The sequence below is a fragment of the Onychostoma macrolepis genome, chromosome 06 (genome assembly GCF_012432095.1).
Source record: "Onychostoma macrolepis isolate SWU-2019 chromosome 06, ASM1243209v1, whole genome shotgun sequence".
Classification (NCBI taxonomy): Eukaryota; Metazoa; Chordata; class Actinopteri; order Cypriniformes; family Cyprinidae; genus Onychostoma; species Onychostoma macrolepis.
The window spans coordinates 21,421,810-21,565,988 of NC_081160.1; the positions used below are offsets into that span (position 1 = coordinate 21,421,810).

General features: G+C 37.5%; 4 protein-coding genes and 1 long non-coding RNA gene across 7 annotated transcripts; 3 read left to right on the forward strand and 2 right to left on the reverse strand.

Moving 5' to 3' along the window:
• Window positions 1–35,069: 35,069 nt before the first annotated feature.
• rhcgl1 (Rh family, C glycoprotein, like 1) lies at window positions 35,070–39,202 on the forward strand. Its single transcript, XM_058778739.1, has 11 exons — window positions 35,070–35,328; window positions 35,426–35,618; window positions 35,828–35,978; window positions 36,065–36,212; window positions 36,752–36,918; window positions 37,004–37,141; window positions 37,378–37,514; window positions 37,684–37,808; window positions 37,901–37,974; window positions 38,107–38,180; window positions 38,324–39,202. Exons 1-11 carry the CDS (start codon window positions 35,142–35,144, stop codon window positions 38,343–38,345), a joined length of 1,416 nt encoding a protein of 471 aa, XP_058634722.1. The 5' UTR covers window positions 35,070–35,141; the 3' UTR covers window positions 38,346–39,202.
• Window positions 39,203–55,646: 16,444 nt separating this feature from the next.
• LOC131541939 (uncharacterized) lies at window positions 55,647–56,152 on the reverse strand. The gene is made up of 3 exons (XR_009271624.1): window positions 56,063–56,152; window positions 55,871–55,968; window positions 55,647–55,769 (listed from the first exon to the last, which is right to left on the reverse strand). It is a non-coding gene; the product is annotated as an uncharacterized LOC131541939 (long non-coding RNA).
• A 16,773-nt stretch (window positions 56,153–72,925) lies between these two features.
• lrrc15 (leucine rich repeat containing 15) lies at window positions 72,926–76,276 on the forward strand. The gene is made up of 2 exons (XM_058779338.1): window positions 72,926–73,109; window positions 74,200–76,276. The coding sequence occupies exon 2, from the start codon at window positions 74,206–74,208 to the stop codon at window positions 75,931–75,933; it is 1,728 nt and encodes a 575-aa protein (XP_058635321.1). The 5' UTR covers window positions 72,926–73,109; window positions 74,200–74,205; the 3' UTR covers window positions 75,934–76,276.
• A 176-nt stretch (window positions 76,277–76,452) lies between these two features.
• Window positions 76,453–115,218, forward strand: LOC131542537 (leucine-rich repeat-containing protein 15). Of its 3 annotated transcripts, XR_009271726.1 has the most exons (5): window positions 76,453–76,882; window positions 77,189–81,859; window positions 83,586–84,060; window positions 94,408–95,011; window positions 114,116–115,218. XR_009271726.1 is itself a non-coding variant. In XM_058779337.1 (2 exons), exons 1-2 carry the CDS (start codon window positions 76,842–76,844, stop codon window positions 79,743–79,745), a joined length of 2,598 nt encoding a protein of 865 aa, XP_058635320.1. In that variant the 5' UTR covers window positions 76,453–76,841; the 3' UTR covers window positions 79,746–84,481. The 3 variants fall into 3 exon arrangements, 1 of the variants encoding a protein (XP_058635320.1); XR_009271725.1 differs by having other exon boundaries at window positions 77,189–84,060; XM_058779337.1 differs by lacking the exons at window positions 94,408–95,011; window positions 114,116–115,218 and having other exon boundaries at window positions 77,189–84,481.
• A 16,154-nt stretch (window positions 115,219–131,372) lies between these two features.
• On the reverse strand, window positions 131,373–133,527 carry her6 (hairy-related 6). Its single transcript, XM_058779891.1, has 4 exons — window positions 132,846–133,527; window positions 132,616–132,711; window positions 132,416–132,503; window positions 131,373–132,202 (listed from the first exon to the last, which is right to left on the reverse strand). Exons 1-4 carry the CDS (start codon window positions 132,951–132,953, stop codon window positions 131,682–131,684), a joined length of 813 nt encoding a protein of 270 aa, XP_058635874.1. The 5' UTR covers window positions 132,954–133,527; the 3' UTR covers window positions 131,373–131,681.
• Between the last annotated feature and the right edge of the window lie 10,652 nt (window positions 133,528–144,179).

Below are 144,179 nucleotides of genomic sequence, written 5' to 3' on the forward strand. Positions count from 1 at the left end.
AGACTGCAAGGGAAGCTCGGCTTCCCCTACAATGTCAAAAAAATGAATGGTCAAATATGTACTATTGTGTTAACATTTTATTGACTAAAAATGCATTAGAACACGTTCATCTCGAAGACGAGTTCGTTCAGAATCAGCTACATATAGCAGGTCGGCTGACTCGATTTCCTTCTCATACATTCCCGTAGCGTCACAGTGCATTTCCCTGTTAAAGCCTAGCGTCCTTTGACTTCAATGGGGATGCTTTGAACAGTTCTTTTCAGTGCTTCGAAACTAGACGGTCATTGGATAAATGCTGCGATTATGTCCCGCCCACGGACGCTCAGCATCTCTGGGGGTGAATGGAGGAGTGGGCTGGCCTGGACTCTGGACTTCTGTGTGATGATTGGAGGGTCTGTCGAAAGACTGCATCTCCTTTTGATTGACAGTGATTTTGTACTATATATAAGTCGCTGACACTGAAGCTATTCAAGCTCAGTCCCATAGCGGATTTTGCAAGAGTAGTCGAAAGACAAACTGCTGCAACCTATTTCTTGGTATTTGCTTGGCGAAATTGCTAACCAATTTTCATCGTACATTTCACACAATTATACACCACATTCCTTGTTTCAGTTTAACCTAATTCCCACATTTCCTCCATCGAGTTTAATATCTTTTTTTAGATCGTTCATTCATTCATTCATACAGTAGGCTAGGCTAGCATCGTAGGGGTGAACTAGCCAGCTAGCAAACTGCACAAGATGGCAGACAGTGCTAATATTGTCGACCTGATTTTGGCGAAGCCATTTGAAAGTCTTCCTTACGAGGAGAAACTTAGAATTAAACAGCAGGGCAGATCAACACCTAAGATTGATTTAGCGCAAAAGATAGAGAAAAGTAAAAGGTCTTTTCAGCTCTCCTGGTATGACAAAGTTAGCTGGCTGACTGGAAGTGCTGTGACAAAGAAAATGTACTGCTGGCCATGCCTCTTGATGAAACCATCTCATGCATGGTGTAGAAAGGAGCTTCTCCTGTTTAAAGCGGCTCAAGTCCTACACCCGTAACACAATGGGCCAAGGCCGTTTAAGCAGCCTAGCTCTGCTGGTCATTGAGAGGACACTGGTCAAGTCACTGGAAAAGACGCCTAGTTGGTATGACAGGGTCACAGAGCATTTTCTTGAAAAGGAACATAGGGCAGAATTTACGTATAAATAAATGGACAATTTTTATAATGTATAGGCCGAAAATTAGCTTCCCCTCTTTGAAAGACCAGCAGCCGCCACTGCTCTAGTGTTACTACTGTGTTTACTCAGGGTTCGATTTCTCTTCACTTTGATGGTCTTTTGATGATAATAACCTTGTTCTGCATATGATTTCTATGATTTTTTCTGTTTAAACACACAATTTTGACTCTGTTTTCACAGGGTACAGTTATTATAGACAAACCAATTCAGCCTCGGGTGAAAATAAATTCTTGTAGACTTAGACACACATTGCAGGCCTCCCTTGCATAACAAAGAATGCAGGATGACTGTATGTTGCATGACTTAACCAGTCGCAATGTTCTTAAATGTGCCTACTGTGACATTTTTCTTGAACAAAATGCGTCTTAAAAGACTATTTTTTACAAATCTAACAAAACAGTGTAATTATGCTGTATTATGCAGTAGTCCGGATTTGTCTGTGCCATTACATGTCCACTGTTGTTTGTCACTGGAAGTTTTTGTTTGGAAAGCACAATGTACCGCTTCTGGATTGTCCCTATATTTAATCCCCATCTTGCCCACTGTCAAACTGAGTTTTTCCTTCTGCATTACGGATTTAATACAGAGGAAGCAACTGTCTTCGAGGAGTATGAGACAGACATTCAGCATTAGCTGGTTCACTGTGGGACTGAAGTCTCATGGCTGCAATTTGCTATGGTAAAAAAAATAGAATTCTTTGATTGGTGTAAAGGACACATGAAGGTTGTACAGAATACGTCTCTCTCACTGAACTTGTGAATTAGGTGTACCAGCCATATCATCAGTCACTGTCATTTTATGTTACAATATATTAAAAAAAAAGAAGGAAAAAAAAAAACCTTGTATTTTCTCTACCAGAGTTTATAAGCACACAGATTTGATTTGAAAATATATTAAAAACATACAGGCAACAATTTGCTTCCTTTTTGGGGGGAACAGGGGAATAGACTAAACTAATAGAGAAAGGCACGCTGGCGAAATAATCAAAGCATTTCAATCATTCTGTGCTGTGCTAAATTGTTGGAGCTTGACATTGATTTTCTGGTACCTTTCTGTGAGCTCACTAGAGATTTACAGCTTATATGCTGTATGAATATATCTATTGGATGTGCATACATATGAAATGCATGTACATTGAGTACGGAAAGTATTCAGACCCCCTTAAATTTTTCACTCTTTGTTATATTGCAGCCATTTGCTAAAATCATTTAAGTTCATTTTTTTTCCTCATTAATGTACACACAGCACGCCATATTGACAGAAAAACACAGAATTGTTGACATTTTTGCAGATTTATTAAAAAGGAAAAACTGAAATATCACATGGTCCTAAGTATTCAGACCCTTTGCTCAGTATTTAGTAGAAGCACCCTTTTGATCTAATACAGCCATAAGTCTTTTTGGGAAAGATGCAACAAGTTTTTCACACCTGGATTTGGGGATCCTCTGCCATTCCTCCTTGCAGATCCTCTCCAGTTCTGTCAGGTTGGATGGTAAACGTTGGTGGACAGCCATTTTTAGGTCTCTCCAGAGATGAAGTCAGGGCTCTGGCTGGGCCATTCAAGAACAGTCACGGAGTTGTTTTGAAGCCACTCCTTCGTTATTATAGCTGTGTGTTTAGGGTCATTGTCTTGTTGGAAGGTAAACCTTCGGCCCAGTCTGAGGTCCTGAGCACTCTGGAGAAGGTTTTCGTCCAGGATATCCCTGTACTTGGCCGCATTCATCTTTCCCTCGATTGCAACCAGTCGTCCTGTCCCTGCAGCTGAAAAACACCTCCACAGCATGATGCTGCCACCACCATGCGTCAATGTTGGGACTGTATTGGACAGGTGATGAGCAGTGCCTGGTTTTCTCCACACATACCGCTTAGAATTAAGGCCAAAAAGTTCTATCTTGGTCTCATCAGACCAGAGAATCTTATTTCTCACCATCTTTGAGTCCTCCATGCGGGCTTTCATGTGTCTTGCACTGAGGAGAGGCTTCCGTCGGGCCACTCTGCCATAAAGCCCCGACTGGTGGAGGGCTGCAGTGATGGTTGACTTTCTACAACTTTCTCCCATCTCCCGACTGCATCTCTGGAGCTCAGCCACAGTGATCTTTGGGTTCTTCTTTACCTCTCACCAAGGCTCTTCTCCCCGATAGCTCAGTTTGGCGGACGGCCAGCTCTAGGAAGGGTTCTGGTCGGCCCAAATGTCTTCCATTTAAGGATTATGGAGGCCACTGTGCTCTTAGGAACCTTAAGTGCAGCAGAAATTTTTTTGTAACCTTGGCCAGATCTGTGCCTTGCCACAATTCTGTCTCTGAGCTCTTCAGGTAGTTCCTTTGACCTCATGATTCTCGTTTGCTCTGACATGCACTGTGAGCTGTAAGGTCTTATATAGACAGGTGTGTGGCTTTCCTAATCAAGTCCAATCAGTATAATCAAACACAGCTGGACTCAAATGAAGGTGTAGAACCATCTCAAGGATGATCAGAAGAAATGGACAGCACCTGAGTTAAATATATGAGTGTCACAGCAAAGGGTCTGAATACTTAGGGCCATGTGATATTTCAGTTTTTCTTTTTTAATAAATCTGCAAAAATGTCAACAATTCTGTGTTTTTCTGTCAATATGGGGTGCTGTGTGTACATTAATGAGGGAAAAAAATGAACTTAAATGATTTTAGCAAATGGCTGCAATATAACAAAGAGTGAAAAATTTAAGGGGGTCTGAATACTTTCCGTACCCACTGTATATACACTACTGTTTGAAAATACATTACACCACACATCAAATGCAAGCTAATTATTTTTGGGAATCTGAAAAATGACAGAAGATTCAATTATCTTTAGATAAACAGACTCCATTATGCACTAAATTATCTTGATATATAGTGTTGGCTTAACAAATAACTCTTTACAGTAAATAGTTGTACATATCAGTATTTTCTATACTTCCCAAAAAGCAATTGCTCAGCTATATCAATAATAAAGCCACTACTGTGGAAACAAGGTTATGCTTCTCAATTGAGGTAATATGAGTGAATGGAGCATGTGTACAAAGAATATTTGGGTGAGTGTGTAGCCTGGAGCCTGTCTGTCTGACTGTTTGCTTCATTTGCTTGAGTTAGGGAATCTACTCCAGCAGGACACGTGCCATGGGCACATATCTTAAACAATCTGTCATATAGGGTGGTCATTGTCAAAACGACCAGGTCCAATAAAAACTAGTTCTGTAGTATAAACCATATTTTAGTTAGCCAGTTAGAGTATATGAAATGCATTGTGGCACAACTGGCTACTTAAATTGAAGCTAAAGCATAAAGTTAATGAAGTAGCAACAAGACATTTTAACCAAAATAATACATTATATGTCATAAAATGAATTTATTTAAAAGTTAAAAAAGAATAGTATTTACGTATACGCTATTGACACTTTTTCTAAGTTTTATATTTTAACAACACTGTAACATTCGTTTCTGGCCACAAGTACACTCAGATTCCTTTTCACTGGATACTTTTTATAAACAGCCCACCAGCGTACTTATGTGAAGTAGGCCAACCAGCATTTCGCCTGCTGCTGTAGCTCTCTTCAGGTTTTTCTCGGTGATATGGAGAAAATGGCAGTCTGTGCAAACTGTGTGTGTTTTAATAATACTGGCTGGAGGTAGCAGTGTGGGTAAATTGATTTAGGAAGTTCATGCATGAGACAGAGTTGCTTCCATTTCTGGCAGAGTCAGACTCAGATTTGTCTCACAGTTGAGCAACATCTGCATTCCCCTACGGTATGGAAGACAAATTGATTTTATCTTTTCCAGCCTGTCAGCAGTGTGACAGAACATTATAAAACAAAATACAACCACTGAATCCACAGGATGTCTAGGGCTGTACCTCATTCCACTCCCTAGTCACCTATGATGTGATTCAGTTTATTGTGAACACGAATTTGGCCACTAAATCCACTAAACACTTGGACACTGATGATTCAATTACCTGCGACACAACTACAAGGTCGCTCGTTAAAACCTAGCTATATAACACGCCATGACCAATATCCTTTGTTTGTTTTGGGGGGTTTTGTGCATCCACTGAGCTGTTAAAATTACAGTGCTGTTTTGAAATATGCACTTGTCCTCTAATTCTGACTTTTATTAAAGCAAAAATGCCAAGGTTGTGCAAAACTAGCAATTGTCAAAGACTGTAGAAAAATAAATTTTTATTTCTAGATTTATTGTTAATGATGCTCTCTGGAAAGAGAGTGAGCATTTCAGTGCACTGGAAAAATTTTGACATTGGGACATGACTAGATTCCCACAAATTCCCTGGGCATGTGTACTGCTGAACCAGAGAGCAGATTGAGACACACTCTAACATGGTAACACGGTAAGATAAAACAGATGATTTACTGTAGAATATGTCTAACATTACCATTAAAAAATAATAATAATATATAAATAAAAAAAATTAAAAAAATAATGTTTAATATATATATATTTAATATATATTATATTATGTTATATAACTTTTTACAGAAATTGTTCACCCAAAGATTTTTTTTCTTTTTTTTTTTTACCCTCAGGCCATCCAATATTTAGATGAGTGTTTTTAAGAAAGAAAAAAAATGAAAAGCTGTGTGTTTGTAAGAAACAAATCCATCGTTAAGGCATGTTAACATAAACTGTTGCTTCCGGCCAAAAGCAAAAAAGGTTCATAATCCATAATAAAGCTTCCTACAGTGGAAAAAGTCCATTCCCTGTTGTCCTTGCATCAAAATGCGCTGACAAAGTCATGTAGAACTGTTTTAGCTTGTAAACAGTGGTTGATATGTGCATATTTCTCTCCTGAATCAGACTAAATAACATTTTTGGAGAAAGAAATTTTATACATAAACCCCCGGTTTCACAGACTAAAATGCATGTTTGAGCTGTCTCAACTGAAAATATCTTGCTCTGACATATTATAAAATATGTCAGTGTCATTGTTCTGTGTCAAGATGCACACCTTAATGTTTTCTTCTAAAAGTTGCTTAAATATAACTAAGGCCTAGTCCTGGCTTAAGCTAAGCCCCATTTGTGAAACCAGGCCAAAGGACTTACATTTTTCGGAAGCAATTTTTGTTACAAACACACAGCTTTTCACTTCACAAGATTTCATCCGATGGACCAGAATTGTGTTGATTACTTGTAGATTATTGTGATCTTTTAAACAGCTATTTGAACTCTCATTCTAGTAAGAATATACAGTACAGAACAAATCATGCATATCCTTAAATGTTGTGGGAGAAACAATGTCAAACATTAACTGCAAACATGATGAAAGGCAGATTAACTGCAAGAACCAAAATGCTAGCAAAAATCGAAGAAGCTACCACATTCTTCATTTGCTACCACATTCTTTTCCATTTTCATATACTGCAGTCTTAAGGGTGAAAACACTAGAGATACTACATTAGATTAGACTCTCATTAGCTTGTGGAGCTGCTATTGAAGTGCTGGACATTTTCATTCTCACCTTTACTTCAACTGTAGAGTACAATCAGAGCCCATGGGAGAACACACTGCGAACAGCCTGAGCACAGTGTGTCGAGAATGAGTGATGATGTAAATGCACGTTCTGAAATGAGCAATATCACATCGGAAAGCATGTGTTTCCTTGCCCCCAAGATAAACAGAACTCATTATATCTTAGCATTGATATATTATACATGTACTATAATGTGCATTGCTGTACTTTTTAACATTTGCATTCAGACACCATATTGTTTCTGTTTGCGAGTGTGACACACTTTTAAAATATGTGGTAATGTTCAGAACACATTCATTAAAGATTTGTTATAATGAAAGATTTGGTCATTGTAAGCAAAGGTGGGAGGGGAAAAGCTTTGCATATTTGCAGAGAAAAGCCGGGATAGGGATTTAGGTCACATACGTAAACCTGACTTAAACACTTTGGGGTCCATGTGAACCTTAATAACAATTCAATTCATGGATGGTCTACTGTGCAAGCCAGTGGAAGCATTACTGGAATCAAAGTGACCTACAGGTCTGAAACTTTCATCCCCTGACAAAGAAATCAAGATTTAGTATGTAGGGCACACAGAACTAAAGAAAGGAGAGGTCCTTAGCTTCCGCCTCTCATTGTTAAGGCCTTTTATGAAGACCTCTGAAATCTTGTTTATCTGTAAATTTACATGGGCTATTTTTGGCATGAAATGATAATCAGGGTTACTTAGCATGTAATGCAGAATAACAAATAAATTATGTCTGTATCTGTATTCGAGTTAATTTACTGTCTACATTTCCCAATAAATCAAATGCACATTGACAAAGTACCCAATCCTACCTTTGTCTTCAACAAACCTATTTACAAGAGCAATTTTTATATACTTCTTTGTTGAGTTTAGTTGTCGCTGTGTGCTGGGGAATAACTATATAGATCTACAAACACACAAAAATAGTTTCCTTTCAGCAAAAGAAACCAGTAATGAAAGGAATACATTTGCAAAAATGTACTTTCAATTAGCCCTAAAATATGCATTTTGTAAATTAAGTACTATTTTTTGCTTTATTCTGACTTGAGACTTGGGCCTTGATACTTTCACAAGTGATTTTACATTCACAGAAGAAAATGATATTGATAGGTTCATTAAAAGGTTATTTATTTTATTTATGGTCAGTTAAGAGTCTGCCTGTTTATACCATGTCCTTTCCTATTTTCCAGGGGCCTTATGCAGAAGTAAAGAAGGAAATTCTTACATGGAAAGAAACATTTTCATTAAAGATATGCTGCCATGGTATCCATGTTATTTGGTTATTTGGCAAGCACTTGCTACAGGAACGGTCTCTCAGGAGTAACCTGGGGTCAAGTGTTTTGTTTATAGGAACTCAGTAGCTCTCAGTAGTTAATGGATGAGCTCCATGTAAGCCCAGATAGTAGTGTATCCATGAAATGGATTTTTATCACTTTATAAAATGCATTTTAAATGGATATTAAAATATTATAATTTGCTGGAAAGGTAATTATCAAAGTACCATTTGGAATACTACAATACTGTAGCTAATTATATACTCGTTTATTTTTTAGATTTAGTTTTTTGTTGTTTATAATAAAAATGTTACTTGCCTACAACAAAAAGCATAAGAAAAAGAGATAGTGTATCTTAAGTTTATTATATAGGTGCTGGTCATATAATTAGAATATCATCAAAAAGTTGATTTATTTCACTAATTCCATTCAAAAAGTGAAACTTGTATATTATATTCATTCATTACACACAGACTAATATATTTCAAATGTTTATTTATTTTAATTCTGATGATTATAACTGACAACTAAGGAAAATCCCAAATTCAGTATCTCAGAAAATTAGAATATTGTGAAAAGGTTCAATATTGAAGACACCTGGTGCCACACTCTAATCAGCTAATTAACTCAAAACACCTGCAAAGGCCTTTAAATGGTCTCTCAGTCTAGTTCTGTAGGCTACACAATCATGGGGAAGACTGCTGACTTGACAGTTGTCCAAAAGACGACCATTGACACGTTGCACACGGAGGGCAAGACACAAAAGGTCATTGCAAAAGAGGCTGGCTGTTCACAGAGTTCTGTGTCCAAGCACATTAATAGAGAGGCGAAGGGAAGGAAAAGATGTGGTAGAAAAAAGTGTACAAGCAATAGGGATAACCGCACCCTGGAGAGGATCGTGAAACAAAACCCATTCAAAAATGTGGGGGAGATTCACAAAGAGTGGACTGCAGCTGGAGTCAGTGCTTCAAGAACCACTACGCATAGACGTATGCAAGACATGGGTTTCAGCTGTCGAAATTCCTTGTGTCAAGCCACTCTTGAACAACAGACAGAGTCAGAAGCATCTCGCCTGGGCTAAAGACAAAAAGGACTGGACTGCTGCTGAGTGGTCCAAAGTTATGTTCTCTGATGAAGGTAAATTTAGCATTTCCTTTGGAAATCAGGGTCACAGAGTCTGGAGGAAGAGAGGAGAGGCACACAATCCACGTTGCTTGAGGTCCAGTGTAAAGTTTCCACAGTCAGTGATGGTTTGGGGTGCCATGTCATCTGCAGGTGTTGGTCTACTGTGTTTTCTGAGGTCCAAGGTCAATGCAGCCGTATACCAGGAAGTTTTAGAGCACTTCATGCTTCCTGCTGCTGACCAACTTTATGGAGATGCAGATTTAATTTTCCAACGGGACTTGGCACCTGCACACAGTGCCAAAGCAACCAGTATCTGGTTTAAGGACCATGGTATCCCTGTTTTTATTTGGCCAGCAAACTCGCCTGACTTTAACCCCATAGAAAATCTATGGGGTATTGTGAAGCGGAAGATGCGATATGCCAGACCCAACAATGCAGAAGAGCTGAAGGCCACTATCAGAGCAACCTGGGCTCTCATAAAACCTGAGCAGTGCCACAGACTGATCGACTCCATGCCACGCCGCATTGCTGCAGTAATTCAGGCAAAAGGAGCCCCAACTAAGTATTGAGTGCTGTACATGCTCATACTTTTCATGTTCATACTTTTCAGTTGGCCAAGATTTTTAAAAATCCTTTCTTTGTATTGGTCTTAAGTAATATTCTAATTTTCTGAGATACTGAATTTGGGATTTTCCTTAGTTGTCAGTTATAATCATCAAAATTAAAAGAAATAAACATTTGAAATATATCAGTCTGTGTGTAATGAATGAATATAATATACAAGTTTCACTTTTTGAATGGAATTAGTGAAATAAATCAACTTTTTGATGATATTCTAATTATATGACCAGCACCTGTATATATAGTCAGGGCCAAAAATATTGGCACCCTTGGTAAATATGACCAAAGAAGGCTGTGAAAATTAATCTGCATTGTTAATCCTTGCGATCTTTTATTTAAAAAATTCACACAAATATAACCTTTCATGGATAATAAGAATTTAAAATGGAGGGAAATATCATTATGAAATAAATGTTTTTCTTTAATACACATTGGCCACAATTAACAGCACCCTTTTATTCAATACTTTTTGAAACCTCCATTTGCCAGTTTAACAGCTCTAAATTTTCTCCTGTAATGCCTGATGAGGTTAGAGAACATCTGACAAGAGATCAGAGACCATTCCTTCATCCAGAATCATTCCAGACTCTTTAGATTCCCAGCTCCATGTTGGTGCTTCTTCTCTTCAGTTCACCCCACTCATTTTCTACAGGGTTCAGGTCAGAGGACTGGAATGGCCATAGCAGAAGCTTGGTTTTGTGCTCAGTGACCCATTTTTGTGTTGTTTTTGAGGTTTGTCTTTGGATTATTGTACGGTTGGAAGATCCAAACATGGCCCATTATAAGATTTCTAACAGAGTCAGTCACTTATTGATGTTTTATCTGTTGGTATTTGATAGAATCCATGATGCCATGTGTCTAAACAAGATGTCCAGGACCTCCAGCAGAAATATAGGCCCACAACATCAAAAATACAGCAGTATATTTCATTGTACACATGGGGTACTTTTTATCTCTGTGTTCACCAAACCCATCTTGAGTGTTTGCTGCAAAAAAGCTAATTTTTTAGTTTCATCTGACCAGAGAAGCCAGCAGAGGTGTAAAAAGTACTCCAAAATTTTACTCATGTGAAAGTACAGATACTCAGTGAAAATTTTACTCAATTAAAAGTACAAGTATCTGGCCAAAAACATACTTGAGTAAAAGTAAAAAAGTACAACATTAAATTGTACTCAAGTATTAAAAAAGTAGAAGTACTTTCTTTTCTGACAGACATTCAGAAGTTTGGTTAAAGGGAGAAAACGAAACAAATTGCAGTGGCACAGGGCAAACATGTATATATAGTGCAACAACAACAATTAAAATGCAGCACAGCGGAACACTGGGAAAAAAATACAGGGAAAGGGATTAAAAGGAAACTCCATCCTTTCCACCCTCATGCCATCCCATATGACCTTCATTTATCAGTTGAAAACAAATCAAAAATCACGTGTATGGGACATCCAAAAATGACACTTCAAAAACTACACAAAGTGAATGTGACAGTAACACATGCAACCCCTGTTAATGAATCAGTGTATTCTTAAGTGAAACGATTGGCATATGTAAGAAGGATACAAATACTAATATTTTAAACTTCGTCGTGTTCACTTTGTGTGGGTTCTGAAGTGGTTCTGTCCCATTACATTATCTGGACTAAAACTCTTCGCTTTTGTTCATCTGAAGAAAGAAAGTCATAAACATCTAGGACGACATGAGGGTCAGTAAATGATGAGAGAATTTTCATTTTTGGGTGAACTATCCCTTTGAAGAGCAAGATGTGATGCAGAGGCTAGAAACATATTCCAGACAGAATACAAGAATGTGTTGAATTAATGAGGAGAGTCATAGAATTAAAACATACAACATTAGCCCCTTTCGCACCGCTTTAGTTCCAGAACTAAAAGTACAGTACTAAAGTACTGGGACGATTTTGCGCGAACTATTTCCCAGTACCATTTAAAGGGTTGCATTCGCACCGACAGTGGGTACTAAGAAGTGACGTAAGCCGATCGACAGCGACGTCATTTGTGCGCTGCGTTCAACAACGAAAACAAAGAAGAACAACGCTAACAACAGGAGGATGGAGGACGCTGTGATCGGAGCTGTGTTTTTGTTGTGTCTTGCGGGGTTCACAATAATGGACATGGAATGTCGACGTAACTTATACATCAAGCGATTGAAAGATCGGAAAGGAGTTCAAAATGTTCAAAAGTGCCTGCACTTCAGCGTCCGTCCATCTATCGCTGTTCTCCATTCTTGCAAAATATAAGTTGATGCGATGTTTACACAGTATGTGTTTACACAGCGTTTTAACACTGAAAAGTAGCTGTTCAGGATTAATTTATTATTAGCAACGTTTCGACCCACAGGTCTTCATCAGGCACATTACCAAATGTAAGAAAAGTCAACTTTAAATAGAGTCAGGTTAATCACCTTAATTAGCCACATACACAAAATACATGTGACAAGTAATACAAATCATGTGACACAGGAGAAAAAAAACAAAACAAAAAAAAAACAAATGGAGACATAATTCAATCAATATAAAAAAGGCTTAAGATCAAAATCCTCATTCAGCCCCAACGGTGATAAAGTATCTAAAGTATAAATCCAAAAACATTCCCTCTGTAATAATTTCTTCTCATAATCTCCTCCTCTTGAGGGTTTTATTACCTTCTCTATACCAATATATTGTAAAACACTGACGTTATGCCCTACTTTTCTAAAATGAGACGCTATAGGACTACGCATGTCTCCAGTTCTAATATTACTGCGATGTTCGCTAATACGAGTACGCAATTGTCTTGACGTTTTACCAACGTATACAAGACCGCAAGGACAACGAATCAGATAAATCACATGGGTAGAAGCACAGGTAATAGTACCACGTATCAAAATATTACGGCCAGTGCGTGGATGACTAAAAGAATTGCACTTGTGTGTAAAGGCACACTGAACGCAGTTTCCACACCTATAATTACCAGGAGGAAGAGTGGGAATACCTTGTTTTTTACGAGAAGGAAGTTCAGATTTTACAAGCAAGTCACGGAGATTGTTTTGACGTTTAAAAACCAATTTAGGATCATTTTTAAAAACACCTGATAATTTAGGGTCACTTGAGACAATATACCAATGCTTATTTAAGATTCTACGAAACTCCGCACCTAATGCTGAGTACTTAACAGTACAAATGGGAGCATTAGCAAATTGCGTTTTATTATGTTTTGTTCTTAAGCACTGTGTCTGAGAAGTCTCATTAACTTTTTTCTTAGCATTATCGATCCATTCTTTACGGTAACCACGATTCAAAAATCTTTTCGTTAAATCAGTGGATTGTTGAGAATAAGATTCAGCAGTGCTGCAAACTCTACATACTCGCTTAAATTGACTGATAGGCAAACTCTTAATTAAAGGTCTAGGATGGAAACTGTCGCCTCTTAAAATAGTATTGTGATCTGTTGGTTTTCGATACAGATCGGTGTGGAGTTTTCCGTCACATATGTATACACTGACATCAAGAAAACTAATGCTTACTGGATCGCATTCCATTGTAAAATTCACATGTTCAGTCCTTGAGTTAAGATAATTCAAAAACGCAAACATCTCTGTAGGTGTAGCCTTGGTAATCATGAAAATGTCATCAATATACCGTTTGTAAAGCAAAATCTTAGATAAAAATGAATTTGACTCGTTCAAAATAAAGTCTTTTTCAAAAACTCCCATATATAGACACGCATAATTAGGTGCCATTTTACTGCCCATTGCGGTGCCTTTCACTTGTAAATAAAAATCATCTTGAAAGCGAAAAAAATTGTTAGTCAAGACAATACTTGCTAAATCCAATAAACATGATGTACTAGGTTTTACATCCACACCTCTTTGTATTAAGAATTTTTCTAAAGCAAGTAAACCATCAGTATGAGGAATGTTGGTATATAAACTCTGGACATCAAAAGTAACAAGAAGTACATCATCAACAGCAAAATCAACACCATATAAAGAATCAATAAAATCCATAGAATCTCTTACATAAGATGATAACATGGGTACAAATGATTTTATATGAAAATCTACATAGGACGCGATGTTCTCAGTAAGACTACCAATACCGCTCACAATAGGACGACCTTTCAAAGGAGTATCTAGTCCTTTGTGAACTTTGGGCAATGTGTATATAATAGGTGTAATTGGAAAGTCTACTTTAAGAAATTCAAATTCACTTTTACTGAATTCACCATTTTCAAAATGTGACAATAACTTAGAGTGAATACAAGTTTTCAATTTATTAGTGGGATCAACAGATAAAAATTTATAAAAAACATGATCATCCAACTCTCTGCGAATTTCTTTTTCATAATCTGAAGCACGTTGAAGTACAATAGCTCCTCCCTTATCTGCGGGACGCACTACCACCGTATTGTCTTTGCTAAGATCAAGTAAAGCATCCCTCTCAATTTTCGACAGATTATTGTAGACTTTATATTGCCTCTTATTCTTAAGTACATTTTTTACATCTGATTCCACAAGTCTACAATAAGTGTCTAAAGATGAATTTCTATTCTTAGATGGAATAAAGATAGATTTCCACTTGAAAGGAAAACGAGCAATAGACTGTTCAAGAGTGACCTCCTGAGTGGTAGCGGGCGGAACAACATTATATGCAAAAGACTGTTCATTTGTACCAAAGAACTCCCGAAGTCTCAGGGTTCTAAAGAATTTGTGAAAATCAACCATAGTATGAAAATCATTAGTTTCAGTAGTAGGAATAAAGGAAAGTCCCTTGCTCAGAGCAGTAACACAAGGTTTTGACTGTCGGGCTGAGTACGGCCTAAAAAAGTAGAACCATTTCGCCGTCGTCCAGCAGGATCAGAGTCAGAATCACATGAGGTTGAAGAGGCCCAAGTTCTGTAACCACCAGGTGGTCGGTGCCTACGAGGGCCCGCAGTGGCAACCCGACTGCGGCGGAACGTATTAGATTCAGGTTTTCCATCCTTCCAAAAATATACCTTGCCATGTTGAGAGTCACCATTGTCTCTTGCAAACTTTGTTCTTTTAATCGCTCTGATCTCTTTAGACAATTCCACTCGTTGACGTTCAAGATCTCTTTTGAATTCTGTGAGCTTACTTTTTGTCACCATTTCACCGAGTTGAATCTCCATTTTCTTAGAATCCAGTCTAGTTGACTCAAGCTGTTTGGTAGTCTCTTTAATAACCAATGCCATCAAGTCAAATGAGCATTTGTTCAATAGCTCACACCAACGGGTACAAAAGTCCAAATTCTCCAGACCAAAAGCAGGTGCTTTTTGCAGACGTAGACCTCTTGGTATAATTTTCTGGCGGAGATAATCGCTCAAAGTAACTGCATGATAGTACTGCTTGATTTCCCGTTGAAGAAGATGCTGAAGTTTATCCATAAGTGATTCCACATCTATCCCGCATGAAGTATCATTGTCATCGAAAATAGAATCTTTTAGCAGAATCTCAGAATAATCTGCTTCACTAAATTCAAGTGTCCTGCTCAAAGAAGGACAGTCTTCATCTGCCATAATGGAGCCAGCTAGAGGGAGTGCACCAACCAAAAAAATCACTAAAGCCGGGCTCACACTGTGCGATTTTTTAAAAGTCCTTTAGGACTGTACTTGTCAGACTGTACGAACATGATGATCATGTCACACTGTGGGATCTCAGTTGTCATTAATGTCAGACTGTACGACAGTCAAGACACGTTAAAAACGGCTGCGCGCAAGAAAACTTGTCCGGAGTTTTACATTATCAACCCATACACGTCCAGTGACCGCGAACTTCACTGCATGCGGGACCGAAATGTTGGCTGTCATGAAAAGTGTACGAACGGCGGTAATACCGGCGTGTTTAAGAAGAATAGTGTATGTATTCATACACACGCAGATGAAAACAGCGCAACCAGTGTTTATATAAAAAATAAACATATCAGATGAATTCCGTGAGTGGAGGACGGGAGCGCCGGAATTTATGGCTGAGAGAATAATTCTCTAGCATTAATTCTGCTCATAGCTTGCCTTGAAAAACGGAGACAGATTGACATCCATCGTAGGGGTAGTCACACTGCAGGACTGTTTGCCAAATCTTCTGACACTGCCAGAATTTCGTCGGAGGTCAAACCAGCGGATTTTAGCCTAGGATTATAGGAATCTTTTAGGATTTTCAAAATTTGTCCCAGACGACCAAATCGTGGCCAAAATCGCACAGTGTGAGCCGGGCTTAAAGAGTCAAAATGATCAAACAGGTGTGCACATCCCAAACACCCAGATCGGGATCAGGTGCAGAACAACTAAGTACCTAATTATGCGTGTCTATATATGGGAGTTTTTGAAAAATACTTTATTTTGAATGAGTCAAATTCATTTTTTTCTAAGATTTTGCTTTACAAACGGTATATTGATGACATTTTCATGATTACCAAGGCTACACCTACAGAGATGTTTGCGTTTTTGAATTATCTTAACTCAAGGACTGAACATGTGAATTTTACAATGGAATGCGATCCAGTAAGCATTAGTTTTCTTGATGTCAGTGTATACATATGTGACGGGAAACTCCACACCGATCTGTATCGAAAACCAACAGATCGCAATACTATTTTAAGAGGCAACAGTTTCCATCCTAGACCTTTAATTAAGAGTTTGCCTATCAGTCAATTTAAGCGAGTACGTAGAGTTTGCAGCACTGCTGAATCTTATTCTCAACAATCCACTGATTTAACTAAAAGATTTTTGAATCGTGGTTACCGTAAAGAATGGATCGATAATGCTAAGAAAAAAGTTAATGAGACTTCTCAGACACAGTGCTTAAGAACAAAACATAATAAAACGCAATTTGCTAATGCTCCCATTTGTACTGTTAAGTACTCAGCATTAGGTGCGGAGTTTCGTAGAATCTTAAATAAGCATTGGTATATTGTCTCAAGTGACCCTAAATTATCAGGTGTTTTTAAAAATGATCCGAAATTGGTTTTTAAACGTCAAAACAATCTCTGTGACTTGCTTGTAAAATCTGAACTTCCTTCTCGTAAAAAACAAGGTATTCCCACTCTTCCTCCTGGTAATTATAGGTGTGGAAACTGCGTTCAGTGTGCCTTTACACACAAGTGCAATTCTTTTAGTCATCCACGCACTGGCCGTAATATTTTGATACGTGGTACTATTACCTGTGCTTCTACCCATGTGATTTATCTGATTCGTTGTCCTTGCGGTCTTGTATACGTTGGTAAAACGTCAAGACAATTGCGTACTCGTATTAGCGAACATCGCAGTAATATTAGAACTGGAGACATGCGTAGTCCTATAGCGTCTCATTTTAGAAAAGTAGGGCATAACGTCAGTGTTTTACAATATATTGGTATAGAGAAGGTAATAAAACCCTCAAGAGGAGGAGATTATGAGAAGAAATTATTACAGAGGGAATGTTTTTGGATTTATACTTTAGATACTTTATCACCGTTGGGGCTGAATGAGGATTTTGATCTTAAGCCTTTTTTATATTGATTGAATTATGTCTCCATTTGTTGTTGTTTTTTTTTTTTGTCCTGTGTCACATGATTTGTATTACTTGTCACATGTCTTTTGTGTATGGGCCTAATTAAGGTGATTAACCTGACTCTATTTAAAGTTGACTTTTCTTACATTTGGTAATGTGCCTGTTGAAAATCTGTGGGTCGAAACGTTGCTAATAATAAATTAATCCTGAACAGCTACTTTTCAGTGTGTGAACTTCAATCCTTTTTTTTTTTTTCATTTAAATTACTTAGTTGTTCTGCACCTGATCCCGATCTGGGTGTTTGGGATGTGCACACCTGTTTGATAATTTACACAGCGTTTTAAATCATGGCGGGTGAGGGCGTTTTCGTACGCGTTTAGCCAATCAGCGTACACTTATGTCACGATAGTTCCTATGGAACTGTTTTAGACCCTACTCTGAAGTAGGAGCTAATTAGTTCCTCCAAACGGAGTTCCGGGAACTAAAACAGTTTCTAGTTCCCGCGGTGCGAACACGCCAAAAAGTGAGTAGTTCCACAATTAGTTTGGGTACTATGAAAAGGTTCCTGCGGTGCGAAAGGGCCTATTAACATTTTGAAAGGCCACTTTTTTTGTGTGTTGTCTATTCAAGGTCACTGTCTGACAGGATAATTAATCTTTTAATTATTTATTTGGGGCTTTTATAATTTTTTTTTTCTCAGCATATATTGATAAATAATTATTTGTGACTAATTAGATTAATTAATGAGCAAATCATGTAATCATTAAGATTAAAAATCATTGACAGTCCTGATTCCTACTCAATGTGTCATATAATGACATATTATAAATACAACTTATCCACTACCTGTTAAGAACATCACTAAACATGAATTACAATTAATTTAACAAACAATGTTTATTTAACACTTTTGGAGATTAAACACTGATTTTATTTGCACTCAGCTAATATATTACACAGCTAATGGCTCTTTCCAAACGGAACAAATTATGAATAAACATTTTTTGGGAAAATGCAACTTTGCTACCTCAATATGCTTCCTCAGATTTGATGGTGAACTTTTGAAGCCAGACATTTACCTGATGAAAGTCATAAGTGAAGTATAAATGTGTGTGCTTGATGCATGAAAACAATGATCGTTGGTTCTCACATCAGGCACGCATGTTTGTGCTTCCGTTTACCATATTTAATGTGCATAAGATAAAATAAAAATGTAATGTACTTTTCAAGGTAAAATAAAATTGTAAGGAGTAAAAAGTACTGTTTTTTCTTCAGAAATGTAATCAAGTAAAAGTACAAGTAGTCCATTTATATTGTACTTGAATAAAGTACAAATCCCCCAAAATAATACTTAAGTAAAGTAATCAAGTAAAATTACTCAAGTATTTTACACCTCTGGAAGCCAGTCCCATTTGAAGTTCCAGTCGTGTCTGATAACTGAATATGCTGGAGTTTGTTTTTGGATGAGCTAGGAGATTTTTTCTTGAAACCCTCCCAAACAACATGTAGTGATGTAGGTGCTGTTTGACAATTTTTTTTTAAAGGTTTTCTGACCCCGAGACTCAACTATTGTCTGCAATTCTCCAGCTGTGGTCCTTGGAGAGTCTTTAGCCACTCAAACTCTCCTTCTCACCGTGCATTAGGACATTGCATTGTGTCCAATGTGTATTTGAGAAAAATATTTATTTCATAATGACATTTCCCCCCATTTTAAATTCTTATTATCCAATGAAAGGTTAGATTTTTGTGATTTTTTTTAAATAAAAGATAAAAAGGATTAACAATGCAGATTAATTTCGACAGCCTTCCTTGATCATATTTACCAAGGGTGCCGATATTTTTGGCCATGACTGTATGTGTGTGTGTATATAGAGTAGAAAGGACCGGTAGAAAGTACCAGAAGTTGCAAATTAACCTTTTGTACTCACTCCGAGATCCACATATCTTATTCATTTTTATCTTATCACCTTAGACTGTCCCATTTACTTATACTGATAGGCTTTCCAACTGGTTCACAATTTTAGGATCTACCACAAAAAAAAAAAAATTATAATAAAATAAAAAAATTAGTTAAATAATCTTAAAGAAGTCATATTGTGAGAAAATCTAATTTTCCTTGATCTTCCAGTAAAAGAGTGTAAGGGAAACAGGTCAATTTAGCTCAAAGGGAATAATTTATGATTTTATAGGGAAATTGAACAGACTCACTGTTTCACGGCTGATCACTGAGTCAGCAGGGATTCACTGAACGAGCTGTACAACATCAACTCTGCACTGGATATTAAAATCCAAAATATAGTGAAAACACTATTAAATAGCACAGTAACAAGATCGGCAGTTTAAGACATTAACTTGTAAGCACAAAACACAAGATACTTCTCTTTTCAATATAAATAAGACTTTGCTGGATAAATCTGAGACATGTAAACTAAACTAACACATGAACACACGCATTCACACATTCATACACGTTGCAGGAAGAGAGAAAGTGAGGAAAGGATGAGTTTAGAGAATGAAAATGTGAAATCCCAAGTTTACAGAAATATGTGCTATTGCATAGACCTGAACAACCATCAATCACTTATTTAACCCTCGCATTGAGTTTCTCAATGAGGCTAAAATTTATATTAAATGCACCAATTCAGCTAAAATCTGGAGGTTACTTGCTTGCGTTGCCTTTGTGTTAAGGGATTCCCTTTTGTTGTTGTCTTTGCAGAAAGGGGGTTTCCCAAGGTTGCTGATTGGTTGGAGGTTCAGTAGTCGTTGAAGTGATGTCTTGGGAAGCCAATGGTTGGGCGTTGGCTGAAGAGGCGTAGTTGTGGCTGGTAAATTTTTGAGGCGGTCACAGACTAGAGTTGAACTCGGAGACAAGGCGTGGCCGCAAAACTTAAACTGAGAACAAGAAACTCGCAATGGAAAAGAAAAGAAACTAAAGTAAAAGAAAAAAACGATGTAATGAGACTAGGTGGTTTTTCTTCTCATCGTGGTGTTAAGTAGCAGCTGGCATGTAAGCCAGAGCACGCTCAAAGAGCGCTAAAAAGCAGCGTCAAAACGCGGTGGCAAAAAGCAAAACCAAAAAGATAAGAGAGCGTGGTTTCATGGTGTCCTGAGTTTTTAAACTCTGCTTTTGGACACATCCCAACTGGTGTCTTGACCAATTAGATACTGTCTTAGCTCGGGGTGTTGCTCTGTTTCTCCTCCCAATACATACATCTATGATGTTATCTTATCAGTCACATGGTCTGAACTTTATACGCTCTTGCAAAGTATACTTTTGGATGTGATTTCTATAACCAGAATATGATACATTTGACAAAGAATTGATTGATAGAAACGTTTAAAGTATGATTTTTCACGCTCATACATACCAAGCATGAATATAAACCCTTAAGCCAGTGATCCTCAAATCTGGCTTGCAAGATTCACTTTCCTGCACAGTTTAGCTCCAACCCTGATCAAACTCGCCTACCTGTGATTTTCTAATGATCTTGAAGACATTGATTAGCATGCTCAGGTGAGTTTGATCAGGGTTGGAGCTAAACTCTGCAGGAAAGTGGATCTCGCAAGCCAGATTTGAATATCCCTGCCTTAAAGGAACACTCCACTTTTTTTGGAAATAGGCTCATTCACCAACTCCCCCAGAGTTAATAAGTTGAGTTTTACCGTTTTTGAATCCATTCAGCTGATATCTGGATCTGGCGATAGCACTTTTAGCATAGCTTAGCATAGATCATTGAATCCGATTAGACCAGTAGCATCGCGTTCAAAAATGACCGAAGAGTTTCGATATTTGTCCCATTTAAAACTTGACTCTTCTGTAGTTATATCGCGGTACTAAGATCGGCGAAAATGAAAGTTGCGATTTTCAGGCTGATATGATTAAGAACTATACTCTCATTCCGGCGTAATAATCAAGGAACTTTGCTGCCGCACCATGGCGCAGCAGGCGCAGTGATACGCAGCGCCTGAAAGTAGTCCCCAGCCAGGTACCTGGTTATAATATAGCTGGGGACTACTTTCAGGCGCTACGTAATATCACTGCGCCATGGTACGGCAGCAAAGTTCCTTGATTATTACGCCGAATGAGAGTATAGTTCCTAGCCAAATCGGCCTAGAAAATCGCAACTTTTCATTTTCTGCTGGTCTTAGTACACGATATACAGTGAGGAAAATAAGTATTTGAACACCCTGCTATTTTGCAAGTTCTCCCACTTAGAAATCATGGAGGGGTTTGAAATTGTCATCGTAGGTGCATGTCCACTGTGAGAGACATAATCTAAAAAAAAATCCAGAAATCACAATGTATGATTTTTAACTATTTATTTGTATGATACAGCTGCAAATAAGTATTTGAACACCTGAGAAAATCAATGTTAATATTTGGTACAGTAGCCTTTGTTTGCAATTACAGAGGTCAAACGTTTCCTGTAGTTTTTCACCAGGTTTGCACACACTGCAGGAGGGATTTTGGCCCACCTCCACACAGATCTTCTCTAGATCAGTCAGGTTTCTGGCCTGTCGCTGAGAAACACGGAGTTTGAGCTCCTCCAAAGATTCTCTATTGGGTTTAGGTCTGGAGACTGGCTAGGCCACGCCAGAACCTTGATATGCTTCTTACAGAGCCACTCCTTGGTTATCCTGGCTGTGTGCTTCGGTCATTGTCATGTTGGAAGACCCAGCCTCGACCCATCTTCAATGCTCTAACTGAGGGAAGGAGGTTGTTCCCCAAAATCTCGCAATACATGGCCCCGGTCATCCTCTCCTTAATACAGTGCAGTCGCCCTGTCCCATGTGCAGAAAAACACCCCCAAAGCATGATGCTACCACCCCCATGCTTCACAGTAGGGATGGTGTTCTTGGGATGGTACTCATCATTCTTCTTCCTCCAAACACGTTTAGTGGAATTATGACCAAAAAGTTATATTTTGGTCTCATCTGACCACATGACTTTCTCCCATGACTCCTCTGGATCATCCAAATGGTCATTGGCAAACTTAAGTCAGGCCTGGTTTAAGCAGGGGAACCTTCCATGCCATGCATGATTTCAAACCATGACGTCTTAGTGTATTACCAACAGTAACCTTGGAAACGGTGGTCCCAGCTCTTTTCAGGTCATTGACCAGCTCTTCCCGTGTAGTTGTGGGCTGATTTCTCACCTTTCTTAGGATCATTGAGACCCCACGAGGTGAGATCTTGCATGGAGCCCCAGTCCGAGGGAGATTGACAGTCATGTTTAGCTTCTTCCATTTTCTAATGATTGCTCCAACAGTGGACCTTTTTTCACCAAGCTGCTTGGCAATTTCCCCGTAGCCCTTTCCAGCCTTGTGGAGGTGTACAATTTTGTCTCTAGTGTCTTTAGACAGCTCTTTGGTCTTGGCCATGTTAGTAGTTGGATTCTTACTGATTGTATGGGGTGGACAGGTGTCTTTATGCAGCTAACGACCTCAAACAGGTCCATCTAATTTAGGATAATAAATGGAGTGGAGGTGGACATTTTAAAGGCAGACTAACAGGTCTTTGAGGGTCGGAATTCTAGCTGATAGACAGGTGTTCAAATACTTATTTGCAGCTGTATCATACAAATAAATAGTTAAAAAATCATACATTATGATTTCTGGATTTTTTTTTTTAGATTATGTCTCTCACAGTGGACATGCACCTACGATGACAATTTCAGACCCCTCCATGATTTCTAAGTGGGAGAACTTGCAAAATAGCAGGGTGTTCAAATACTTATTTTCCTCACTGTAACTACAGAAGAGTCAAGTTTTAAATAGGACAAATATCGAAACTCTTTGGTCATTTTTGAACGCGATGCTACTGGTCTAATCGGATTCAATGATCTATGCTAAGCTATGCTAAAAGTGCTATCGCCAGGCCCGGAGATCGGCTGAATAGATTCCAAAACGGTAAAACTCAACTTATTAGCTCTGGGGGAGTTGCAGAATGAGCCTATTTCCAAAAAAAGTGGAGTGTTCCTTTAAGCTATTCAATAGTTATTAAAAAGACATACACAATGAGTGATTAGAACATGATAGTCAAATGTGTGGGTTACATACATAATATGGAGTTATGCATAGAAATGATTAGTTGCTCATAAGTCATAAGTCCTTTTAAGATGATTTTAGGTGCATATGGAAAAGGCAGTGTCTGTGCCATTATGTGGACGTGAGAATATGTTCTGTGAAGACCAAAGAGGTTAAAAGGTCTCCTAAGGAATTTCAGTCTGGTTCTTGTCCTGTAGGTGGGGGGAACAACAAAGTTTTTACTAATGATTTTCCTCATGTGATGGACATGATGTGCTGTGTCTTTGACCATTAATCTTAGTTACTTGCCCCAAATTTGACAAGTTCCTTCCTGAGTTACATTTACATTTAGTCATTTTGCAGACGCTTTTATCCAAAGCGACTTACAATTTGGGATTTATCAATGTGTTCTTTTGTGTTAATGTTGCATATTGTTCACTGGAAGAGGCTTGTTGATTAGGCTTGCTCCAGACTCATGGCGCCAGGGTACCTCGGACAGATTTATGACGTTGTCTTGTTATCCGGGGCCTCTCTGTGGAATTTGGCTCTTTGGGTTGTTCAACACCAATCTGATTGAATCTTACTTTGTCTGATCCGCTCTCTGATACCCTACAAGATTTCGTTGCACACTGCAACTTTTGGAACTCAAAACTTCTTTCCAAGTCCAAAAAGAATGTTCTATAAACTAAGCTGCGTGTACTAAAATTCTTGGTTTTAAAGGGGTCATATGATGTGATTTCAAGTTTTCCTTTCTCTTTGGAGTGTTACAAGCTGATTGTGCATAGATAAGATCCCTGAAGTTGCAAAGACTAAAGTCTCAAAACCAAAGAGCTATTCTTTATCAAAGTTAAGACTCTGCCATGACCCCCTAAAACGGTTTATTCAAACACGCCCCCACATGTCTATGCGAGGAAAGAAGGCGTGGTTTCAGTAACCGCAGTAGTGTTGATGCAGCGGTGTCAGGGAGACGCTGTGTGCTTCTATGTGAAAGCAAAAGCACTTTATTTGGCCTTCCAAAAGTAGATGCATTTAGGAATCATTAAGATTACTTACAACAGAACAGCACAACCCAGATGTTATCACAACGCATTTTATGGACGACCGTTTTGTGAACCTAGGAGAGGAGGTAATTCTGACTTTGCTATGACAATCTGGTGCTTCTGAATCAGCGACTGTGCGTATGTTTTGTTATTAGTTTAAGTATTTGCTATTGACTGTTCAAATGCGGAGTGTGCGCGTGTGCGTGTGTGTGTGTATGAGAGAGAGAGAGAGACAGGGTCACATCACAGCACATCAGCTGTCTTAATCGCAGCTTGTGTGCAAATACCTACGAGCTTTCCAAGATGCAGGTGTATATTTATCTAATCTTTGACACGATCGCGCACAGCAGTGCGAAGTTGATTCTGTGCTTATTTGATCTAATATTTCATGTTTTTTAAAATGTTGTAGATTTGAGAATCGCTAAAAATTAATGCATATATTTTGAGACAAAGGTCTTTATGATTTTCAGTTTTGTTTAAGATAATTAAAGTAACAGTTTTTAAATAACGAAAGAATATGTAAAAGCATGGTATTTGGCGTAAAAAGCGCCCCTGCTGTTGGGGCTAAAAAGGTGCACAGTAATTAACATGATAATTAATAGATCGCTGACTTTTCCATTTGTTGACATGACATGGTTAGATTCAGATGGTAAATATCATATATTATGTTGGGTGTCCATATTAGAGATAATCACCATGTTTAGAATGAAACCATCCTATTTAAAAACATGATATTAATCATATCATATCATAAAATACCATTTGTTGTTACTACTGTAAATATATATGCAATTATTATTGGATCTCCTTCAATACTTTCAGAATATTTACTCATTAAAATGATTTTGTTTCTGTATTTTAAAATATATTTTTTATATTAACATATTTTAATGACAGTATATTTATTGAACAAAAATGTATTATTTTATTTTTCAAAATAAGCAGAAAATAGTACAAACTTTGCCAAAGTGATTGTTTTGAACAAGTATTAACTTAGACATTATTTTAAAAAACATTATTTTAGCTGAAGTATTTGTATCAATACCGTGTGCCTTTTACCCCTGCTGGTTTACCCCTCTTGCCACCTCATACATTTATAAGATTTTTAAACAAAATAAACAACTTGAATGATTTATTTTCACACAAAATCTATTGCTCCATTCTGCAATCATACATCTTAGGCGCAGTGAATAGCACATTGTTTCTTAAGGTGAGCCTTTAACCCCGTTGCACCCTATATATATTGTAGGCATAGCAGTGAAACACACCCAAACTACAATATTTTTAGCTCCTCTTATCTCACTTACGCCACTATGCATTGTATTATAGATTGTATTGACAGAAGAGTGGTTTGGTCAGTTGCTTGAATTCAGTAACAGTACATGTGTTTCAATTTTAAAATCCTTGTTTTTCTAGGAATGGCCCTGTTCTTCTACTTTATATATATATATATATATATATATATATATATATATATATTTTTTTTTTTTTTTTATTTCTCCCACAGATGCTTCCAGGTATCATAAAACATTCTCCAAACTTTCAGCCCTGAAGTAAATCTTGCAAGTACATCTAGTTGACCTGAAGATCAAGGCCATAATCCTACCAGCCCACAATCTTGTCCAAATCAGTGGACAAGAGCTTAATAGCAGATAAACTGACAAATTTAAGTTAAGTTAAGTTAAGTCGTGACGTATTGTCAAGTATGGTGACCCATACTCGAAATGGTGCTCTGCATTTAACCCATCCAAGTGCACACACACAGCAGTGAGTAGTGAACAAGTGCACACACACACACACACACACACACACAGTGAACACACACCCAGAGCAGTGGGCAGCCTTGCTCCAGCGCCCGGGGAGCAATTAGGGGTTCGGTGCCTTGCTCAAGGGCCCACCATCACCAACCATGGAAACCTTTCGTGTAAAAAGTTCTACCCTCCCCAATAATGTGCACTCAGCATGTTCATGCAGTACCTGACAAACCTGTGTTACCAGATGATGCACCTACTTGAATACAAAATCCAAACAATCTTCTTATGCAATCAACTTGTCAAAGTTGCATTGTTAATGAAGACAGGTTTCTTTCGGAACCATGACAGGGTATGCAATGAAAATAGATAGTTTAACATGATAGCCTCTAATTTTTTTGAGTACTTAATCCTAAAACATATACGCCTTGTGCATGATACCCTTTGAAATGGATTACATGTCACTTAGATGCCTCTGCTTAGTACGAATGTACTTAGTCCTTACTTTTGCTGTTTGCCAATATAAATAACTGATTTTAATAAACTGCTACTCACTTGATTTCAGTTGTTGTGGTTGTTGTCTGCCAATTTCCAAGTATTTTGGGACTGGTTCGAGCAGAGTCTGCAGAGAAAAAATATAGCTCTCAACACTGTCATTAGGTACAGACTAAATGTCTCAATGTTGTCAGGGTAATGTGGTTTGGTGAGTATCGCAACACAAGCAGGTAAAGGGACACAGATGGAAACTGTTGGGTCTCTTAGCCATCAACAAGTACCTCATTATCTCATTATAAGTCTCGCAACAGCACCTTAGCTTTACAAATATATTCCTCACATGCTACTGAAAGAGATTATTCACCCTCCCAAAAAAATAGATTTCTCAGTGTACAGTGGGTACGGAAAGTATTCAGACCCCCTTAAATTTTTCACTCTTTGTTATATTGCAGCCATTTGCTAAAATCATTTAAGTCATTTTTTTTCCCTCATTAATGTACACACAGCACCCCATATTGAAAGAAAAACACAGAATTCTTGACATTTTTTGCAGATTTATTAAAAAAGAAAAACTGAAATATCACATGGTCCTAAGTATTCAGACCCTTTGCTGTGACACTCATATATTTAACGCAGGTGCTGTCCATTTCTTCTGATCATCCTTGAGATGGTTCTACACCTTCATTTGAGTCCAGCTGTGTTTGATTATACTGATTGGACTTGATTAGGAAAGCCACACACCTGTCTATATAAGACCTTACTGCTCACAATGCATGTCAGAGCAAATGAGAATCATGAGGTCAAATCATGAGGTCAAAGGCACAGATCTGGCCAAGGTTACAAAAAAATTTCTGCTGCACTTAAGGTTCCTAAGAGCACAGTGGCCTCCATAATCCTTAAATGGAAGACGTTTGGGACGACCAGAACCCTTCCTAGAGCTGGCCGTCCGGCCAAACTGAGCTATCGGGGGAGAAGAGCCTTGGTGAGAGAGGTAAAGAAGAACCCAAAGATCACTGTGGCTGAGCTCCAGAGATGCAGTCGGGAGATGGGAGAAAGTTGTAGAAAGTCAACCATCACTGCAGCCCTCCACCAGTCTGGGCTTTATGGCAGAGTGCTCAGGACCTCAGACTGGGCCGAAGGTTTACCTTCCAACAAGACAATGACCCTAAGCACACAGCTTCAATAACGAAGGAGTGGCTTCACAACAACTCCGTGACTGTTCTTGAATGGCCCAGCCAGAGCCCTGACTTAAACCCAATTGAGCATCTCTGGAGTGACCTAAAAATGGCTGTCCACCAACGTTTACCATCCAACCTGACAGAACTGGAGAGGATCTACAAGGAGGAATGGCAGAGGATCCCCAAATCCAGGTGTGAAAAACGTGTTGCATCTTTCCCAAAAAGACTCATGGCTATATTAGATCAAAAGGGTGCTTCTACTAAATACTGAGCAAAGGGTCTGAATACTTATATTTCAGTTTTTCTTTTTTAATAAATCTGCAAAAATGTCAACAATTCTGTGTTTTTCTGTCAATATGAGGTGCTGTGTGTACATTAATAATGAAAAAAAATTAACTTAAATGATTTTAGCAAATGGCTGCAATATAACAAAGAGTGAAAAATTTAAGAATACTTTCTGCACCCACTGTATATTTTTGTCCATGCAATGAAATTCGACACTTGTTTTGGACCCCACTGGCCTTCACTGTATAGACAAAAATATTTTGCAAAATATCATATTTTGTGTTACACAAAAGAAAGAAGGTCGTATATCCAAGCTCTGTACATTGACACTTTAGACCAGCTAAATAAATTAATGATAGAAAAGTGTACCCAGTGTATCTTTTCTAGAAGCCTATATGGTTCCTGGTTGAAGATACGCTAGAGCCCAATATACTGCACATTTATTTTGTAACATTGACAGGTACAGTACCAGCAAGTTCGACTCCTTTGGTTTTGGGAGTGGCTTTGCAGTTCCAGTTTATCATTCTCTGTGACATGACTTAAGGTGAGATGTATTCTTAAGCTTTTTCCGGAGACTACAGGTCATAGTGTATTTCCTTACATGCTTTCATGTTAACTTGTGAGATGATGACATTCAGATTTTGAAATTAACACCCGCCAACCCACCAAATGCAGGTAAAAATCAGCTGTGGCAGGTAACGCTGTCAAATCACTAGCCAATTTGGCGGGTTACTTTTAAGTTATGTTCACTCATTAATTTATTGGGGAAGTTCATGCAAGCCAAAACTGCGCAGGTTTAGCGCAAATACTGAACTCGTGAGACATCATGATATTATCGAGTATATTGCAAAAACCAAACAAAACACACCTACAGAGTGCACGCATACGTGACTATGTGATGAAGTCTGTTTAGACTAACTTTGTGCGCGTGCACATTTAGAGTGTGTTCTTTCACTGCATGATTCAGTCTATTAATATGCATTAAAAATGATCACATAATTCAAGATAATGAGTCAGAAAATGTATATATTTATATCCATTCATACAGTGGTGTACTCTAGTTTTTTGTAGTGAGTATACTGTGATTTTTCCCTCCCAGTCTCATACTCACCCATCCCAGAGCAGCACTTCATAAGCACCACCACACTCATTAAACAGGGCTCGCCGCTTACTTTTATTTTTGGGAGCACTTGTGCTGCTAATTAAAAAAAAAATAAAAACAAATTAGGAGCACAGTAAAAAGAAAAATTCAGGAGCACTTTCTGATCAATAAAAAAAAAAAAATAGCCTTCCCATAAGTAATATTGGACTCCTTAAAGTGATTTACAGGGGCATTTTTTCTAACTTTATTCAAAGTATTTTATCTTTTATGTCAAATTCAAAAGTGTATTTTTTTTCTTCATAATGTCTAATTAAAACAATGGAATAAGAAGAATAAGTTACCGATAAAACCAAATAAAATCAGTATTAACAAAATTCACTTGGTCTACAGAGGTGGCACAGAAGAACACAAAAGTGGCTTGTAGGTATTTTACAAACATTTAATGAGGCTCAGAGGTAGCATGAGTGCAATTAACTTCATAAATTTATGGTGAGATTAACGTTTTAAATACAAAATTTTGAATATAGAAATATTAAATTATTTAAACTACTGAAATGATACTTTAAAAACGAAACTAAAACTGCCCGTAGGTGGCAGCAAGTTACTGATTTTATCACTGAATCATTCATTCAATTGATTCGTTCGAACGGCTGATTCATTCAAGAACAGAGCAAGTCCCTGAGCCCAATGTGCATACTATCCACCCTATCTGCTCTAAATAGTATTGAAAATGACTAATATCACATTTAGGATGGATAGTATGCACACTGGTACTCAGGCAGTGACTGTCTTTATGAATGGGTAATTGAATTGACTCACTAGATTCGTTTAAAAATGCAGATTCATTCATAAAGGAAACAACGCTGTGTTTCAGCAGCTTCAGGGGCAGGCTTACCAAAACACTGAAAGGGTGTAGTTCGTTTCATATCTGCTTTAGTGATTCACATTAGTTAATTTCAAGCTTGCTGTGCTGCGCACTCAACTCAGTTGTGAATTTATGAATGAACGCGTGAAAGGTCTGTCACAAAACGATGTTGTTATGTATCAGCGTGCTTTTTTAAGTGGGTATAAGTTACGCAAATCCTTGACCGTTCCTAGTGGGTATGCGGCTATACCTGCTTGTCACGTAGACTACACCACTGCATTCATATAGTTAATCAATATCACACGAAGAGTGCCGTTTTTTTCTTGAATTTCTTCGTCTCTGAACAACATGACAGTGATTCGTTCCTGAATGAATCAACCGTTTAAATGATTCGGTTCAATCGCAATGACTCACTTATTAACAGTGACTTGCTGCCACCTAATGGCGGTTTTAATTTCACATTCAAAGTACAGTATCTTTTCATTTTTAAAATAATTTCAAATATCAGTATTCAACATTTCATGTTTAAAATATCAAAACTTTATTTATGCATTTGTAACTGCAGGTTAAAGCATTCCATGTCCCTCTAAGCTGCATTAACATATGAAAATACATCTAAATGCCACTTCTGCAAAGATTAATTTTCTTGATACTGATTTCATTTGTTTAGTAACAGCCTAAATGTATTATTATTATAATTGATTGATTAAATATAAGAATTTGACTTAAAAGATTATGCACACTTTTATAAAAAAATAAATAAATTAAAATGGCTTTATAAAGGTAAAAATGCCCATAAAGGGTTAAAATCAATTTAAACTTATTGGAAAAGATTAGTTTCTATCACTGCTGTGAACTGACCACACAAAATATGAAGAATATTAAAAACCATAGGAGTCAGCTGTCCACGGTAATCCTTAAGATATCAGCACAACACACTTAGCAAACTATCGTCTAATTATCTTTATCGATAAAATCACAGAAAATATTGAGATTTTTAATTTATTTTTTTTGTCAATATCGCACACCCTTAGTATTGACACAAAATGATTTGCAACAGTCACTTTGTCACGTCCAGTGTAGACAGCCTCAAGCTGTTGGTTTATCTCTGTATTTTTATTTATTATTATTTTTTATTTTTTTTTGGCTATTAGAAGTTATGAATGGCCGGTAACTTAAAAATTTAGTAGCTAAATTGGCTGGTGAGTGAAAAAATATATTTCAATCCCTAATGACATTGTATGGTATCCTATAAATTGGATCTCATCAACACATGTGACATTTATAGGGCTTTTTCCCCTACTTGTACAGATACAGACAATTCCACCATCCCCTATGAACATTACAGCTTCTCATAAGTCTAGGTTGGTATTTTCCTTTTCAGTTTAGAGAGGTTTTGCTTGTCAGTGTGGGTGAACAATTTTTTGACTTATGTACAGACCAGGGAAACATTGTTTTGTTTTGTAAACATTGTAAACAAAACAATGTATGCTTATTGAAATACACAACAATCATTTCTGGAAAATGGTATTTGGAATATTTTAACTAAATTTATCTCAGTTAAAATTCTAACATTTGCTATCTATATGCAAAATAAAACAAACCATACATAAGTTTTGGCCAACACACTTTCATGGTAATTTGTATTTGTACACTGTAAAAAGTGATAAGTTGACTTAACTTAATAATTTTAAGGCAACAGGTTTCAAGTAAATGATAATTAAAAAAAAAAAATAAAGAATTTGAATTGTCAAGTACACTTAACTTTATTATTATTATTATTATTATTATTTACTTAATAATTTTAAGGCAAGGGGTTTCCTCAATTTTTTTTAAGTTAAGTAAACTCATCACTTTGGCATATTTTTATTATTTTTTTTTTATTTTTTTTTTATAATTTCATACATTTTTTACAGTCTGTTTACACCCCGAGCATTTTCATATAAATCAAGTTTTATGAATTCATACAAAATTCTTAACATAAAAAACAGTGTGAGGAAGAGAGCAATATTTGTTGTAATACACTAAAATTCTTAACTTCCGCCCTAAGTGTCTGGCATGTTCATGAAACTTGTAACAATTGTGGGAGTTCAGCCAGATGAAACTGAAAGAATCACAAATTTAAATGGATCTTTAACCAGCTCACTAGGTTTGAACAGACAAAAAACAAGATTTTCAGTTAATAATTCCTTCATTTTGGCGTCTCATTCATACAAAGATAATACACGCTTTAGAAGACTTGGAAGAGAGTAGATTGATAGTATAAACTACTTTAACAGTACATCATTTGTCCTTGTTGGCGCTTGATAGCCTCTGTTCTTGTTTACTGTTGTTTAAAGGAAAGAATATGCTGATAATACACTGGTTTTGTGTGTGTGTGTGTGTGTGTGTGTGTGTGTGTGTGTGTGTGTGTGTGTGTGTCTGTGTGTAAAAGATCAATCATATTAGTATCTAACAACATGAAGGCAAGTATATGATCACCCTTTTCAAGACAAATCTCCCTAACAAGCCCAAATCTTCTTGCCAATCAAAAACTAGCAAAAATGGATTATGATTAAACGAAAGGACACCAACTTCTTGCAAACTCCACCCAATACTAGAGACTAAAAGCAGTGCAATACCATAAGTTTTATAGGAACTGGTATATATTGACTTATCAAGGCTAAGTTGGCATTTACAATTAATAATATTGTAACAATAATAATAGTGATGAGGTACATAAATGCAGAAACTTCAATCCTCTGATAAGACAATACCATGTGGTGTTCAACAAAAAATGGTTGGAATGGTGTGGTTCAAGGGTGTCTGTTATCACTAATGGGTTGTCACTTTCATTGTTACTGAGCTTGCTCTTAAAGAATTACTGGAATGCAGCATCAGAGAATATATCCTGTGAACGCAGCGGCCTGACCCTGGACAGAAAATATGTAGAATAATGGAGTACATAAAACCTAGCATAATGGTCCGACGTTCATTTCTTTGGTGGAGATAAAAGACATCATCGCATTTTTTGTTTGTTTGTTTTGGTTTGTTTTTGTTTTTGTTTATCAAAGTACAAAGTGCTATAAACATTGTTTAACTTAAGTGCTGTTATTGTGACTGCTTGTTTGATATGTACTTCTGCATTTTTACTTTGCAAATAATATATTTTTTTTTTTTTTATAAAAATAAAACCACCAGTGGGAACTAAACATTTCAGTGTACTGTTGAATGAATGAATGAATAACACCATCAGTAATATTAGTCACTATGGTGTTAGTGACTAATAACTAACTAACCCCCCCACCCCTAAATCTATGTGTACTTACTGTCACATGGTTACTGGTAATTCAACAGAAAATACCACAGGTGAATGCAACTGCAGGTGTCACATGTACATGCATTAGCAGACTAGATATATGGGTGTGCCTCACTAGGGTGTCGATATTACACCTTCAGGGATGGTTCCAACCAACAAATCTCACAAAGCTTCACCTTGACAGTTACTCAACGGCAAATATGTTTGTGTCTTTCAAAGCCTTTGTAATTATCCTTCTGATGGATGTATTATTAAATCACATCTTCTTTGTTTACTTCAAGAAAAACAAAATGTAATCATTTAAATATTTATTTATTTATTTATTTATTTGTTTTATTTGTTTTATTTTTGAAAGGTACTAATCTGCTGTTGTGGACATCATGTTGTAAGGGTTCAATGTAACATAAACCAATGGCAATTTGCAATTAAATGGTTATTCCGCCCCAAAATGAAAATTTTGTCATTAATCACTTACTCCCCTGTCGTTTCAAACCCGTAAAAGCTTCGTTCGTCTTCAGAACATGATTTAAGATATTTTGAATGAAAACCGGGAGGAATTGTTGAATAAAGTTTTTTTTTATTTTGCGTACAAAAAGTATTCTTGTATCTTTTTGGCAATAGAAATACAAGCAGTGACTAATTGGTTGGTTAACTGGTTGCTTATACCCTTATAACTAATACTTTGAGTGGGGCCTACTAATAAAGCATTTATCTGTAGATAAATCTACCAATACTATCTGTTGATCACAGGAAGTAGCCTATTAGATAAGCTTTCTTAAAACCCTTGGTCAGAATGAGGCCAGGATGCATCAGGGACTAGTAGTAGAATCCCATCAAACCTCAGCATTGTATTGTTGATAAGCTGTTGTTTTTATTGATGAGTATATATTTCATAATTACTGTCTTATTTATTTATTTTATTTGATTTTTCAGCTGACAAGAAAGATCTAGTCACTCAGGGTAAGAAATAATGGTGATGGTTTGACACATGGGCATGTTGTTTTGAGAACAGTTACCTGAATATTGCACATACCGTAATATAAATGTTGCACGCACTGCACATGCTTGACCTTAAAGTGAATGGATAAGCCTTGATGCTACAGGGGCTTTCTTTCTGAGCATTAGTGACAACAATATTATGCCTACAAACAAGCCACACATCATGCAAGAGGGAAATGATGAGAACAAGTATGAGCAAGTATGAACAAGTGATGAGCTGCATGTATCTACTGAAAAAAAAAAAAAAAACAATTCTAGACAAAATGTTACGTTTTAATGACCTGGCTAAAATGTTACTTGACTCTTTAGTGTAATATATAAACTAACAATGAAGGGCTACAAAAATGCTGCCTTTTATAATGTTCCTCTCTGCATATGCATGCAAAGCAATGATATCTGTTATGATATATGGTTATGGTGGAAATATCTTTCATTTTCTATTGTCAAATCACTTAACTATCAAGACCCTAAATAAAAACCTAATAAAAGTGTGTGTGTGTGTGTGTGTGCATGCATATATGTATGTACGTATGTATGTTTGAACATCTTTGCAATGTGCTTGCTTATTTTGTAGCAAAGTCACCACAATACACAATCATTACATAAGAACCCAGATACTGTCTTTCCTTAACAAACAACAAACTTTGTGTCATAAGTATGTGCGTGTGTACTGCATGTCTTTGTAGGAGGTGCTGCTTCATGATGTAATGACACACCTCCAGACCGCACTATAAAAACTTTATGACAAAAGGTAAGTCACATGTTCCTTTTGAAAGCAACCGACCAAATTAAGAAGAAAGGAATTTGGCTGTCATCTCCAGAACTTCTCTTCAGGAAAATCTGCAAGACTTAAAATGGCCAAAAACACCAATATTCGAATCAGTTTCCCAGCAGTCTGCTTTGTCTGGCAGATTGCAATGATTATCCTGTTTGGTGTGTTCATCCGTTATAATGAGGAGTCTGACACTCGCTGGATCGAACACAGAAGAAGGAAAAATATTTCCACAAATTTAGAGAATGACTTTTACTATAGATATCCAAGTAAGTAACTAACAAACCAGAATGTTTTGCTGCAACATTCTATATTTACTGCTAGCATTGTTTAACTGTATACATTTTCTCTACGTTTTTTCTGTAGGTTTTCAGGATGTGCATGTGATGATCTTTGTTGGTTTTGGATTTCTAATGACCTTTATGAAGCGTTATAGTTTTGGTGGAGTCGGCTTCAATTTTCTCATCGCAGCTTTTGGAATTCAATGGGCTCTGCTGATGCAAGGCTGGTTTCATTACCTTGACGAAAATGATGGGAAGATCAAAATTGGGGTTGAGAAGTAATTGATTTTATTGTATTCTACTTATTGTCATTATGAAACATCGCTTACAGTATATGTTCACCTTCATGTTTAGGCTTCCTTTACCCTATAGCATCACTTGACTGACATGCTTTCTACAAGACACTGAGCATTCCATGTTCCATTTTTGAAGCAATACTTAACTTTAATCTGTATATGTAGAATTTAACTGTCATTTTTCAATTCAGCCTCATTAATGCAGATTTCTGTGTGGCTGGCTGTCTCATTGCATACGGCGCTTGCCTTGGAAAAGTCAGCCCAGTGCAGCTGATGGTTCTTACTCTATTTGGAGTCACCCTGTTTGCTGTTGAGGAGTATATCATTCTTGAACTCCTACATGCAAGTTTACAGTAAATCCACTTATTGTCATATTACCAACATAAGAGAAGGAATTTGTAATTTTTTATTATTTCATACTTGCATAGGCAAAAGATCCTGGTGGTTCTATGGTCATCCACACTTTTGGAGCATATTATGGTTTGACCATATCTTGGGTCTTATATCGACCAATGCTATCGCAAAGCAAGCATTTACAAGGATCTGTTTACCACTCTGATGTGTTTGCAATGATTGGTGAGTAGTGAAAGAACATCTCCAACAGCTTTTCTTCATTGCATCAAGCAGGGTATAACAAAAGCTTCCCGAATATAAACAATACAAATAGCTAGATTATTTTTGTTGAAAATGATTATGGAAAAACAAAAATGTAAATTTAAAGGGCTCTACAAGTGCTGTTGATTTTTCAAGGTATTTTAAGCAACGTTTAAATACGTATTTATTACCTACCGTAAGATAAACCCCCATTTATGTAAAATTATTTATTACAGTGAAGGCATTCTGCATTTCCCCCCTCTGTCAGTCAAATCACATTTACTTAAAAACAAAAATCTCAATAGCTACATGTGCAACGTTTTAAAAAAATATATATTAATTTAGAGTTCGAATCAAATTTCACCCTTTTGGCAATGACGAAAAGTGCTGGGTTGCTATTTGTTGCTAATTTAGTGTTTTGGAAGAAAATAAGATCAAAAGTTCCCTTCGCCTGTTCCTGTTGTATAGGTTATCAAAATGTTCAGAATTATTCCTAATTTTTGTCCCTCTTCCTTTAACAGGCACTCTCTTTCTTTGGATGTACTGGCCCAGTTTTAATTCTGCTATTGCAGATCATGGAGATGGCCAGCACAGAGCTGTTATAAATACCTACCTCGCACTGGCTGCCTCAGTTCTCACTACCTTTGCCATTTCAAGTATCTCACAGAAACATGGAAAGCTCGACATGGTAACCAAATCTCTGGTGAAAACCTGAGTTGATCTTTAATTTTTCATTCATAAAATAACCCTTAGAATTTATTGACATTATTCAGGTACATATTCAGAATGCTACCTTGGCTGGTGGTGTTGCAATGGGAACAGCTTCAGAGTTTATGATTACCCCTTACGGCTCTCTGATAGTGGGATTCTGCTCGGGCATTATTTCCACACTTGGATATCTCTTTCTGACTGTGAGTTTTGCTGTGTTTTATAGTACTGAAAATGTTCAAAATAACATATTGAAGTACAATAAGCATATTATTTATTTATAATATACGTGAAACAGTTTTAAATGTACTTTATAATGCACTGTTAATTGTCATCCTTTTTTTTTTTTAATGGCCAAACTTATTTGAAGTCTAAATTGAAAATTGTATAAGCATTTTTGCAACCAAAATCACTTTATTATTTATTTTTTCCTTATTAGCCTTTTATGGAAAAAACCCTCAAGATACAAGACACTTGTGGAATACATAACCTACATGCAATGCCTGGAGTTATAGGTGGTATCGTTGGAGCAATTACTGCAGCTTCCGCCAGTGAATCGGTTTATGGAAAAGAAGGGTAAATATATATATACACATACACACACACAAACACACACACACACACACACACATACATATATATGTATGTATACACAGAGTTACAGTTGGCTTCTGTTTGTACTGTTGCGGTAAATAAAATGAAAGCAAACTATCGCGTGATGTGTCATACCGTGGTTTCTGTTCAGGTTGATTAACACTTTCGACTTCAAGGAAGCTGTTGCTAACAGGACAGTCAACATTCAGGGTGGTTATCAGGCAGCTGGTCTTTTTGTAGCAATAGCATTTGGCCTTGTAGGTGGAGCTTTGGTTGGTGAGTGCAAATATAGTTAAACAGATAAACTACTTTAGGTGTTTTTATAAATATGCATTAGAGCTGACATTTTAGGTTACGTTATGTTCCAGGTGGGATTTTAAAGCTGCCAATCTGGGGAGACCCAGCAGACGCCAACTGCTTTGATGATGAAGTTTACTGGGAGGTAAGAAAAGTGTTTTTAGATTACCTACATGGCATTAAGTTAAACAGAACTGATAAATTTGAGGATTTCTATGTCAAAAGACTACTTGGTTTATAAATGGGGGCAAATATAATTTGTGGTGTTTATTTTTAGGTTCCTGAGGATGAGGATGATAATATTCTCTCTAGACACCCAAACATGAACCATGCTAGAGGCATGCCAGATACGTGAGTTTATATGTTGTTAAGTTTAAAATCACTTTTTATGAAATTAATATCAAATTGCAGTTAAGAGATTAAGAAATAGCTGATATTTTTTTTATTTTTTTTTTTAATGTAAATACTTTGTTTGGAATCTCTTATGTACACAGATATCAACGAAGTCATGTGTAAGAAGAAGAGAGAAAAAACACCCTGAAAAACTCCACTTCCTGCGGAACTTCAGCTGTGAATGATGTTTGAATAAGAATGATGAAGGGTTTACAGATTGAGACTAGATAAGCTACTCAATGGAAATTTTTAAGTCTGTCATGTGCTGTGGGTTGTACAATGTCATAATCCTAAAGCATTTTGTCTGTAGCACCTGACTAACCAGTGTTGCCACTGCTGCTTCCACAAAAACAAATCCAAACATGTGTTTATTTCCTTTTTAAATGCTTTATATTCATACACCAATGATGTGAAACTTTACCTCATCTCTGTTCACAATCAAACTATATACTGTACATCAGTTCAATATTAATTGCATTTTTTTTTTTTTTTGCATTACTACTTATAATAATAATTGATCAACAGAACAGAACAAGATTGACTTGTTTAAACTATAGCCTACATGAAAAGTTAACTACCCATGTTATTTAACCTCCCTAATAAAGTAAAATATTTTTTATCATATATCAGTTTATATATATATATATATATATATATATATATATATAATTTTTTTTTTTTTTTTTGAGCACTGAAGGACGTTGATGCTACAACGTGATTGGCTTTGACAGGTGCATTTGCATATTTGCCTGAGGCCTTTATTTGAAGGAACACTCTGTGAGCAAAGAAACTTCCTACTGTCTGGAATGTTGAGAGTTACATATTCATCACAACTATTTGGGCAAAAGTCCAATTCATTAAAATAATGAGTGATCATTCCCATTAGACAGCATCAGATCTCTCTAGATGATGTCTTGGAATTATTTTTTGCATTTATTGTCACTAAAATCGTTGTCTACTACCATGGATAGTCTCTTGTGTCTTCCCTTGTCCCTTGTCTTTGTTAACAATAAACTTTTCTAGCATTGGCAAGAAATTTAACTAGTTGTTTTTTTTTTTAACACACCAGAGAAATGAATGTTTATGACATTTCTTTGAAAGTTCTCAAAGAAATTAGGGATGGTGCAAAAACGATCAAACAAACAAACAAAAAATCGTTGCTGTGCATAAAACTGAGAAAAGAGAACAGACTCTGTAGACCAGATTAGTTACACAGCTGGTGTTTTTTGCTCTAATTGACCTAAACTTTTTGCCTAAAAAAGCGTTTAGAAAAGTGATAACTAGGGTGGGAGGAGGTAACAAGTGAGGCAGCAATTTTAGCTGTAGACTTTTAGATTTTTAATTGTACATTGGTAATAGTCAATGCTCCATGCAGACTAGATAATGTGTTGATGTCTGCCCTTGAAATTGAACGATACAGCTTCAAACTAAATCCAAAATGACTGCTCTAAGATGTTTTCATAATTAAATAAAATTATTTCAAGCAATTGAAACAGACATTAAAATAGGCTACTGTAGGCTACATTGTACAGTTTTTAAAGGGTTAGTTCACCCAAAAATGAAAATTCTGTACGTAAGCAATGTAATCAGCATACGCGCGCTGTCTACTGAACGTAAACAACGCTGATTACGTTCTGGAGTACTCTCCAAAATGGAGGAAGACAGTAACTCGGGGAGAAGAATTATTGATTAAATTATGTTATTACTGTTTTCTTTGCACACAAAAAAGTATTCTCGTAGCTTCATAAAATTACGGTTGAAACCCTGATGTCACATGAACTATATTACCGATGTCCTTGCTACGTTTCTGTGCGTTGATCATGGTAATATCCTTGTTGTCTATGGAGGATCAGAGAGCTCTCAGATTCCATCTTAATTTGTGTTCCGAAGATGAATGAAGGTCTTACAGGTTTGGAACGGTATGAGGGTGAGTAATTAATGACAGTATTTTCATTTTTGGGTGAACTAACCCTTAAAAAAAAACAACAGACACCCTTTATTTTACTTTTACTCTGTTTTACTTGTTTACTGAATCGTTAGCTATTTCTCTAGCATGAAATCATTGATCAGTCTTCCTATTTTCTACATAGCCTATCTATAGTTTTTAATTTTTTTTTTTTTCAAATGTGAAGTTTCATTATTTTTACCATAATCATCATTATCTGTAGTGCTATGGTAATAACATTATACAGTCAGTTTACTTTACTGCAGTGGTTCTCAAAATGCCCTGACATCACCAAAAACATGAGTGCATAAGACCAAAGACTATAGAATACCCAAGACGTGTCACTCGTATAGTTTTGAATGGGGAAAAATGCAACACTCAATATGGCCGCTCAAACGCAGGTAGCCCCGCCTTCTGAATGAAATAGCCTATCGCTAATCGGTAAAGTCAGCGCGTCACTGCAGCTGCAGTTAGAAGTCCCAGTTGCTACAGAAACAGTCAGCGCTCTGAGACGTGCACTGAGGACTGCACATGCACACTGGCTGATCTAGCCTGAAAAATAAGCTTTTTATAAGGCTATTTTAGGAAAAGAAACAACATTTATGATACAGTTGTTGACAGATTTCTTTGGTGATTTCAAATATGAAATTTAATCGTAAGCTTAGTGAACAGTTTTGGAGAGGAGAAAAGGCCTGTGTGTGTCCCATGCCTTAGCGGACAGCATGGAAACCACAAAAAAAATAACAGAGTGAATAACAGTTATTCTCTCCATGCTATTTTTCAATGTTTAAAGTGATTTTTGTTGTTGTTGTTGTTTCATAATGTTTAGTGAAATTATTTGGTAGTCTGAGGTGGGATTGGGATTCGGGCGGGGTGGGATGGCGCCGGATTTTTTTATAGGTTTAAAGGGGGGCGCGACCAAAAAAGTTTGAGAACCACTGCTTTACTGCAATAGTTGCTTACATGTGGTCAGAAAGTACTATAAGTGGCTGACTGGTTGTTGGTAAACTTCTACTCTGATCAAAGGCTCTCATAGCTAATGATTCCCCCTTTAGACAACCTTGTGATAATGCAAATGAATTGCTGTAATTTGATCCCTCTGTTATATATCAGAGCTGCAAGTCTTCAAAGGGTTTGAAAATGAAACCTTCTCCCTTTAACCTGATCAGTATAACTTTCCGGCACTACAACTTTAATAAATAGTGTGTTCTGTGTGAACTTTGTGAGTCATCCTCTACTTTTCCTTATCCTGTACTAGTGTCAATTCTGAAGTAGTGTATCGTGTTTTTACTGTGCTTCTTTGGTAATCGGTGATGTATCTACAGTACGTTAGTGGTAGTAGTAGTAGTAGTGGATGAGATGACTAAAACCATGTATAATATATTTGAATATCTATTTCTTTTTTAAGACTTACAGTATATACTTTATTAATTGAAACTGCTTATACTGCTTCTTCCAAAAGCCTAATAATAAATATTAAGGGATTTTTACATATTATGTAAGAGCCTGAATAACAGTTGTTGGTAACATGTATATCATTGCCAATAGATTTTTAGGGAATCAACAGTGAAGGTAATTGCTTAAATGTGCATTCTTGTTTGTGTTCAACATAAAAAATAAATAAATAAATAATTTAATTTAATTTAATCAGTTACTTGTAATGTCTTTGTAATTATTTGTAACATAGCACTGTATTTTACAGTCATGTTCCGCATGTGCATGCTATATAGTTTTTATACTAATTACAATAACTAGGTAATAACTAGGTATTAACCCTGAACCTACCCCTAAACCTAACCTATTTTCTTAGGTAAGTACATGTAAGTGCATGTACTGTAAAATAAAGTCCAACCCATTTACTAGCAATTTCTGAGGGAAAATAGTTTCAAATTAAATTATACACCTTTTTTTTTTTTCCTAGCCACTCCCCTTTTGATAATATCAGATGCACTATTGTGTATATAGTTTCATAGCTACCGTAGTTGCTGAGAATCATTTCGCGTGAGACTGTCTGTCATGTATTAGGAAACAAATGAGTTATAGTGTAAACCATGAATTATTTGTTCCCAAAGCAGTTCTGGTTCTAGTTGTGCAGGTATATCCAGTCATGGAAAGTTACTGGAATCTATGTCGGTTCCCATGCAGCTAAGTTATCATCTGCGAGAACGTATTTACAGTAAAATACTTCTCTCAAAATTGGATTTGTCAGAACAATAAGTTATGTGCAGCAGACCACCCTAAAAATAAATTACTAAGACCATGTATCAATATTAACAGAATATGGGGCATTTTTTATTACCTAGGTTGAAGGGGGACTCCTATTTTTAAATAATGAAAAATAAGTACTAGCAAAATTAAAACCCCGAAGAACAATTACATTTACACTAGAGAATTTAATAAGCTGTTTCGTTGAAATTATGAAAACAAAACGATTGTGAGTGCAAATGAAAGTGAGATCTCCTTGTAATGGATGATAGGGTGCTTGATTAGTATAAATAATTAACATTCATTTGAATTATTTCAGGGGAAACAAATGGGGTAATCATTTATAATTATTATGTAGACGTGGATATACAGAGCAAGAAGGATGGTCCCTTTTTAAGGTTTCTCCTTTGTTGTAGACCTACACATGCTAGTCGCAATGAGACCTGATTGTGGTCCCTTGTTTTGTAACAGCTGAGAGCAAAGAGGATTACACGAACAAAAGCCTCTGTGGATGGTTGAGGAGGATATCCTGAAGCCAACGGGCTTTGTTTACATCATTGTATCTACCACAGAGCTAACACAGGAGCACTAAAATATGCAAATATGCTTAATAATCAAAGAGCTGCAGCCATGAAGAACACGGTGGTTAATGCCTAAGTCCTTCACTTTGCGAAGAAATCTCTGAATGTTCTGTAAATGGGCTGAAAGTTGCAACACAAGGGGTTAGTTCAATATTTTTATTCCCATGCCGGTGAAGACAAAATCCCATGCACCTGAATTTCAAGGTTAGCCTTGTAATATTTTAGAGGTCTTTCAGCAGCTGTGAGTGAAAGACACTGGTCTCAGAGCAGTGGTCCAGGGGGCGACTGCAATCCAGCTGTGTTTTTAAATGAGGAACATCCATCTGAGCCTCTTTCCACTACTTATTGGCAAAGGAGAACAATCAGCTAGATAGAGAGAGAGCTCCACGCTGTGGTAAGAATTCAACACACACACACACACACTCAAAAAACATGTGCTTCCACTTAATGAGAAAATGTACACAAGTACATGATGGATTTATGTTGCATATTTTTAAAGCCGTGTGTTACGCTTTCTTGCGGAAAAAAAAAAATCACTGGAAGAATTATATTTGTTGCTGTTGCATTACACTTCATGGTTGAAAAGCCCAATTATGTCTAATTATGAATTTATAATCACATCTTCCCTTGTGCTTCACATTACACTAGGAATAAAGTTGAACTACATGAAATCTATATTTGTATTTCGAATTTTTGCCCATCTACTTGTATCTAAAATGGTATACAGTGCATAACACCTGCACCTTGTGTGTGTTTTATTAAATTGTTGATTAATACTTCTGCTTTCTAATGCATTAACATGTGTATTGGCTGAATTGTAATGCCAGAGATTTGTGTATTTGTCCATGTTGTTAATGCAATGGCTGTTGAAAGTGTTGTATAACCATATAATCATTTGAGCATGTCAGTGAAAAACATGGATTGGAAAAACAACACTATTCACATCAAAACAACTGCCGGACCTGGATGTTTTTGCCCAGTTGTCCTTTAAGCTTAAGCTTTTATATACATAATTTATAATATTTTCGGTGATTTCTGAATTGATTTTGAATGACCAATGATGCATGAGGATGTTGGAATAATATGCAAAATCAGATAAATAATGTAGGTTTTTTTGGCTAAGGCATTAGCACAATGGTGTTCTTAAACAAACACCATGCAATGAAAGAAACAATTTTGTTTATCTTTGAAACCCATATGGTTTTTTTTTTAATTGAAATCAAACTTGTGAGAAGCCAGCTGCGTTGACTGCCTTCCTTTGTGTTTGCAAAGACTCAGGGGATTCCTAACTATCAGGTCAATCAGACTATGATGGCACTGTGGTGAGGGTGGAATCCAAACTTTCTCATCGAAACAGGAATCTTTTTTGTATGTTAATGAGTGAAGAGGCGGATGTAAATGAGATGATTTAGATACGGAGCTCCCAATCCAGCTCCTGTCATAACAAAAAGTTAATTAAGAAAATAATCATTCTATTCAGCACACTCATTCAACTCTCCCCCACATTCCCTAAAGACAAGCAAAAAAAATCAACTTTGTGTTTTTCTTACAAATGAGAACGCTGCATTACCCATTCAGTATGCAGCGAGTTTGGTGTTGGTTATTCAAATCAGGGTTGCCTGTGGAAAAACCTAACTCAATTACTTTAGGGAGCCCCAATCGTCTATGCAAATATGTGGATGTATACATAGTGTTTACCTACAGTGTCAGCCTAGTTTCCCTGGACATTTTCATTGACTAATATTCCTTTTAAAGGCTTCCTTAAATCTGGCATTTATCTGTGAACATTTATGCTCAGGGCTGTTTATTTTTCCCATATTACATGGCACTCTGGAATACTTACTTTTGGTCAATTGCAACATTCAGTGCTCTGATATAATGTTCTGATAATACTGTATATCCGGGGAACTGAAAGCGTTATTTATTGTGTGTGTGTGTGTGTGTGTGATCACACATGTGCAACATCCTTTTCTTCATGAATGAATGACTTTGATCTGAAGAAGTAGTAGGGAGTTGGGAAGTGAACTTCTGACTTTTTGGCTGCATTGTAATGATTTCCTAATCTGGAATATATTCAAAGATTGCACATATGAGGAACTGGTTATTGAAAATACAGTCTGTATAAAAAGTTTACACACCCCTGTTTAAATAGCAGCTTTTTGAGATGTAAAAATCCAAGTAAAGTTGTGTCCAATCTTTTCCACATTTAAATTTAAGATTGAAACCACCAAAATTCACATAACCAATGGATGTGTTTGTGTTTTATTATTTATCCTCAAAAAGCTGTTGTTTTAAAGGTCATCATTTACTCACCCTCAAGTTGGAAAAGTCAATGGCTACCGTCAAATTCTTGGTCACCAAAATTCTTCAAAATATCTTCTTTTGTGTTCAACTGAAGAAAGAAACTCATACAGGTTTGGTACAAGTGGAGGGTGAGTAAATGATGATAGAATATTTATTTTGGGGTGAACTATCCCTTGAACAAAGGTGTGTAGACTTTTTATACCCACTTCATAGGCCTAACATTTAAATTAAACTCTCCTCAAATGAACATTCACGAAATTACTTTGAATAAAGACTAGTTCATTTTTGATGATCGAGATTTAAGATCCAATCAGTGAAATCATCTGATCTTCCCATCACTAGGTTGCACTGCTTTCTTGTTTCAAGTGCAACTGGTGCAGTATTGCGTCTCAGTTTGTGACTGTATTGAAAATGAGGACTTCAGATTCGGTGTTCGTATTTTTTTGTTTTGTTTTTTGTTTTCTCTTAGAGAAAGCTTGAAGATAATATAAGCTCCTGGTAAAATAATAAAATAATTTAAACTTAAACTTACTATATTTCAAGACTACGTATGTTTTAATTTATTTAGTAGTGACCAGCTGATTGTACATTATCCTTTACTTGTAAACTTTCACATACCTGTACGTAAACATGAGATAGCTCAAATAACTGTTTCTAGTTTGCTCATTTGGCTAATATACAACTTGCATGCATGAATGCATTAGTAAACCCACTCAAAGGAAGCCATATTTGTACCTTTTATGTAAGACTTGTGGTCTTATCTTCAGCCAGCTCAATGAAAATTTGATGCAGCTATCTGCTTATTTCAAAATCTATTTTCAGATCTGTGGGATATTTTCACTAGTAGGCACGACTTCAATCAAGCCTGTAAACATCTGACAAGATATTTAAGCATTGTGCGTGCCATCTGTTGTCCTTGTCATCGCTTGTTATACACGCAGATTATTCTTGTAACAGTGACATCACAAATTTGCTTCCCCTCACTACTAACTAGAAAGTGAATAATTGAAACAGTTGAAAGACCTCATGAGATATGGCTTCACCAAGTTCATGTTCCAAGATTTCACAGTGCAAATATACTTATAACAGTTGGAGCGCAGCACCAAGGCACAAAAAAAAAAAGGAGAGCATGTGGACCAATTATTATTCGTATAGATTAATGCTTGGCAATGTTCAAATCGGACAGATTTTTGTTCAGAAATCCAATCCCCAGCTGAGCTGTTTGCTTCACAAGCAAATCCCAGCTGCATCGGTCTTTTACAACACCTGTTCAGGGTTTTTGCTACACGAGCTGCGCAGGTTCTTCGCAGCTGACTCACAAATCACGTCAAGTGCGTAAGTGGGGTGGACAGGTAGCCTTCTTTTGCACGCCAGTGCGCCATTCCTTCTGTCATCAGTCATACCCATAGCCCACCCTTAAACCTCCCAATTGGTTATTTCCAGTCTCTAGGTATGCGATAGATAAATAAGAGATTCATTATGAAGCGTATGAAAGATTGTCCTAATAACTCAATGCATCATTCACACATTGTTTAAAAAACACACATTACTAATAAATATAAAAAATTAGTCACCTGCAGTCTTCTGCCAATATGTTTGTGCAGTCTTGTGTGGGGTATTGAAGTGCTCTGAGTAGGGGTGATCCCAAATAGTCGAAGATTCGATGCTTCGATAGGAGGAGCCTGATTCGACTAACAATCTCACAGTCAAATATTCGTGGGGTGTTATGATCATGCCATTTTGACTATATATGGGGGTGCTCAAATGACTGATTTCACATAGAACTACTGGTTTTCTCCCAATAAGTTAATATACAGCCTATTATGATAATGCTGTAAATAAGAATCTGAAAAGAAAGAAGCTTTAAATAAATACACTATATTGCAAAAATATTGGGTCACCCCCTTCTAATGAACAGGTTTGACTACTTTAGTAATTTCCATGAGTACAAATCTTAATGTTTAAGCATATAATGATATTCTAGGGAATTGTGTGCTTCTAATTTTAAAGCAACAATACTTTTGGCAATATAGTGTATTTTAATGTGCGTGAATAAATCCAACCCCTATAGATTTAAGTTTCACTTTCCATGATCCGTGACCTGACAGAGGAGAATCTTGGCGGCAGGGATTTAACCCTCTGGTTGTGTTCGGACTCCTGTCACACTTGTTATGTTCCCGGTCAAAAATGACCGGACTCCAAACAACTGCTTATAAATCTGTCATTATGCTATATTATCACTAAATTTTGGATTCGTTCTTTTTGTCAACTTGTTTTCTTTCATTTAGGACTGGTTCTGTGTTTCTATTTGCATCTGATTAATAGCCTTCAGTAATAGCCTTCATTTATCTGAGAGTAGGTACCTCGTTTTTTGAGTGAAAAAATATTTTTTTATGAATAATTTTCACATTAAACAAAAAATTATAAAAATGTACACTGTTTATCACACTAGTGTGCTTTAATGTTTAATTAGGAAGTTTGCTTTTAAATGCTTTTATTTTGTACAAAATTGCAAAAAGTCACACTTGTGTTCCCGGTCAAAAATGACCGGACTCCAAACAATTGCTTATAAATCTCTCATTTTGCTATATTATCACCAAATATTGGATTCTATGCATACAAACTATTGTGAGTATTACACCTATTTCATCCTACACTGAACTGCATGCAATATGCTTTTATGAATCTGATATTATAACTCTCTCTCTCACACACACACATGCTCAAACTGCCTTGTCTTTGGCCTGCATTGACTTCAAAATAATCTTTTTTCCATCCTTCGACTAGAACGTTACATCAACTTAAGCTGGGCCCTCAAAATCAGAAGATTGCTCCTCTTCAGTTGTTGCAAGGTTTTCAGCTGGTTCAGTGATGTTTTCCTCTTCCAATATACCTCACAATGCATCTTCACTGTAAGATTCATCTTCAGTTGTCCCTTCCTCGTGTGAATGACAAGCAAGGCACTGTGAAGCTTTTGTATGCTCTAGCATTTATTTGTAAACTTTCGTCTACTCTGTAAGAACACGAAAGCCTCAAAACCTATTGTCATAATGCTTTGTCTAGAATATGTGGTGAAAGAAAAGATTCTTTTGAAGTCAGTGCAGGCTAAAGACAAGGCAGTTTGAGCGTGTGTGTGTGTGTGTGTGTGTGTGTGTTTGAGAGAGAGAGAGAGAGAGAGAGAATTATATTATCAGATTCATTAAAGCATATTGCATGCAGTTCAAGGTGAAATAGGTGTAATACTCACAATAGTTTTTATGCATAGGTGTGTGTGTGTGTGTGTGTGTGTGATAGCGTGAGTATACATGCATCCACACACGCACTGGTCCAAGGCCTTTATGTTTGCAAGCACAACATGTTCCTGAACACTAGTTGTTTCTCTTACTTTCATTCTTCCCCATTCACTTTCAGTGGCCGGCCATTTTTGACAAGTGTGACTTTGTGCAATTTTGTACAAAATAAAAGCATTTAAAAGCAAACTACCTGATTAAACATTAAAGTACACTAGTGTGAGATTTTCATATTTTTTTTTAATCTCATATTGTGAAAATTATTCATAAAATATGCTTTTTTCACTGAAAAAATTAGGTGCCTACTTTTGGATAAATGAGGCTTACGATTAATCAGATGAAACATAATCAAATAGATACACAAAACCAGTCCTAAATGAAAGAAAACAAGTTGACAAAAAGATTGAATCCAATATTTGGTGATAATATAGCATAACACCACAAGTGTGACTTTTTGCAATTTTGTACAAAATAAAAGCATTTAAAAGAAAACTTCCTGATTAAACATTAAATCATACTAGTGTGAGAAACTTTTTTATAATTTTTTGTTTAATATTGTGAAAATTATTCATAAAAAATTAATTTTTCACTCAAAAAACAAAAAAACAGTCCTAAATAAAAGAAAACAAGTTGACAAAAAGAATTAATCTAATATTTAGTGATAATATAGCATAATATAGTTCCCGGTGTCCGGTCCGGGAACACAAGTGTGACTACGTGAAATAAAACCCACAAAAAATTACGAAAATTCTAAAAAGAATTATGAGAAGTACTTATACCCTATGTGAACAAAGTCAGTAAATTTGAGTCCAATTCGATAATGTTAACTAGTATTTTCGGGAAAAAGAAAATATTTTCCAGGTCAATTTGACCCGAACACAACCAGAGGGTTAAATCTTTAACAAGACTCAAACTGACACAGGCAGAGTGAAAGACTGGATTTTTTTGATCAGGTAGGGTACAAAGTGATTTCAAAACATTTCAGCCGGTTTATATATATATATATCGTGTATATATTATTTATCTCATATAAGATGCATTTGGTTGAGTTACGCTGCAGTAAAGCGCTTTGTTGTACTGTGATTATCTCTTTAGCGCGCAGCACGAGCAGGACAAACAACAATGCACAATATTAACAACTTTGACTGGGACTGCCATATACATAACATTATAATGAGAACACTATTATAATAAAATGCTGTTAATTTTTAGAGTTTAGTTGCCATGTTTCTGCACGTTGTTGCATGAAGAACACATGACCCCTTTAAGGTCAGTATTTATGACTGTCGAATGTCTGACTCCTTGACTCTTGGTAATGTATTTTGCCCCGCCCCCCAAACATATGATTCGACTATCTGTCGACTATCGGCAAGATTCGAAAATTCTGATTCGACTATGAAAATCCTTAGTCGGGGACACCCCTAGCTCTGAGCATAAAATATTTTGCATGCTCAGTATTTTGATGAACCTACCTCTGGGGTACAAGGGAGATAAGTAGTGTGATGAGAAATAAAATTTTGGGCCTGTTTTTAATAATACAAACCAAATATGCACCTGCTATCTTTTTTGTTTGTGTTAAATTACATTTGAATGAGAGAAGATGAAATATTCATGAATGGTATACCCAGACTTACTTGTACTAAAGCATATAATTAGAAATGTGGATGGTGTTGAAATTTTACAAGATTTGTGGTTATTCTAAAATCTGCTGCAACACAATACAACAATACAACAAAGTTATCCTTTCTTATACTGTACCTGTATATGAATCATAAAGTTCTATATTCACAAACATTCAAAAGAAGTCTTCGATTTATTGACATGCCTTTAATCTGTATACTATGTTATATGATCAAAAGGTCTGACATAACCTCTGTCTGCTGGCATCTCGGTTTAAGACCAATTCTTTTCATCAGCTAAACATCAAAAGAGGGTGATGTATACCAGATGTCACTGATTTGAGATGTATGTGAATTTCTGTTATGCTATGGATTCATACATTTAAATATGAACTTAATTTGCTTTCAAGTACTTGAGTTGCTTCAAAATAAACACTGCATTGCTTTTTTACTGTATCTAAACTCAAACTGAGAAATCATTATGAAGTACATGCCTTTGACATTGGATTTTAACCATGCAGCTCTGATTCAATTACACATTTCTCCATCCATGTCAGAAATATGTTTATGCTGTATGTGAGTCAATGCGGAGTTCGCAATCTTAAATGAACCTCAGCCCACTGCTGACTTTTGCAAATGATGTCAATCCCACAGAGCTTCATGCTGAGATATTCTCATAAACAGACAAGTATGATTAAATGTGTTTATGTATAAGTATATGAGACTAAATTAAAACTGTGCTGATTTCTTTTTCTTTCTTTCTTTCTTTCTTTTATTTGTTATTTATTTATTTATATTCTGTTTTTATTTATTCAGTTAGTTAGTTATTTTTAGTTAGTTAGTCAGGGCAGTGACCCAGTAAACTGGATGGTTGGTCCAACTGGGTGATTTAATATACAGAACCCATGACCAATTTTTAGTCTCAACCAACTGGCTTAGAGCCATTACATGATCAGTTACAGTATATTATATTTACATATAGATAAAATGGTTTTCTGTTTCTTATATGGTTATCTATACTGGGTTTTCAGTGACCCAATAGCTTGGATGGTTAGTCCAGCTGGGTGATTCAATATACAGAAAAAGATAGGAAAATGTATTATTTCCCCCTTTAATTTCAGATGTGCAGAGAAATTCCATGAGAGTCATTATCTGTATTTATAGGGCAGATATCTGACAAAGAGATATGAATTGCATGTGCAAAGTCCACAGATGATGGGGTCGCTGACGCTGTATGATTTTCATTTCAGGTGCAGCATCTCTCTCTCTCTCTCTCTCTATGTATATATATATATATATATATATATATATATATATATATATATATATATGAATGTGTGTGGCTCTGTTTGAAGGTGGTTAAAGGGCAGAGGTTTGGCCTCTCACTCTCCTTCTCAGTAATTACGTTTATGGAAATGGTCTTGGCAGCCTTTGCCCTTTACTTCTTATTTCCTAGTACAAGAAATCATGGAAATTCATGACTTAATAGAGGAAAAATGCTCCTTTAAGACTTTAGCTGAGAAGATGGCACAGATATGTGGCATAAAACTGCAGGAAACGGGGAAAGGAAAGCTGGGTCGCCAAAGCACATATTTTGTCTTTTGTTGATTACTGTCAGTTTCCCCACAGTGATTTATGTAAAGCAATTAGCATGAGTAATGTGGGAGCACACGCTTCTGTGTTTGTTTGTTCTCCCAAAAGAGCAGTGAAAAATTAAGCACCTGCACGGATCTATAACTAGGCTAAGCATTCTGGAAACAAGCAGCTGAGCACAAAAAGGCCTATGACAGCATTTTCAATTACACCGGATTGGATGTGCTTCCTATCAATCTTTGCATAAAAAATAAGAATTTTATTTACTAGCTAATTATTTGTAAATATAAGTAAATTAATGATAAGAAATACAAATACCATATAACATTAAGTTTTATATTAGTGGTGTGTACACTTTTTTTTTTTAACATGACATGCAGGTATATGTACTGTATGCATCTACAACATGCATGCATCTATTTTATAATACTACTTTAAATAAATATGTGTTATATTACTGTATAGCAAATTAGGTGCTTATAAGTTGAGACTGAAGGAAAAGCAAAAAATAAAAAATACGTTGTCCAGTTGTTGTTTATTCCTGTTGCATTTTGCTCTATGATTAGAATTCAGATGGTCTTCTCAGCACAATCAGCCAAACATCAACGGAGGCCAAGGACTTTGTCTTGCCCCGATGTTGCATTCCCTTATCTTACTCAGTGCAACTCAAGGCAGCCTGTTCCCCTGGCAACACATCCTACTGAGTCTTTTTAAACCACCCCACTATCTTTTTCTCTTTGTTTAGCTCTCACTCTCATCACCATCTCTGTGGTACCTTCTTCTTGTACTGTTAGAAAATCTTGGGGTTTCAGTGGGCCAGCATTTGTCACTTCCTCTGACCAAGTGAAGGAATTCACAAATCATCCTGATGGATCTTAGCACACCTCTTTTCTGTATTTCTTTAGATCAGACACCACAGAGACAGTTTAGAGCATTTACAGAGAATGATATTACCAAACAGATCTCTAATCATTTCATGTAAATGTTTTTTCTTTTACTTTGTGGATTTTTATTTTATTTTATTGTATTATTGTTTTGTATACAGTTTTTGTTTAAGTAGCATTGGCAACTGAAATGTTCGCTTTTACATGATATTATATCCACACCACTAGGTGTCAGTATAACTCCAAGATGACCACTATATTTGTCAGTGCAAATACCATTCAAAATCGCATAATCTCTGAGAAGGTACTTCTTTTTAATAACTAATTACTTTGCTATCGTTAAAAAAGTATGTTCTGTATAGTATCAATGTGTGTAGTTTGAGTGTAATCTGGACATACTGTAACCGCCATGTTGTCATTGTCATGTGACCTACAGCGTCACTTGCATCATTTCACTGGCATTTACAAATCCTTTCCCGTTGTCTCATAGGATAGTAAAATATCCATTGGATGCACACTTGTAGGTTATGTAGTACTTTATGCATACTGTTTTTTGGGTGTAGGCTTCAACATTTCGGAAATGTTGGGACGTTTTTTAAATTTGAATAAAATGAAAACTAAAAGAATTTCAAATCACATGAGCCAATTTTTTATTGACAATAGAACATTGTGGCGGAGCTAGAAAGTCAAAACACGTGACGTGTCCTGTTGATTGACTCCGCCAGCGAATGGGAACAGCAGCGTAATTTGAAAGGAAGTGAGGTAATTATATTTAAGGAGTGGTAAAAGAGAAAAAAGGAGGGGTTAAAAAATAAGAGTGGTTTTGGGAAGGAAGGACGACGGTGATCACGAGTATCTGTGATAAAAGAGGCAGGGTGATCTGATCTGCGAGTACATGCTTTGTATGGTGCTGGGTGATCGATTGAGTGCTTCGAGGAACGGTTTCTCCAAGCTACGGATACCAGCGCTGAGTGTGTTCGGATTCAGGGGCTGAAGTGTGTGTTGCCCAGGTACCTTCCTTCACGTCCTCCAATTCGTCTTTCAAAACAGCGTTCCAAGCCGAGATCTGGGGAGTAGCGGCTCATCGTACGGCTGGCTGGCTTCGTCTGCACACACATACACACCCCTCGCTCACACGACTTTCGTCACACACCTTCATTGTTCTTTGGTGTGTGAGTATATTGATTTCTTTTTGATATGTATATATAAGTTTCTATTATAAGCGGAACAGTTTCCTTTGTTAACCTTGTTTGAATTTGTATTTATTTGTTTTCTCTTTTCCTTGTGGTGGTTATATCCAATGAGAAATGGACTCTCGAATCTGTCAAACTGAATGCGGAAATAGAGCGGACCGGCATCTCCCGATATTCGCAACAGATGGTTTTTTTTTTCTCCCTTTCTCTCTTTGGCCAGGTGTTAAGAGATTCCAGTGCTGTACTGATTTTTGTTGGACATTTATACTTAGTGTATATGAAAATATAATGGGACTCTGAACTAAAACCCTCGTTTGCTTGTGCCTTTATTCTGTTCCTTTGTTTATTTCTGTGGTAAAGAGTGTAACTTATTTTGATTTATAATCTAGTAACCGGTGGCTTTTAGAGCGTATCTGGGTTAACTTAAATATTGACAGGCCTACTCCTGTCTGGCGCCCGAACTCTTCAATTTTCACAATTTAAACTGTTTCTGGGCTCCCCACCGTTACAACATAGATAGCATAACAAATGTTTCAACTGAGAAATTTTACAATTTTATGAACAAAATGAGCTCATTTCAAATTTGATGCCTTCTACACGTCATCCAACAAAGGTCTTCGGCCTTGTCCCTTACGTACAGAGATTTCTCCAGTTTCTCTGAATCTTTTGATGATGTTATGCACTGTAGATGATGAGATTTGCAAACCTTTGCAATTTGACGTTGAGGAACGTTGTTTTTTAAAGTATTCCACAATCTTTTTACGCACTCTTTCACAGATTGGAGCGGATTCATGGATTCTGCCCATCTTTACTTCTGAGAGACTCTGCCTCTCTAAGACATCCCTTTTATAGCTAATCATGTTACAGACCTGATGTTAATTAACTTAATTAGTTGCTAGATGTTCTCCCAGCTGAATCTTTTCAAAATGTCTTGCTTTTTCAGCCCTTTGTTGCCCCTGTGCCAACTTTTTTGAGATGTGTAGCAGGCATCAAATTTGAAATTAGCTCATTTAGTGGATGAAAGTGTAAAATTTCTCTGTTTAACCATTTGTTATGTTCTGTATGTTCTATTGTGAATAAAATATTGGCTCATGTGATTTGAAAGTCTTTTAGTTTTCATTTTATTCAAATTTTCTGGGCCCCCCACCGTTACAGAAGTGGCGCCCGAACAGGGACTTGAACTATAATTAAAAATAAAAACCTTGACACTTGACTTGAAAGAAAAAAAACGAGAAACCTAAATTGGGATGTGATCACTTGAATTAATGTTTTTACTTTTAATTCTGAACTGTTTTCCTGCTAAAGAGCTTGTGGAAAAGAAAATGTGAAGCTGTGAAATTCTGTTTGTTGTGGTAATTGAGAATTATTTGGGGAAATGGAGATGTGATTAAGTGTTTACTAGGTTAAATCTTGTTGATTTGATATTTCTGTGCTGAGAAAAGTGTAAACCTTTTTGAACCTATTGTAGTTTATTTTTGTTTTGTTTTTTGTTTTGTTATTTCCCGGGTGTCCTTAATTGCCCCAAAAAACAATTTTTCTTTTTGATTTTATTTGCCCAACATTCCATATTGACCACAGATTTATATACACACTGCAGACATGGCCACTGCCCCTCCTTCCCCTTCGATGTCTGTGGAAATTGACCCCCCAGACATAGCAACTCCATCCTGGCCACCTGCACCCCCAGACATAGCAACGCCCGTCTGGCCACCTGTACATCCAAGACCAGTTCTCCCACCTCATGTTTCCACTTTCCACTTCACACCCACTCAGTTTAGCAGTCCCCATCCCAGGTCTCAGGTGCACTTTGCCTCCGCACCTCCAGGTGGCGCTGCTTTATTTCAGCCGGATCCTATGGAACTCTGCACCTCCACTGAAACTGTATCACCTTCCTAAGTGTCACAGCATCGCCTGCCAGGCCACCTTCCCACTCCTGGTAAAGAAAATTCATCAGCTTGCTGCCCATGTACAAGGAAATTGGGATCATTTATTTAACTGTCTGAAACAGCAAGAGAAAGCTATAACAAAACTCACCCAAGAATCTGCAAAATCCATTTCTCTGCACGATGCAACGTTTGCAAAGCTGGCTGCAAAAATGGAATCCACCCATCAGCAATTTTTGAACACGATAGCTGCTCATAAACAAGATGAGGAAGGAAGCATCGATCAATTGACTAAAGCTATGAAGGTGATGGTCACAGGAGAATTCCAGAAAAGTGAAAGTACCTTAATTTCAGAAGTTCGCTTTATGGTGGAACAAGTGCAGCTGGAATTGCAGAAGGACATTCAGGCCACACAGGAGAACTCTCGAAACACTGTGAACAGCTTTCCAAAGAGATTGGTCATTGTAACACTCAACTGTATGCCCTGATTCACGATTTCCAAGATCTACAACTAGAAATGAGTAATTACTTCAAACCACCTGAAAAGGTAGTGGCAGACCAACCAAGAAGTGCTCTATTACCGTCTCATCCCCCCATACCATCTTCATCTCCACCTTCAGAGGCCGCACCCATATCACACCATACACCTGCTATCAAAAGTGATCATTTGAAGTTAACTTTTCCAACTTTTGGAAGACCCTCAGATGACTCTGTTATACTTTGTTGTTATACTTTATAGACCCATTGTTATACTTAACACGCTGCCAGGACTTTTTGGCCTTGTACCCCTTGGATGACCTTGATGTTTTGGCCACCTTCCGCACGGTCCTGTATGGCACAGCACGTGATTGATGGGAAGTTGCTCGATCTTCCATTAGTACCTGGAGCAAGTTTGAATCTGCTTTCCTCTCGGCCTTCCTTTCGGAAGACTATGAAGATGAGCTGGCAGAGCGAGTCAGGACTAAAACACAGGGAGAAAGAGAATCAATCGGAGACTTTGCTTTCACTTATAGAGCTTTATGCAAACGTTGGAAGCCCGCTCTAACTGAGAGCGAGCTAGTAAAAATGACCCTCAAGAACATCAAACCTTACCTCGCCAGCCAACTCCGCAGCCGTGTAAGCACTGTGGATGAGCTAGTAAAACTCAGCCGTCAGTTGGAAAAAGACCATGCACAACAGTTACACTATGAAAAACGCATAACTCAACCCACACCCCCCCAAAGACACCCCTCTAACCGACCTGTTGACAAGCCTCTAGTCCAGTGTTGGAGATGTAAAGGACATCATCCACCTGGAAACTGTCCGCACTATTCCACTCTTCAGTCCAGTCAGCCTTCTTCCAATCAGCATCCTTCTATGGGAAGTAAACGACCCTTTCAACCTCCAAAGTTAGGAGTTTCGCCTTCTAACAATGCCATGTCTGCCACAGTTCCATCAAAGTCATCTACCCAGTCTGAAACATTCCCTTCCATTGTCCCTAACAAATTAGTTTCCATACCTCAACAGTTGGTTGTTCCCATTAATATCGGAGCCTGGAAAGGAAAGGCCATCGTCGATACTGGAGCAAGCTATACCCTCCTTCACGAGAGCCTGTGGAAGGAGCTCAATCCCCATGATAACCTCCAGCCCTGGACCCTTGGTCCTCTTTATCTAGCCAATGGTGCGGCTGAAGTACCTTTAGGATGGACAAATACACAGATCATACTTCATGACCAAGTCTTCACTGTGCGTGTTGTCATTCTCACCTCCAAAGCCCTGGCTTATTCTGTAGTCTTAGGTCTGGACTTCATTTTTTCCACTGGCCTGCAAATAAATGTAGCAGACAGGAATTAATCCTTTAAGACAGCTTCCCACAAAGAGTATCCTTTCCCACCGGGTCAAGCCAGTGTTCATATTATAAAACCCCAACAGTTGAAAAGGAGACAACACAAAAATTCAGATCAGACCCTTTTGTTGTTCAGCTCTGTTCCTCCATCGCAACTTCCATTCGTATAATCGGATATAATGGATGACCAAACCTTGGTAGCTGCTGCAGTATCCAGGGCTCACCTATCATCCGATGGAAAACGGAAATTATTGCACCTTCTCACCTCAAATTCCAAGGTTTGTACTCACCAGCTTGGAAGGACTACTGTTCTTCAGCATCGTCTCTACACCACTCACCCTGTACCCATTAAACAACGGGCCTATCGCTTGACAGCTGAAAAACAAGCTGTTGTGAAAGAACAGTTAAAAGACATGTTGGAAAAGGGCATCGTGGAACCTTCATATTCTGCTTGGGCCTCACCAATTGTGTTGGTCCCCAAAAAGGATGGAAGCTTGAGATTTTGCGTAGATTACCGAAAAGTTAATGCCATCACAGAGAGAGATGCCTACCCGTTGCCAAACATCAATGAAATCCTGGAGTCCCTCTCAGGTGCAGCCATATTTTCCACCATAGATTTAAATAGTAGCTATTGGCAGGTAACTATGGACCCAGAGAGCAAGTCTCGAACTGCCTTCGTCACTTCCTCGGGCCTGTACGAATTTCATGTTATGCCTTTTGGGTTGAAAAACGCTCCAGCAACTTTCCAGAGGCTAATGGAGACTGTCCTGGGAGAGTTACGAGGAAAGATCTGTTTCGTATATATTGACAACATCATTATATACTCACCCTCTCTGACACAGCATTTTCATGATCTCCAAACCGTCCTTTCCCATCTACAGTCTGCAGGCTTGACCATCAACCTGAAAAAGAGTAAATTCTGTCTTCAGGAGTTAACTTTTCTCGGACATGTGGTCAGCCTTCAAGGTGTTTCAGCAGATACCAATAAAGTGGAAGCTATCAGATCTTACCCGGTGCCTAAAAATCTGAAAGAAGTTCAGCGTTTTCTTGGGTTGGCCGGATGGTATCATCGTTTTGTACCCCATTTCTCTCACATGGCTGAACCCATCAATGCCCTAAAGAAAAAAGTCTGACCTCACCCCCCATCCTGGGCCATCCTGATCTTAATTTCCCGTTTGTGGTATACACAGATGCCAGTGATACTGGACTGGGAGCAGTACTAACCCAGCGAAAAGAACCAGGCCAGGAAGAGGTTATTGCGTACGCTAGTCGAGCTTTGAATAAAGCTGAAACACATTATTCCACTACTGAAAAAGAATGCCTTGCCGTGGTTTGGGCTTTAGAAAGGTGGCAACACTATCTTGAACCAAAATTATTCACCATTGTCACAGACCATTCAGCATTGCAGTGGGTGATAAATTCCACCAGGACAACCAGCCGTCTGATCCGTTGGGCTCTTCGTCTGCAAAAGTTTGACTTTGTGGTTGAATACCGAAAGGGAAAACCCAACGAAGCACCGGATGCTTTATCCCGAATCCACTCCGTACCCGGATGCCATGTGTACTCCACTCGGAAGGAGGAACCTGGACTTCCAGTTTCAACGATAGACATCTGGGAAGAACAACATAACGATCCAGAAATTACCAAGCTGTTTCAGTCGCTCATAGAAGAAGATTCTTCTGTGCAAGACCAGTATGAGATAATTGAAGACAAATTGTATCATCGAACTCATTTGGCAAATGGACAAGTGCATTATAGAATCTATGTTCCTACTACCCTTATCCCCAACATTCTACAACATTACCATGCACACCCGTTAAGTGGTCACCTAGGAATTTACAAAACTTATCAGAGAGTGCATCAAGTTGCCTTCTGGCCAGCCATGTGGACATCTGTCAAACAATACGTAAAGAGGTGTATAAAATGTCAAACCTTGAAAAATGAGAATCGCAAACCTGCTGGGAAAATTCAACAGACCACCACCACTCGTCCAAACGAGATGTTGGGTGTGGACATCATGGGTCCGCTGCCTCGTAGTTCTCTCAGACATGAATACCTACTAGTGTTTGTAGATTATTACTCTCGATGGGTTGAATTATTCCCCTTGCATAAGGCCACTGCTCAAACTGTTGCTTCCCACCTCCGAGAAGAAATCCTCACTTGGTGGGGGGTACCTGATTTCATTCTGTCCGACCGTGGTACACAGTTCATGTCAGCTGTCTTTCAAGACATCTGTGCTAAATGGAAAGTTACACAGAAAATGACTACCGCATACCATCCCCAGACAAACCTAACGGAACAGGTAAACAGAACATTAAAACAGATGATTTCAGCATATGTGGGGGACAATCATAAAAAATGGGATCAACACTTACCTGAGCTACGGTTTGCCATCAACTCGGCAGTACAAGAAACCATTGGAATGTCTCCTGCTGAGCTTCACCTTGGAAGAAAATTACAGGGGCCAATGGACAAACTGCTGCATGGACAAAATCTGTCTCCTACTGCTCCCTCTTATGATGTTACAGAAAATCTATCCAAGTTGCAAGCTAGAGCCAAAGAATGCAGCAAGAAAGCTTCAATAAGACAGCTCCGTAGCTACAACAAAACCTGCAGAGATGCCACCTATAAGGGAAAAGATCGTGTATGGGTGAGAAATTTTCCACAGTCGAGTGCACTTCACCATTTTAGTGCTAAACTTGCCAACAAATGGAAAGGACCCTATCGAATAATCAAACAGCTAGGACCATTAAACTATCGTGTGGCATTAGAAACCACGGGTGAGGATGTACGTACCATTCATGTGTGCAACCTGAAGCCATGCTTTCCCACCGCTGAGGAATTAGACCACCTGGAAAGAAAAAGACCTGGAAGTCTTCCAAGAGTCCTCTGAGGAAGATGAGTTTCTTGGTTTCTGACACGAACACTCTGCTTAACAACCCGAGGTTGTTTTTCTCTAGAGGGGGAGAATGTGGCGGAGCTAGAAAGTCAAAACACGTGACGTGTCCTGTTGATTGACTCCGCCAGCGAATGGGAACAGCAGCGTAATTTGAAAGGAAGTGAGGTAATTATATTTAAGGAGTGGTAAAAGAGGAAAAAGGAGGGGAAAAAAAATAAGAGTGGTTTTGGGAAGGAAGGACGACGGTGATCGCGAGTATCTGTGATAAAAGAGGCAGGGTGATCTGATCCGCGAGTGCATGCTTTGTATGGTGCTGGGCGATCGATTGAGTGCTTCGAGGAACGGTTTCTCCAAGCTACGGATACCAGCGCTGAGTGTGTTCGGATTCAGGGGCTGAAGTGTGTGTTGCCCAGGTATAGCGTTCCAAGCCGAGATCTGGGGAGTAGCGGCTCATCGTACGGCTGGCTGGCTTCGTCTGCACACACATACACACCCCTCACTCACACGACTTTCGTCACGCACCTTCATTGTTCTTTGGTGTGTGAGTATATTGATTTATTTTTGTTATGTATATATAAGTTTCTATTATAAGCGGAACAGTTTCCTTTGTTAACCTTGTTTGAATTTGTATTTATTTGTTTTCTCTTTTCCTTTTGGTGGTTATATCCAATGAGAAATGGACTCTCGAATCTGTCAAACTGAATGCGGAAATAGAGCGGACCGGCATCTCCCGATATTCGCAACAGATGTTTTTTTTTTCTCCCTTTCTCTCTTTGGCCAGGTGTTAAGAGATTCCAGTGCTGTACTGATTTTTGTTGGACATTTATACTTTGTGTATATGAAAATATAATGGGACTCTGAACTAAAACCCTCGTTTGCTTGTGCCTTTATTCTGTTCCTTTGTTTATTTCTGTGGTAAAGAGTGTAACTTACTTTGATTTATAATCTAGTAACCGGTGGCTTTTAGAGCTTATCTGGGTTGACTTAAATATTGACAGGGCTACTCCTGTCTGGCGCCCGAACTCTTCAATTTTCATAATTTAAACTGTTTCTGGGCCCCCCACCGTTACAACATAGATAGCATAACAAATGTTTCAACTGAGAAATTTTACAATTTTATGAACAAAATGAGCTCATTTCAAATTTGATGCCTTCTACCGTCATCCAACAAAGGTCTTGACCTTGTCCCTTACGTACAGAGATTTCTCCAGTTTCTCTGAATCTTTTGATGATGTTATGCACTGTAGATGATGAGATTTGCAAACCTTTGCAATTTGACGTTGAGGAACGTTGTTTTTTAAAGTATTCCACAATCTTTTTATGCACTCTTTCACAGATTGGAGAGCCTCTGCCCATCTTTACTTCTGAGAGACTCTGCCTCTCTAAGACATCCCTTTTATAGCTAATCATGTTACAGACCTGATGTTAATTAACTTAATTAGTTGCTAGATGTTCTCCCAGCTGAATCTTTTCAAAATGTCTTGCTTTTTCAGCCCTTTGTTGCCCCTGTGCCAACTTTTTTGAGATGTGTAGCAGGCATCAAATTTGAAATTAGCTCATTTAGTGGATGAAAGTGTAAAATTTCTCTGTTTAACCATTTGTTATGTTCCGTATGTTCTATTGTGAATAAAATATTGGCTCATGTGATTTGAAAGTCTTTTAGTTTTTATTTTATTCAAATTTGAAAAACATCCCAACATTTCCGGAATTCAGGTTGTATTCTTTTCGCATACTCTTTTTTTGCATACTATTTCTTATAGGAAAGTATGCAATTTCAGATGCAGCCTTGGAGTTTGGAAAATACTGCTCTTTCCACATACAGTTTTTTGCCTACAACTGTATATAATAAGTAAGTATGTGTTTTCCATTTCAGACTTGAGTGTACCTTTAATATGAAGGCAAACAAATAACTTATTTTACCAAAAACAGTAACAAAGCCCCCGTGTATAAATAAGCGATGAAAAACTACATTACATATGCTGTTTTTAGTTTCTGGAGTCCAGTAAAATGAGATAAGATGACATATGTGTTTGTCGTGAACTGACACATCACATCCACACATCATTAACCACAGAGAATGGGTGAGTTTCACCATAAGTTATAAAAATATTGCCTCCTGTTTTCAATATTCCACCTCTTGCCTCCCATGGATCCCTCAGGATGTTCTTTTTGGAACCGTTTCTGTTAAAATACTGCTCAGGTAAGGCTATTTCTTTGGCTGAAAAATGCAGTATGTAACTGCTGGTGTTGTAAATGTGTTCTGGCCGTGTTTCAGGTGCATCAGGCAATTGTAGTCTGAACCGAGGAAGAACTTTGAGACCCGCTATGCTTCTCGGGGCCTTCAGCTTAAGCGCTGATTTTCTCATGTTTCCCTCAACTTGTTTTGACACCTTTTGGCCCAGCTGGGAGTGGTTTTCTGTTTCATCATTCATTTGAATCATTAAAACCGAACAGAAACATTTAAACAGCTGTTATGAGAATTTTACAATTTACTATAGAACTAACCAAATATGGCACCAACTATCACCACTGTATTTGATTCCAGTCTTTCTCATCTAGCGTAAATGAAATGGACTGCGTAATAGTCAGATTTAATGTGAATGTGGAACAGTATAATAAAACAAATAGCATTTGGGAGTTTGATTCTGCGATGGCCTTGCAGACTGTTGATAACATTAAGCCTATGTGCCGCTTATGTTCTTGCCAAATAGCAGGTGGGTACACAATTCAACCCATCTGTTCCTATGTGCCTGTATAAGGCAAGAAAAGTGCAAAAACACACTGAGATTAGGCATATTGATACTGCATTTAAAACGGTAATATAAATGTGAAAGTAGGAAATTGAAAGAAAACCAATGCGACATTTATGTAATGTGCTATACATAATACCTTGTTATATTAAATAGGGATTTCAGCTGGTCCTTTATTAGGATGCACAAGGCATTTTTCTAAAACCGAAATCTGCGCAGAACACAAAGAACACAGACTCCCTCAGAATGTTGTCTGCAGAAACATGTTCAGCATTGTATTAACTTTAGCATTTATTAATCCATTTTTTTTTCTTCATCTGTGTGGCCTACTGATACAGAAAATATAATATTATATTATGAAAAAAATATTATGCTTACATAAGACAAATTTGCCAAACAGAATGGAAAAGACACAAGGGTCAGTTTATGTTGATAAGAGATAAACCTATAATCTAAATTCTGATAGAATTATGCAGCATTTTTTATATTTCTCATAGATGCACAAAGAGGAACGGAAGGGGGTCATAGGTGATCTTATCTAGTTTGTAGTAAAATAATTGTGGGAGGATGGAGAGAAGTAGGTTATTCCAGGTCTGTAGGTCTAAACAGAATGTTCCTCCAAGGGACCTGGTAAAGATAAGACTGCTGTGCCCCCTCTGCACAACAGAAATGGTTGTGGTCCCAGCTGTGGCTGTGTGAACATACCTCATAGATTAGACTCAGTCAGTGGAAGCAGTCACATAACGTTTCTTCCAGACTCGTACAGTGGAAGAAAGGTTTGTTTTTATCCAAATATCTGTCTTAAGTCACTCCTTTACTAGTGATTCAACAAACTAAAATAATAATAAAAACATTTATTCCTATATTTATTTATTTTATGAGTCAGCGATGCACAGACAGTGCAAAGATATGACAGGACGTTCTGAAAAAGCTATATTCGAAAAGCCCTGAATATCTCAATGCCTGTCTCCTAGCTCTCTCTACAACTGTCCGAAACATCCACCTTACTGTCTCAAAATGTCCTCCCCCTGTCTTCCCTTCTCAGATCTCATCTATCAGTTACAGGCAGCGTGACATTATTGTCTCTCTCTCTCATACTAATGATGACAGTGATGTAACCTTATCATATACCTGTAACAATGGTCAAAATCCAGACAGGCATAAACTCAGACTGAAAAGAGAAATATAGCAAGTGTATCAGAGGAAATGCAATCTAATAGGGCCCTCTTGTGGTAGAAGAGAAATAATAATAAAAAAAAAATTTTAAAAACGAGAAAGGGAGACCATGGCAAATTACCACAGCAGGACATATTGGTTATATTTAAAGTAACACTTTATTTTGATAGTCCACTTTAGACATTTTACTAACTAGTCATTCTTCTACTTCTAGTAACTTTACAACTATGTCATCTACCAGTCATTAAAGTGTTAGTAGCCTGTCTGCTCAATATCTTCTAACTTTTTTATTTATTTTTTTGGACATTTTACTGACTATAAGTAACTTTTCAAGTACATGTCGACTTATTCTACTAACTATAACCTAACCTAACAGTCTACAATAAATCTAATGAGAATTAGTTGACATGTAGTTGCAATGTTATTTATAGCTAGTAAAATGTGGACTATCAAAACCTTATTAAATAACAATATTGTAATAAAATATTGCAATATTATTTATATGAATTGTATTGTAGTAATTTATGTAGTTTTAATTTATTTCAGGTAATAGTAAAATATTCACTTATATATACATTTTTAACATCAAACCATATTATATTATATTATATTATATTATATTATATTATATTATATTATATTATATTATATTATATTATATTATATTATATTATATTATATTATTTTCAGGATATTTATATTAAAAATATTTTTACATTTTCCTATTGTTTTAACATGTATTTATTTATTTATAAATCATATTAGACATTTAGAAGGATAAAATTAATAAATATAATGACAATTTAAACTAGATGTTAAAAACCAACAAAGATAACAGCTTCTAGGGAAAGCAAACATTTATGCAACTGGACTTTCTACTCAAATTACAGATGTACAGCTGTTGCCCTAATCTTCAATACCTAGGAAGTCAATGAATTATAATTTATAGGCAAAGAGTTCATTTTTATGTAAGGGGCAAGAATAAATACATGTTATATTTAAATTATGTTTTCATCCCCAGTGTAGTTACATTATTTAAGTACTACAACTGATTTTCAGTTCAGATTGGTTAGGGAAGGGGAGCTGTGATATAACAATGCTGGCATTGCACTTCACATTATTATCTATTGTAACACAGGAAAGCAGAACACACATCAGCCATTTTCAAACCCATTTGCAGTTCAGAGCTGACCAGAGGATGACTCACCAAAAAGAAAAGTTGTTTCAGATACACAGGCAGTGTTGCTAATACATTCCTCTGGCTCAAATCACATACAAATGACACCTTCTGTTGGCATAAAATGAGCTGTTCTCTTCTGTTATTGTGTAGTTATTGTGTATTCTTACCATTAGCCCATGCTGTAAAAAAGAAAACTATCTATCTGTTAGGTTTATGTTCTATTTGGACTCTTATATAGTTTTGTTCCCATTGCCATTTTCTCGGTTTACTGGTTCTACTCACCCGTTATTTGGTCTAAACCTAGGAATAGTTCACCCAAAAATAAAAATGTATTCACTTGGAAGGGATTTGGAGAAATGTAGCATTACATTACTTGCTCACCATTACAACACAATAACCCACAAGTAATCCACATAAATCCAGTCCATCAAATAAGGTCAATTAATGATTTTTTTTTTTTGCTTTCAACTGAGTTGTGTGGATCACTTGTGGATTATTGTAATGTTTTTATTGTTATGTTGCTCATAAACCGTCATTAGTCTGTCTCTTGAGCATTGTTGTCTTGATAGCTCACTGATGTTTGAGCTAGCTATCTACCTAGAATATTTCAAATTTTCTTTGGAAGTATATAATTTATCCTTTATAGGCTTATAGTGCTACTGAAACGAGCCCTTGCATATGATAACACAGAATTGCTTACAAGCCTGGAAGCTCAAGAAGAGGAGAAAATGAGATGAGTGGAACTGCGATAAGAAAGTGACAACACATGCAGAAAAAACATCCAATCTTATCAACAACACATTTCTTTTTCGCTGCAAGAGGATTCTATGTTAGACTGTTTATACAAAATGATAATTCTAAAAATGCCTGTAATATCTCTTTCTAGCTCTGCATGTAGTTCAGTATCAGGTGAGCTTCCACTTATTGTGGTGACAGTTTTAAAAAAACACACTCATAATATTATTCTACGTTAAGTAAAAACATTCAACATGGGCTTGGTGATTGGGGGTGCCTGTCACTACGAGTTATGTCGTGATTCGACATTAGGGGTCCATGGAAAGCGCCACAACCTGAACCCTGTCACAACCCTATGGCCTTGCAAATGTTGACAAGCATCTGTGTATCAGACAAATGCTACACAAAGGTCATAGCCATTCCCACCGCCCCAGCGCAAATTCGCTGACTTTGGTAGAGATGAGTACACCGCTGCTGGTGATAGCCAAGCCACTGTTCCTTCCACCACAGAAATTTCTTAACAGAAGGGATTTCAACCTTCAAGAAAGATTGCTTCAAGTCTTTCCTATTTGTTGCTACAGCTTGGCAGTAATGATGGGGAAGCAAGCCTTCCAGAGAAGGGCGTTACGGAGGGCACGTCCTACCCGTAGGGAGATGACATGTGGAGACACTGATATGAATGAATGAATAAATGAGGCATTTATATAGCGCTTTAATGTGTATTGCAATACACCCAAAGCGCTTTACAATCATGTGGGGGGTCTCTTCTCAACCACCACCAGTGTGCAGCATCCACTTGGATGATGCGACGGCAGCCACAGGACAAAGGCACCAGTGCGCTTACCACACGCCAGCTACAGGTGGAGAGGAGAGAGACTCGTAGAGCCAATCAAGTGGATATGGACTGACCCATGCCTGTGGCAGTACTACATATGGAATGGGTCTCTGAGGCAGGTCCTACCTGAATAGGGATGGAACAACTGCCAGCAGAGAGTGACAGAATGATCTGTCAAGGGAAGACATGGGTTCACCGAGAGAGGAACCTTACCGTGGAAGAATACACATATGGGATCACCCGAAGGGAATCAAGCCATATGGGAATCAAGTGCATTAGCCCAGTAAAGGGGCTGACCGGAGATCCAGGCAAGCTAATAGCAATACTGGGCCTGAACTTACTGGAGGAGGAAAAAAGCACTCGCATCCCCGGGTGTGGGGGAATGGCGCAGCAAGCATGACACCAGTCAGCTCTTCCCGCCTTACCTGTTACCCAACACACGGGAAGAAACTGGCTCAACGTGGAGACTGTAAAATCTTGCGAAGGTGTCGCCCAGCCTGCAGCTCTACAGATGCCTGCTAGAGAGGCGCCGTGCGCCGATGCATGAAAGAAGGCAACACTCAGAGTGGAGTGAGCCCTCACCCCCAGGTGAGGCCGGGTGCGGTCCACGTATCTGCACAGCGCTTTTACGGGACACAGCAACGCCAAGGCTGGATCTGCCTCTTCCGAGTGCTTGCAGGTTCACCACCTGATCGTGAAAAGGTGTGGTGGGAACCTTCGGCACATATCCAGACCGGGATCTCAGGACAAGGTGAGAGTAGGCCGGCCCGAACACAAGGCACTCTTCGCTTACCGAAAATGCTTGGACGCACACTATGGGACAGCCCATTAATCCCATAATGGCCCAGTGTTGGCCAGCCCATTCGGGCCCAGAGCAACTTTTGTACCTTTGGGCCCATGCAGGTTTTGTGAAGGCAGCCCTGTAATGCAACTAGGAGAATACTGACATTGACTGGCCATTCTTTATCCACTCAATTGAACTGGAATGGCTCAAACCAAAAGACACCTTTTCAGAACCTGTTGTTTCATATAGGCCAGGGATCCTCAAATCTGGCTCACGAGATCCACTTTCCTGCAGAGTTTAGTTCTAACTTCTAACCTTAATCAAACACACCTGAGCATGTCTTCAGGATCATTGGAAAATAACAGGTGGGTGAGTTTGATCAAACTTGGAGCTAAACTCTGCAGGAAAGTGGGTCTCATGAGTCATATTTGAGCCTGTTAATAATAATTTTGTGGGGTGCTAGGGTATTTAAGGTTTCCTTAAGTAAAACCATGTGGTAGAGGGAGTTAGCAATAGCAAGCAGCAGTAGCCAGCATAGCTCACCTGCTGAGCACATTGTGCTGTGTCCTGGTTGGGAAATGTGTCATTTCAAGCCCAGTCTAAAGTAAGGAGTTGATGTTTTTGCAGAGATGTTATATGTATGGCCTATGTTTGGACTGATGCTAAGAGTTTAAGACAGTGTATTTGTATGCATTTTAGAAGGACTTTTTATTGGTAAGGTCACCACATCATGGTCCAGTTTGAATACGGATTTAAAGTGCTTTTTGACATGAGACCAGTCTGGACTATTTTTGACTGTTCCTGGTTAGGAAGAGTCTGGTGTTTGAGAGCTGTGGTGTGTTTTCATTACAAGAGGTTGGATTATTCATTTGCTATCAGTCAACATCAGCTATGGACAGTGTTTGGACATTTGATGTACTACAGATAAGACTTTCACACCAACTTTCACATGACAAAAGCCTACAATTTTACATTGCTTTGTTTGCTTTTTGTGTGTGTGTGTGTGTGTGTGTGTGTGTATTTACATGTTTGCCTATATGTAGCTGTATTAACCTGAATTAAATGTTTTCTATTTTGTATTTAATAAATTGATTTTTAAATTCCTTTGACTACTGTACATTTTTGACAATTCAGACATTAGTTATCCATTTCAGATGTATAGTAACTGTTTTTCCCAAAGACTTAAGTTGTAGTAGCTGAGAAGTATTGATAGTGAAACAGATGTACTGCTGTAGATTAATTGTGCGGACCCTGTGTGGGCCTTGTGAGAGCTTCCTGGGAGCTAAATGAGGGCTGCCCGTGCAGGGCCAGCGCTAAGGGGCCAATGTTTTGCCAATGAGCAAATTCTCAGGGGCCCTGCCCTGGCAGCCCGCTGGGGACCCTTAGACGAGCCCTAAGTGGGCCCGTAAAGGGCCACCGCAAGCTTGTTTGCAGGGTAAGCTCCTCCTGACTAGAGGCCCTTTCGCACCGCAGGAACTACCCACTTTTTGGTGTGTTCGCACCGCGGGAACTAGGAACTGTTTTAGTTCCCGGAACTCCATTTGGAGGAACTATTTAGCTCCTACTTCAGAGTAGGGTCTAAAATAGTTCCATAGGAACTATCGTGACGTAAGTGTAGGCTGATTGGCTAAACGGGTACGAAAACGCCCTCACCCGCCATGATTTAAAACGCTGTGTAAACACATACTGTGTAAACATCGCATCAACTTCTATTTCGCAAGAATGGAGAACAGCGATAGATGGACGGATGCAGAAGTGCAGGCACTTTTGAACATTTTGAACTCCTTTCCGATCTTTCAATCGCTTGACGTATAAGTTACGTCGACATTCCATGTCCATTATTGTGAACCCCGCAAGACACAACAAAAACACAGCTCCGATCACAGCGTCCTCCATCCTCCTGTTGTTAACGTTGTTGTTCTTTGTTTTCATTGTTGAACGCCGCACACAAATGACGTCGCTGTCGACCGGCTTACGTCACTTCTTAGTACCCACTGTCGGTGCGAATGCAACCCTTTAAATGGTACTGGAAAATAGTTCGTGCAAAATCGTCCCAGTACTTTAGTACTGTACTTTTAGTTCTGGAACTAAAGTGGTGCGAAAGGGGCTAAAGCTTTCCTTTCTTGTGTGTATGATAAACCTGTATGTGCATCACTGGTGTAATTTCCCCTTCTGGTGCTGAACATTGTCATCTGAAAGGTATGTGCCATTAGCTTTTAGCTTGCGTATTAGCAGTTGTGTTTGTGAATGGATGTTTTAAATAGTTGTTGTTTAGCTGACTGCTGTACCACCATCCCTCATCTTTTCCATCATTGCTGTACTGTGGCTTAGTAATCTGTGTTAAGAATCTTTGTTTATTAGCTATTGTTTGTTCTGTATATATCTGAAAGTGAAAAAGCGTCCAGATCTCTGGTGTATGGGTTTATGAGTGTCCATGTTGTTGTTGGGTTTTATGGTCAATCTAGGGGTTTTAAAGAGTGCATTGGAGGGAGACTACTTGAGGTTTTAGACCCACTCTAGTTGCAAAGACGCAAAGAGAAAATGATGTAAACATTTACAGCTGAATAGTGAACACATTTTCAGAGTGCTGTAAGACATGGCACAACTTTTAACAGCCCATCTGTGGATGTATTATCAACGGAGGTGGCTTGTTTATTTCTAAAACAAGTGCAGTACACTCAACTCTGAGCTAAATCCCATGAATGAATGAATAAGAATCTGCTAATCTATAATCAAAGTATATTTATATGAACAACTCCATATTTTATCTTTCAGTTATACTACTAAACACAGCATTTTTAGAAAAACTTATTAGAGATTACTATTGAAGACAGCTAAAGGGATAGTTCACCCAAAAAAATGAAAATTATTTCAGCATTTACTTAGGCTACTTTTGTGTCATTCCAAACCTGTATGAATTTCTTTCTTCGTCTGAGATATCTTGAAAATTATACTGTAGGTAGCAGTTAAAGGTAGCCATTGACCTACATAATATGAAAACAAATAAATAATACTATGGATCTAAACTATCCCTTTTGTCACACCCTGTGTTGCTGTAGGAATGAGCAATAGTCACACTCGGACATTTAAAATGTACATAATATAAATTAATAAATGAAAGAGTACATAATGTATGGTGCATAAACATTCTAGGCGAACTTTCACTGACCTGAGTCTGGTGCTAGAAAAGAGATAAAGGGAATTGGAGGGGAAGGGACATGTATACAGGAAGAATTGATAAATCTCCTATGTTCTTGGCACTGAGGAATATAAATCCAAAGTTTATTTTTGTTTTTATTTCTGTACATTCTTATTTGCCTGTTAAAATTCCTGAGTGGAAGATGATAGCACCATACCTACATGATCATCTTCTATATGCTTTCTTGTCTTGGGGCCCAAGGCAATAAGGAAGATTTCTTTGAAAACAAATAAGTCTTGTTATATAACAAGGCTTTTTTTTTTTCAAAGAAATCTTCCTTATCCTCTTTCCAGAGGAGATGCAGATAGCACAAAAGTTTTCTTATAACTTGTGATGATGTCCAGTGTCAGTCCAGTGTGCAGGAGTGTTTTGAAAGTCACCCACATCCCACTATAACTCTTCCATTCTGAATCCAGCTGACGAGTTCTTCTCCTCCTGTGGATGCGAAGAGTTGATTGCAACAGAGAACAGACAAAAATGAGAGACGGTATTAATATAGTGGTAGTGACTTCATATACTTTTGGTTTGCCTTGTATATCATACATAATCATTACGATAAGCATATTGTTAATTTGTGGTCTATCTATCCTTGTGTTGTACCCTTGTGCGATTTAGAAATTAGCAATAAGTAATGCAATACTTTTTAGAGAGAGTATTTAGTACAATGATCTAATTACACTGTTGAAGATGTAATTAGTAACTACTAATAAATAACTTTTTTTCAAGTAACTTACCCAATACTGATGCAACCTCATAAACAACGCTGGGTTTGTTAATTTAGGCCACAGGAGAACTGGCCCCCTGACTAGAGCTGGTTTCTCCCATTTTTTTTTTTCCCTCCATTTTCTTGAATTGAATATTGTCTTTTATAGAACTGCTTTAGCTAAATCAAATTTGTTCATAAATGAACTGAACTGAATTAACATTGAACTGACTCAAGCTGAATAACAACACTACTGTCTTCGGTTGAGCTGCTTATTCCTGAACTGAACTTGTTTCAAAATGTATTGTCTTTACACAGTTATTGAACTGAACACTGAATTACTGACGCTGAATAATGACGTTAATGTATAATAATAGTGTTAATAATGTTGCATTAGAGCTGCTTTACAGCAGAATTTCATATTTCAAAAAGGTTGCATCATTAATTCTGTTATTTTCCTATATTTAATTACGTGAAATTACGAAAAAAAAAGCTGACTTTATTGGAGAAATGTAATCAGTCTGCTGGCATAAAATATGTGAGATTAGACAGCATGCACACACAGACAGTGATTCATATGTTTTTCTATTAACCATAGATGGAGGAAACCTCACTTCAGCAAAATGAGGAGCACTTCCAAAAAGGAAGGGCGGGCCCCACATTTATAGAGCAACAGAGGAAAATTGTTTTGAAGTCATCATGATAATTTTCTATAGTTGTTGTTTAGTAAAGTCACTTCTTGTCATCCTTGGCACAGCAGAACTTAAACTGAACTGAATACCTTTTGTAATTGGTTACATGTGTCCTTTGACTTCAATTATTTTTATTAGTGCGCTCTGTAACTGTAGCAGTATGTCTAAAATCTGGTCCCATGCGCATATGATATCCTCGAGAAAGACATTTTCTACATATTGTTTGCCCAACTTCATAAATATAGCTAAAAATAGTCTAACAAGAGTTGATTCATATTAAAGTCACACCATCAAAACACCCAGAGGGTCCCTGTTTATGTACTTGAATACCCACAAACTTCCTGCCTCTTTAAAGAGCAGAACAAGGGTGTGGCCTCAAACCAGCATTTCCCCACCAACTCATTTCCAAATAATGTGGGTGAGTATATGAGAGCTTTTGTACAAAGCAGTGGAGTCAACGGTTGACTGTAAAGAGGATAACCAGAAAGAGATGAGGAGGCAGAAAGGAATCTGACAAAGAAAACATTGCAGCTGTTTAAAAGAGAACTGGAAAAGCTTGTGTGCAACAGGGAGAGCAAAACACCGATATCTCTGTCATCTTCTAGTTCAAGGGTAAGGTACTTTGTACTAATTCATTTGTTCTGGCTGTTAAAAAGACCTTAAAAAGATTATAGTTATAGTGAACTAAACTAGTTAGTATTAATAATGAATGTACTGACAGTAACAATAACTGACAGTCATGCCTTTACAACACATTTGGCTAAAACAGAAACTTTCAAAACAGAAACAAATGGGTAGTAAATGCCTAATTTTAAAATCAGTTTTTCCTGATTTTTTAAAATACATTCAATAACAAATTCACCAGTCTACAAAATTAGACAATAAAGAGACAAAAAGTAATTAGACAAACTTTTGGACAAAAAAAGAGAAATTACGGCAAATAATAGCTGGATTTATTTGAAAGACTACACAGTTAAATGTTCCAGCTCTCGCAGACTGTGGTTTGGTTTTTCTGGAAGAGATTATGAAGTCATTTTCCATGTGCTTTTCAATTTTGTCCTGACTGAAAATTGCATGCTTGCATGTATTGTTTCCATTAAATGTCTGTGCAAGGAGACATTTCTTTTAAAAGTATTTTCTTGAAAAAGGAGTAAATATTATTATTTTTGGTCTTAATACATTTTGAAGTCCAATGCTGCGAATACTGCAAATGTGGTAATCTGTTTTTAAAACAAAGAAGAGAAATGTGTGTGTGTGTGTGTATATATATAATTCAGTATATTATATAACTGCTAAACAGATCTTACTAGCTACAGATACAGAGAAAAGAGAAAGCAACCTTTAGAAAAGTGTTTGTTGGGGGGTAAGTGTGAGTAAAGCCTAAGTATAATTACAATAAATCCACTGTAGGCCTTTTACAAAACCGCATGTTTGTGTCATATGGGTGGAGGAATGATATATGTCACAACAGGAAGGTTACCCAAGAGGCGTTGTCACAAATAACGACCATCCACTTTCTTTCTCTCTCACACCTCTATATGACAGATTTAGGCTTTTTGTGTGGCTTTGAGTTTTCATGGGTCCTATTTTTTGGTGAAAATGAGGTAACCAAGTAAAAAGGCAATAATAAAAAGACCAGAATTTGACGAGGCACTTCTTAGTTGTGTCGAGAATAATGACATTGTTTCTGCTTTCTTTGTAGGAGTCAATGGATCTGGCGTGGTTCATAATTATTGGCATGTGTGCCATGAACGCCATTGCCTCTGCGTGTCCACAGAACTGCCAGTGTAGGACAAGCAAAATCCTTTGCCAAGGCTTTATAATAAAAGAATTTCCACCCTCCATCCCACCAACCACCGAAACCCTCTTAATCTCCAACACCAGCATAGAATCATTAAAACCAGCTGATTTTGAGGCTTTCGCAGAGACCCTCACTATGTTTGTAGCCAAGGATTCAAGAATAGCTGTGGTGGAACCTCATACATTTGACCAAACCAGAAATCTCATTGCCTTAGGTTTCAGTGGGACAATGCTAACCTCCCTGCCACAGGATCTGTTTCAAAATCTAAAAGCATTATCAACTCTAACACTGAGTAACAACAAACTAGAAGTTCTCCAACCATCTCTTCTAACCCCTCTTGTAGATTTGAAAAAATTAGACCTAAGCAGAAACCTTCTAACCACTCTGCCAGAAGATGCTTTTCGGGGTTTAGAAAAGCTGGGACAGCTCATGTTGCAGAGAAACGCAATCAGAAAGCTTTACAACAATACTTTTCAAGGACTCAATCATCTCAAATTCTTGTATCTGCAGCAAAATCATTTAACAGATATACCAGTAGGCATCTTTGATGACCTGGGAAACCTTGAGATATTGCATCTTCAAGAAAATAAAATCACACAGCTACCAGCAAATCTCTTCTCAAACTTGCCAATGCTGAAGAAACTCTACCTCTCCAACAACAGGTTATCGTTGCTTCCCAGTGCAATCTTTTTGAATCTTCCCAACCTTACTCATATTTCACTGTATGAGAACCAACTCAGTAGGTTAATGCCTGGGACCTTTGGTCAAATGGCCCTCCAGGAGCTCTGGCTATACGACAACATGTTAACTCACATCGAGGAGAATGTGTTTAGCAACTTAACTGAGATTCGCCTTTTGGTGCTTAGTAGGAACCGCATTCAGCACATCTCTCTAGGTGCTTTCAATGGCTTGATGGAAGTAGAGGAGATCTCGCTTCACACTAACCGACTCACCAGTATTGAGGTGGGGACATTTAAAGGTCTTCCAAAGTTAGCTAACATATCTATAGAGAACAATCAAATACAGCACATACCCATAAAACTCTTGGATGGTGTGTCCCATTTATATCTCCTGGAGCTTCAAAACAATTCCCTATCAAACTTGCCGAAACAATTTCTAGACTCTTTGTCCATAGTTGATAATATTATGGTTCATCAAAATCCCTGGATGTGTGACCATGACATAACACCTTTTCGGGATTGGCTTGGACAGTATCCAGAGAAAGTGAAGAACCTTACTTCTCTGACGTGCTATGCTCCTCCGGCCCTGAATGGTAGAAGTATAAGAGAGCTGAAGGAGGATGACGTCATGGTCAGCCAAACAGCAACTGCGACAACGGTTGATATTTCACCAGAAAGTACACAGGCAGACAGTGAACCTACAGAAAGACATGTACCGCACACTTCCCCGACCAAAACATCAGACTCTACAACAGTCTCAAAGGAGATAGAGGACACAAGTGAAGGTAATGCTGTTGGTCAAGGTCTGTCCAAAGACAAACTCATTATCATTCTAGCCATTGTCTGTACTGCTGTCATTTTTGGTATCATTGCCTGTGTGTTATGGAGGAGGAATAAGCGAGGAAGTCAAGACTTGGACCGTCAAAGAAAAAGAAAAACAAACTCAGTTATCTAAAAATTTCTATTAATTTGTCATTTTACAGTCTTCAATGGTTTTATGAAGAACATTCTTTTTTTTATTTGGCAAATTAATTTTAACAAAGGTTTGTTATGGATATTTTCTTTATTTCTTTCTTAGTTGTTGATGTATAATGCAATTAAAAAAGGAAAATCATTGCTAATTAGATATGATTTGAATGTTGTCACATATGAAGAAATGTACTGTATTTTCCTTTCTTGTCACTGTCAATGGTTATACACTTCTGCCGTTCTGTGTTAAACATGTTTTTCTTCATACCAAAGCCACTTTTATATAGTAAGCAAGACCTTCTATATTAAAAATAAAACATGAACCATCAGGGTGTTACAACTTGGGTGATATATTTTGGCACCTTGGTTTTATTTCAAAGTATTTTCGATGCTTATGTTTTTCTACATCTACTACACAACTACATCTGCTTTGCCTATATTATTTTCCCTTCAATTGATCTAATTCAGGCATCAACAACATGACATTATGAGGCCTGTTAATTTAGTTCTTTAAAATGTTTTTGTTTGCAAAATACTACTAGGGGACCTTTATCTATATTTCACCTTTTAAAATGCTCTTCACACACTTTACAGAGACATAAACAAGAAACTAACTGCTCACAAAATGAATATGTAATTAAGAAAAAAAAGAAGACGACTAGAATAGAAATAATTGATCCGAGAAGAATCTCTAAATATGTGTACTGTGTGAAATTTTTTTTGAAAGTGAGTCTGCAATTTTTTATCTCTTCAAACAGAAAACAAACTGTCTACACCCTTTCTAATGCCTTACGTTCATGCAGTAAACGCTTGGGATATGTAGATAAGAGTAGTGCACTACATATATTCCTCCACATTTGCACTACGTACATCCTTACATTTGGTTTTAGGAACATGATTCTAAATGATCATTCAGCTGCAACTGAGATGAGCAGGTAAGAGTAATTATTGACATTTAATGAGACAAATGCAGGTCAGGACTATAAAAGGGAAAAAACTGCTTGCTAGTTTTCAGTATTGTGGAGGATTTATTATGAATATTTTTCCACCATTGTTCATTAATTATTATTAATTTATCAAATAATTTTGATTTTGTGTAAATACAATTACTTTCACTATGCAGTATGCACAAGATATAAAGACATTTATTTATTTATGTTTTTATTGTTATTTATTCAAGTCTTTTAATATGAGAAAGTCATCGGAACTCAATTCGCTTTTAATGTTTTATTCTTCAACAGGCATATGCTTTTAAAAATTGCACTTGTATTCATTTACATGCTTGTGCACTTGCACCGGAGCTGCACTGTAGATATATGTAAACCAGGTGATGTCTGCAAAAATCAAGAAGTGTATGACAAAACCGTGACAGCAATCCCTGAAAAATTAAAAGATGGAGCCGATGAAATATTCTTTGTAAACAGTCAGATTCCTGTGATACCAAAAGGAGTTCTTTCTAAAAACCCTCAAATAAAAAAAATCGAATTTATTGGTACTTCAACTCACTCTGTAGAGGTTGGAGCCTTTGAGGGTTTGCCTAATATCACGACCATTGAGATATCTGGCACAAATGTGACAACATTATCTGTGGGTGTTTTTAAGAATCTCAACAACCTTCAAAGACTTGTTCTAAAAAGCAACAAAATCCATAGCCTTGAAAACGGGTTATTTGATGATTTAAAAAAACTTAAAGATTTATATTTACATATGAATGAGATCAGCTCTATTGAGGAGGGGACGTTTGACAATTTAGAGAAACTCTCACTTCTTCATCTTGCAAAAAACAACCTTAGTTCTGTATCGACATCCCTTTTTTCCAAACTTAAGGGCTTGACCAATTTCAGGCTTTATGAGAACCAGCTGACTGCTCTACCTGATGGGATTTTTGATCATTTGCCTGATTTGGCAGAGATAGCTTTGCAAAACAACAAAATCTCCTTTATACAAACAAATTTATTTCCACACAAACATAAATTAACAAAACTCCTTTTGGACAACAATCTTTTAACAGAACTGCCGCCAGCTCTATTAGTTGGTTTCTCTTCATTAAAGACTCTAACTCTGCACAACAATCAACTCATCAGTCTTCCCGACGTCCTTTTTGGAGAAATGCCTAAAATAACTGAATTAAAGTTAAGCCATAACAATCTCATTCACTTACCAACTGGAGTTTTCAGTCCACTTAAGAAGCTCAAGAAGTTAGACCTTTCCTCAAACCAGTTTTCAACGATATCTGCAGACTTTTTTGAAGGTCTTGAGAAACTGGCTGATCTGGATCTTCAAAATAACAATATAAAGTCATTAAAACAAGAGGACTTTGAAAAACTTCAGTCTCTTTCAACACTCAAACTGGGAAATAACAAACTACAAAACCTTCCTGGTGATGTCTTTGATGCTCTTCCGAAACTCAGTAAACTGTACCTGAACAAGAACCCATGGCAGTGTGACTGTAACCTGTTGCCATTCTTTGAATGGATGAAGAGCAATGAGGACAAGATTAAATCAAAACCTCCAGAAGTTTGTGAGTCTCCAAAAAATCTGCTAAATCAGTCAATCACCTCTTTAACAGAAGAGCAACTAATATGCCCCACAACTTCACCAACTACCACTCCTCTCCTTACAAGTACCTTTCCCATGACCACACTGCACACCACAACTGTCTCAACAACGACAGCAGAGCCTCCAACAACTACTACTTTACAGACGACAACAACAACTACTCCAACAACAACAACTCAACCAACTACAACACAGACAACCACTCAAGTCATCACCACAGCACCAACTACTCATCTCACAACTCTGCTATTAACCACAACCACACTACCTACCACCACTCCTACAACTACAGCTCCGACAACCACAACAGTCCCAACCACAGTATCAACAACTACACTACAACCAACAACTGCCCTCCTGACAACTACATTGATTCCCACAACACCAACAACGACAGTACAAACAACAACTGCGACAGCTTCAGCGACCACCACTTCTACAACCACGATACCATCAACAACTGCCCATGTGACAACTACATTGATTCTCACCACACCAACAACGACAGTACAAACAACAACTGCGACAGCTTCAGCGACCACCACTTCTACAACCACGATACCATCAACAACTGCCCATGTGACAACTACATTGATTCCCACCACACCAACAACGACAGTACAAACAACAACTGCGACAGCTTCAGCGACCACCACTTCTACAACCACGATACCATCAACAACTGCTCATGTGACAACTAAATTGATTCCCACCACACCAACAACGACAGTACAAACAACAACTGCGACAGCTTCAGCGACCACCACTTCTACAACCACGATACCATCAACTGCTCATGTGACAACTACATTGATTCCCACCACATCAACATCAACAGTCCAAACAACAATTGCGACAACTTTAGCGACTACAATATTAATCCCCACCACTATTACAAGTCAGAAGACAACAGAAACTACATTACCACCCAGCACGACTACAACAACACCTTTTCTCACCACACATAGTTTCATCTGCACCGGCTCTCCTCAGCCAACTCTCTCAAAATCTACTACCACTTACAAGTACACATCATGCAAAGAACTAATGATATATTATACTACAATGCTGCTGGTGGAAATCTGTTGTACTCTGGTGCTGGCCAAATTCACTTATACATTATACTGCTCACTGGAGCAAAGGGAGAGACTGCACACCCAGGTCAACTTGACTCACTTCTCCTATACTAAGTCTATTGTACTCAGACCAATTGAAGATACAGAGACTGTAGCTCTTTGATCTTTTTTTTTCTTTTCTTTTTTTGAGTAGCACCTGGTGGTGGTTGAGTAGACTGTTCCTTAAAGGAATGATTTTCCAAACTGCATATATAATTGATGCTTATGCTTTCATTTCGTGACAACGTACAGTAGGGTCCACTTGTGTTTTGCTAATAAAAATACTTTATGTTATATAATTACATAATTATTATATACAATATACATTATATAATAACATATTATCAGCATAACAATTTAAGTGAAGAGTTGAATTGAAAAAAAAAAAAAGTATGAGATAATTCTTAAATTAAATCTGTTCATTATATAAAGTGATCATATATATGCACAAGACTTGGATTAAACATTTTTTTGCATTTTCTAAGTTGTGGTTCCCTGGACTCAGTTGAGGAATAGAAACTCTCAGATTCCATTAAATATATGTTAATGTGTGTTTTGAAGATTACCCAAAGTCTTATGAGGGTCAGTAAACAAAGACTGAATTTTCTTATTTGGATGAACTATCCCGTTACGTGTGTCCAAACTTTTAACTTGCAATATACATATTTTACAAAGGAGCACAAACATACATTTCAAGTTATTTTGTGTTTGTATTTTTTACCTAAAAACTCAAAACCATTGGAAATGTATCTAGCAATAATTATGTGATGTAACATATTTACAGTTTTGCTTTTTATTTATTTTGGAAAGGGTCATTTGAAAAGGGTTTCTTGTGAGTTCGGTCACAACTCTTGAACTGCAGGTTGGGGCATCTGTTGGCTACTATCAAGCAATTATTTGAAATTAATTTATCAAATGTCAGCAGTCTTGATTAATTATACTTTGAAGAAAAGCTGTGGAGGTGTAGCCTAAGTCTTTGGTCACATAGTATTAGAGAGCAAAATAATGCTATTGTGACCAGATGCTTTTGGGGTGGGTCATAAAAACAAGAGGCTAATTCAGAGAGTTATTTGTCATAGGCCTCATTTACACAGAATGTAAATATTTGTCTAGCTTTATATTTATTAATTGTTTTTTGTTTTTTTTGTTTGTTTGTTTGTTTTTAGTATGGAAATATTTTCCGGGCCGAATTTTTCAGGAAGCAAAATGTTCTTCAAAACTGCTATGAATGCATGTCTTTCCCAATGTCAAGCACTAGGTGTCAGTGTAACCGCATTTATTTTGTTTGTCCAATTAATTCCGGTACCTCTCGCCTCAGTGATACGCTCCAGCTCACATATAGGCCGTTTCTCAAACGGAAGGCTGCATCCTCCGGAGGTCGCATTTGTAGGCTGCGTACGCCATCAAGCCTGGTTTATTTCAGTTAACTGAGCATTACATTTGCGAGTCAAAAGCATATTACAACAATTTACACTTAACTAAGATATGTTAATGTTAATGTTAATATTCTAAGATAAGATCTTCTTTATGACGTATGCAGCCTACAAATGCGACCTCCGGAGGATGCAGCCTTCCGTTTGAGAAACGGCCATAGGCAATAACAACCTGCACACGGTGTCCTTAAATAAATTGACCTATTGACCTAACCATTGACCTGTGTAGTGTAGTGTAGTGTAGTGTACATATTTTACAGTGGAGCACAAATAGAAAACCCACAAACACGTACTAAACCTCAACCTGCACACAACGAAAAAAAATATATTGTTTATTTCTGTGTAAGACGTTTTCGATATTAGCCTTTATAGTCTTTATATGTCGTCGTCATCATCATTGCGATGTTTGTAAGACAAAAGAAGACTTAATGCAAAGATAATAGAGAGGTATGCTATGCACATCTGTGGTCAAAGTAGCCTATATTCCCATAATGTTTTATCAAACACACCACTAGATGGCGCTCTGACCTAATGTCCATTTGTGTATGGCGGACTGTAAACGATTTGTAAATGTTAGGCCATTCACCATTCACCACTTCGGCACCACGACTGCCATCACATCTTTTATTCGTTTCTTTAATCCAATTATTTAAAGCTAAAACCTCCTCAAATTATAGGGGAAAAAATAGTAAAGAATCTAAAAAAGAAAATGTCATATGTCATCATTGTTTACAAAGCAAATTCAACACCTGCATGATTGAACTTCTGAAATATATAAAAAAGTGATTCTCTGGATGTGAGACTGGTGAGTACTCATACCATTACAACACAACTTGCTTGCAAATGCACTATTTATCATGACTGAATGTTTCATGTTTTAAGCCTGTTATTTTCTGCCTTGTATCAGAAATGTTAGGAACATTAATTTTATAATAACTCCATTAATTTTAGGAACATTAATTTCATAATAACTCTATTAATAAGAGTATTTAAAAAATAAAAAGCTGAAGATATATAAAAAGGTATAAAAAATATATATATAGCTAGGAACCCCCAAATATAGCTATATTATAGAAAAATGTTTGATTAATATGGGGTTTTCATTGATTAATTGAACATGCATAACATGCATAATGAACATGCATATTTGGTCTTTGTACTGTTCTGTTTGTACTTGAATTGACTATTTAACTGGTGACTTGTCTTGATATGTTTAAGTGCCTTAAATACATTATTACAATTATTTTTGTGGCTTGCCCATGATACATAAAACCAAAATAATATATATATATGTGTGTGTGTGTGTGTGTGTGTGTGTGTGTGTGTGTGTGTAGATCTGTACTGTGCTTAAGACAGTTGTCTGTCTTCTGGGATGGTACTAAAATAAAAAGTTTGATATTTGAGTGTAATCACAGCCATGGGTTCTCAGAGACCGAGAGGGACAACGTTACATTCAGTGACGCTGTTCTGGTTCCAGAGAGACCATATAGAATTGCCATGGTGATGTATGGTGGTATTTTGCAGCCATGGTGATGGCTATATAATGCATATATTTTATCTAGCCATGGTGAAATGAAATGAAAAGAAAAAAAAAAGCTTTAAAGTCTCAGCTGCATCAGAGTTTAGTTTTTTTATGATGCAAATCACATTGACAAAGACGCGTTTCAGATGCAAAACATAAATTGATTAATTGAATTATTTCTGAGGTTTGGATTTAAAGGAAAGGAATGAAGCCCTCAGAATCTCTCAGGAGGACTTCTAAATAGTCAGAAAGGAACCTTGTGATAACTAGGATTTTAAAGACTTTTTTATTTGTTTACTTAGATTTTTGTGTTCTACTTTTTTAATTTAGGTAAGATAAGAATTTATTTCAAAAGATCTCTTGATCATTTGGTCCATTGACATCAAGAACAATAATGTCTATGATGATTATATTAGCATACCGACACACAGTAATATTCTGTTCATTATAAGCACGTGCTGCATTTATCTCATCTTCCACTATAAATGTTCAATCTCTTTAAAGCAGGTTGGATTCTGATTGGCTGTTAGTGATTTTACCTTTTTTTTTTTTTTTTTTTACAGCCGAACAAAAAACGTTCTGAAAGTGATTCCACTGTGTCATTGTAGGTCTAGTTGTAGTGTGGCCTTCTTTATTTCCATAGAATTAGAATGATTATTAAAGCTTTATAGTTACCATGCTTGGTGTGAACGGGCCTTTAAAAAGAACATTGAACAACTGAAGAAGAAAAAAACATTATTAATATGATAACACAGGCATGTTGAGTAAATTAAATATATAACTGAACAGCAAAACATCAGGACATTTAAATGTAGCATTTGTTTCCCAAGGCCAAAAGAAGGAAACCAAAAAAGAAGTGTATTTGAAACAGTCTGCCCAATTAACCAATTATCAGGCTTAATTGCAGTCTCCTGAGGAGAGGTTAAGGAGTAAGAGCAGTGTCTCTCTCATTCTCCAACACCATGCCCGAGGCCTAATCAAGTTATCATATCAACAAATCTCTCATCAGGGGCCCATGTCTGACACCAGCAGAAAGAGAGGCCAGTCGACGACTAATTTCCAGCAGCAGGGCGCTGGGACTCGCCTGCCAGACAGGATGAAAAGTACCTGCAGACCCCAGTCTAGCTGGCCTCACCATCCCACTGGGAGAGCACTCACGCTGGGCACAACAGAGCGCTCTCTCCCTGTGTCCCGACTGGAAGGGGGGTAGTAGCATCATAGAGAGCTAGAGGAACGTTATTTGGCAACGTACACAAAGAACAGGGGCAGACAATGCAGTGATCATGCAGAGTGTGGAGGGGAACTGAGGGACCTCCTGTGGCCACGAGAGGGGCTTTAGGGTCAGAGTTTTTAGGGCTGGAGTGGTGCATCTCTGAAGAGGTTAATGTACTTGTTATGTGGGGTCAGGGTGCAGGCTTCACGGCAGTACATCACCAGTGACAGCCCCTCAGAGCCATGACTGAAGCAGAAGGCTCTGATCTGGGGTAAGAAGGCTCGTTTTGAAGTCTATTGTATTGTAACTCTGGGGTCAGATCATAAAGTGTGTGTTCAGAATGATTTTGTGGGGTAGAATAAGACGAAGAAGATGGAAATGGCACTAGCAGACTTGTAATCAGGGTTTCTGCGGGTCAGGTCTTAAAAATTCTTAATTCGCCCTTCCACAATTTAGCTCTTAAAAAGGTCATAGATCAGAGCAGAACGTTTTAAAGTCTGTATAAAGTCATGGTATTAAATCTTCCTCAACATGTTTGTTTCCCAATACAAATATCTAAACATATTTAAATCAAAACACATTTATTTGAAATACAAATGTAAAATAAAGTATGTATGGTTAAGAAAAAGTCAGTCTGAACTTATTGGCAGATGTTTGTTCTAATTTTATTCATAAACTCACTTCATTTTGATCAGTTTCACAGTAAACAAGACCCTTATGTCACTTTGCTTCGAAGTTAAATGTATTGTGATAAAAATGTATTATTACAATTAAGTTATTTCCTTTTTTCCAACCAAAAATGAATTAAAAAGTAAGTTGGAAGTTGTATTTTCAAACTTTTAAGTGCATTGTGTGCTCCTTAGGCATTTAGAGAACACATTAACGTATTGTATGTCTTAAAAAGGTCTTTAAAAAGTTATTTACCTTCATAAAAGCTACAGAAACCCAGTGTAATTACATGTCTCCTTTATTTTATATTATAGGGAATATAAAAATATTGGTTAACCATGAGTCAAAATACGTGGCTTCATGACTACTTTGCAGAAATTCGCTGGTAATTTATACTCTCTTGCAGTGACTGATTATTCAGCCAAAGTTAAGCTGTGTGGTTCATTCCCTGGCTTTCACTGAGATGTTTATGTTCTGCTGGCTGATGAGCCATGTGGGCATGAGGTCTGGAACTCCCCGGTGCTAAAACGCGATGTCAAGATAAGAAGGTGAAGGAGAGATCTGGCTTAAAGCATGACTGAATGTTTGACATACTCTGTCTTCAGGCATCCGCTGTCCCGTGATGAAACGGCTTACATGTGCAGTGCACACACAGAACACCATTTCACACTTTATACAAAACTGCTGGAGCAAAAAGATTGCATTAATGTCACAGTGGATTGTCCTGTTCATTGTCAGCGGTATTGAGGAAGGTACTTGTAGCTTGTCAAGCCATAAGCAATTCATAATGTAGTTAATAAAAGTAGTTAGCTGCACTGCAAACTACCAAGTTACTTTTATCTTACAAGTTACTATAATTAGCTTATAATTAACTACTTTTAAACCATGTGAGTGAACTGAACACTGTAACTTATAGCAGGGGTTTTCAAACTAGGACCAGTTTTTAGAACTGTCAAATTTAACTTAAGGTATTAATTAAATTTGTGAAATGTGATATGGGTGTTTCATTGTTATTCTAAAGACAAACATCACTGAATTCATTAAATTAATTAAGTTCTTTAAATTAATTGTTATTTAAGGGTAGGGAAAAAACACTGTCAGCTTAACACATCATGATTTTTTTTTCAGATAATATTAATATTTTAATAATTTGCCTTTGACTACACCAAAATGCTACATGCTCTATTGCATATATATATATATATATATATACTGTATATATATATATATATATATATATATATATATATAATACTAAAACATTAAATAAATATAAAATATCAATAGATGCTATAAATGTATACATTTTATTTAATATATTATATAGTAATACATAATAGTTTTTTAGCATTTGCATGTAATATTTATATTTTATTATATTCATATTTTATTTATATTTTGCATTACTACAAACAGAAAATGTAAACTGTCACGCATTGTATGTGTTGAGACTGAAATGAATGGGTAATAAAAACGTAATAGTAGCACGTGCAAGACACAACTGCCGGTTGTTTATGTGATCTCAACATGGTGACCCCCATTTGAGTCTCATGTGAGTGTACATCATTTTTAACATTTGTGCTATTTATTTTTTTTTATGTTTAAAACTTTTTAATGAGTAAATTACTGAGTGCGCTTTCAAGTACCCAAACCCCAAATGTTTTGGCAACTTTAAATCCAGTTTTCATGTGTTCTTTAGACTCAGTCATGAGTCTATGCAGATGCTCTCTGAGCTGTTTTGGAGATGTTGAAAAGGCCAAATTGAAAAACTGAATGGAATTAGCCTTTCTGGACAAATTCCACTTAGTTTTAGGAGTCTCTTTTCTTGATGATGTTTCTCTAGTTCTCGTCTCCTCTTGACCAGATGCACTGAAAGGGATCGGGCAGGTATGGTGAAAGCCCTGTGGGGGACTGCAGAAGTGGGGTGACCCTTAACCCTGGCACTCACATTATTCTTGTTGGACGGAGGCCACTGAGGCAGCCGGGGCTGCCTGCTGATCCCCACAATGCAGCCTTTTCCCCAGGCCACGGTTGGCAGAAAGACCCCCTGGAGCTATAGTCACCATCTAAAGGCCTTTCAGCACGGCCCGGCTGGCCAGGGCCAAGTACCAGAGTGGAGGGGGCAAGGCAGGAGAGGGAAAAACTGTGAAAAAAATACAATAACGAAAGAAAGTGAAGGGAAACAATAGGCTTTAGAGTCCATCTTAACCTACCACAACAGTGTCAACATCTGTGGTTCCTTCTATGCTGTGCTCAAAGGATATAATCTATGGCGAGGAAAGCCTGTTCCCGTGGCTTCCTCAATGAAAAAGGATACAGTTTTTTTTTATCTTATTTTTTGTCATTGAGAAAGAAAAAGGTTTCAAAAGCTTCTCCAGCGTGGCCTTTCAAGAGCAGTTAAACCACACTGTGATGTACGCCACAGATTGTAGTGTTAAAGCAGAACACAGAATGGCAAAAGTTCACAAGCTGGTTGGGGGAGATTTATGTCCACATTTATCAAGCAAGGTGATTTGAAGTCTTTGGGGACGCTCTAGATGCTTTCGAGTCGTCTGTGGCCTTGGAAGAGCACCACATGTTTTGTGTGATTGTAAACAGGGCACATGCAAAGCCCAGACATGTAGGAGTGAATTCTCACGGGGTGTTTGGGAGGGAGGCCGTCACTGCTTCTTTCTTTTCTTTCAATCAGACGCTTCTCTGCCTCTTTATTGCGGTACATTCCAGCCACAGGACGTGCTGCACATAAAGAGTCGCTTCATGTCGCTGACGTCAACATGAAAGGAATCATTGAGTGTCATGACCAGTTTAGATCCCACCCTAATTTATCAGTTACCACCAATTGGTTCTAACAGGGAGCCTGTGGAGATCCAGGTGCTTATCATTATTTCAGCTTTGTTGTGCTTGAAAGAAACTGGCAGGATATGGAATGATGTGGGCAGATATGTGTCGAGAAAGACGCTTGTGTTGATCTGAAGGCATATGTGGTGTATGACTGGATTTCATTTGCTTTAAATTGCAAATTAAAGCCTTTTAAATAGATTCATAGATGCAGTTTAGAAGGAAGCATATAGTTATGTGTGTTCTGTGACATGTTTCGTACTAACACAGAGGGCTTTTGCATGCACACTGTCTTTCAGTGTTTTACAATGCGCTACATCTGGAGTGCATCTTAGAGACTGGGAAAGCAGGGGTTGGTGTAACATGCTTGTGCTTATTTATTTAGAACATTTAAATAAATATAACATTTATAACATTTAGCCTAGAGCTTTGAAGCATCACTGACATGTCAGCAGTCATTTCTCTTGTAACATATTTGTGACCCTGGACCACAAAACCAGTCTAAAGTGTCAGTTTTTCAAAATTGAGATTCATACATCATCCAAATAAATAAACTGAATAAATAAGCTTTCCAGTGATGTATGGTTTGTTAGAATAGGACAATATTTGGCTGAGATACAACTATTTGAAAATCTGGAATCTGAGGGGTCTAAATATTGAGAAAATCTCCTTTAAAGTTGTCCAAATGAAGTTCTTAGCAAATGCATATTAGCTAATAGCTACTAATCAAAAATTAAGTTTTGATATATTTATGGTAAGAAATTTACAAAATATCTTCATGGAACATGATCTTTACTTAATATCCTAATGATTTTTGGCATAAAAGAAAAATTAATAATTTTGACCCATACAATGTATTTTTGTCTAATGTTACAAATATATCCCAGTGACTTAAGACTGGTTTTGTGGTCCAGGGTCATATTTGTGTCACTTAAGTCAGACAGAGTTAGATCTAGAACTTCTACCAGTGTTGCATTCATATCATCTGCTGTGCATTGATAAAAATTATTTACTGTAAAAGTTTTACTTAATTTTTGGTAATATCCCTGTTGTCCCTGCGTGTGCATTGTGTGTGTGTGTTTTTTTTGTTTTTTTTTATAAATAAATTCAACAAGGACACATTAATTTAATCATAAGTAACACTGAGACATTTATAATGTTATAACACATTTATAATGCTGTTCCTTTGAACTTTTTATTCATCAAAGAATGTTGTGATCTAATTGCAGTGTATTACTTAAACAAGTGTGAACATTTGGCAGGCAGGTGTTAATTTCCTATGTGACATGTTTTTATGAACACCTGATTGTTCACATACTAATACATGTTTCCGGAAATGCGAAGGTAGGGCAAAAACACAAAACACTAGCCACTCTACGATCTCCTTATATTATAAGAGCAGACCTCTCCAAAAGTGAATGCCTGTAAAATCCTGCTCAATCAAGCATAAGCCTTCAAGCCCTTTTTGGTGGTCGCTGTTGTGGCGTCCTTTAGCATGTTAGTGAACCAGGCCATAATGTTCATTACTCTGTCCCCATGAGGGTGAACCAGCTTACCTTTGTCCACTCCAAGAAAACGAAACTACAATTAGAGATGGCTGACCTGAAGCCAATGTTAGGTTAGGTGAGAGGGGTGAGGGAGACCCTCTCGAACGATAATCTCTTGTATTACTCTCCCCATGGTGCTCTTCATGTTCACTTCTCTATCAGACGGATAACAAGAGCTGTAAGCTCCTTATTGCTGAATTACAATTATTGGAGGAGAATCACATCCCTTCTGACAAGGGGAGGCTCTCTGTAGTAGTGACCCCCTCTTCAGTCACAGCCACTCCTGATGAAGTGCCTTTAATGCACATATAATGAATGTTTCATTGAGCCTCAATAGCTTTTCATCAAGGAGTTACTTATGACTGTGTTGTTTAATGCATTTCTGCTCAGAGGGTTAAAAAACTACTAATCCTTTTCTTCGGGCAGTAGTGCTAAAATCTATTGCGGATCGCAAAGAATTCTGGGTAGTGGCAAGCAGAAACAAATTGCAGAGCATTTTGAACATGAGGAGTATGTGGGGTTTGAGAAGAAAGTGTGTAAACTATCAGAGGCAAACCAACAAACAAATGCTGTGGTTTTGCTAATTCTCTCATGCCTTAAGACTCACATAAATTCTCACAATTTCCTGTCTATACCATCATTTTCGCACCCCGCTCACTCATAAATATAAGTCTGGGACCACAAACAGTCTCTTTCCGTGCCTTTAAACCTGAGGGTGTAGAGGCATGGAAAACCTTCTAGAAAAAGTATATCGTGAACTCAGACATTCTTTTTAGAACACATTGTATGGTATATAAATTCTTTCCGAAACAAGCTTAATTAATAAATCTACATTATGTTAATTTCTCTCTTACTTTGATGGGATGAAATGAATGAAAAGGGTGAACTACTGCTTTTACCAACACTTGAGCATATCAAAGTTAAATTGCACGGCTAGTGTAGTTAGTAGAGCAATTATAGCAATTTCTGCACAATTAGTCAAAACAGTCATTACATCTGGTAAAGATTTAAATGAAAGGGCAAGAGTTGATGTATGTGGTTCTCTCAAATACAAACCTAAGACTAACACTAACAATTACTGATGCAAGGAAGTTCTCTTTTTTTTAACTGGGGAAAGTACAAAGTACAGAGGACAAACGATACTGATTGAGTTGGTGAGAAAAATAAATGGGAAAGTTTGCTTTAGTGCTTTCATGTTATGTAACTCACGCTCTATAGTTCTTATAGCATCTAAATGAGGACTAAATTATCACTTTGGTAACATTGTTTCATTAAAGGATTAGTTCACTTCCAGAATAAAACTTTCCTGATAATTTATTCACCCCCATGTCATCCAAGATGTTCACAACTTTCTTTTTTTCAATCGAAAAGAAATTATGGCTTTTTAAGGAAAACATTCCAGGATTTTTCTCCATATAGTGGGCTTCAACAGGGACCAATGGGTTGAAGGTCCAAATTGCAGTTTCAATGCAGCTTCTAAGGGCTCTACATGATCCCAGCTGAGGAATAAGGGTCTTATCTAGCGGAATGTCATTTTCTAAAAAAAAAAAAAAAATGTATGTACTTTTTAACCTCAAATACTTGTCTCGCACTAGCTCTGTGATGAATTGGAAAGGTCACGCGTGACGTATGCGAAGGAGTACCGACCCATGCAGTGTTTACAAAGTGCACGTGCAAAGATTAAATCAAATGCCCTTTACAAAAACAAATATAAAATTTAAAAAAAAAGGTAAAACAAGAATGTTGGACGATTTTGAAGTTGGAAGAAAAAATCAGATGGAGTTCGGTACTACTATGTTTACGTAATGCAAAGTCATGGACACACAAAGCACAGCTAGTGCAAGACGAGCATTTAAGGTTAAAAATTCTACATATTATTTTTAGAAAATGACTAATCGTTTTGCTACATAAGACCCTTATTCCTTGGGTGGGATCATGTAGAGCCATTTGAAGCTGCATTGAAACTGCAATTTGGACCTTCAACCTATTGGTCCCCATTGAAGTCCACTATATGAAGAAAAATCCTTGTGTATCCTTCAAAAACATTAATTTCTTTTCAACTGAAGAAAGAATTACATGAACATCTTGGATGGCATGGTTGTGAGTAAATTGTCAGGAAATTTTTATTTTGGAACTAAACTAATCCTTTAACACTAGATCCGCCAGAGGTCGCTGTATACCTAAAACCGCCAGCTGGTAAATTTGACCTGTTTTTGTATGGCTAAAGAACCTATTATTTCACTGTATTATGCCACTGTCTTCACAAAGAAGTGTCCAGAGTCATGAAATGATTATGTCTAGTCATCAACTATATTTTTGTCCTGTTATTTTATGTTCAAGGCTTTTTTTTATGCAGGCTACAGTCACTTTTCATAACGGTCAATATAAGCTAAACAAGATCTGCACTGACAACGAGAATTAGAAGAAAGTAAATACATATTTAGGTGGTGTAACATTATAATACAATGTACGGTGGCCGAGAGATCTCAACGCGCTGCAACTTCAGAAAACACATGCAAATAGAAAAAGCACCAGCAAATCAAGAAAACATCTTCATCAGTTTGACAGCAGGTGGTGCAAATGCTCACAACGCAAACAAATAAAGACACGCGCTGCAAATACTCACAACACAACCAAATAAAGAATTTCTTTGTTTGGTTGTGTTGTGAGCATTTGCAGGGCGTGTGTGTCAAATTGATGAAATAGTTTTCTTAATTTGCAGGTGTTTTTTTTGTTGTTGTTGTTGTTGTTTTTTTTTTTTTCTATTTGCAGCGCCTTGAAGCTCTCTTGGCCACCGTAACAATGTCATTAATCAATATATTAAGATAACCTATGTTATTTAAATTACTAAAATATCCTATAGACAATAATGAATAATAATTCACCACACTGCATAGGATGCGATTACAAATTCAAACGCACAGCTTCACCTAATTAATTATTAACTTGTTTAGTTATATACAGAGGTGGGTAGTGACGAGTTACATTTACTTCGTTACATTTACTTGAGTACATTTTTTGGGTAATTAATACTTTTAGAGTATATTTAAAAATGGGTACTTTTACTCTTACTCAAGTACATTTTTTGTGAAAAAACGGTACTTTTACTTCGTTACTGTGGGCGACGCTCCTCTCGTTACTTTATCTTAATGCAATAATACAAGTTATAAATCCTTCAATTTATTCCAAGCGCACCGTCTACTTTTTTTTTTCTGGGCAATGAGCGATGCCCGTTCGCGAATGATTCATTCTTTTGAGTCAATTCTGTTTGAAGGCTTGATCAAACCATTTGGCAGACCAGTGAATCGGTTCGTGAATCAGTTTGAATGATTCGTTCAGTTCCCTGCAGCACGAGCTGAGTCGTCTGAAGCAGTTCTCACTCAGAGTTGTAACATCAGGAGCGTGGAAGACGTGGCTTTGGATCTACAGTCAGTTGAAAGCAAATCTGCAAAGGTTATGGTTTGCTAGCTATGAAGATCTTTATTAGACGAACACCGCGTGTGCTGTCGGTTCCACAGGTATAGATTCGATTACAATACACGATACCACTATGCCATTACCAGTTTGTTGTACATGTAGGCTACCTTACACATTAAATACATTGTATAATTTATTCATTAAATAAGCTGTCACAGAGTATGAAAGAAACACCCGCCAAACCCGCGTTAGTTCCAGGAGGAATGCCTTTGCCTAGACTAGACACAATTAATACTGATATTTTCACAATATTTACGCTTGCAGAAATAAAGGCTACATTTGTTTACATTTTGCAGAACAGACGGAAGAAGATCCGTCAATGTGCATTTGTTTCGTTATGTTCAGATGTTCTGTAGCGGTCATGTGAGGAGTTTTCACTCTTCTCCGTGTCAGAGGTTATATACACATTCATAAAACATAATTAAACTTTAAAATATAATTGAATTTAACTCAGTGATGCAAATCAGAATTTGTATCAGCTGTTACTCCAGTTTTCAGAGTCATATGATCTTCAGAAATCATTCAAATATATTGATTTATTACCAGTGTTGTTGAAAAAAAAAAAAAAAAAACAGCATATGCTGGTTAGGTATGTTTTGAAGCTGGAATGCTGGTTTATGCTGGTCATGTGCTGTTCTTGAGCTGGTCGGACCAGCACATGACCAGCTTAAACCAGCTCAAACCAGCATCCCATGCTTCAAAACATACCTAATATATTCAAAACATACCATATGCTGTTTTTTTTTCAACAGGGAACAGTTTTGCTGCTTAATATTTTTTGGAACCTGTGACATTCAGGATTCTTTTATGAATAGAAAGCTGAAAAAGAACAGCACTGATAATAAATCAGACTGATAAAAAAATCAGATTTGCATCACTGAAATAAATTACATTAAAAAAAAAAACATTAAAAGTATTTTGAACGGCTGTGTGTGTGTGTGTGTGTGTGTGTGTGTATGTATGTATATACAATTTTATTTAAATATCTATATATCTAAATAAAAATATACTATATTCAGTATATGATCCAAAGTAACTAGTAACTAACTACTTGAGTAGTTTTTTTATCCGATACTTTTTTACTCTTACTCAAGTAACTATTCAGACTATTACTTTTACTTTTACTTGAGTACAGTTTTTGGGTACTCTACCCACCTCTGGTTATATAATTTATAATTTGAATAAGAGAACAACACCAAAACTTGGGTATCAAAAAATGGTTTTATTCATTACATTCTGATTTTTTTATTTAATTTCTTTCTTCAGGAAACGGCAGACTAGAATAAATAGCTACACAGAAGCGAACAATAAACGATAGAAATGGCAAAACGAAAATTAAATAATTAATCCAAAGTAACATTAACATTAGGATAGAACACCTAAATATGATATATTGATCACCGTCAGATGCTGAGCCGACCCAGGACACATCATTTATCTCGCCACCATCAGACTCTCCATGGCTCATGGCATACATGCTTCTTATACCTCTTCAGCATCCATAAATCGCCTTCTTTTACTCATTTTGACTTTATTTATGAAACTGATCACCGCTAATTCAGTGAGTGAAAGGCGTTTTAAGGCCTAGGAATGTACAGCGCAAAAAATATGCGCTTATCCACCATTTTCTTCAACGCAGAAGTAAGCCTATGGGCGAGACTTCCGTTTCATTAGCCGCTATAAGTAAATAAGGAGAAGAATAACAACGTGCAGTAAACGGTAAAACTGTTTGCACTACAAACCAGTGTGTTCATAATTAAGATAATACATTAAAAGAATATGGTAAGACACACCAATTTTCAATATCAAGCAGCAAAACAAACTGTTTTGTACAGCTAAAAATAGCTTAGCTTGACCCATAGATTTTACAAATGGCCGCGCCCATTTTTACGGCAAGAAAAATGTGGATGAGTATAATGCTCTGTTTTTTTTTTTTTTATATGGTTTTATCTAAACATTTTTTTTTTTAACAATGGGGATTGTAAATTACACAATTTTAGTAAAAGTCAGGGAGACTTGAATGTCTTATTAAAAATCTGTGATGTACATTTGAAGTGTTAAGTGGCCTTTTTCTTTCTTTACTTCAGATGACTGCAGTGGCCAAATGTTCCTGATGATAGAGGCTGTAAGTGACTGTTGACTGACCAGCTACCTTCTAAGGTACAAGTTGTGATGAAAGCATCAGTCTAAGGAAAGAAGTGTTTTGAACTAATCTAAAATTTGTATTTGAACATTTAAAGTGTCAACGATCTGTCTGTCAGATAAAACAGGAGACAAAGGCACTTCTACATGTCACCTAACGACAGTAAAACTAATTAATTGAAGTGTTTTCCTTTGTATGTCTAAAAACCAAGCGCTTTTATTTCATTAAATAAGCGAATGACGGCTACTGAACGGCTTGTTTTTATACATTGAGAGGCTTCTGTCTTTGTCATCATTGAGTCTGTTGATATGGTGAATCATTAGGCCTGGTGCCTTTCCTTTGATGGTCTGTTTTCCTTTTTTTCATCTGATCCAAAATCTCCAAGGAAAGCGAAAACCCATTTTCTGTTGCAACCCTTTATGCCGTCAGTGAAGTGAAGAGTGGCGACAATAGGAAATTGGCAGATGCTGGTCATGCCACTCAAAGATCAATTCAAAAAAGATGATTCATGCCTGTGGTATCTTTATATCAGAAAAGACCATTGCATGGTTAGTCCCACTCAGATGCCCCTAAACTGAATGCGTGTGTTTTCCCCTCTCTAATTTATTTTTATATCTCTTTTCTCTGTTAATTGCAAGGCGTTGATTCTTTAATAGGATTGTCAACCACCAAGGAGTACAGGCTTTAAAGAAATGCTTTCCAGTTGAAATGTGCCTTTGAGCGCTGATTTTCCAGGGCTTTCTTGCTTCACTTTTAAGCTCGATCCAATTCGCAAGCTCTTTCAGTGTAACTGGGATACAAATCCATGCCATTGCAGCTATCAGAGGCCCGCAATGAGCATGAAAAAGTGGCATTACATCTTGCTCTTTTCGTAGGGGCCTTTTTGGCTTATTCCAGAGTGGAGGGCCCATCCATTGCAATGCAGCCCACATCAGTCTGCCAAGAGTCTCCGTTACTGGGATTCGTCATAGAGGAGTCACAAAATCTCAGGCGAGACAATGCTAGCGGCCATCATTTTCATACCGCCCAGGCTCTCTCTATCTTATCACTGAAACGCCTTTGTCATGCTAGCATCTGCCACAGAGCTCGCTCCAGGCCAGCCCTTAAAAACAGGGGGAAAAAATTCTTAGTGGGTATCCACCAGGGTGATTTTCTAGTTAGCCGGCATGTCCTCTTTAATTTTTAGCTGTCCAATTCTTCAAGCGGAAGGTTCCAGCGTTCTGGTGATAGTTTTGTTTCTACCGAGTGTGGCAATGTATGCAAGCGATAATCGTCCCAGCCAAAAGCCACCGCTGTGCCTTGGCTCTCGTCTGAAGCTATGCTCACTCCATCCTCCTGTAGGTTACCACAAAGGAAGCACATTTGCTAACTTCCCCTGCAATTTCCCTCTCTCTTTGTTACAGGAGGGAAAATCACATTCTCTTGCTTCATAGCAGAACCTGGAGGTTCTTTAGTGATGGTTCAGAAATAGATGGGACATAAACAGACACAGATGTGTGGAGGGAAAAGAGACCTGCTAGTGGGGAAAGATGCCCCATGGCTTCCACTTAAGCTTGTTAAAAGACCACAGTATTAACGTTACTGTATGCATGTAGTGCCTCTTAAACTAAATGAAGACACTTGGCTGACCAAAACAAATTCTGTCTAAAAATAAACTCATTAATAAAGAATTTAAATTGAGGTAGCAAACAGGATGCAAAATTTTAGTTTAAATAAAATAGAATTAACACAATTAAAGCAATTGAAAAATAAATAAATCAACAAACAAACAAATAAATAAATACATAAAAATTTAAATTTGTAACTGCATTTTTTTTCTACAAATAAAAAGTGAAGGAATGTTGAAAATGAAGCGGGTTCTTTTTTGAAAGTTTGGAAAAAGTTTAAAAAGCCTTGAAATTTGAAGATTTATATAGGCCTGATGGATGTGGTTGTATGGGTGGGTTAATCCTATAGTTTCCACAGTTATAGCAAAATATCAAAGGTTTTTACATTTTAATTAGGGCTGGGCAATTTAACGCGTTGTTATCACGTTAACGCATTAATTAATTAATGCCGACAATTATTTTATTGTGCATTAATGCAGAGGGGTTTTTTTTGTTTGTTTTTTTTGAAAGCCCGTTGCTCACTGGCTCTGAATGCACATAGCCTACATGGGTCACAGGAGGGGTGGGATGTTGATCAAGTACTGGCTTGAGATGGGTGTCATCACGTGTCTCAACCCATGAGAGAAACTGGGGTGGGCCTAATAGACTGCAGGAGTGCTCACATGGACGCTCCCGATAAAATTATTTAGGTTAAGCATCAACATTCACAAACCACTGTTCTTTTTAACAGAAAAGAATGCAACAAGCTCGTAATCATGACTTCATAAGTGGGAAATAGGAAGTTTCCGACAGCACGTGAAGACAGCAGAGAAGCGCTCTCACTCAGCACAGTGGAGTGCATGGTTTTTAACTTTGTGGTTTATTATTTTGAGTCGTTGACTAGCGATCACACTAGTCAAAAGAACCAGGGGTCAAATGCGCTCGGGCACAGTTAAGATTTATCTACTGTGGGTACACCTTACTCTCCCGCATCCCGCCCACACGAGTTTCTACCCACCCACACTCGCCCATCAAGTGTTGTTGCGTTGGGTCCCACGATAGTGCAGGTCTCTATACAGAAGGTGCCAGTTATAATGTTATGATCGAGACTCTGGACTCTGAGCATAACTTGTTTATCTATAACAAACTTTAAAATATTTTCTATAAAAAGTCAATGCCATGGCAGTGACAAATAGCTTTGGTTTTATATTTAATTTGATTACAATAATGTTTAAGTTGAGATTTACAAGAAATATTTGAACTGCTACTGGGCTATGTAAAAGGAATACTGCAGTAAAAAAGCACCTTATTTGTTTAAAGTGTTTGCAAACAAAATGTTATTGCACTTTTGTTCATGCTGTAGTACTTTTAAATGAAAAAAAGTGCGCAATACACTTTACTTTTGAATTTATTATTGAACTTTGTGCATAACAATGCGATTGATCGCTATTAAGAAAAAAAATCGTTGCCCAGCGCTAATTTTAATTATTAACATTTTTAATGTATATCTACAACAATATACTTTGTGTTTTCTTACCTTGGCATTAAATTACATAAAGTTAACATTGCTTCATGAATATTTCTAATAAAAGGCTGAGGGGATGACAGCAAATTTGACTTCTTACCCTCTGTTGACCAATTTAATCGGTCTCTCATTTTCCTGGATTTTCTGGTATTTGGGGAAAATTTTAAAAAGCAACAAAATATATTTGTTGTAGTTTCCATTCTCCACTAGATGTTTACCCAACTGTGATGACTTCCGCTTCCAATAACCCTGGAAATGTCAAAAAGGTCCATTGCAGTTCAGTAAATTTCACATCCTGTCATTCCAATTCAATGGGTCTGGCCCATTCAAATGTCAACTTTGGTGAATTAAAAGTGAGCCAATTAAATATGAGCCAGAACTTCAGTTCAAAATTTTGCATAACCCTGGTAGTAGCCTGTTTCCCATTATTTGGATCGGAGCAGTGAACTTAGGATGCACATACAGTATGTGATGAGGAGCAGTCATACACTGTAAGTCATGTCATTTATCCCGGGGCTCAGAGGGAGACGGCAGATCCTGAGATAAGCCAATCCGGTGAGCTACTGCTTGTGCCAGACATCTCCGATGTGCAACTGAAAAGGGGAAGCCCGTAAAAAATAATGACAATTTACGAGCATATTTTCAAGGGTCTGCAGAGAGGGGAAACTATGTTTGAGATTTTAATTGAAAGCAGAAGACCCCCAGGCCTCTATATAGACCTCTAAACGATATAGAGGATTCTATCTACCTGGAAGACCACTGTTTTTGAAGAACAATGAATGAAAAATATTGAAGACCAATATGATTTTCAAACCATTCAAAAGTTTAAGGTCAAATAAGGTCTATTTAAAAATAAATGTGATTGTTTTGAACTTTCTGTTCATCAAAGAATCCCAATAAAATTAAGCAGCACAATTGTTTTTAACATTGTTAATAATAAGAAATATTTATTGAGCACAAATCAGCATATCAGTATGATTTGTTAATGATCATGTGACTGAAGATTGTAGTAATGGCTGCTGAATTCAGCTTTGCCATCACAGGAATAAATTAGATTTTAAAATATATTATAATAAATAATGTAGTAATAAATAATAAATAGAAAAATGTTATTTTAAATTGTTGTCACTTTATTATTGATCAAATAAATGCAGCCATGCTAAATATAAGAGAATAGACTTGGTGTTTGACGTTTTTGTGGGCGGAGTCTATTTGGTGGCAGAAAACGACAGGTTTCAAGTGGCGGTCTATGGAAACCATGGAATAAAAGAATGAAAAAGATCAATTTGAGTTTAGATTTCAAAATTCTGACTTTATTCTCGCAATTCCGAGATTATATCTCACAATTCTGATAAGAAAATTCAACTTGTCATTCTCTCTTTTAGAGTTTATATCCCACACTTCTGGCTTTTTTTTTTTTTTTCTCTGAATGGATAAACTCCCTATTGTTGAGTTAAATAAAGTCCGAAATACGAGATATAAAGTTGCATGTGCAAGAAAAAAAAGTCTCAAAAAAGAATTGTGAGACAAAATACGTAACGTTAAATGTAAAATGTTATAGGTTTAAATAGTATTTCATGCTGTAACTTTAGGGCAAATATAATATGTTCTGTATGAAATGCATATGTGAATATTATGTAGACCAATTGTTTAAATCAAATTTATGCTTTAAAATTAGAGTAATCATAGCAGGTTTCATTCATTAGTCTGTCCGTTTAAACGTCTGCGTTTAGCTTCAAATGGCGTTTTTGATGACAGTGTTCTATAAAAATGATTTGCATTCCGATTCTGACATCCAAAGGCACAACAATACATTTTATCTCTTATTCTGTGGATTTTTCCCGTTTCACTCTACTTGTTACCGTGCGTTTCTGCCACCACAATGTGCGCGCAGCTGCTAGTGACATAACTGTGACGACTACACGAAATTGGTCTGTTCTTTAAAAAACATAATTAAAAAATTCTTACTGACCTAAAAGTGTGCACTTACAGTACACTCTCACAAATAAAGGTACAAAAGCTGTCACTGGGGCAGTACCTTTTCAAAAGGTACACTTTTGTACCTATTAGGTTCAAATATGTGCACTTTAAGTACCAAAATGGACCCTTTAGGTACAAACATGTACCTTTTGAAAAGGTACTGCCCCAGTGACAGCTTTTGTACCTTTATTTCTGAGTGTATACACACAGTGTTACTGGAGAATATAGTGTGATAAGTTCATATAGGCCTAGTTGATATTGCAGTCGTGCAGCTTTATGAAATTTGTGCACTAAATGCATTTTCTTTCATGGCAAACTAGATAAAAAAGGGTATGTATGTATACAGCATATATGTATGAGGTATACAGATGAGGATGTAACACAGTCTTATTCAAACCAAAATGATGACACTCTGTGCTGAGGCTAGACAGCCTACATACAGGCTTTTCATCAAGGCAAAACAGTGCACCCGATAAATGGACCTGTAGTGCTGCTAATTTATGAGTTTTGCTGGCCAGTGCGTGCTGCAGCCTTTGATGGGACACCTGCAGTGAAACAGTATCTTTACTGCTGTATGCAGAAACTCGAGCCAGCCTGAAGGCTAGTTCCATGTTCGTGCAAGAAGATAGCTAAGAGTGTGTGTACGTTCATTAATACGTGTGTGTGGGCTGACAGCCAGACATGCCACCTCGTGTCTTTGAAGATTATTATAGGTGCTGGTAGTCAGCAGAGCACGAGGCACTGGTTTAACATTTACATCATGCTTGCCTGTGGTGGTAACAGTGATATAAAGGTTAGTCACATTCTGAAGGGTAGTGATTACACTTCCCCTTCCTGTCATGCAAGTTTTGGCAACCTAAGTAAAAAAAAAAAAATCCACTGAAAATTTACTGAAACAAATCATTAACAAAAACAGAATAAATGATTCAGTAAGTGAACAAACAAACAAATAAAAAAATAATAATTAATTATTGGTCAAGCACTTGTACAAATTAACATACTAATGAATGATTGATTAAAGAAGTGAAGAAACAAATTAATGAACGAGCAAATTAACTAAAATGAATTATTGAGCAAGAAATGAACAAATGAATGAGCAAGCAAACAAACAAATTAATAACTAAATTAGTAAATTATTGAGCAAGTGAATGAACAAAATAGATTAATTAAAAATGAGCAAGTGAATGATGAATAAAACAACAAATAAACAGAATGAATGAATGAGCAATAAAAACATTAATTTTAAACTTGATAAAAACACTTATTTACTATTATAGTATTATGTATTTTGTTTTTATCTTTATTTTTAGTAATTTTGTATTTGTCATTTTATTATTTCATTATATGTAATAATTTTTAATATTTCTATAATAATTTATAGCTTTAATTACTATATTTTAGTTTTAGTAATTTTAATATCTCAAATTTTAGACATGTTACCTTAGCAATTAACTGATTTTTTTTTTTTTTTTTTTTTTGTATCCATTTATATTTTATTTTATTTTGGCTTTATTTCAATCACAAAAAAGAAAGAAAGAAAGAAATAGAAAAAGGTAAAGATTTTTTTTTCTTTTTTTTTCACAATAACAACACTGATGCAGTTATGGTGATTAAAGATCTGATCATAAAATAAAAAAAAATCTGTTTATATGACTTTTATGCCTTCAGTGCCTGAGGTTAGAGTCTCTGTGATAAACACAGGGACCTGCTCTATAATTGGCTAAATTGATGGGAAAAAGTTCCAAATTCCTGAGAGGGCAGAGGCCCTGGTTAGGGCATGCAGCGTGTGCAGATGGCTGCTCTGATCTGAAAGTGAATCTAAAGAGATTTTCCTGCACAAGTATGTACCCTGTTAATCTGTTGCCCCTCTTAGAAAAGGACCATTGGACTGAGGAAAGCATTTTGAGATCATAGCAGAGGATACGCAAACACATAATCAAGCTTTTTATGGTTGTCTGACATCACACATTGTTTTTTTGTCTTCCCAAAAAAAGTGCATTTTTGATCATTCATGCAGTATCGTACAGTTTATTAATGCAATTTTCCACCCCTTAATGAGTCATTACTGCTCTTAAAACAATTACCAGTGTTTGAAATTAGTTTTTATAACACCCTAGTCTGAATGGAATCTACATTTAGACTGAGCAGCAATTATATGAATGAAATAGTTAACAGGACTCGGAAATATTTCTCATTTCCATTTGACTTACGAACTGGTCACTTCTAAATATTTGCCCACTTCACAGTTAGTTGGCAAAAGTGTGTTGAAATATTGAAAAGTCATTACTAAACAAACAATGCAGCGGAAGATTCCTGTGAGTGTGAACGCATATATTCAGGATAGTAAAACTACATTATGGGACTTTGGGAAAACTAAGGAAGCCTGTTTCCTTCTCAGAATAAAAAATAAAACTGGTAATAGTGTGATAAAGTTTAATCAACATAAGTCATACTGTGAGATAAATTCGCAATTATAAGAAATAAAGTCTTAATTGCGAGATCAGGTTGCAGTTTATTGTGTTGCTCCAAGGCAGAAAAAAACAGTCATCCACTGCAAATGGCTTAATTAACATACGAAAATAATCTTAATAAAATGTGAAAATATAAAAAGGATTATATAGGTTTAGGGATAAAGTTAGCAGCTAGAAAATATCATTAGTTCATTGTAAAAACAATAGACATTAATGGAAGCCTCTGTCATGATAGCATAGTATTTGTTGGACTGTTTATACGGCTGTGGTCTCCTTCTAGAAGCCCTTCAGAGCTAATGAGATTTAAAATATGCACTATGATTTGTCTGGAAAAGTCTAAGGCCTTCAATTACTCAGTATATAATCACCGGCCTGGAGAAGGAGGACTAAGTAAAGGGCCTTGTGCTAAGCGACTGTGGGAACAGATCAACCCTGGACGACTACAATCCGGACATTAGAGAGCATTACCTCAGCTTCTCATGTTCGCTGTGTGACACAAGGTCGAAGATGGGCTTAACAGCTGTCAGAGCAAAAGCCTAAACTGAGAGGATGTGTGCTGCTCGCTAGTATTTATTTGCAGTTATTTCAGTAGTTCGGCCATCCACATAAACTGGTGTGATTAATGTATTACTTTACTGTATTAATACAGATGTCAAGACAGTAAATCAAAGGGGGCTTCCCCATAACTCTGCTTATCTGTGTTGCTCTTGAACTCATTAGAGCTTAATACCCCTCACAGCTGCTATCAGAACTGGATCTCCTGTCTCGCCAGTCGGACCCTCCCTGGGGCGCGTTCCCAAATTCCCACTGCCCGTGTTCGGTTTCCTGCCCCTGAATGGGAGCAAAAGAGCCACCACTGGTTTTAAAACAATTACCAGTTTAAGAGCTCCAAATAAGCCGCTTCATGGAAAACAATATAATGACAGCAACTGTTATTTACTGTAATGAATTGGCCCCTATTATGAGCATAGGGTCCTGTGGGGACCGCTTATTGAGGCCTTTCAATGCTCTCCCACTGAATACATGTCAGGGGACATAAAGGCCTCTCAAAGCAACACTAAGACTGTAGCCTTGACGATAAAAGACTTGCGGTAAGATCATATTTACAAACCATTCACTAACATTTTAAAGCCTGTTGAGCCACATGCTATTTGTGTAAATAAAGGGAGTCTGTGTGGTGGGAAGTGTGGATGTATACTGTATTCTCGAGAGCTGGTTCAGAGGAGGACTTGACTCAGGCATGGGAAAGCAAATAAGATTATCTGCCTTCAAAGGTGCAGCTGAATGACTGGTTGGGCGCAGGACTCGCACAAAGGTGGGTGAGAGAGAAGTGCCCTAACATTGGTAGTGATGATACACACACCTGTTACTCATCTATTATTTGTATGTGTATTAAAGTGCAAAATGCATGTTCAGGGCGGTTCTTTGTTGTCAGATACACCTGTTTAAGTCTTAAGCCATTCCTGTTAGGGATTAGATCATTAGGTGAGAATTTTGCCCAAAAAAAAAAAATTCCTGCACTCTCAGTCACTGGGGCAGTATTCCTTTTCAAAAGATACATCTTTGTACCTAAAGGGTCCATATCGGTACCTTGAAGGTACATATTAGTACCTAAGGTGTACATATTAGTGCACTGTAAAACCGACCAGTGAAATGAATTAAATGAAATGAGTTAATTTCACTCAAATAATAATGAAAGTTCATTGAACTTAATTAAAATAAGTTCTGTAAATTCAAAATGCTGTTGTTGTAAGGCGAGCTTAAAATTATTGTGTTTTCTAGTTCCCAGCAGGCTGCATCAGACAACAAGGAAAATAAATATAGGAATTAAGTGTTATTTTGTGAGTTTTTGCACAAGATTAACATAGAGAGACTTAAAGTGGTTAGTACTTAAATGTGGTGTTATGTTAAGATTTGCATAGGTTTCTATGTTGGTTTTGTAGTGTTACCATTGTGGTGAAGAGTAGAGCCTGTCGTTAAGTTGAGGATGGACAGCAAAACTTAAACACTATATACAAGTGATGGTCATATAATTAGAATATCATCAAAAAGTTGATTTATTTCACTAATTCCATTCAAAAAGTGAAACTTGTATATTATATTCATTCATTACACACAGACTGATATATTTCAAATGTTTATTTCTTTTAATTTTGATGATTAGAGCTTACAGCTCATGAAAGTCAAAAATCAGTATCTCAAAATATTAGAATATTACTTAAGACCAATACAAAGAAATGATTTTTAGAAATCTTGGCCAACTGAAAATTATGAAAATGAAAAGTATGAGCATGTACAGCACTCAATACTTAGTTGGGGCTCCTTTTGCCTGAATTACTGCAGCAATGCGGCGTGGCATGGAGTCAATCAGTCTGTGGCACTGCTCAGGTGTTATGAGAGCCCAGGTTGCTCTGATAGTGGCCTTCAGCTCATCTGCATTGTTGGGTCTGGTGTCTCTCATCTTCCTCTTGACAATACCCCATAGATTCTCTATGGGGTTCAGGTCAGGCGAGTTTGCTGGCCAATCAAGCACAGTAACACTATGGTCATTGAACCAGCTTTTGGTACCTTTGGCAGTGTGGGCAGGTGCCAAGTCCTGCTGGAAAATGAAATCAGCATCTCCATAAAGCTTGTCAACAGAAGGAAGCATGAAGTGCTCTAAAATTTCCTGGTAGATGGCTGCGTTGACTGTGGACATCAGAAAACACAGTGGACCAACACCAGCAGATGACATGGCAGCCCAAATCATCACTGACTGTGGAAACTTCACACTGGACTTCAAGCAACATGGATTCTGTGCCTCCACTCTTCCTCCAGACTCTGGGACCTTGATTTCCAAATGAAATGTAAAATTTACTTTCATCTGAAAAGAGGACTTTGGACCACTGAGCAACAGTCCAGTTCTTTTCTCCACAGCCCAGGTAAGATGCTTCTGATGTTGTCTCTGGTTCAGAAGTGGCTTGGTAGCCCTTTTCCTGAAGACGTCTGAGCGTGGTGACTCTTGATGCACTGACTCCAGCTTCAGTCCACTCCTTGTGAAGCTCTCACAAGTGTTTGAATCGGCTTTGCTTGACTGTATTCTCAAGCTTGTGGTCATCCCTGTTGCTTGTGCACCTTTTCCTACCCAAATTCTTCTTTCCAGTCAACTTTGCATTTAATATGCTTTGATACAGCACTCTAAACAGCCACACCTTTCAGTAATGACCTTCTGTGACTTACCCTCTTTGTGGAGGGTGTCAATGTTCGTCTTCTGGATCAATGCCAAGTCAGCAGTCTTCCCCATTATTGTGGTTTCAAAGAACAAGAGATACCCAGAATTTATACTGTAGGGATGGTCATTTATTCAAACTCAAATGTAAATATTCTAATATTTTGAGATACTGATTTTTGACTTTCATGAGCTGTAAGCTCTAATCATCAAAATTAAAAGAAATAAACATTTGAAATATATCAGTCTGTGTGTAATGAATGAATATAATATACAAGTTTCACTTTTTGAATGGAATTAGTGAAATAAATCAACTTTTTGATGATATTCTAATTATATGACCAGCACCTGTATACTGCATGTTGTTTGACTTTTAACATGCAAATGTTGTGAGTCTTTTAGATAACTACATTAGCATGTGCTAGTGTGCTGTTGCTAATTAGCACTTAACTATAAAGATCTGAAAGAATGAATGTGTTGTGGAAGCAAGTTGTATATAATTATCATTGTGATAAGTGGGGTGGGATCATGGAAATGAGGCTTGGCTTGTCTCTCATTTCTCTTAAGCCCAATTTATACTTCTGCGTCGAACTACGCCGTAGCCTACGCAGAGACGCCCATGCCTGCGGCCTAACCTACGCCGTACCTGATGTGTACCTCTCCAAAAATCTAACAGCGTGTCAATTCTATGCGGACCGCAAGCGCTGTGATTGGTCTGCTAGAACCTCTCCCTCTGTATGCACTTGAGTTTTGTGTGCATTTATGAGCACTGTAATATAGTTTAATGTCACACCTTCTTATTTAAAATAAAACAAAGCAAAGAACAAGTGTCTTATCATTTATTATACTACATAGCATTATACATCACTAGTTGTCTGCGACAAACAATATTGATCTGCCGTGGTACACGTCCTTGTGGAGATTGAAAGAATGCCATCTTCTCCTGTTCCGTTGTTGTCTCCTTTTTGTATATTTAAATAATGATTTAATGATTTCATATTTATTTGCCGGCGTCACGGCTACGCTTCTCCAACGAGCCGCTTCTTCTTCGGCTTTTGCCATGGTACTGCGGATTCACAAGCAACATGCCCGTGGACACTGCAGACTAGCGGTCCGTATGTGTACCGCACGTCGACGCGGACGGCGACGCAGAAGTATAAATGAAAACCGACGCACAGCTTACGGCGTAGGTCCGACGCAGAAGTATAAATTGGGCTTTAGCCCTGCCCCACTTGTCATAAAAAATTTAAGCTCTACTAACGTAAAAAAAAATAAGTTTGTTTACTCAAATGTTTTGAGGCAATAAGTTTTGAGTATTCTTAACTTATCAGGTTTTACAGTGTGCCTAAAATATATATAATATATTCAATCAAAAAAAAAAAAAAAAATATATATATATATATATATATATATATATATATATATATTAAAATAAAAATAAAATTCAAATAAAAGCTTTTTTTGACATATTCTTTAAGAAACCTGGAAATTATATCAAGGTTTCCACAAAAATATGACATAGCACACTGTAAAAAAAAATAAATAAAAAGTTGAGCGAACTTAAAAAAAAATGTTTTTACCAGCTTCAGCAGATTTTTGAGTTTGCTCAACTTATTTTTGTGGGAGATTCTCAAATTTTTGTTGTATAAACTTAAAACGACAAGTTGAGAAAACTCAAAAATCTGCTGAAGCTGGTTGCCTTAAAATTTTAAGTTGGCTCAACTTTTTTTTTTTTTACAGTGCACAGCTGTTTTTAACATTGATAATAATAGGAAATGTTTATTAAGCACCAAATCAGCATACTGGAATAATCAGATGACAGAGATGGAGTAACTGCTGTTCAAAAATTAAGCTTTGCTATCACAGGAATATTTTTTATTATTATTCTAAAACATTAAAAAAGAAAACAGTTATTTTAAACTGTAATAATATTTAACAATATTACTGCTATTAAAGTATTTTATTATTATTATTGTATTATATAATTTGATTATATAATTATATTAATTATGTTTTAATTACATAAGTATTATATGAGAGCATGTTTGATTATTGCCTTATATAGCAAAAATAACAGTAATATATTTATTATAAAAATAACAGCAATATAGCATATGTTTGTTTTTTGTTTTTTTACATCACTGCTTTAATTAGTTGTTTGCTGATGGAAAAGCTATTATGAGAACAGCTTAAATACTGTCTCGCTACAGAAAAGTGTAGTTAATTAAGTAGTGTTGGTAGTTTCAGTCTAACTACATGTATTCCTCAAAAAATAAATGTTGATGCTGCTGGACATGTCTTGAGTCAATGTACAGCTGTGTTTGAGTTTAACCATGTACACTGTTATTTCTAATCTCAGTAATGTTCTGCATCTCAACAGCAGCCCACCATCTGCATTCTCACACATACAAACAAGCAGAGGTACATATATTACCGAGATTCTCCCTTCAGGCAGCCTTGGAGAAAAACGATACCATAGCGCAGAGCATTTTGCACATGCCTTCTCGGACAGTTCCCACACTCAAAGCTGTCTTGGGGTGTCTGACCTTTGCCAAGTGCACCGTCCCCCGCCCCCTCCAAACTCAGCTCCTCTCCTCCCCTTCCCAAGGCCCTCCGGTTTGGACAGCTGCAGCCAAGCTGGCCGCCTTGCTCGTGGAAAACATCCGCCACACATAGAGGGCTTCAGTTGTGGCCTCTCTGCCAGAGAGAGAGAAGGAAGGAGAGAGAAAACGAGAGAAGGGTGGAAAGATACCGTGAGTGAGTGTGTGTGTGTGTGTGTGTGTGTGTGGGTAGCACTTTTCCCAGCCTTGTGGACACATGTCTGCCCGCCTTCCCTGTCACCCTCTCCCTACGCACACATCCCAGGGTTCATAGGCCTAATCCCCTGCAGCATGGCTCCAATTTAAGGCCTCCCCACCGTCAGAATGTGGAACATAAACAGGACTGAGGTTACATGCTGCAGCCCTGCCTCTCCTTGCGCCTGTGCCTCGGCCCGGGCCCTCAGCCAGCACTCACCATCTGACATTCATTCACTTTTGAAGCTGGCTGCACTCCACTGTGTTTTGTTTTTGTTTTTTTCCTTCCTAACCATTAGGTAGCACAGTCTGAATATTTTTTTTATTCTGCCCTTCACCTTCCTTGGCTTCTCTATAAGGTGTTTTTTTTTTCTTCCTCAAAGGGATAGTTCACACAAAAATCCAAATTCTGTCATCATTTACCAAACCTATTTATGTATGTATACTAACTTATTTACTTTTTTTATTATTATTATTTGTTTACTTCTTTCCTTTTTATTTTAATTTTTTTAATTTATTTATTTGTAATTAAATACTGTATTTATTTTTTATTTACCTTTTATTTACTTTTTTATTTTTTAATGTAATAATGAAAGTCAGAATCGTCTAATATTATTTTGGACCCCATTGACTTTGATTATGTAGACAAAAATATAGACAGTTGAATCATTCCTCAAGATAACTCTGGGGGGGCGGGGGGATAATTAATTTGTGTTTGGAAATTACATAAGGGTGAGTAATTTACTACAGAATTTATTATTTTTATATATTTTTTTAAAAATATCCTTTTAACTCCTTCCCAGGAACCCCCAATTTCATGTTTGTTTGTTTTTTGTTTGTTTGTTTTTCAGACTAGCTTGTTTCCTGTTTCTTCACCCCCTCTTGTTTGTGCTGATAAAACTGGTGTGAATACAGAAGAGGATTACTTTGAGATTGAGGCTTAAAGCAGTACTTTATGATAGGAACCTTTTTGATGTTGCTATGACATTGCATCATATTTCTGTTTTGGCATTCATAACCTTGCAGCAGTAGACAGTTAAAGGGAGTTACATTTTATCCTATGCAGCTCTGTTGAGCTCACACAAATCTTGCAATGATTCCAACTCAAACACTTGTAAAGACATTTGGTGATTATTGTTATGGTAAACTGTAGTATTCCTCACTTACTTTTACTTAAATGGGAAGCAGTTTGTAAAATGACTCTTAAAGGGATAGTTCACCCGAAACTTAAAGTTCTGTCATTATTTAGCCACCTTCTGGCCTTTCTAAAATTGTATGCACAGTTTTTGTCCATGCAATGAAAGTCATTGTTATTTTGGACCCCACTGACTTTCATTGCATGCACACACACAAAAAAAAATAAAAATACATTTTTCAAAATATCTTACTTTATATGTTACACAGAATAAAGAATTTGAAATGACATGAGGATGAGTAAATGATAAAGGAATTTTCATTTTGAAATCTCTTTTCTTACTGAGCAGAATAAATTTAGCTCATGCTTTTGGATTTTGTCTGAGATATTATCATTACAAATAACATGTAAATAAAGATAAAATTGAAAGATGAATTTTGTTTTGTATTTAAAAAAATGTTGAATTGATTAAGGTTATTGCAAAGAACATGATCTACTGATCTTCTTTTCCAGTACACATATCTTCTTTACTCATGAGACTCTCATGAACATGAATCTCAAGCAAACCCTATAAAAGATGTACAGAGATAACACAGAGCTGCAAGTTGTCGATATAAAAAGATCAAAACAACGACTTGTGAGTGTTTTCTCCCCCGCGTGGCCCTTTCTGAAGCGTGGGTCACACCGCGTCGAGGTTACGGCAGAACCCAGTGGAACCTCAGTCTTACTTCAGATCTCATACAAGCTGCTCCAGCTCAGGCACATCAAAACCAAACTCATCCCGATGCAGATTTCCTCCACAGGCCCACTGGGAACCACCACTACGAGGTGCTGCACCCCTAAACTCACCCCGCTCTGAGAAAGTGCCTGGGAAAAAAAAAAGTGGGCAGCTTTTTGCTCAGAGCTCTCAGCTTAAGCCTCCCCAGTGCCAAGAGCTTTCATGATTTAGAAGTCTGGCACTTGTTTCATACCTTCTGGCTACAAGCAGTTGAAACACTGCTCCTTTTTACTTTACTGAAGGCAGAGAAAAACCTCTAGAGAAATCCATGTCCAGGTTTTAAGTTGCTTTATTGGTGTTGCTGGTCTTTCACTCATGCTGCAGATTTGGAGCTTAAAAATAATATTTGTGATTATATAATCTCTAGTGATCTCCGTGAAGTTTGAAAGAGGGCATTATTGTGACCTTTAGTGTGTATGCCTTTTATCATTGCTGTTGCACTTTTCCCAAAACTGAATATTGTTTTTCGTGCATGTACAAAAGCAGAAGTGCCATGGTTAAGTGTTGTTAAATTTTATAGGGTCACTAGGGTAAGATGCGCTTGACCACTAAATTTTGTCTCCATATATTTGTTGAATAGTTATGCTCGTATTGAAGTTGAATTTCATTTGAATGTCAGCATTTGTGAGACTTTCATCTGAAAAGTTTTGAGATTAAATAGGTCAAATTTTTAAAACAATACATTTGATTAGGTTTTGTTATATCTGTATAAATCTGGTAATAGTGATCTATGATGTGTTGTTAAATATTAAAATATTTAAATATTGTGGTTTGTCTACAGTAATTAATTTACATTTACACAGAAACATTTTTGTTTCATTCTGAAGCAAAAAGTTCAAGTTAGACCTGTTTTAACACAAAATCAATGAATACGTATTCAATTAAATATAGAGATTTTTAATTTATGGAAGTTTAGTGAACTTTTTTTTCATTCTGAAGCAAAAAGTTAAAGTTAGACCTGTTTTACATATAAAATCAATTAATATGTATTCAATTAAATATAGAAATTTTTAATTTATGGAAGTTTAGTGAATCTTTTTGACTGGGATTCTGTTATTGTGTTTGTCTGATTAAACTGTCCAGATACATATAATATTTGGTTTTGTGTAGTTATATTTATACTGGAATATTTCATTAATAGCACCCTTTAAAAACAGTAAAAAATATAACATGTATTTTATAAACTATATTTTATTTTTATTTTTATTTTCATATTCTGCAACATCAGGCATCTTTCCCCATACTACTTTGTATATTTTATTTTATTTATTTTTATTTTATTTTTTTATTTTTTTTTTGTGAATTTATTAATTACTCTGCACTTTAAAATATCTGCATTTGTTCTTAAACGAAATAATGTGCTTGTGTAAAAAGGGTAGTTTGTTTTTGTTTGTTTTTTGTTTGGTTTTTTTTTTTGCAGCTTGGCCCTTGCTGCTAATTTTGTCTAATCCTATGTAGTTGATTGTCACCTGATTCATTATTTGTCCCCAGAGTGGGAACAGCTCATTGTAGAACACAATGAAGCAATCTCTTTTCATGAACAGGAGACTAAGTGTAAAACTAAGTGTCTGTATTCACAGCTTCGTATTATCTCATATGATAAATGTTCTCATCTATAGTTATTTTTTCTACAGATAACTTGATTACCTCGTTTCTGCACAGCAGGGACTCGAAGGCACCCCACTAGGGGTTCTGAGAGCTGACCATCTGCTGGGGGTCTCTTTACCCCCTGGTCTGGTCTGGGAGCTGACATTTCACACGGGTGACACTGATGTTAAGCTGGGTGCCCATCTCCAAAAGTCTGGGTTGAGAGAACTTCTGTGGATTGAGTTTGTAGACACAGTAAGCATAAGGCCATACGGATGGCCACTCTATGTTAGGCATAGAATGAACAGAGATGTCCGTTACTGTCATTTCCTTAGCCCTAAGATACAAAATTCAGGTTTATTTGTATAGTGTTTCTGACAATACTTATTGTTTTAAAGCAACTTTACAGAAAATACTTGTTTCAGTGTTACAATTAGGACGTATTCTGTTATGAGCCAGAGATGATTCTATTAAAAGTAATGTCCAAATTGCATTTGTCCAGCTTCTGCTTGTAATGATTACAATATAGATAATATTTGAGAGATTTATACGTCAATCCAAGGTTGGCGTCATCTGGAGTCAAGTTTTGGCATTGTCTGAAATCTTTGCAAAAGCTGAATCCAAACTGGTACATAAATGCTGTTTTTATAGAAGAGGGTTTAGAAATATTGTCTAGGACTCTTTAATAATATCGTTTGGTATGGCTAGGGTGTGGCTACATTATTACTCTCTCACCTGCATAAAGACCTTTTAGACTTTCTTGTGTGGAACACAAAATATATTAAAGAATGTTTCAACTGTTTTTGTACATGCAATGAAAGCCAATTGGGGGTGCAAACAACAGAGGACCCCACTGGACAGGTTTAGAATGACACAATGTTGTTTCTCTCATTTGGACGGTTAATATTTGGATATGTGTGTCATGTATGAGTACAACCATAGTAAAAACATAAGACTTAGTGTGCTCAGACAAGGCCTAAAGTAAAAAAAAATCCATATTTCACCCTATACTCTATACTTTATGTGCCCTTTTGATTTTTGTTTTGATTAATAGTCCATTTCATCACTGTCTCTGATACCTGCCACAACCAATAAGGCACAAAAACGATGGGCTGTGGCAGAACTAACTTAATTCTTGTCATCCGCCCCTTTGCAAGGTATGGGAAAAATAGCGTGGTCTGAAGTTTTTGGGATGAGAGAAGCTCTCTGAATGGGGAAAAGGAGAAAGGAGCTGAAAGGAAAAGGAACTCAGTCAATGGAAAGGGGCTGGAATGGATGAATAAACCAATACCCCCGTCCACAGTGTTGATATTTCCCTCAATGGCTCCTTCTAAAGTGAGCATTTTAAGCCACCCCGACACACTAAATTTGCCCATTGTGGCGGGAGAGGCCCCTGCCTCTCGAAAGACTAGGTAAGGAGGCACTGGGGGCAGATGGAACCTGCCTATCACCTCAATGGCGCCTTTCTACCCCTGAGCCTACCCCCTATTCCTCCCTGCCATTCACTAGGCCCAGTGGGAATGTCCCTGGACCTGGCTCTTTGGTAGCAGCCTCATACAATGAGTCTCTCTAGCGAGGTTGAATGTGGCCCCATTGTTACACCCAGGGCCATTAAACCACCTCCTGGGCAAACAAGAGCGTCCCTCTTCCTTTATGAAGGCCGAAGAAGCAACAAAGAGAGGAGTCATCGAGACAGAGAGGGGCTGGCCTTTGTTTGGTATCTTTTCTGAAGGTCTTCAATAGCTGAACTGGGAAGGGGAGGCTTCTGTTTGGTCTTTAGCCTGCCCATATTGCTGGACACTGTTGTTTGGTAAAGCGGAGATGTGAAGTTAATTGACTGAATGGCCCCTAAACGCCATGCCACAAATAATTCGAGAGGGCGGAAAAAACGTATTGTGTACCAATAAGTTCCCACTTCTCTCACATGGGAGAAATTCTAGCTGGACTCCCTGTGGGTCAAGAAACATTAATGGCTGTTGAGAGTGTGGAGTAAGTACAGTCCTGGCGAAAATAATACCACGGTGGCTATAAAAAAAGGACAATATTTACTTTCTTTGCATGCCAAAACTACTTTATTGGATACAAAGACATAATAATTCGATTTAAAGGAATGTTCCATGTTCAATAATTTAGACTCGTTTGAACCCAAATTTGTAGATGTGTAATAACCTTATTTTGTTTTGAGATTATGTTAAGATGCTTACAATAGTAGTGAATGGGGACAATTTTTGGAAGATTTAAAAGCATAAATGTGAAAGTTATCTGTCTTTTTTTACAGTCATTTTAATGCTTATGGTGTTGCATTGTCTAGGCAAAAAAGTTGTAAAACTCAATATAACTTTACACAGAAAGATTTTATGTACTTTTTTCCGCATTAAAAACATGCTAAGACATATTGTTTACATCTTGCGGCTGTACTGTTGAAACAGTGAGTATTTTGATGTGTCTATTTCATTTTATTTTCAATATAATGGCACAAATGCTTACATTTAACTTGTAAGCATCACTAAATTCAAAATCTTCCAATAATGTTTCATTTTAGCATTGCTAATGTAAGATGACCCCTCTGTTACCTCCGTTATCCAAGGATTACCTGCCTGAGACCAATGCTGTCATCCAGATGACACTAGATCTGAGGTTGCAGCTATTGCTAAGTAGAGACGCTGGTCTCCAGACGAGTAGAAGTCTCCCCGTACTGGCTCTCTGCCACCTTGCCCTCAAGCCCGAGGCCTAATCGAGTTATCATATCAACAAATCTCTCATCAGGGGCCCACGTCTGACACCACCAGAAAGAGAGGCCAGTTGACGACTAATTTCCAGCAGCAGGATGCTAGAGCTCGCCTGCCAGGCGGGATGAAAAGTACCTGCAGACCCCAGTCGAGCTGCCCTCACCATCCCGCTGGGAGAGCACTCACGCTGGGCACCATGCTGGGGCTGTTATTCGATTAGCTGCAGCGCTAAGTGGGGAGCTCCATTCTACATTCTGAGAGAGCAGCTAGCCTCCCACAGGGCTGATGCTCTTCTCAACTATGAAGGGGCGAACGCGGAGACAAGGCGAATCAAAGGGAGTGTGCAACTATAATCTGAATAAAAAGGCTGTCTGTGATTCTGTAATGAGCGGGTTCTTGACACCGAAGACAGCTATGGTGAGGCTTTTATCAATGTCGGCAATACAGTAACATCAAGATCAAGCCTGCCATTTGAGATTTCAGGACTGGACCCTCAATGCTGCATCACAAATTGTACTATTTTAACTCCGAAGCAAAAGTACATAAATAAAGTATTGAACTGAAGTGTAAAAATGTAAAAACATAAACGTAATAATTATACTGACAGGTAATAATAAAGCTACAATCTTAATAAGCAAAATGCTCAGTTCTGAATGACCTCTCAACGTTTTTCTCTCTTACAACAGTGGCGTACAGGTCAGCTTCTCTAAGAATGAGTGCATGAAGAGAGGTGGCAAGTGGGGGCCCTCAAGTTGACCTGACATTCTTCTGCTACCTGCTGTTTCACACAAAGGGAGCCAATCCCAGAACTCTTCAGAAGAAAGCCAAGCAGATAATGAGAGCACTACGGCTCTCGCCTCAATTCGCCCAATGGCCACTTTGTGTTCCATGAATAAGATTTATACTCCAGGAGTCATTATTCGCCAGACTATTTTTCTTGGGCTCACTCTTTTTTTAAGAGTATTCCCTTTCTCTCTCTCTCTCTCTCTCTCTATCTCTCTTTTTTTTTTTTTTTTTTTTTTTTTACAAGTTGAATCACGGAGATGCCCGTCAAGCATTGCAAATTGATTATAGTCTTAAACATTTATTAGATTACCACGGCCGGAGCAAACAATCAAGAGGGTGAGAGCTGTCAAGTGGTCTGGAATTCCACTATACTCTTGTCATTGGGATGCGCGCATGTTTCAGCCCTCCTTCCTGGCTATAGAATTGTACAATTCTGCAATATCAGCATAAATCTTTTTATCATGTGGCTATAATGCTATAATGTTGTTCTTATTAATGAAATAATAATGGTAAAATATACATATCATATGCCCATTTGGCAACCTCAATGACTTACACATATATACAGTATAACATACACCCCTTTTTTATACACTATATACTACTGTTCGAAAGTTAGGGGTCAATCCGTTTTTTTTTGTTGTTGTTGTTGTTGTTGTTTTTACGTTTTTAAAGTCTCTTATGCTCAAAAAGGCCAGATTTATTTGATCGAAAACACAGTAAAAACAGTAATATTGTGATATGTTATTGTCATTTTTTGAATGTACTGTTACATTATATATATATATATATATATATATATTCTTTAATGACTAGAAAGTTCAAAATAAGCATTTTGAAGTATAACTCTTTTGTAACATTCTAAGTTATTTTACTGTCATTTTTGTCAATTGAATGCATACTTTCTGAATAAAAGTATTAATTTCTTAAAAAATAGTTATACAGTCATGGCCAAAAATATCGGCACCCTTGGTAAATATGACCAAAGAAGGCTGTGAAAATTAATCTGCATTGTTAACCCTTTTGATCTTTTATTTAAAAAAATCTAACCTTTCATTGGATAATAAGAATTTAAAATGGGGGGAAATATCATTATGAAATAAATGTTTTTCTCAAATACACGTTGGACACAATTATTGGCACCCCTAGAAATTCTTACGAGTAAAATATCTCTGAAGTATATTCCCATTCATATTCACAATTTTGGGCCCTCCAGAGTGATTATGAACATTAAATTATCCAGCCATGGCTTCCTGTTTCACAGAAATATAAATAAGAGGGAAAACTAAGCCCAAATTTCCTTTATCATCCATCACAATGAGAAAAACCAAAGAATATATTTCTGATGTGCAGCAAAAGATAATTGAGCTTCACAAATTAGTGAAGTGGCTTTAAGAAAAGAGCTAGAGCAGTGAAAATTCCCATTTCCACCATCAGGGAAATAATTAAGAATTTCCAATCAACATAAAATGTTACGAAACTGCCTGGAAGAGGATGTGTGTCTATATATCGTCCTAATGCACGGTGAGAAGGAGAGTTTCAGTGGCTAAAGACTCTCCACAGCTAAAGGACCACAGCTGGAGAATTGCAGAAAATAGTTGAGTCTCTGGGTCAGAAAACCTTAAAAAAACATTGTCAAACAGCACCTACATCACCACATGTTGTTTGGGAGGGTTTCAAGAAAAATTCTCCTAGCTCATCCAAAAACAAACTCCAGCATATTCTGTTAACAGACATGACTGGAACTTCTAATGGGACTGGCTTCTATGGTCAGATGAAACTAAAAAATGAGCTTTTTAGCAGCAAACACTCAAGATGGGTTTGGTGAACACAGGGATAAAAAAGTACCCCATGTGTACAATGAAATATACTGCTGTATTTTTGATGTTGTGGGCCTATATTTCTGCTGGAAGTCCTGGACATCTTGTTTAGACATGGCATCATGGATTCTATGAAATGCCAACAGATAAAACATCAATAAGTGACTGACTCTGTTAGACATCTTATAATGGGCCATGTTTGGATCTTCCAACCATACAATAATCCAAACACAAACCTCAAAAACAACACAAAAATGGGTAACTGAGCACAAAACCATGCTTCTGCTATGGCCATTCCAGTCCTCTGACCTGAACCCTATAGAAAATGAGTGGGGTGAACTGAAGAGAAGAAGCACCAACATGGAGCTGGGAATCTAAAGGGTCTGGAGTGATTCTGGATGAAGGAATGGTCTCTGATCTCTTGTCAGGTGTTCTCTAACCTCATCAGGCATTATAGGAGAAAATTTAGAGCTGTTAAACTGGCAAATGGAGGTTTCAAAAAGTATTGAATAAAAGGGTGCCGTTAATTGTGGCCAATGTGTATTAGAGAAAAACATTTATTTCATAATGATATTTCCCCCCCGTTTAAAATTCTTATTATCCAATGAAAGGTTAGAGGTTTTTTTTATAATAAAAGATCAAAAGGATTAACAATGCAGATTAATTTTCACAGCCTTCTTTGATCATATTTACCAAGGGTGCCAATATTTTTGGCCATGACTGTATATAAATATTTTTATATTTGTATAGTTATATTTAAATATGTTTTGAGTTCATATTTATTTAATGTTATGGATATATGATTATATTGTATAAGGATTTATGTTGATATTGTCCAAAATCCCATTATGCCTAGGGCATTTCCAAACTTTTCGAGTCAAATATACCACAATAATCATTGCAAGATACAAATGAATAAATATAACATAAACTTGACAGCACACATACAATTATGTTTTTTTTTTCTCCTCTTATACCCTCACACACTTTCTGTGACACGCCAGTGCAGCCGTGGCTCTCAGTGGCTTGCAGAGTGAAATAGATTTTTCTCCCTCTATTATCCACCATTTTAATCCCATTTTCATCTCTCTCCTGTCACACAAAGAGAGCTGGCATGGCAGGAGCTCATGGAGTTCTCCTCTGAGCAGGCATGCCATCAGGGTTATGATTAGAATGTCAGAGCGGCTGCGAGCCGGCCTGCTGTTCAGTGGTGGACTAGCACACACTGGATCTAAAGCCTGAATTCTCTCCAACCTGCCATAAGGCGAGTCCTCTAAAAAAGGCAACCACAAAAATACCTAAGAACACCCCCACCTCACACATTTAGCTCCATCCTAAGAAAATGGGGGTGCTCAGATGTGCTCTTCTTTTCAAATGTGATTTTCAATCACAGTCCAGGGATGCTGAGGCCTGCAAATCTGCCACCTTGAAAAGGCAGAGGGAAATGGATGGAGGTCTGTTTGAAAGGACTGTTCACAGAGCACATGGAGAACTGCTCCATCAAAAGGTGGCACTGCCAAGACCCAGGACAAGGCTCTTGGAGTTAATCCCTAATTAGCTGAATCAGCAACAAAATAAAAGCAAGCCAACAATTATTAGTTTAGAGAGTTTGTGGTAATGAAAAGCAAAGTCCAGAGGGAATCATTATACATTGACTTCGGAGCCAATGAGTCACACATATAGTTCAACAGTTAAGAAATAGCAAGACCAAAGATAATTAACCCAAACAAACTATTAATTTTAGAATGAGACAAGGGGGCAGGCACAGGAATGATGAATGAATGAACCACGATCATCAAGAGTCTTGCAGCTGTCTTGCTTAAAGAGTGAGTTTCCTTTCTTGGTTGCTTTATAACCAGTTGCTTACTAACAACAAAAATTCCATCTAGGATATGTATTTATTTAAGGTGCCATGTTTGGCACTACTAGCTGTGTTTTAAATAGTTAAAGATCTGGAAGATGCTTTAATGCAGTTTTTGAGGTCAGAGTTCTGTGTCATGAAAGAGAAGAAGCAGGATCAGTCTCTGACATTAGCGTATATACTTAAGCAAGACATTTAACCCCCATTTGCTGTAGCTTTTGTGTTAAAATAATGGCTAGCCATGTGCTCAAATTCTTCTGGTTGGCTGTGTTTATGTTAGGAATAAATATATATTAATTGCAAAAAAATAAAAGCATATATTACAAGCAACTAATCCAAAATCAAACACTTGTAGTCAAGTCTGTCACCTTTATTTTTATAGCACTCAAATCAGATTCACAGTGTTAAACAGAAAAGTAGCAGAATCGATGCAAACTTCAAAAACGAGGCAAATCCAAAATTTTGCTATATTACTCAGTACTCAGTACATAATTACACTGTAACAAGGACACCTTAAAATGAAGTGTAATCTTATTTTATATATAATTAAAGTATAAAAAAAATCTGTAACTTATTTAATTTATTTTATTGCATTAAAGTAATATAAAGATTTAATATTAAAATATTTGTATTAAATAATATTTAAATGTATATTTGTTTCAAAGATGTGTTAAAAATCCTGACAAAGCAGTTGTCACTTCAGAGCCTAGTGTTTAAAAACTCGAGGGCCCTCAACTCTTATGGTTCGGAACACAAAGCTTGGAATGTGCCCTCGCCGAAGGAGAGTACGTGGAAGGACTTCGCCCATCTCTGTCGCATTATGGTATGGGGTAAACACACTTGTCTGCCGCTGGTGGGAAAGCTATGCCTAGCTTGGCGTGGGGCAGGAGGGGGTGCGTGGGGGCTCTTTGAGTTTTTGTATGGGAATGTGTGGTTACTCAGTGAGACTGCTTTGAATGTGAAAGAGCACCCACCTCAGCGAGACAGCCCAGGCGGCCGGCCCATGAAAGACGGGTTGGCAGCTGCACGGCACGAAACCAATGTGACTGTGAAGAGGCAGCACGGGGAGTATGCAGTATGTGGCAGAACCCTCCTGGCACCTCACGCCAGCTCAACTTTCCACGCCGCTCACTCTCCACCCTGGGACCTCCACCAACAACCCCTCCAGACCCTGGCCCGCACCCTCAGTAATCCCACAGGAAAAAAGAGGGCTATGCAGGTGGTCCCCTCTGACAGCCCTGACTCTAACGGCGCTACGCGTCCTTGCCTGCCATCGCTCTATCCGTGTACAACTGAAGCAGAGCAATGGGATGGTTAGATGACAGATAAAACACTTTTTCAGAGAAGCGGCAGGGGGAAACATGATGCTCTACACCACAGGGATTTCTTCTGCTCTTCAAGCTCCATTAGTACCTGATGCAGAGCCTTTTCTAATTTTGCTGGTTCTTTTGTCTCTCCCAGATCTTGTCTGAGCGGGTGAAAGGTTTAGATGTTGAGGTTAAATAGGCATTATTCTCTCGGTGCTCTCAAAAGCCTTATAAGGGTTCTTCCTTTCTGTGTAGGTCCCTCTGGTATAGTCTAGAGAGAATTTAGGAGCCATTGAGATCCTCTCAAGAGCCACTATCAACAACACGTTCACACATGATTATTTATGATAATGTGCCTCTGGAGAATTTGAAAAAGACTCTTTTTGTGTTTGTTAAATGCTGAGCAAGAAGAATTTTGTTCATATTAGATGGAAATGGGGAATATTGCACCCAATCATAACCAAACCAACTAATTTATTTATAAATGTAAAATACTATATATACAGTACTGCTTGAAAGTTTGTGAACCCTTTAGAATTTTCTATATTTCTGCATAAATATGACCCAAAACATCATCAGATTTCCATATAAGTCCTGAAAGTAGACAAAGAGAACCGAATCAAACAAGTGAGAGAAAAAATATTTTCTTAGTCATTTATTTATTGAGAAAAATTATCCAGTGTTTTGGCCGAGAGAGCTCAATGCGCTGCAACTTCAGAAAACACATGCAAATAGAAAAAGCACCAGCAAATCAAGAAAACATCTTCATCAGTTTGACAGCAGGTGGTGCAAATGCTCACAACGCAAACAAATAAAGACATGCGCTGCAAATGCTCAAAACACAACAGAGCGTTTCTTTATTTGGTTGTGTTGTGAGCATTTGCAGCGCATGTGTTGTCAAATTGATGAAGTTGTTTTCTTAATTTGCAGATGTTTTTTTCTATTTGCAGTGCATTTCTTTATTTGGTTGTGTTGTGAGCATTTGAAGGTTTTTTTTTCTATTTGCAGAGCGTTGAGCTCTCTCGGCCACCGTAAGTATGTAAATCTTTGCTTTCAGTGTTGGTGTGACCCCCTTTTACTGCAGAAACTGAAGGTAAAGTTTCTTGTAAATGCTGATCAGTCCTGCACAATAACATGTAGGCGTTTTAGCCCATTCCTTAGTGCAGAACCTCTTAAACTCTGTGATGTTGGTGGGTTTCCTCCTATGAACTGCTTGCTTAGGTCCTTCCACAACATTTTAATTGGATTAAGGTCTGGAGTTAGATTCAGAAATTCCAAAACATTAACTTTGTTCTTCTTTAACCATTCTTTGATAGAATGACTTGTGTGCTTGGGGTTGTTGTCTTGCTGCATGACCCACGTTCTCTCGAGACTTGTTCTTAAACAGATGTCCTGACGTTTTCCTTTAGAATTTGGTGGTATAATTCAGAATTCATTGTTCCATCAATGATGGCAGGCTGTCCTGGCCAAGATGCAGCAAAACAGGCCCAAGCCATGAGACCACCACCATGTTTCACAGATGGAATAAGATTCTTAAGCTGGAATGCAGTGTGTTCTTTTCTCCGAACATAATAGCTTCTCATTTAAACCAATAAGTTCTATTTTGGTTTCATCCATCCATTAAACCTTTCTCCAATAGTCCTCTGGCTTGTCCACATGATCTTTAGCAAGCAATTTTATTTTTGGAGAACAGTGACTTTCTTCTTCCAACTCTGCCATGCACACCATGGTTGCTCAGTGTTCTCCTGATGGTGGGCTCATGAACATTAACATTAGCTGATATGAGAAAGGCCTTTAGTTGCTTAGAAGTTACCCTGGGAACTTTTGCAACCTCGCAGACTATTACACGTTCTGCTTTGGAGTGATCTTTGTTGGTCGACCACTTCTCGAGAAGGTAACAGTGGTCTTGAATTTCCTCCATTTGTACGCAATCTGTCTGACTGTGGATTTGTGGAGTCCAAACTCTTTAGAGATGGTTTTGTAACCTTTTCTAGCCTGATGAGTGTTGCGGTCTTACTCGCCCCACGACGAGCAGGATTCGAACTGCGGTCTCCGGCATGGGAGGCAGGCGCTCTAACAAGGAGGCTAAAGGCCACGGCCTCTAGCGTCAGTCACTAGAGCGCCTCTTGAGATCAGGGGAGTGAGGTTTTACCTGCACAGCACCTACCCGCTGACCTCTGCTACATGAGCAACGTCAACTCTTTTTCCGAGGTCCTCAGTAATCTCATTTGTTCGTGACATGATTCGCTTCCACAAACATGATCAGACTTTAATAGATCCCTGTTCTTTGAATAAAACAGGTCACGTACTGACATTTGATATTCATTGCACTGACTGAAAACACCTCTGCACAGCTCTGCACAGCTGCATTAACTGCTAATCCAAGAGATTCACATACTTTTGCCACTCACAGATATGCAATATTGGATCATTTTCCTGAATAAATAAATGACAAAGAAAATATTTTTGTCTAATTTGTTTGATTGGGTTCTCTTTGTCTACTTTCAGGGTCATGGTCTGTTTTGGGTCATATTTATGCAGAAATATAGAAAATTCTAAAGGGTTCACAAACTTTCAAGCAGCACTGACTATATATATATATATATATATATATATATATATATATATATTCACATACTGTAGATACAAAATAATTTACAAAAAATTACGAAAATACAACAAAAATGCACAAAAATTATAAAATTGAAGACAGATTATAGATAGTTCTATGATATAAAATGTATGTATGATATAAACTCAATTTTTTATTATATCTTTATATTTAAAAAATGTAATTTATACACACACATACTACATTGTCAATTACTTAATATTAACAATTAAAATTTCTGCATCCCAACTTGCATAGTCAAGACCTTAAAGTCATGATATAACATGGGTTACTGATTGACTCTGTGTGCCTGTATACCTTTATTGTACAGAAAGGAGAGATTTGTGGGGGAGGGAAAAGAGACAGTAAGCCTGCATCCAATTTTTTTTTAACACTTCCTGTGTAAGAGAGAAACGGCACACTACAAGTGATGAAAGGAGCTCATTCTCACAGTGCGAGATCCACAAGGATTCTTCAGGCTCACTTAAGCAGAACCATACACGCACATCCCGCTGTCCATCCAACATGATCATATTCACAAAACTTCCAGTTTATCTCACACCTGAAGCATCTGCTCCAAACATCTCCTGTCTTATCCTAAGGTAGTCTGTCATTATGAATCTATGATTACACACAAATGCGGTCTGTGGGTGAACACACTCATTCACACACCAAACACCACAGACAGCCCACACTTTGCTTAATGTTGGTATATGTTTTTATACTTTTTTTTTTTTTAGTCAGAGCTGTAGCAAAGATAGAAGAAGAAATCTCAGTCTGTTAGTGTAATCCAGTCTGACCTATTGTCTTTTTACAACTGTGTGCAAACAGATAACTCAATGACTATCTATCTAATCTGTCTATCTATCTGGCTGTCTTTACATCCATCCATCATAAATATTATAGTGTATTTCTTATAGCAATCTGGGCTTTTGTCTAACGAAATTTCTAATAATTTAATGTTCACTTTCATGCTTCAGAAGGGATGCAGAAGTGGTTCATACAGTTTGTAAAAAAAAAATGTAATGTCTTCTGAAAGCACATAATAACTTTGTGTGGCAAATTTACACCAAAATGTAATTTTTATTCACTGATTATCTCCCCCCAGTGAGCTGATACCTATTGCAACCAGATCATTGAGTCTGAGAATTCAGAAGATTTTCAGTAAAAAAAAAAAAAATGCACACCGTTTGTATGGACCACTTTTGTGATGCTTTTATGGGATTTTTTTTTTTTTTTAATTCACTTTCAGTTGAAAAGAGTGACCAGATATTTTGTAAAACCTCGTCTTTTGTGCTCTAAGAAAGAAACAACATGAATTGTGACAGAATTTGAATTGTGTGAACTATTCCTTTCAATGGAGGCCTGCAGTTGTTGTAAGGAAATTTCTGTCCGTTTTTTCCCAGGATATAAGGACTTGAAATATTTCGGGCTTCCTAAGGAACAAGGCAGCAAATAACCCCTTGGGCCCTATCAGTGAAATCTACACCACAGAATGATTTCACATTCTCTGTCTGTGTTTTCAGTGACCACCTGTTCAGCTTTCTGCTGAGGACTGATCTGTGTCCGACCCTATTGTAGCACTCCAATATTCTTTACATCTATTACTGGCCAAGAAACTAAAGCCTTTTCCAGTTTCCCCCCATCATTTTATGGCGCTTTACTATCATCTCACCATGGTTACATGTCTTTCTTCACCATTTAACCAGACAAGCAGCGCAGAGGAAAAAGTCTTGTTAGATTTCTATTTGTCTGCCCGGCTGTCTCGTATAGCACGACATGCTGTCAAAGAGAATTCTGGGAACTACAGGAGTTTGCTGCTGCCACTACAAAAGGTTTAGATTTACAGGGTTTTTTTTTTTTTTTGAGACTGCAAAATGGACTGTAACACTGAAACGTTTATAGAAGGGGGCTTCAGTTTTAAAAGTTTGGTTTGAAAGAAAGTTCTTACAAGCATGTAGATTCCACCGAATGTCTATAAATGAAGAAAAGAAGGGCCTTTTTTTGTACAGCACATCTACATTTTTACTGCAGGCTGCATTGATATGCAAGACACAAGACGTACAGTGTAGAGCCAAAAGGAATGTCCATATAGTGAATGTGGTGTGTTTATATAGGTGTTTGCATACGAAACCCTGATAGACTGTAAAATAAAGTCTACATTTCTAATAGGATGCAGAAGACCTCTAAAAATACACAGATGTTCCATGTGCAGCATAAATTCTTTTAGAACTAAATGAATGTGTAGGCACTGAATGGATATGGCCACAATGTCTAAGTGGTGAAATTCAGGCAGTGATGTAGAAACAATTGCATCTGAATCAAATTGGCCCTGCTTTCAGTGGGCATCATGCAGTCTTTGGAGTTACACAGAGATTGTAATACAACTTGACTATTATTAATATTCTCCTAGGCCTCATACATAGAAAGCTCACCTAAATTATGCTAATAAAGGCAGATTTTGACCTAAAGGGAACACAAACTGAATACCTCCAATGCCTTCTTGAGACAGGCCACTGCTCAAAGGAGGATTATAAAAACATTAGTCACAGAATCCACATTTCAATGACGCCACATATTTCAAGTCACTGCTGATTACTCTGACACCGTTTGTAGAGGGTTCTGGCTTTCAGGGGTAAAAGGAAGCCACATTGAGGCACATGGGAACAGGATACTCGGTCTCCCTCCTCCTGCACTTTAGTGAACTGTTTCAATAATGGATATTTTTAGACTGTTTAATGTGTTTTGATCTATGGATGCCCCATAACAAGTTCCATTTTCACTGGTTAAAGGGATAGTTTACCCAAAAATGAAAATTGTATGATCATTTACTCACCCTCATGTCATTCCAAACAAAAAAATATATTTGACTTGTATTGTATGGGCAAAAAACACACATTTATCAGAATATCAGACAGTCTTGATTTTCTTAATTTTTCTAACAGTCTTAACCTTTAGCTTTTTTTTTTTTTTTTTTTTTTTGCTTTGAAAGTAAATTTATTTATTTATTTTATTTTATTTTTTAAATGAATATAAGTATTTTTGTCAGACTAGTGTGTTACATCAGCAGGTTGCTAAAAGTTTAAGTAAAAAAAATAGTTTAAAAATTATATGAAATATAAAGTAATTAAATGCTCTCTGTAGTAATTTTCAAGAAATGTAGTTTGAAATACATAATCAAACATTTTTACTTTTTCTAATCTTATTACAGCAATGTCACTTTTCTTTGCCTTGACCGAGATTAAATTCAGTCCCACTCCAGGCGATGAAGGTGATCTGGAGGCCGTCAAACATCTTGAGTTTCTACTGTTACTTGTGCACCACTAAAACAAGACCACATTTCAATGAAGGCCAGGTGTGTCAGATTCAACTGAGAATTAACATTTTACACAAAGAATATACTGTAAAATTGTTGAACCAGAAGAGTGAAAAGGTTTTGAACAGGTTTGCTTCAAGTTAGTTTTCCCACTTTAATAAGAACCATGTACACTTTTAGATTTGCAGTATGCCTTTGAAGCCACCAGGGGGCATTAGTCGATTCTGATACAGGACTCAGTTACCTTTTGAACATGCTTGACTGCCCTGCAACTAACTTTTGTAAGAAAGAAAGAATACAAACATAAGTAACCCTCTTAAAAAATGGACATTCAAAAGATATGACACACTTGACGCAACCTTAGCATGCCCACCCCTACCCGTCTCATTATGTCTGATGCAAAAGAGCATGGGCAGAACAGCAGCCTGTGGGTGTCAGATCAGAGTACCTTCCCAGAGTGATCGCTGGCAAGAATAAAAGCTCCGTGGTGGATCTGAAAGACAAGAATGTAAATAAACACACAGACAGTACGGCACTTTAATGGCTTGTCACACTAGTGCACTATCACACTGCCCAGCGATGTAGCGGTCCCGCCACTGGTTTTATACAAGAAAGGGGATTAGCCAGTGGCCCACGGAAGCATCGCTGCGGCTTAAACCATTTTGCGTGGACGGTGTGAGAGGCGGTGGGATAATGCCATTTCACATCCCTGTGTTTCAGAAGCTCATGGAACCTTTAGCATGATTTGAGCCTCTCTATCTGGTACCGCAAAGTCCAGAAGAATGACAATAATGGGAACAAAACGTCACCAATGGACGAGATTTCAGAATACAAGCACCACCTAATCTAAAGAAAAGAATGTAGACAGAAGCGTACAATAATCTGACTCTAGGATTAAAATGGTGTGTGTTCTGTAAGATTGTAGTACACAAGTTGAAAAATGAACTAAGCTTTAAAACATTTCCTAGAGCTGATATTGGACAAGTTATTTGAAGTAGGAATACAACAACAGCCACAGAGTTGCTTGTCTCATGCATATGTCTGTATGCGTGTCTGTGTGTGTAAATATACATCCTAGGAGATTCCCAAAGGTCCTGACGGACATCACTCAAGCCTATCACAGGAAACACGTGTCCTCGCACCTGCTTGAATCCTTTTTATCTCTTGAAGTTCATATCCGTCTCTCCTTGACCAAAAACCTTGCAGCTTTAGATTAAAACGAAAAGTGCCGGTAAAGTGTCAGTATTCACACAAATACAAACCACCAGAGACATTAGACATCCAGAAAGGAAATGTATTGATTTTATAGTTGATTGGAAAAGAACTACGAGAGCAACCAAAAAGTGCAGGAGAGCTACTGCAACTGTACATTCAATATTATGTAATTGGTTGATCCATTATTAATTAGAAGATTTAAAATAAAATGGTGTATTCAAGAGTTACAAACTGGGTTCACAAACTGTGTTTTATACCCTTATTATATGCGCTATTTGTCTTTGCTATGGAGAAGATTTTAGTTGAGAGGTAGCTTAAAAATATAAGCACATAGCTTAAAATATATACACACTGCCATTTAAAAGTTTGGTGTCAGTAAGTTTGTCTGTCTATTTATTTGTTTATTTATATTTTTATTTTATTTTAAGGGAAATTCATACTTTGGTCACACTTTATTTAAGTGGCTTTAACTACTATGTACTTACATCAAAAAATAAGTGCAATGTACTTATTGTGTTCATATTGTATTGCAAAACACCTTTGCTGCTATTGAAGTGAGATATGGATAAGGGACATGTTTGGTGGTATGGGTAGGTTTAAGGGATGGGTCAACAGTGTAATTATAAATGTGATTACAGAAATTAATTACAGATGTAATTACATATAGGTATTTTTTTAATATAAGTACAATGTAAAAACATGTATGTACACAATAAGTGCATTGTACCAAATGATTCATTTAAATGTAAGTACACAGTAGTTAAGGCCGCCTAATATAAAGTGGGACCAATACTTGTATTACGAAGGACACATGAAATAGATCATAAGTGAATCAATGTTTCAACAAAAATATTAAGCAGCACAACTGTTTTCAACATATAAGAAATGTTTTTCAACATCAAATCAGCCAAATTGCCATTACAGCAATAAATTACATTGTAAAATATTTACAATAAAATACTGTAAAATTACAATAGAATTTTAAATTGTAACAATTTTCACTATATTACTGTATTTACTATTGCTGCAACATTGTTGAGACTTTTTTCAAAAACATAAAAAAATCTTACCAACCCCAAACGTTTGAACGGCAGCGTATATTAGACATCAATTAGCTTGTTAATAACATAATAACAAGCCACATTAAAGCCAAAACATTTCAATACTAAGTGGATTGTCTGACGCTGTATATCCCATATAGGCTAAATAAATATATTCCTTAATTCTTTCCATGCATCTATATAGTGTTTATGTATTTGTTTTCCTTTAACTTTAAATGCTGCAGAGCTTTTGCCATCTCATGTGCCAAAAGTGTCACTTTGATTACTCATTGGTCATTCACATTAATCCTTATTTGCTCCTGTCAGAATGAAAGCCCTTGACCATTGCTGCTCCTGTCTGAGAATTTGAAAAAGTTGTTTAGAGGCTCTCAATCTCAAACCAAGTTACGCTTTATGCTTATATAAAAGTGAAACAACCCATAGCAATTAAACAGACACTTTTTTGGCACAGTGATCATCACATTTTTGTTAGCAAGGTAATATATTCAAGGGTAAATCGAAGTGAATATTATAATGAATAATGTATTTGTTGATCTGCATTTGCTTCCCTCTGAATGATATCCCCCGTACAGATAAAAACACTTAGTGCATGCATGTATAACCTCTGTAACTCTGTATTTAGGGAATGTGTTCTTCTTGTCGTGGCTTCTTCCATCATTCCTTCCTCCTTCCCGTCCTCTGCCCTCGTCCTCACGTAGGCCTCTGCTGTCTAACTACCCACATACTGCCCCAATCATCTCCGCTCTACCCCCCTCAGATGGGCCCTGTGCGTCAGCGCTTGCTGGCAGGCAGGCAGGCGGTGGGGTGTTTGGGCAAGCAGCGGGAGAGTTGATGCGTGTGTCAGAGAGACGCTCTCCCACATTCCCCCGGCGGCTGGCAGTGCGCCGGCTGTGGGAAGGGGGTTCGCCTCTTTCTCACGACCTCTCAGGTTCCTCAGCTCATCTGGGAGCTATTCATTTCCTGCCAGAAAACAGCCTTTCCCCTACAACTGCAGGAGAGGGCGAGAGAGGGAAAAGGAGTGCGAATGGGAGAAAGAGGGCTGCATAGCGAGTCCAGAGCTTGGTACAGCAATCCCTGTGCTTAAATCATAAATCCCAGGCTTGTCAGGGCTACAATCAAAGACAAGGCGGTAATGATGACGAGTTAAGAGAGAGAGAGAAAGAAGGAGAGAGAGAGATAGAATGAGAAAAAAAGGAGAGAGAGGGAGAGATCTTGCCATATGGTAACACTTAAGAGCCAAGGAGGAAGCAGAGAGAGGGGGCTTTCGTTTAGTCCTTTTTATTTTTCTCCCTTTTTCCCCCTTCTTTCTCCTCTCGAGCCTCTTGCATTTGCACAGAGTGTGGGAAAAGTTAATTGACATGCATGCTGGCTAACCCTCCGGTCATGTTGTGACATGTGCACGGGCGCCCCGGCACAGTGGTCAGTGCGCCGGTAACCTGAGCCCCTCGTAAAGCTGTCCTCCAGGGGCGGGAAGGGGGAAGCACGTCTGAAGGGGGTCGGGCGGTTTTTCTTGGGTTGTGCCGCTCGCCTCTGGATCCAGCTGTAACCTTGGTATAAACAGGAAATGAATGCATGGCCCGCCACAACATTGTAAATCTGTCGAGATAGTGGTGCGCTCAAAGTTAAGATGGGCAAAAGCAGGGTGACCGTTTCGAGATGAGCGTGTCCTCACAGGCTTTCCTCTAACATGTGGTTTCAATCTCTATACTCTCGGCACCACAAAAGGTGTGATGGAAATTCAAAATGATTACACTTATCCACACTTTGTGCCTCATGGCAGGTAATTGCAAACACCTGCAATGCCCCCTTCAAAGAATGGCCACACTGAAATAGCTATAGGCAACAAACACCTGGGAAACACAGGGACGCATGAAGAAGGAAACGTTTCATCATGTCAAGTGTTTTCCTCTTTTAAACTAAAAAAGCTGTGTGAGTTGTGTGTAAATATTTCTGCATCCTTTATGCACACAGATAAAAACGCCTTAGGCGTTTATAAGTAGCCCACTTTTTTAAATTAATACTTTATTATCATCATCAATTATTGTGTAGTAATTTTTTATAAATAAATAAAATGTCAAAATGGCATTATGCAAGTAATGTGGATAGTTATTACCAAACAAGTGTTCTAAACTTCTTTCAAACTGAAAGTGTTGACCAGTCCACTCAGGGGCTCTGCAGGTGTAGTTCACATTTGAATTACTAGATGGCGCTAAATGGTCGTGTAATAGAAATCGTTTGCAGTCGTTCTCTCTGCTGCTGAACTTTGCATTCAGCTTCATCCTCTTGCAATCTTCTTGCTATCAAACACAACTTATAAACAGCGTTCAGTAGTAGGCTAAGGTTTATGAACTGTCGTGATAAAATACTTAGGAATGTCTCTAAAGCGATAAAAAGCATATTAATGCAACCTTCTTCCAACAGGCTGCTGTTCGTCCTGTCATCAGAAGGTTCGTAATACCTAATTATAGTTGTAAAAACAATATTGAATTAATCGCGTTTTATGAGAATATTCATTTAATTAGTTCTACCTTTCTAGTTTATATAAAAAAAAATGCTCTTAAGCGATAAAAGAAAAATGAAGAAATATAACTTGTTAAACAATAACGATAGAAATGTTGACTTATAATTTGACACCATTTAAATCCTAACAAAGTCTAACTTTATAAAAAATACCTGGCTTTCACTATAAATCAATCTAGAAGTGTTTAGCCTATGACAAAGCTAGTCAGCGTAGACGCCATATTTTTTTTTTTTTTTCGCGAATGAAAACGAGGTTACAAGTGACAGATGTTGGACATAAGTGGATTGTAATGGTTTTTGTCTTTTCACGAAGATCTAGTCACAGAAAAATACTTAAAACGACTTATGTGACATTGGGCAACCCATTGAAAGCAATGTACATCCATACTACCCTGGAGGCCGTGTAACGTGTTCCGCCAGCCTGATTTTTCTGAGTTTTCCAGAGTTTTCAGAGTTTGTGATGATAGCCTATTCAATGATTAAGAGAAACACTAAGCTTCTTTGATCTAAAGAGTCTAAATCTGCATGCGATATGGCCCGTTGCTTGTTTTAAGGTAAGAATAAGAAAAAGGTTCACAAACTGGGAAAACAAAGTAAAACTAAACACGGAGGCAAACGTTTCATTTTTAATGTCATTTATTTATCTTCCAAAAAGAAGAAACTTGAAAGCGCATTCAACATATCTTTGGCATCACAACGTGGAAAAGATACCGCAAATATAAAAAATGCATTGAACGGAATTCAACAATACAAAACTTATTTCAATATGAACTTCTCTCCCTTTTGATCTATACAAATATAGTGCATCATCTCGTAAAACACATTTTCATACAAAAAGAACAAAAAAAGTAACGCTGAACAAAGAAAACAAGTGTCATTTGTCTTTTAAGAGTCTTTAAGAGTTTTTCTGTTTTCTTTCCTTATAGTCTACCAAGGCCGCCAAACGGAATCTGATGTGACGGACGGTGCTCCTGGAGACACGGCCACCGGAACCGGTGTGCTGGAATTGTTGGCATACACTGGAATAACGGGACCGTTTGGAGCAAAGGCAGCGTTGGGAATCAAAAAGGCGAACTGTCCGTCCGTTGCCGGCACAAGCTGGAAACCTCCGTATACTTTTGTTGCGTCAGAAGTCAAGTTGGAGGAAGATCCGCTTTTGCAGGGCACTCCGCTAAGAGGCACAACGTTGGCTTGCTGAGTCGCGCTGGGGATCTGAACCATTGGCTGACTGAAGGATGGATGAGGAGGCCCGGCAGGTATCTGGTGCTGTGTTGGATAATTCATGGCGTTGATCTGTGTCATGCAGCTGGCTAAGTGACCCAACAGCCGGGTCCTGACCTCGGTGTTAACCCCTTCACAGGTGGACAGGAACCGGGTCACCTCGTTCATGCATTCACTGAATCCAGCTCTGTATTTCCCAAGAACGGTGGGATCCGTGTTCAGGGCAGCTGTTGGGAGAACGAGGTAAGACATTCGGTCAGATCATTCGGAGTAGATGAACATGAGACTGTTTTGAGTCATTTCGAAAACTGATTTCAATCTAGTTGAAAGCAGTAGAGGAGAAAAAAAATATCTCGCAGAATTTAAAACAAGTGCAGAAAGCCGAGTTCCTGCATGGAAGTTGTCATTAAGCAACTTATTTTATGATTGCGGCGACTTACCGGTCATTTGTGCCCGCTGCATATTTCTAAGATGTTTCACTGTCATCTCCAGGATGTCCGCTTTCTCAAGTTTAGAATGTCTGGAGCTCTGTGTGAAAATAGGGATTGGCTTAGATATAGGCGGCTATGTGATGAGATTCATCAGTATTCAATCCAGATGTAACTGTAAGAATCAATCAGACATCCAGTAGGCTACTTACATCTTTTTTCAGAGCATCCAAGATTAGCGTTTTCAGCTGACCCAAGCTTTCGTTGATTCTCGCTCTTCTTCTTTTCTCCATAATAGGTTTAGAAGACTAAAATGCAAAAGAAAAAAAAAAAAATAAGTCAAATTGTCTAACTACTTCGGGAACTCTTTCTCGGTGCATCGTAGTGCGCATATGCGCGCTGTTTGAAAATAAATGCGCTACAGTTCAGAATCAATACAAACCTTTCTGTGCTCAGAAGCCGTTTTGGGTTTATCAGGTGTAGTGTTCATGCTAGCCGGAGTCGCGGCAACCGGAGAAGAGGAGTTTTTTTCCATGATATCGGCAGGCATCTTCTCTGGGAAGTATCCTTTGAGATTTTTTATTTATTTTATTTTTTTAAAAGAAATCCTCTTGTATCTTCTACTAGAGTGAACGCTGTACGCAGATACAGTTCCAGATATGAATGGATATCCGCACGAAGTGTCCCGAGTTCAACTGGTGCGGCAATGATGTCACAGTCTCTGATTTCACCGTTTGCCAGCGGTCGTAGCAACTGCCTGCCTCAGCGTCGTGTTGGTCTTATTTATATCTCCGACTGCACGCGAACGGCTCGTGTGAAACTTCCCAAACTTTCTTTCCCACAGTAACTTTCTACCAATCAGCGTGAGGGACACGCGGCCCGAGGGGAGGATGGCTCGTGGTCGGCGCCCCTCCATTGGTTGTTTAGCGTTTGAGCGGGTGGCCAATGGCGCGCGGCCGGGTTTAGGGCACAACCGGGACTGCCTTCAATCATTCAGTTTACATATTAACACTTAAGAGCCAGTCTCCGCAAAGAAACAGCAAACTTTGTCATTATAATTCAGTACACATATAGATCCATTGAAACTAAGTAAGGAAACTGAAAACGTACATACACCCTGCTCATTATAGAAAGTTTAAGACGTGAAAAAGTTTACTATTGCAATATTAATGTTAAAAAGGTAAAATGAAATGCATGTGAGTTTGCCTTTTACAGCCTAAATAAACTGCCTGTTGTGAAGACCGGAATGTGTCTGTTACAATGTAACAAAAAAAAGTTTTACTTCCTCTGTCAAGTTACACTGTAGGAAATCAGTTCAACATCTCATTATATTTTTTGTCGTTCGATTTAAAGTGGTTAAAATATTTGCATAATTATCACTGCAGCCTAAAGCTTTGATTTAACTATTTAAATAATAATAATAACGCAGCAATTAAATCTAGGCTTTCAATTTTGGTATTTTAAACATTTTACTTCGCAGTTCATTTGACAAGGCAGCGGTGTAGCTATTTCTTTAAGCGCGTCGCTGCTGTTGGCATTTTGACATCTGTCGGCTCACGAGCGCTATTGTGAATGTGGAGCACGTGCCAGGATGTTTTATTACCTCGGTGGTTGAGGTTTGGCTGGCGGGCTAGGGGTGGCGGTGGTGGTTTACATTAGAGGGAAGGTAAATAGCAGCTGCTGTTCTAAAAGCCTGGGAAAACCACGCCCACTGAGAGCTCGATCGGGCTTATCGGAATGCGAGCCAGTGTGAAGATATTTCAGACCGAAAGCGCGCAATGCACGGATAGCGTCCTTGACTCTCTCTGACAGAAGCGGCTCTAATCTAGGTCATGATTTTATGATCTTCGGATGAGTTCGCAAACAAACGCCACAAAACACTGAATTCATTCATGCTTTTCTCTGCCTGTACTTCGTCACGTCTTTATGTATGCAATGAAAACGCAAATAACAAAGTCCATGCCCATTTTGCACTTGACGAAAATATAGATTGTCGAACAGTTTCAACACAATGCATATGTTGCCATCTATCATAAACTAACAGACTTGTCAGTTAGTGGTCTGTCATAATCCACTAACAGTGGAGACTGTGCTTGGAGTGTGTGGTGTGGGTTGGCAGTCTTCTGATATGCACATTTACAGGGGTGAGAGTCTCCAGCTGCTGCAGACCCCGCGACACGTGGCGCGCAAGCGGCGGGGGAAGGCGCTGCTCCTGCCGGCTTTGCGCGCGTCTGCGGGACAGAGCGCCGGGGGTTCGCCTGCAGTTCATGAGTGTGATATATCATAGTGGCATGCTGCTGAACAGTCTGCATTGTTATATGCGTTTCTAATCACATCTGCTCAGTTTATGCTATAAAACTCTTACCGCTGATGTTGATATTAATTAATTGCTATGGTAATAAATAAATACATAATATACATAGCCTATAATCAGATCCACAAAACAATTACAGTTTGTTCATTACTCTTATCACTTTTGCTTTACAATAATGAATATTGTATTTATTTGTTTGTTATTTGTAGGAGAGACAGCTGTTGGAGTTCAATCAGTTTAAGCAATTAATGTTTAATGACTGTTGAATGAGGAATCTGAAAGAGAATTTTCTCTTGTTTAATGTTATATGCATTTCATCTGCATGTTTAAAAAACTGCTAGAAATATCATGGCTGACCTTCTATTTTAGTAGCTGTCCCGAATTAATATGTTTCCTATTTGCATATGCTTTTAAATTAAAATGCTTATTAAATGGGGGAGGTGATGGAGGGGTGGCATAACAATCATTTTGAACAAGTAAATTAGTGTTACAACCCACCCCACCTACTGTTACAACCCACCCCAAAAGTGGGGGTAGATTGGAACAGACAGCACGCTTTGTGCTTCACACTTATTTACACAGTTTAGGGTTAAGTAGTAGATTTCTAAACAACGTCAAATTGAAGCAGATAAATATGGGAATACTATATCAGAATTTGAGACAAAACAATAAGTTGCAGACAAAATGTGTAAAGCAAGAAAAAGATTTTTCCAGCTCTACACATTTTTAATAAATAATAACTACTCAAAGTACTCAATGTCATTTGTTTACACTGCGAAACAGATTCATCGCTCTTTCTCACACTTGTAAAGGACTCGCAAACAAATGTATTGATGTCAAGTAGACAAAGACCGGTAGATTCAGAAACCTTTAGTCTCCGCATGAGTAACTTTCTCATGCTCGTGTTGCATGAGGGATCTAGAGGCTGCATTGAATTACGGGCATGTTGCGTTGTCCCTCCCTTTACACCCCCACCCCGAGCACCTGGACGCTGCCAGTCCCGTGTGTGTTTTTCTGTAGTGTTACCTTTTGTGTGATTGTGTCTATATGAAAAAACAGGCTCATTGTTACAGTGTGTATGAATCGCTGACGTACTGAATTGCAACAATACGTTTCTGCAATTGAGTTAATTATGGCTGTGTAAAAAGTCCATATTATTTTGTATCACTTTTATTGGCATAAGTATAGTTAAAGCATTGTCACTGCTTCTATCTCTCTATCTTGCTCACTCACGTACACACACACTCACACACTTCCCTCTTCAGCCCCTTTCCACCCCTTTCCTCTCTCTCTGTCAGAATCATATCTTTATCAAGGTCTCTCAACCATGGCTGTCCACACACAGCAATAATGTAATCAGGACTAAAGTACGTGAGAAAGTGGGAGATAGCATGCTCCCAAACAAGCTGAGCTGCAATCACAGAGCCCGTGTAAAGTTAATGTGTAAGCCACTGATGAATGCCAGCTGCCAAAGGAAAGTTCCTGTTGACGGCTCATAGGGATCTCTTGAAGGGGTCGGGCAGCCGGCAGTGAGGGTGTCAGGGTGTCAGCCTCACTCAAGGAGCTGTCAGTCACTTTTGACGGCTTGCTGAAATGCAGAATATGGCATTGGCAGATATCCATATATGTAAACAAACTGAATTTTATATTAGCGTCTTTATCTGTGGAAAATTATTCTTAGATCAGCTAAACAATGCTAAAAAAAAAAAAAAAACAGTAAAAAATGTAGTTCTTTAGTTTACTTAGAATTCCGAAGTTCTGAGAAATCACAACATTCAATCCCATGCACTGTGGCATGAATTGGTTGCATTTGACTATTTGCTAGTTTTTCTTTGCATAGTTGTTGGTTGTTTGTTGTCATGTTTAGTAACCTGTAGTTTTGTGTATGTGATGTTTTCAGTAGTTGAAGCCAGCAAGCACTTTGACCTCTATGTATCTTCTGATAGAAAATTTGAAATTATCTATATAATGTTATACATATAATGTTATACTATATAATGATGCTACAGCTGAAAAAAATCGGAGAACGTGATAATTCTGTCATTATTTACTCACTCAATTGTCGTTCCAAACCTATAGACCAGATGCCATATTGAATTGACACGGATGAAAATGAGGCTATGGGAGATTGACTTACAATCTTTACAATGGCACACACTGTATAAAGGTCCTAGATCATGCAATTTTCACATCTAACAACTTTCAAAACAGTTTTATGGAGTTTTTGTGTACTGACTTTTTTTTTTCTTTCAGAAAGACGTTTCGTCAGCTAAACAATCAGTATGTTTTTAAATAACAGTGCAATCCATTGAATCCAATGGTCTTCTATGCCTCACAGCCTCATTTTCATTCATATCAAAAATGAAATATGGTTTTGCACTGACTAAGGTCTCTATCACTTTCTTTCTTCTGCGGAACACAAAGGTATTTTGAATATTGTTTTTGCCCATGAAAACGACATTGGACCCTATTGACTTTCCTTGTATACATAAAAAAAAATCACCGAAACATTTTTCAAAATATCTTCTTTTGTGTACCACAGAAGAAATAAAGTAATACAGGTTTGGAACAACATGATGACATAAGTACTATTCCTTTAAGATGGTCATTTTTACAGTGATGACCGTTTTAAAGCCATTACGATGTGACATTTTAAGTTCAGTATTATTATCAAGTAAATTACTTCAACCAAAAAAGTCATGCAAAGAGTTGCCTCCATTGTTTAAGTACTGGTTTGTTTCGCAGTGAATTTGTGTATTCACTTGTGTAGTTCTGTGAATTCTGTTTATCGAGAATGATTAATATAGCCTGTAGAAGACAACCACTTGCTGAAGTAAAAAATGTGAGAGGGTGCCGAAGTTTCTTTCCAGCACCAAGAACCTTCAAGTACAGGGAGAAAGGAAGCGAAATAAGAGGTGGGAGAGATGAGAGAGGGGAGTGAGAGTTGCTTTGGAGACCCTCCAGCAGTCTTCCCACGGAGCAGACGCAGCAGCCAGAGTGAGTGCTGGAACATAGGCGCCACATACTCACACACAGCAGCAAGGCTCTGAACAGCACAGCCTCCAGGGCCTGAGGGGATCAGAGGCAGGGGCGTGATAAAGCGTCGATTCACAGCGCTCTTCACGCACATGCATACGCACACATGCGCACACCTACATGTAAATTCCCTGAGACCAAAACACACCTTCACGCGCACACACACACGGATCACTCGGGGTCACCACCAGCCTCGCAGACATTAGTGCTCTGTTGTACTTAGCTGGGGCTGGGGAGCTTTTCAAACAGATGCCTAGCGCAGTGGTGATTCAAGCCTTTCCGGGCTCGCTTCAGCTCCTGCTGCTGCTGCTGCTTCTTCTGTGGCAGGGGAGAAGCGTGTGCCTTAGGGGGGATCTTTAGTAAAGCTTAGCCAAGTTCTCTCTCCCATGGAGCGGCGTACCAGGGGCTGTGTGCTCGTGTGGAGGAGGCAGTAGAGACTGGGTCATGGGTCACTACGTGAGCATGAGTATCTGGCTGCCAGGCTCAACTGGTTTGGGTGGTGAGTGAATTAACCAGCCTGGGGTGCAATTGCTAATGACAAGCCTTCCAATAGAAACAATACACTTCCCAGCTCAAATAAACGCAAGATCTTCATTGTACATTAACATTCGGTGTGCATGTCGTTTAACTTAATTTAGTCTTTCGATTGAGACTTTCTCAGACCACAAACATTGAAAACATTCTTTTCAAGATTAAGATAGCTGAGAACCGATAGCCGTCTTTCTCTCACTGTTGATTGTATCTACTGAACTCTGAAGATAAAGAAATATTCTACACACAATGGCCAAGCAATGGGTTTTTGTTTACGAAAAGGATCTCGATCTTGCTGCATTTGAATTAAAGGTTAATAAACTATCCTGTTTCCTCTTCAGGGAGTCCTATTGTTTACAGTAGATAAACTGTTGAAAGCATAGGCCCACTTTAGTTGTCTTGCATAATTACTTTTAACAGGAAGTGAGAGAGTGTAAATAAACAGCAGGAATAGTTGAACTTACCTTTACCTTCACCTCCCAATTTACATATTCTCAGTTGTAGGCTATCTTACTGCTATTATTTTTTTTAAAGGTGCCATATAATGCATCGATACAATATTTTAAATTGTTCTCTGATATCTACATAGAAGGTATGTGGCTTAGGTAAGGGCAAAAATTCTCCAGAAACAGTTTTACATATCCATTTACAACCCTAGGATTTCTTCCTAGAAGGTCTGTTATTGGCTTATTTGGAAGGGTCATGAATAATAATGTTCAGCTCAGCTCTCAGTTATATCGTCGGGTAATTATACTGTAAATAAAATGCGGGCATCAGGGAGCCGCTATTAATATGCTGGGAATTGAAACTGCTTTCAAATGCACGATCGCTTTTTAGTTTCACATTCACTTTGGAGATTCGCGATCGCACGAACTCTATTTATACTATGGAACGGCAGTACTTAACACACATTTTACAAGATCAGATGCTTGTCAGTGGTGCTCAGGATCTGTAAATCATTCGCCATCATCCTCAGTCATCTCTCCTTACTCTGTTTATGTGGTAAGTGAAATCTTATGTAATTTAACAGGCTACTGCTAGCAAGGAGCTAACCATGTCCCTTTAGTGGCTCGCATTATTTTATTAGAACGGGTTATTTGCTTTCCGTGCCTTTCTGAATACAGACACCAACCCATCCCTGCACTTCACATCCCCTGCACAGCCTGGAACATCACATTTATTTCCATAATCTGCCATTTTCGTTGTTGTCCTTGCTTTTTTCTTCACAACAACTGCAGAACTTCTGATGGTTCGGCTGGCGTCTGGCATAGAACATGTGCTGGTATACGTTATGCAAATGTTGGGGGCGTAACTATTAGTGATCCCGACTGTTACGTCACAGTCGGTGTTATGTTCTGATTCGCCTATTTTTCAGTGGTCTTTTTTATTCACGAGATTTACAGAAGAAGGAGGAAACGATGGTGTTTGAAGCTCACGGTATGTCATTTCCATGTACAGAACTCTTATTATTCAACTATGCCAAGGTAAATACAGTTTTCCATTCTATGGCACCTTTAATGATTTGTTCACTTTTATATATAACACTTTAGTATAGGGACCAATTCTCACTATTAAACTAGTTGCTTATTAGCATGCCTATTATTAACATATTGGCTGTTTATTAGTACTTATAAAGCACATATTCTACATGACCATATTCTACATCCCTAATCTTAATCAATACATAAACTTAACAACTACCTAACTAACTATTAATAAGCAGCAAATTAGGAGTTTATTGAGGCAAAAGTCGTAGATAATGGTTTGTTAATAGCGATAATAGGACCTTAAAATAAAGTGTGACTAAAAACATATATAAAAATGAAATGTTTCAAGAGGATGTCAACACACTGAGGAACATCCTGTGCTTTGATTTTTTAAATGCACTGAGTACTTCATTTTGCACTTGAACTAATAAAAGGAGATTGCTGCTAGTATCTCAGCATGTAACCCTTTTGGAGTAAATTAATTAAGTTTTACCCTTTTGGAAGAATCTAACTGTGAATATGACTTTAAAAAGCTATAAAGATCCCAAAATGCACATTGCTTAACTAAAAACTGATTTTGAAAGTTATTGTTCATTGACTTTGTTTGCACAGTGTTGCACCAGTGTCATTTGGCTTTTACTTTCAGAACAAAAATACTGAATACAATTTTGTGTCCTGCATTGATTAAATCTTCATAAATTAGTTATTCCCATATCTGACTTCTGCTTGGCTTTATTTTATCGAAGCAGATGTTGAAAATGTGTAAGGGTCACGCTTGCACCTCCACCTCAAGCAAGGACAGGTCCCTAGATAACAGCCCCCTGGTTCATGAGCTTTGCTCCAGCAGAAGATTATAGTTTTGTGCCCCCCCCCCCATTCCCTCCACCTCCATCCAGCCCAGCCACCTCCCCTCACTCCACCACCTTTCCCGTGGGAGTTTGCAAAGCCAGGATAACCTTGAGACCTCCGCTGGGTCGCTGCCAGGAACATTAAAGAGCTCTAACCCCCTCCAAGCATGCCCACCCAGCGCACTTCTACCCCATTTCTAACATTTCTACGCTTTTTGTCTAGTTTTACCTTTTTTTGGACTGTTTTTTTTTTTAGACTTTTCTTTTTGTAACCTGACTGTGAAACATCTCTCTCTTTCTCCCTCTCACACACAAACACACACTCTCACACAAAATGCTGCCTCTCTTTCTCTCTTTCTCTCTCTATCAAGTCTTGGACAAAAAAGGGGGTAAAAAAGCACCATTCACATGATCTCCTGTGCGGTGCACTATTATCTGTAGATTGTCGAGCTGCCAATTTCAATTTCGCCGCCCTATTATCAGGCCTTGAAATAAACGCCTCATTTGAAAAGTAGAAATCAAACTGTCTCTACAGGAGGGATGACTGACGTTGATTGCAAACTAACTATTTGGTGCCAGGCTGCACTTTGTGTGGCTTTTGTCTCTCTCCGCTTTTTTCCCCCAGCTTCACGGCTGTCATATTCCTTTAGTATTGGAGAAGGTCAAGTGCCACTGTCTGAAAGATCTGAGGAACTGGAATCGACTCAGCGTCTCTTTCTCCGCCCCGTTCTTGTCACCGCAGGTTTACATATTTTCATTTCTTTTAAGATTTTCCATTTCTTTTTAAGGTTCCAAAGCATTTTTATTAAATATACTTCAAAGTTAGTGGAAGACTGAGACATATTTGAAATGAGAATATAAGAGGATTGTTTATATCATGCTGTTGCCAATTCAGAAACTTCAAAATATCTAAAAGTTCATCTCAGTTCAAAAAAAAAAAAAAAAATCCCTGACAAATTGTAAAATAAATAAATATTAAATATTTAAATTCAACAACAAAAGTGTTTATTTGTGAAAAAATACTTCTGGAGTCAGTTACTGTCAATGAATCATTCAAACTTGTTGACAATATCATTTGAATGATTCATTTGAATCATCTGAATCAAAACCATTTTTGCATCCTTATCTATTTCACAATTACTAAAAATGTAAATTAATACATTTATTAACTTTTTTTTTTTTTTTAAAGCAGGTGCTGAAAATTATTCAACTTTGATCCGTGTTGATGCACTGCCGTAAACTCAAAGTCTTTCAAAACATCTCATTGCTCTCTCTCTATCCAATAGCCACTCACAAGTTCCCATGACATCATATGCCGCCTTTGAGTTCCTGGCCTGTTGCTCATTGTAGCCTAGGCTATTCATTGCGTCTCACACAGAAACACTCACACACACATGACCTCATCGCTGGCACATTCTCCCCCAGGTTTCACCTTGCACCTCCCAATCACATTCCCTTTTCCCTCTGGCCGTATTAACACTGAATCTGGCCTCTTAGTCTCACTCCACCCATTCAGGGTCCATTGTCTCCCCCTGGACAAAGTGGCTAGCTTAGCCCTGCCGAAGCATCAACTTTCACCCTCAGAACTTACAGTCCCATTGCTGGTACTAGACTGATGCCTGGGAGCTTATAATTGGTTTCAATTGTAGTTTCACCCATAAGAGGGCCTTTACGCCTAAAACGATTTGACTTGCAAGCATACAGATTATCATAAGTTACTACTATTCATTCTGACCAGAAATGTAGGTCCACAAACAAACTATTGGTACCAGTTTTATATAAAATAAAAGGCATGTTTGCTAAAGGGTTAGATTTCTTTCTCCATCACTGGCCTGTTTTTAGTTTGCGTTGCAAAATCTATGTCACGAATGGAATTCATCCCTTAAGGTGAGATACCTGTCACTCTAAACCTTTTTGTTGTGCTTTTTGTTAAAACAAGCACACTACCGGTGTTCCATGCATCACATTCCCTGTCTCTCCCTTCCTCTTTGTATAAATATAATTGTTTGTTGTACTGATTTTGCCTCAGGCACCCCTGCATGAAATATTTGCCTTTTCTGTTTATGCTTCTCCTGTAGAACGCTAATGTATGGATGCCCGTTTCCACCACGAAATTAAAAAAATAACGTAATTGAGAATTCAAAATAAAAGTTTTTGTTTGCATGTGTATGTGTACTGTGAATATTTATTATGTATATATAAATACACATGCATGTATATATTTCAGAAAAATATGTTATTTTTATATATTAAATATATTTATTTATAATATAAATTATATGAATACATATATACATATACTGTATGTGTGTGTATTTATATATCCATTATAAATATACACAGAACACACACATATATTATGCAAACAGAATCTTTTATTCACATACAGAGCACAGAGCTCTCAGCTGTCCATCATTTGCCGTTACTGCAAAAGGAAATGTATTAAAATTCATCTAAGGCTTGTAAGGTCAACATCAGGTCAAAGGTTCAGTAAGCTGTTAGTAGTAACCTCTGCCTTCTCATCCCATGTCCTAAAGCAAGATATAACTAGATTAAAGCGCATCTCTGACAGATCAGTCTGGATAACAACATCTGTCAAATAGGGTTCTTCTGTAGATAAGGAAATGTTCCCTATCTCAAAGACCATCACAAATCCCCCTTCCAGTCATACATAGAATGCACCCCCTTTCCCTACAGCTTGCTATTGGCAAGATTCCCCTCTTCCTCACACTTGGTGTATTATTTATTTTTGGGAATCAAGAAGTTGTGCTCCACGTGATGTTGAGTCTCCTGAGTCTATTTCATGCTTTGCAGGAAGCAAGGAGCCAACTGGACATTTAATTACTCAGTCGCTTATTAAAAAGACGGCATTGTAAGAGCTTTGCATAAATTATAGAGAGAAGTAAATGTGCAACTGAAGTTATTTTTTCCCACAGATTGGCCAATTATACCCTTTAGGAAAAGGGGTAATCCTGGTCCAATCCAGTCTGACTGTCTCTGGCCAGATTGTGGCGGATCTCTTCATTCTTCCTTCCCTGCATCCATTGCTCTCTTTTTCTATCCTTCCTTCATTTTACTCCTCAGCAAACCCCCTTTTTTTCCCCTCTCTCCTCCTAAGTAACTTTAATTGTCCTGGGAAAGTCATGGTTGGCCCCCAGGGCACAAAGCTCTGGTTTCTAATGAATGTTCCAGTGAGAGGATTATGAGCAGCCATGGGCAGCCGTGATGTAAGAAGTTGTGACAGACAGGGCATGATTCTTCTTTCTGATTTGAGTGAAAAGGTAGAGAGCAATAGATAAACATTAAGATGTTTTTTATCACTTTTACATATTCCCTGGGAATCTTGCTTCCTCCCTTTCTTCCTAATATATCGGTTATATATTTTTCGAAAGAAATGAATACTTATATTCAGCGAGGGCACATTAAATTGATCAAAAGCTGTAGTGAAAGCATTTACAAAATGTTATACAAAAGATTTCTACTTCAAATAAATGCTGCTTATTTGAACTTTCTATTCATCGTAGAATTCTGGAAAATAAACATAAAATGTGTCACAGTTT

Bases quoted from the DNA above. Each gene is read 5' to 3' on its own strand.
- LOC131542537 (XM_058779337.1), top strand. From the start codon at position 76,842: ATGATTCTAAATGATCATTCAGCTGCAACTGAGATGAGCAG. The intron at 76,883-77,188 runs GTAAGAGTAATT...ATTCTTCAACAG, and splicing joins GCTGCAACTGAGATGAGCAG to GCATATGCTTTTAAAAATTG.
- rhcgl1 (XM_058778739.1), top strand. From the start codon at position 35,142: ATGGCCAAAAACACCAATATTCGAATCAGTTTCCCAGCAGTCTGCTTT. The intron at 35,329-35,425 runs GTAAGTAACTAA...TTTTTTCTGTAG, and splicing joins CTTTTACTATAGATATCCAA to GTTTTCAGGATGTGCATGTG. The intron at 35,979-36,064 runs GCAAGTTTACAG...ATACTTGCATAG, and splicing joins TCATTCTTGAACTCCTACAT to GCAAAAGATCCTGGTGGTTC.
- lrrc15 (XM_058779338.1), top strand. From the start codon at position 74,206: ATGGATCTGGCGTGGTTCATAATTATTGGCATGTGTGCCATGAACGCC.
- her6 (XM_058779891.1), bottom strand. From the start codon at position 132,953: ATGCCTGCCGATATCATGGAAAAAAACTCCTCTTCTCCGGTTGCCGCG. The intron at 132,712-132,845 runs GTTTGTATTGAT...TTTGCATTTTAG, and splicing joins CGGCTTCTGAGCACAGAAAG to TCTTCTAAACCTATTATGGA. The intron at 132,504-132,615 runs GTAAGTAGCCTA...ATTTTCACACAG, and splicing joins TGGATGCTCTGAAAAAAGAT to AGCTCCAGACATTCTAAACT.